At 45.2% G+C, this 143,219-nt stretch overlaps 3 protein-coding genes, 2 long non-coding RNA genes and 1 pseudogene across 7 annotated transcripts; 2 read left to right on the forward strand and 4 right to left on the reverse strand.

The window, feature by feature from the left end:
* The first annotated feature begins 10,866 nt into the window (after nt 1–10,866).
* Nucleotides 10,867–22,980, forward strand: LOC138810661 (ral guanine nucleotide dissociation stimulator-like 3). The gene is made up of 14 exons (XM_069997833.1): nt 10,867–11,075; nt 13,783–13,979; nt 14,563–14,622; nt 15,339–15,532; nt 15,786–17,203; nt 17,308–17,526; nt 17,792–17,895; nt 18,323–18,383; nt 19,015–19,083; nt 19,512–19,595; nt 20,055–20,087; nt 20,378–20,499; nt 20,692–20,787; nt 21,090–22,980. The coding sequence occupies exons 4-14, from the start codon at nt 15,367–15,369 to the stop codon at nt 21,313–21,315; spliced, it is 2,598 nt and encodes an 865-aa protein (XP_069853934.1). The 5' UTR covers nt 10,867–11,075; nt 13,783–13,979; nt 14,563–14,622; nt 15,339–15,366; the 3' UTR covers nt 21,316–22,980.
* An 11,981-nt stretch (nt 22,981–34,961) lies between these two features.
* On the reverse strand, nt 34,962–40,079 carry LOC138810692 (uncharacterized). The gene is made up of 2 exons (XR_011367213.1): nt 39,600–40,079; nt 34,962–35,202 (listed from the first exon to the last, which is right to left on the reverse strand). It is a non-coding gene; the product is annotated as an uncharacterized lncRNA (long non-coding RNA).
* Nucleotides 40,080–42,071: 1,992 nt separating this feature from the next.
* LOC138810569 (pre-mRNA-splicing factor ISY1 homolog pseudogene) lies at nt 42,072–42,943 on the reverse strand (annotated as a pseudogene).
* A 17,034-nt stretch (nt 42,944–59,977) lies between these two features.
* Nucleotides 59,978–76,368, reverse strand: LOC138810669 (ral guanine nucleotide dissociation stimulator-like). The gene is made up of 14 exons (XM_069997847.1): nt 76,160–76,368; nt 73,256–73,452; nt 72,613–72,672; nt 71,703–71,896; nt 70,122–71,449; nt 69,799–70,017; nt 69,430–69,533; nt 68,942–69,002; nt 68,242–68,310; nt 67,730–67,813; nt 67,238–67,270; nt 66,826–66,947; nt 66,538–66,633; nt 59,978–66,235 (listed from the first exon to the last, which is right to left on the reverse strand). The coding sequence occupies exons 4-14, from the start codon at nt 71,866–71,868 to the stop codon at nt 66,010–66,012; spliced, it is 2,508 nt and encodes an 835-aa protein (XP_069853948.1). The 5' UTR covers nt 71,869–71,896; nt 72,613–72,672; nt 73,256–73,452; nt 76,160–76,368; the 3' UTR covers nt 59,978–66,009.
* Nucleotides 76,368–119,973, reverse strand: LOC138810675 (uncharacterized). Of its 3 annotated transcripts, none has more exons than XM_069997860.1 (7): nt 119,244–119,970; nt 83,525–83,645; nt 82,035–82,142; nt 80,040–80,116; nt 77,657–77,814; nt 77,015–77,179; nt 76,368–76,639 (listed from the first exon to the last, which is right to left on the reverse strand). In XM_069997860.1, exons 1-6 carry the CDS (start codon nt 119,548–119,550, stop codon nt 77,081–77,083), a joined length of 870 nt encoding a protein of 289 aa, XP_069853961.1. In that variant the 5' UTR covers nt 119,551–119,970; the 3' UTR covers nt 76,368–76,639; nt 77,015–77,080. The 3 variants fall into 3 exon arrangements, with proteins under 3 accessions (XP_069853961.1, XP_069853980.1, XP_069853971.1); XM_069997879.1 differs by having other exon boundaries at nt 119,457–119,961; XM_069997870.1 differs by lacking the exon at nt 82,035–82,142 and having other exon boundaries at nt 119,244–119,973.
* A 14,039-nt stretch (nt 119,974–134,012) lies between these two features.
* On the forward strand, nt 134,013–141,820 carry LOC138810577 (uncharacterized). The gene is made up of 3 exons (XR_011367173.1): nt 134,013–134,126; nt 134,663–134,782; nt 141,687–141,820. It is a non-coding gene; the product is annotated as an uncharacterized lncRNA (long non-coding RNA).
* Nucleotides 141,821–143,219: the final 1,399 nt, after the last annotated feature.

The raw sequence follows: 143,219 nt of genomic DNA on the forward strand, positions 1-143,219 counted from the left end.
CCAGGTCAAGAAAGTACATGATACATTTATTTTCAATTAACCACCAAAATGCTAGAAATGGGGATGTGGCTCACATAGTAAAGCACAAGTCTTGAGTGAATAAGCTAAGAGACAGTGTACAGATCCTGTGTTCAAGTCCCAGTACCAGCATAAAATGAAAACAACAAAGCTTACATCCTTTCTCTCTTTCAGCTAAAAACTCTTTGCACTGCCATCCTCTGTATGATGCATCTTTATCTGCTTCTTTCCAACATGAGGCCCACTGGGTTTAATTTTCCACCAAAACATCAGGTTGCCTTGTCTTAGGCTTGGAGGTCTCAATGAGAAGGCATTGTCTATCTCTTATGCTAGATTTTGCTTGTTTGGATCAAGAAAGTGATGATAAACCTGGAACACTACCCCACTTAGATCCATCTGTCATTCATTCATGCGTGCATACATTCCTTAATTCATTCAAGGATTATAACATGAGGGGCTATATGTGAGTTGAGGGATGAGGAGGTAGAGTAGGAGGTATAAACAGGCCTCCAGCCCCTCTCCCTGTGCCTTTTATTCATAGCGTAGTGGAGAGTCAGAGACCCAGGCTGGAAATAAATAGGTGCATCTCAAATAGGAGTTCATTGAACTCCTGTTGTGCCCATGGAACCGGATCAAATTTCAAGTGGATACAAGGTATTACTGAGCTGCTTCCTGTCTTGCAAGCAGTTCAGACTTTAGTTGAGGAGAAAGGACAGGTATCTCATTTAGCAAAATCTCCCATAATGGGAAGTTTACCTTCATCTTCCTGTTAGTGACATGACATAGACCCTTCCCAGAAAAGGAAAGTAGAGGTGATCCAGGCCAGATTAATTACAGGAGAAATTTTAGAAGAACTAGAAGGCTGGAGAGTTGCTGGCAAGGACTCTGCCTTGTGAGCTGTGTGCTGCCTAGAAAACTGTGTCTGAGTCTGTGTAGGACACAGTTTCTTCATTTTCCAAATGGAGATGATACCAAGGACCCTGTAGCATATTGAATTTTCCAAAGATAGCCATGCATGGATCTCTGGACACACATTTCCCACACTGCTCCCTTTTTACTCCTCTCACCTTGTGGTAGGGTTGATGTGTCTTCTCTTTGGTCTCCAGGATTATGTTGTGACAGCCTTGACTGACAGACAGACTGTAGTGAAATCGATTATTATATTCCTAGCAAAGCTCTATGATCAAAATGCTAAGCACCTAGACATGTATTGCTCTTGGAATCCAGCCGCCATGCTGTGAGGAAGCCCACACCCATGTGGGAATCATTGAGCCCTGTGGCCCTCAGGCCTGGCTGAGCTCTTGGTAAATGCCTGGGACCAATCCTGACCATGTGAATGACGGTCTTGCAAGTGGATCATCCAGAAAGCCTGGGTTTAGTTGACTCTGCTTGAACACAGACCAACCCTGGCCCTTTTCTAAGAGGACTAAAACTATTGTTATTGTTTGAAACTACTGGGTTTAGGATTGTTTCCATGCAGTAATATATAAGTGAGATGCTTGTCAGAGAAAGTCACTAAGGAGTGTCCATGAAATAATGCCTGTAAATCAGCACGAACCAGTAATGATAGCTTTTAAAATAATTTGTGTTACTAATAAGTAAGTTTTAATAGAAATCATCAATAGTATCCAGTAGGTTTTAGGGAACTTTATTTGTTATGTGCAAAACCCTATTGTGTGTGAGCTTCCTGGAGGTGCTTTCTGCCGAGATTCTGCTGAGCTCTATGTTCTTTACTGGGTCAGAAAATTATTTGGTTGTCTTTTTTTGGGTCCGGTTGTGGGGCCTGAACTCTGGGCCTGGGCGCTGTCCCTCAGTTCTTCAGCTCAAGGCTAGCGCTCTACCACTTGAGCCACAGCACCACTTCTGGCTTTTTTCTTTCTGCTTATGTGGTGCTGAGGAATCGAACCCAGGGCCTTAGGCATGCAAGGCAAGGGCTCTACCACTGAGCCACCTTCCCAGCCCAATTACTTGGTTTTTAAAGTCTTTTTTTTCCCCTTTTGTTTTTCTTTTCTCTTCTTTGTTTTCTTTTCTGATTCTCAGGAATGATCTATATATTGATCAACTTCTTATTTTATCTGTTCTTTGCAAAAACATAATAGGAGCTATACAAGTACTATTTATCCCTTTAACTGCTGTGAATTGGATACTAGAGTTTGTATCTGGAATATCGTATAAGGCTCATGTGTGAAAGGCCAAGTGACAAGTCAGAGGCACTAGGAAAGAGAAGTGGAACCTTCAGGAGGAAGAGCCTGATGGAAGGGAAGGTAGGTCAATGGTGGGGCGTGGGGAGCAGCTTGCTCTTGAAGTGGATCCTGGGATCTTGAGCCCTTGTCTTTTTCTCTCCTTGGCTATTATGTGTATACTCCCACTATGGTGGTACTCCTTGCCACAGACTTGAAAGCAAAGGGCCAAATGACCCTGAACTGGAACCTCTAAAACTAAACTGAAATAATACCTTTCTTCTGTATAAGCTGATTCACCTCAAGTATTTGTTTTAGCAATGCAAAGAAGACTAAGCTGTTAGACCACCCAAGTGCATTGTGTACTTCCCTTATACACCGCTAGACATGGAAATTGTTTTTAATTCCACCAAAAGAAGCATTCTGTAATTCATATTTTTATGTATTTAACCCAGACGGGTTATCCTAGACTCTGAATAAAGGCCCTGTTGAATTTGTTCAACTTTATTCTAGTAAGTGAATTGTTCTCCACACAGGTTATGCTAATTTACACTTCATTTAGCATTGTGTATGTGATCTTGGTCATTCCATGTGTTTTTGTGCGCATGTGTATTCTGATACTGGGCCTTGAACTTGGGACCTTAAACTTTCTCTTGGCTTTTACACTCAAGGTTTGTGTTCTGTCACTTAAGCCATACCTCCACTTCTGGCTTTTTGATGGTTAATTAGTCATCAAAGACTCATGAACTATCCTGCTTAGGCTCACTGGGAAACCCTGCTACCTCAGATCAGCCTCCTGAGTAGCTGGGATTACAGGCACAAGCCACCAGTATCTGGCTTATGCCATATTTTTGTTGATGCATGGTATTGTTGTATTCTTTGCGCTTTTCTCATTTGAAGGGTGAACCTGGCATTTTATTGTATTCTACCTTCCTTTTTGCTGATGACTAGTGAGTCATGTTATCATATTGGGAGGACCTTTGAGACCATCCACTCAACATTACCTCTTAGAGATGCCAAAACCAAGAATGAGACTGTTTCCTTATTTCCTTACTACTTTTTCTTTTCTTTCCTAAGGAGGTTACATTTAACCTCCTCTGCCCCTTGTTGTTCTAGCCTACTGAGTTCAGCATCTCATCCAGTAGTAGAAGTGTTGGGTACAGGCAGCAAAGGTGGAAAATTACAAGGAGAGAAAATGATGACACTTCAACAGCACAGATTTCCCCCTGGCCATCAGTATTTTTTACCCCAAGAACAAGCTTGTTTCCCATATTTGTGATCTTCTTTGTGTTTGACACAGGATCTAGATCTCAGGGAGGGAGGTCAAATGTTTGCAAAATGATGGAACGGACTCTAATGCACTACGTGGCTTACAGGGTCCTCATCGCAGGCTGCAAATACTTCTGAGGCCAAGAGGTATCTCATCTCTGCAGCTTGCACTGCCTTTCCTGCTTCTGCCTGTGGCTGCTGTCAACTGGGAACGACTGATAAGGAGCAGTAAGTATTGGCTTTGTTCTTATAGGGATGGGTTCCCTAGCACATTTTGCCTGATGCTCTGGAGGTTAGCCCTCTTGAGTGCAGCCTCCCAGAGGCCAGCTGTTGGGACCAGCTAGGTCATGATGTCGTAGTATGGAGTAACATGTGTACTGGCCCTGGAGGGCCGTTGGACACTTGCTCGTCCTTTGTAAAGCTTTTGTATTGCAAGACATTATTGGGCTGTGATTCAGCCAGTCTTGTGTTTTCACTACCATCACACCAATAACTATCTTCCTGACTCCCTAATTCCAGTGAAGGAGCCTGACATTGAGTCCCAGAGGGCCTGTCCCATATGATTCCCGTTTCCCCAACACACAGGCAAGTGTGATTGCTTGGTACTTTTCCAAAGATGTGAAATAAAAGAACGCATTGTGAACAGAGTAGCATTGTGATCCTTTTTTCTTTTTGTGCCATTCCTGTGGCTTGAACTCAGGGGGAAGGCACTATCTCTGAGCTTCTTTTGCTCAAGGCTAGCACTCTACCACTGGAGCCACAGCTCCACTTCTGACTATTTTTAGTAGTTAATTGGACATAACTATACTACCTGGGCTTTACTATCTGGGCTGACTTTGAACCTTGATCTTCAGATCTCAGCTTCCTGAGTAGCTAGAATTATAGTTGTGAGCCACTGGTGCCTGGCTCTGTGTTCTATTTTATTTTATTCTAGATAATTTGTGTAACTCAAACAACCTGTGAGCCTGTTTGTTTTACATACAGGGAAACATCACACCTTGATATGAAAATTCCACCACACATCAAAAACTGTTAACATCTTACTTGTACAACAATTTAAATAATGTTTCTCAGTGATCCTGAAGACATGATCATTTGATAAATCATGGTTCCTTCAGTTTTAATAGAGTCACACATTATCTCCCTTCCTCAGGTCATAGGTGTGTGTGTGTGTGTGTGTGTGTGTGTGTGTGTGTGTGTGTGTGTGTAACTGAATCCTTTCCAGAACCCAGATTAACCCCTTGTGGGCTCTCAGACACTTCTGAAGTTTCATGGTGTCTTTGGAGACAGGTGGCTACCGTCGTGCTTTCTTAGAGTTTTATTTGTTTTGAGCTTCCACCTGGAGTCTCCTTCAGCTGGCACGTGGGTGGAGGTGTGCGGAGAGCCTAGACACCTGGCCAGGATAGTACTTGTTTCTGTGCTGGTCCAAGGATCGCAGAGTAGCTTGGATTACAGTAGTGAGACACTGGGACCTTGCTAAGAGAAATATTTCTAAGGGACACGTGTCCTGTCCTTTCCTGAGGCTGACACAGCCTCTCAAGATGTGCACCTGTACCCAGTACTTCAAATTGGCATGTGTAACCGATTTTTGTCATGACAGGAAAAGTCATACAGGAAGAACACAGAGAACTCTTGATGGAGGAATTTGCAATCCTGCAAAGAGAAGTCCTGGGGAAAGAACTGCTCAAAGGGTCCCTTCTCTTCACAGGTCAGTTTTAGTCTGCAGACTCATTGAACACTCAGCTCCTTTCCTTGTCCGGGAAATTAGAGGAACATTGGCTGGGTGCACAGTATTTCATGTATTGTACATTGGATCATTTATTGTATGGTAGTCATTCTTTGAGCAAGAATAGGAGAAAAGGACCCTGTTAGAGATACCTGCTCTTGTGCTTGGATGAATGCTCATATGGGTATCAGGACCATCTGAGTGGCTTTTATTAGAGAAGGAAAATCTTTAGGATCCTGGACTTCAATGGGTGATAAGATGCTTTATCTCCTCATGAGTTTCAAAACAATGGAATATCATTGTCCAGATGTTTGAAAATGATATAGGAGACTTATGACAAGGAGTATAACAATATGTGTCAGAAACTCACATAATAGCCAAGTAAAGTTGGTAATTATTACCTTCAGAACAGGTAAAGCAATAGAAGGTCACAGGCATTGAGCTCACATACCAGTCAGGACCAGGTTAGATTCAGTTTGTGGCAGGAGGTGGTAGGAGCTGTTGTGTAAGGTGTTCAGAGGAGATGGACTTCAGGAGATGGTGAGCAGCCTGGAGGGAGCTGATTTTGCTTCTAAGTTTGATGCTTCATTTAGGTCCTAGTGCCTCCATGAATTGTTATGTGTGCTTCCTTAGAATTTTTCTGTGTGTCAAGGCTGGGGCTTGAGCTCAGGGTCTGTGTGCTCTCCCTTAGCTTTTCCTCACAGGGCTAGCACTCCACCATGTGCCACAGCTCCATTTCTGGCTTTCTGTGGTTCATGAACATGAGCGTCACAGACTTTCCTGACCCAATGGACTTCACACCATGATTCCAGATTGCAGTCTCCCAAGTAGCTGATTCTAGACATGAGCTGCCAGCACCCAGCTACAACTTGTATATGTCATTCTCTAGAACACGCTCATTGTTTTAAGTGTTAATGTCAGAATCATAAGAAATGATTGACAAATTTAATATAACGTATATGAAGTCTTAAGTTTAGGTTTTGTTTAAGATTTGGGCTAAGGACGAAGATGAGCAGTCAGTTTCATAATCAGGCAGAAATTCTAGTACATACACTCTCCAGAGTGTGGTTTTGTGAAGAGAGAAGGGAATATTTAGCACTCCATCAACTTGATGCTCTTGAACTAGCTGACCAGTGTTGCTGTTTTCTCTATTTCCATTTTCATGATGTGCGCCATTTCACATGGAGTTGATAAGAATCTGGGTTTCAGGAGCTTAGCAGACCATGGTTGTTCTCCTCTTGCCAGAAGACTTTAACATTATTGGCAGCAGTGGCAAATGACTCAGGACTCTCTACCTGCTACACATAAGCTATGCCTCAGCACCTTTGGCTTTAGTTTGTTTGTCAGAGGGTCCTGAACATTTACCTGGTGCCAGATGCAGTCAGGGACCTTCCTAGTCCTGCCTGTGAGTACTGGGACCACAGGCCCTTATACTTTGATATAGACTTTGATATAGAACCTCAGTAACTTTTGTCCAGACTGCTGGTCTTGAACCACACTCCTCCAGTGTCCATGTCCCAAGTAGCTTGTATTACGGTTTGCTCTACTGTGCCTGGATGGTGGGTAACTTTAAATCATTTATTGTAGAGGCGTTTTTTTTTTTTTTGGGGGTGGGTGGAGGGTAGCTGTCTTCCTAAGTACATGTAAACTTCCTATATTTAAAGCCTAGATCTTTTCATCATACTGTTTAGCTGAATTGTGTGCTATTGCCAGGAGCATGTCTCATTTTACTAGCAAAATTGAAGTTCAAACCTACAAGAAGCTTTCTTATTTGAGGCTACATTTGGCTGCCTTGTAAGGCAAGGTCCCTGTGTCCATGCGCTCTCCCATGCACCTGGGTCCTGCTCTTTGTCAGGCATTCTCTACTTCCTAGTCCTCACAGCATTTGTGATTGCCCACAGCTGGCCAGTGGACGAAGAGCAGTTTGGCTTTCCTGCATTCAGTGGCATCTCTCGCCTGACCTGGCTGGTATCCTTGGGTAAGCATTTCCTGGTGTCTGCTACTTTGGCAGAGCAAGAAGAGGAACAGTATATGTAAATGACTGTGCACCTAGAGACCAAGGACAGATGTAAGTCATGAGAAACCTATGAGAAGGAGACTTCAGGCTGTGTCCATTGTATACAAGGGTGACAACAGAGAAAACCCCAAGGGCCACAGCCAGTTGTCCAGGTGCAGCAGAGCTGACAGCTTGCAAAGACTAGAAAGTAGTCCCACTTGTGTTGGCTCCATTGTCCAGTAAGTGAATAGTTGCTTATAGAATTGAAGCATGTTGCGGAGGTCAAGTACTAGAATCTTTACTGTATACTTCTTTATTTGCATACTCAATTTAGAGATTGATCCTGATGTAGTTGACTCAAGTGATCCTCATAACTTCGGCCTTCCCAGTAACTGGGACTCTAGGCCTGCACCCCTGCTCCCAGCTCCCTTCACGTAGCTTTACTGATGAAGAAATGGAGGTGTGAGAAACATGTTGCCATTCTTCACTGCCTCATATCTGAAGACATGATAAACATTCTGAGATAGATCAGACTGTTTATATTACCTAAAGTTTATTTACATCTAATGTCTTTTAGCTGTCATAGCCAATGACTACACTCCTGGCTTCTGATGGTGCCTTGGAGGAATGGTTTCGCATGTCTCCAGTTATTTTCTCTCTCCCTCCAGCTTATCCCATTCTGCTAGAATGAGATATTTGAGCTCAAACATGGCATCTGTCTGGACCTTATCATCACACCTTAAGAGCTACTGATAACTGTTGTCTTGGGACAGAATTCCTTAAGTTAGTTTCAGATAGTATAGTTGAGTGAATGAGGACACAGGCTGATTATGATAGTAGCCCATAAAATGCCTAGAAAAAGTCGGGCATCGGTGGCTAACACCTGTAATCCTAGCTACCCAGGAGGCTGAGATCTGAGGATCAAGGTTCAAAGCCAATCCTGGGCAGGACACCCCTTGACTCTCAGAAAACCGGAATTGGCATGTGACTCAAGTGGTAGAGTGCTCGCCTTGAGCTGAATTGCTGAGGATAGTGCCCACTCCCAGAGTTCAAGCCCCATGACACACACACACACACACACACACACACACACACACACACACACACACACACACACACACACACACACACACACACACGAATTGCCTGGAAAAGCAGGGGTCATCCCTCCAATCCCTGCTATACAAATGCAGTAGGAGGCAATGTCTCATGAGTAGCATGGCCTGGCCTTTTCAATTCTTTTTTATATTTTATTTTATTTATTTTATTATAAAGATGCTGTACAGAGGGGTTACAGTTATATGAGTACGGCAATGAGTACATTTCTTGTTGCGCATTGTTACCCCTGCCCTTCTTCTCTCACTATCCCTTGCCATCCCCACCTCCCTCAGTCCTCCCCAGAAGGAAAGTTGTAAATTTAATTTCCAATATACTGTCCTATGAGTATCATTGTTCCAATGGGTCATCCTGTGTCCTGGTTTCAGCGTTTTGTTATTTCCCTTCCCCTCCCCAAATTATACAAATGTATATAGGAGATTCAGGGTACAGGTGAAAAAAAAATAGATTCAGGGTACCAAAATCAAGTAGAGTGACAAACAGGGGATATACCATAGGGGGAAGAACATACAAAGGAAACCAAATAATCACATAGTGCATTAAAAACTACAATAAAGAAAGACCTCTTGGGGTTCATTTCACCTAGCATCATCTTCTATGGTCATATGTATATAGCTGTTGAGCTTTTCTGCTCATCTGACAAAATAATGCTAGATGTATATTAAGTATTGCATATGAGGGAAACGATGGGGCCTGTATTTCTTTGGGTCTGGCTTGCTTCAGTGAATATGATTTTTCCAAGTCTTTCCATTTCCTAACTAATGGTTAGTGTCATTCTTTCTGATGGAAGCATAGAATTCCATTTTAAATATGTGTATATGTATATACACACACACACACACACACACACATATATATATATATATATATTTATATATATATCACATTTTCTTGATCAATTCATCTACTGAGGGACATCTGGGTTGGTTCCATATCTCAGCTATGGTGAATAATGCTGCGATAAACATATTTGTGCTGGTAGCCTTAGTATGGTTTTGTTTGTGATCATTTGGGTAAATGCTCAGAAGTGGAATCCTTATATATTACCCTGCTAGGGAACGGTCTGGCCTTTTACAAGTGTTTTCTGACTCAGTCTGTATACTGACTCCTTGAAGGGGCAACTGAGGCACAGAAGTCAAGAAACTTCGCAAGGATGCTGTTAGACTTTCCTTGTCTACAACAAGTGACTGAGAGAAACTGTTTCAAGGAGGAAAGGAGTGTTTTGGCTTGCTTCCGGCCTCTTCAGTCCAGGCTTGGTTGTGAGAGGCTTGTGGTAAGTCAGACATCATCTCATCAGCAGTGAGCAATGGCAGAGGCTGCTTCTGTCATGCAGCCAAAGCAGGCTGCACAGTACAGGAAGGGGCAGGACAGACACTTAACCAGTGATCTATTGCACTAGGTCCCAACTGCTAAGTTCCCAGCACCTCCCCAGCTAAGTCCACAAGCAAAGGACCAAGGCAACATTTCCTGTTCAACTAGTAACTGATCCAGGGATTTTCAGTCCTCACTCCAGTTGCCTTTCTGCGGTCCTCACACTGTGTGCATTCTCCCCAGCCATGCGGGAAGCACACAGAAACAAGTATAGACCACACATGGTACTGTCTGCATCTTCTCACAGTCCTCACATACCATAGTCCTTACTAATTTATTGGCTGTGTTTAAATTTTGTCAAAGTATGTATTCAGTTTGTTCAAGACCAACTCATGCAGATATCCAATTTAGAAGTAGTGACAAAAACACCTGTATTCAGGTCCTCAGGATGCTGGGGAAGGAGGCATGGGCCCTGTCTGGTTCTTCAGGACTTGCTCCAAAATCACCACCTTGGCCATGCCTACAAAGCATGTGCTGACATGCTGACACAGGTGTGGATGTGGCTTCCTGCAAAGAGAAGAATGAATTGCCAGTGCCCTGGTTGGTGAGTAGTTGCATTTGTAAATATTCATGAGTGATGTCAAAGAGGAACCCCCTCAGTGAGCCCAGGCCTGGCTCCAGTGGACTGGGTAGCATCAGTTGCCATACATACTCAGGTTATGAATGAACCAGACCCTTCCTTTGGGACAGAATTTACCCAGGAAAATGTCCTCACTGTTGCACAGGCAGACATCGTAGCTCTTCCCTGCTATCGGAAGAGAAACAACCCAGAGAAAGGGGTCACAATTTGGAGAAGTGGCGTTTTACATACTTTGTAGGTTTTCAGGAGCTCTGATGGGAGCTTCAGTGGGAAACAGAAGGGAACCAGAGGACCCTGTCTGCTTTGGGCCCAATTGTTGGTATTTTCTGGCATGTTTAGGTTGAGAGAGTCATGAGAATGTGATGAGAAGAGCACTAAGAATGCCGATGGCCTGTGGCGTGAGGGACATCTGGCTGTCACTGAGCTGCCACATTGAGCCACAGCTGCAAGGAAGCTGAGTGCACAGTGAGGCCATGTCTGCAGAAGGTGGGCAAGCCTCCCACCTGCTCCCCACCATGCGCTGTCTAAAGTGAGGCTTCTCCTGTCTTTTTACAATCTGCTAACCTGGCTTGAGGAGAAAGGGCCTGTCTTCAAAGCAACAGACGTTGAAGGTTCCATTTCAAATCTGGATCCCTGGAGAATGTACCAAATGGAGGTGTCAGCAAGAACAGGTTCCAGAAAGAGTCAAATCTGTGCAGAAGCTCTGGGGCCAGGTCTTTAGAAGGAACTGGCTGCAGAAAGGAAGCTCATCCTGCACTGCCTGGTGCTGGCAGAGGTGGTGCAGAGGTGCTGCTGCTTGGAGCAGTAGGAGAAGAAGCGGTGGGTACCACCAGCACCACATCACAGTTGGATGTTCTCGGCTGTTTGCTTCCATTCTTACCATTAAACATGTTGGAGAAAGAGGATGAGTATGCCGCTACCAATCGTGGGAGTGAGATTTGGAGTTGTGTACAAAGAAAGTCCATACCATGGTGGAGCTGAATTGATTGTGCCATACTTCTGGTTCCATTAGTTTTTCCCCACCATCCTAAGAGGTGGACAATTGTCACTGGTATATTAGCCTTTGGAAATTAAAAATGGTTAAGTCTATAATGGTATAAAATAATAAGCACAGATATATCAAATCAATGTCCTCGGCCTAGATTCTCCCTGCAGCCCTCACACAGTGGTCACTTCCTCAGAGCAGGCAGGAGGAGTCAGGGACTGTGTCATCAGGATAGATGGCAGGATCAGCGCCATGGTCGGCAGGACCAGTAACATGGTCCTGGTGATGGAGGTGGAAACCACATTGGAGGGTTGCCTCAAGGGCTCCTGTTGGGTGGCTTTAGAGCAGGAAACCCCGGCCTCTGTTTCCCATGAAAAAGCCCCCACCATGGCTCCCAGTCAGGCTGAATGCATAGACCTCCTTGGCCCTGCATGCACGAACCATGCCAGTGAGCATAAGTTGCCATCATCAGAGTCTTGGGCACTGACTGTGACATTTTTGTTTTCAGTCATGGGGCCTGAACTTGGCCTCTGTGCTGTACCTCAGCTCTTCAACTAAAGGCTAGTGCTCTACAAATTGAGCCATAGCGCCACTTCTGGCTTTTTCTGCTTATGTGGTCCTGAGGATTCGAACCCAGGGACTCAGGCATGCAAGGCAAGCACTGTACCACTGAGCCACCTTCTCAGCCCTGACTGTGACATCTTGAGCAAGGGAGATGGTGGACCTAGGGAAGGAGCAGACAGAGTAGGGCACACCTAGGAATCTAGAGGCAAAGGATGCCAAGGTTCTCCCTCCCCTGCCGGGATCCCCGTGGTGGAGTCGCCTGTCCACTTCCCCTGTTGCTTGAAAAGTAAAGGACTCCCATCTCCACATTTCTCCACATCAACAAACTCCACGTCCAGGCTGCTCTCTAACTCCTCTTCCCATGCCCAGTGGCAGCCGAAAATTCTCAGCCCTAGGAGCTGAGTGGCGCCCAATCCACTCTGGTAGCCCGATCCCTTTGTGCCCTTTCCACCTCTACCTCAGTGAACATGGTGCAGAAATCACGGGCTCTCCATGCCCACACTGGTCACTCCATCAGCCCACCAAATGAGCCCAGAGATTGGCCTCAAATTCTCTTGGATCCCAGGCCGCCACGCTCTCTGACTCTCCAGAAGAGTAGAGAGCTGAGGCTACAGGACACTGAACAAACTCCCCATTCTTTTCAGCTTCCCATCTCTCACCCACCCTCTCATTCGCACACAGACCTTGTGGCAGGCAGAGCTCCAATATGCGCATGTGAGGACCCATATGAATGAACACAGACGTGTGCCACTGTGTCTGTGTGGATGAATCTGTGTCTATGTGTCCATGTGAGGTCATGTGTGTACCTCTCTCAATAGGTGTGTTGAACAAAGGAGTCTCTCCTGGGTAGGCTTCCAAATAGAGAAGACCTCATCTGTGTGTGCACTTGTGAAATTCTCACCCCCACATAGAGCTCAGATGTTGCCTTTCCTTTTGCTTTGTCGTTCATTGTTGGCTTGCATGGATTTGAGATAGAATCTCTTGCCTAGGTATCCTCCTTGAACTTGGTATCCTCCTCCTGGAGGCTCCTACTACAGGAAAGAGAGGCCTAGGCAAGGACAAGTGGTTTGCAGTTTATTCTCTGTCTAGACACCATGTGCAGGGACTGAATCTCTACAATGTAGAGTGCAGTGAAAATGACTGACACGAGCTGTAGGGTTCCCAAGCATTGGATAGATACTGGGTCTTATTCAGCGTAGGATATGCTCAAGCAGGTGCTGGGTGGAAGCACTAGGAATGAATGGGTGACTGGCGGAGGCAGGCAAGCACAGGCACTTGTACATGAGGAGACATTTAAACTGGTAGGAGGGATCTGGTGGGAACTCATTAAGTGTGTCCTCATAACCATGACATTAACTAGACAGAGGACAGTTGGTTGTGTATGTGGAGTGTGTCTCGTTTGGCTCCTGCCCTGCCATGGGGCCCAGCTAGCACCCAGGGGACATTTGCAGAGGTGTGGTCTGAGGCTGAGTTCAGAAGAGGGGACTTCCCTTCATTGATGATGTTATCTCCAGAAATGACGTCACAAAGGGCCAGCAGGAGTTGGTGCTGGTTACCAGCTGAACCAGCTGAGCTGTATGGACAGCGGAGGGACAGCAGGATGTTCTCCTGCTGTTGCCCGCTATTCCACAGAACAGCGCCACAGAGCGAGTTCGATATTGTTCGAAGACGCTGGGTCATCCCTTGTCCCAGTCGCCTGAGAAGAAATACACCATGTATCCCACGGGTGAATCAAGGAAGAAGGAGGGTGTGGAGGGAGGGCGAGTCCCCTAACCTACTACCTTCTGGCAGCCTCAGACGCTATGTGTTTACATTCTTGAGTGGGGTGAAAGTGTGTGTGTGTGTGTGTGTGTGTGTGTGTGTGTGTGTGTGTGTGTCTGTGTGTGTGTGTCCCCAGGTTATTTTCATGGTATGGCCCTGAGCCTTTTCCCAGTGTGCTGCTGTTTCTATGTTTAACTGTGTCTCATTTCTTCACAGGAATTAGAGTGGGTTTTAGCCCCCACCCTTCCTGATCCCTGCAAAGCAGGATACCTGCAGGGAGGTAAAGTGGAGAAGCTAGTAGACCACTTAGTGCCTGCCCTGCTATTCGGAGATGCTGTGTTTATCCCAGTATTTCTGGGGACATACCGCACTTTCACGACTGCCCATCACGTGTTGAACCTTCTGTTCAACAGGTAAGTGCCACCTCTGATCCTAGGGATGGGTCCATTGGCTAGGCCTTGGCATGTGCTGCACCAGTGAGGATCTGCTTGGATCTTGACTACTGGCATGCTAGGAGCAACATCCTCACTGCCTGAGGCTGGAGTGGTGGGATGGGTCCTGAACAGGCCTGTCCACATCATGACCTTACACACTAGGGAGCGCAGGGATGTGGGCGCAGCTGGGAGAAGCCCCTCTCTCATGAAGACCCCCTCTCTACATCGAGGCCTCCTATGAATAAGACCTCAAGAAAAGCATTTTCCAAATTGACAGTGGTGGTGGATGTTCCATCTGGGCATCTTGACCTACCTGAACCTCACTAGGAAGCCCAGGGGAAACACTGAGAAACCCCATGCCCATTGAGGTGTGTGTGGGGGAGGAAGCTAATGGGCTCATCATCTTGTGTGGGGATGCATTTCCAGACGCTTGACACCACTCAGTGAAAGAACAGGGAAATCCTTGTCATCCTGAGCTCCATCCTGTGCTCAGAGAGACCATTGGGACTGTAGACATCATGTGCAGACACAGTATGTTTGACATTCTCATGGTGTCCCCTAGATACAGTCATTTTGAGGACTATGAGGAGGAGAAGGCAGGCGCGCAGGAGCACCTGCAGCGGTGAGTGTGCCTGGGGGAGGAGGGAGGGCATGTGTCTTCGGGGTGGTTGCAAAGAGCTGGCTTTGGGAGGCCTGGGCAAAGGGAAATTGAGATTCCTGAGGGGAAGGCTCAAGTCCAGGTAGAAATGTGTCCCTGCAGGGATTGTGTGTGCTTGTTCTGTGCCTATGGAGGGTGGGAGAAGCCTCTGGCATGTGACCAACCCAGTCCCATTTGCCTGCCCTGGGAATCCTCAGGACCACACAGAACGGGGAGGGCCACACTGCGCCATCATGGACAATGCCCTGAGATTCCAGGGGCCTCAGTGAGTGCTCAAGGGCCAGGATGTGCTGTTTGGGTTGAGAGTCAGGACAAGACTGTTGACACCTGGCTCTATGTGAACAGGAGGCCACTAGAGGCCACTAGAGGCTGCCCAAGTGAGGAGATTCTGGGTTCTGGAGATAACAAGCAACAGGACAAAGCACCCCAGAGATGACAGTTTGGGGAGCATGCCCAGGGACACCAGGCAGTGGGTGTGGGTGGGGTGGTTTCATCTGTGATGTAGGTCTAGTCGCATCCCTTGTGTAGACAATGTGTGTAGTGCAGCCAGGTGACCAGGCTCGTTATGGGCTATGGGCATGAGCAGGCCCAGGAGCCCAATTCATACACCTGTGTTTGAGGGGGTCTGAAAGGAGGGTAGGCCCAGCCTCTGACTCTGCTGCTTCTCCCTCTGCACCTAGAGCCTTCTCCTTCATACTGGGCTCCTGGATGAGGGAGTACCCAGAAGACTTCACTGGAGCACCGGACACGTCCTGCCTGCAACACCTGGTAACATATCTGCACCTCAATATGCCTGGCTCTGTTGAGGAGCAGCAGGCCCGCTTTCTGCTCAGCCAGCTGGAGCACATGCTTCTCAAGAAGCCAGAGCTGGAGGGTGAGTAGCATGGGCTGGCAAAGGAGAGAACAGGTGTGGGATTCCAAGCTTTGTCCACCTGAAGGCAGCTCCCATGCTACCATGGGGCCATCAACAGGACAGCCAGGGAACCTGGATGCCGTGGCATGAAACCTGTCCTGGCAGGGCTTCCTGGGGTGGAGTCCAGGGACTAGGGCTTCTCAGCAGGCAGGGGTCTCGTGGCCGTAGGAATGACTGAGGGGAAGGCAGTGCTGTAGGGGATCTTTTCTTGCAGCTGTTCCACCAACTGCCAGGCTTTATGAGAAAATCACTGTCCAACCACTGGCTCCAACACCCTGCGTAGAAGCAGTACTACCATGTCAGTCAGAGCTGGAGCTAGCTGTAGCCTCAGAGGCCCCCTCAGCTCCAGGAGCTGCAGTGGAGCGCCAACAAGAACCCCATGCAGACGGATGTTCTGACTCACCTCGATCAACTGTGACCGAAGAGATCAATCCACCTGCAGGTCAGCCAATGGCCCACAGCCTTGCACCATCTCCAGCACCAAGTCTGGATCTTGACCTGCAATACTCAAGTCTTATTCTATCAAATGAAGGAAGAATGGCTGATCCCTCAGTGCCAGGGGCACTTAGCCCAGTGGTAGCAATGGCTCTAGAGCCAGCCATTGATGCACCAATACATGCCAGTGATGAGGGTATGCCAGTGCCCACTCCAGAAGCCCAGCTGCCTGAAGGCCAGTGTGACCCAATTCTGCAACCCGCCCAAGAAGGAGACGCATCTGCAGTTCAACCAGAGCCCTCCAAACCTATTGTAGTGAGCAGCTCAGGGCCAGAGCTAGAGGCTCCAGGAGATGAAAGCCTGGAGTCTGTTCTCGGTCCATCTGGGGAGCAAGTGGAGTCTCTGGGTCCATCTGGGGAGCAAGTGGAGTCTCTCGGTTCATCTGGGGAGCAAGTGGAGTCTCTCGGTCCATCTGGGGAGCAAGTGGAGTCTCTGGGTCCATCTGGGGAGCAAGTGGAGTCTCTCGGTCCATCTGGGGAGCAAGTGGAGTCTCTCGGTCCATCTGGGGAGCAAGTGGAGTCTCTCGGTCCATCTGGGGAGCAAGTGGAGTCTCTCGGTCCATCTGGGGAGCAAGTGGAGTCTCTCGGTCCATCTGGGGAGCAAGTGGAGTCTCTCGGTCCATCTGGGGAGCAAGTGGAGTCTCTCGGTCCATCTGGGGAGCAAGGGGAGTCTCTCGGTCCATCTGGGAAGCAAGTGCAGTCTTGCCCCCTTGCTGGAGAGGCTGACTGCCTTGAGTCTGGTGCTGAGCAGCCAGAGCCACCCGTACAGGAGCCTCTGCCGCCCAGCCGGGATGTAGCACCCGTCCCATCTGTGCAGCTGGAAGCTGACACAGGCTTAGGAGGGGACATTCATCCAGTTACTTATTTTGAGCCGCCAGTGGCTGAAGACGCCGATGGTGTTCTGCCCTGTGCTGCTGAGGAAGAGCCTGCTCGCCCACCAGCTAGTGCGGCAGAAAGGCCTGCGGAAACAGACCCAGCTCCCTGGGAGTGTGTGGAGATGGAGGATGTGCAGATTTCCTCCAGGGGGCCATCCCGGATGGAATTAGACATGATGGAATTAGACAGTGATGAGGAGACAGGTCGAGTGCTAGATTGGCTGCCCGAAGAGAAGGCAGATCAGTTCTCCATCATGGCCATCGTAAGTAGCTTGGCAGGGCTGGGCGTGTGGGCTTTCCTTTGCACCTCTACTGCCACACCTGCCTCAGGGCAGAGTCATGCTGACCATTCATTTCATCTTTTCAGAAACTGTTCAAAAAACTCCTCCCTTACCACCTTTTGACCTTTGTGTATGTCCATCCTGAACAAAAGGAGTGTCTGGAGCGCCTGGCACCCACTCTGCTTCCCATACTGGAGCACTGTGAGCAGGTCTCCAGTTGTGTGATCACCACGTGCCTCGGGGACCACAGCATGGAGGCAGCAGAGAGAGCCCAAGTGGTGCAGCACTGGATAGAGGTGGCTCTGGTAAGAGCAGGAGGGGCCCGGGGGCTCTTCTTCCCTTTCCCACTCCCACCAGGGGGCTGCCTGCTCCCTCACAGCCTCTGCCTAACCTACAGCCCTCCTCCTACTCTGCCCTCACTTGGGCTGTGTGCATTCCTGCCCTGCTTCCACTGTCATTCCCCTCCCCCAAGCTGTCCCAGTTCAGCCTAGTAACAAAGGCCCAGCCCCAGGCCAAGCAGGAGCCCAGGAGTTTCCTCCACAGCTCTCCTCACCCATTCTTCACTCCTAGGAGTGCCACCTTCTGAGGAACAGCTGCACCCTCGTTCCCATCATGTGTGCTCTGCAGAGCAGCCAGCTCCAAGGCCTGAAGAAGACGTGGAGATTGATTGGCAGGTGGGTGCACCTTTCTCCTGGGCAACCCTTGCTTCCTCAGCCTAGCGTCCCTCATCTGGGAGCCCAGTGGCAATTCCCCATGGCAGGGACTGCGGCTCTGCCCAACTCAGACACCTATGACCTTGCTTAGGATTTGCCTGTGTGGTTGGGATTCCTTTTGTGCCATACTTTTTCCTTCGGACACAACATGCCCACACCCGTCTGTGCAGTGCTCTTCCAAACAAAACCACACTGGAAATTGGGTGAAACTGGAGGTTTCCCCTCAAGACTTGGCTCCAAACCATGTGACCTTAGGATCACAGTGGATCTCCTTGCACAGCTCTGTTCCCATTAGGATGAAGTCCTGCCCCAAAATGGGCAATGCATTCACACTCCTCCCCTCTCTCGCCCTCTCCCATCTGTCACCTTGTCTCTGTCCCTCCTCCAGGGAGAGTCGGAAGACGTTCCAGGAGCTGAAGAAGATGTATTGCCACGAGCAGGTGTACAAGGTGGTATGAGCCCCAGAATAACTTTTGGTCCAGGGAGGGCGGGCGAGGATTTGCTTTCTGATGGAATTCTAGGAGAGTATCCAACATAGCTTGTCTAGAAGCATCCATCATGGGCTTGGGGCTAGGATAGATTGTATGGGAACAGGAGGCCCCTGGGGACCCAATGGAGTCAGTGGAAGAGGAGGCAAGCTGGGTGCCTGAGGAGGTTGGAGGAAGTGATAGGATTGGGGATGTCCACTTTCCTGTCCAGCTTCCTCCTGAGTGTGGCCTGTGATGAGGCTGCCTCTCTACAACCTGCCTGCCTGGCACCGCCAAGCCAGGCCCTGGCTTGGTTTCTGGGTGGCCTTCCCATCCCAGGAGGGAAGCCTTGCCAGTCACGTGGGTCAGCGGGTTCCTCCAGACCAGGCAGCCACAGAAACATCTTTTAGGGCACGCAAATGTCCACATCCACCCTGGAGACAGGCCCTGCCAGGCTCTCTAGCCTGCCCAGGGCTACAGTGCTGATGGTCACAAGGAGCCTGAGATCTAAAGGCCCAAGCCAAAGCTGTCACACCCCATGGAAAGAAGGGACTCTGGAAGATTGAATGGTTAGAGAATGAAAGCTTTTTACTCCCATGCCCAATGCTGCCAGAGGCAAGAGCCCAAACACAGGACCCTCTGGAAGAAACTCAAGAGAGGCCTCAGGAAGCCTCAGCAACTGGTGAGTAGTGTGCGAGCCTGAGACCAGGGGCTTCCTAGAAGGAGGAGTTGAGGGGCTTCCCCCAACACAACCGACCAGTTGGCCCACTCCCTTATTGCCCCATTACACCCTGCCTCTGCTCAGATGGCATGTTGCAGGAATGCATTGCAGCCACCACAGTAAGGAATGCAAGAGCACAGGAGCAGGTGAAGGGCAGGGCCACAGACCTTGCATGGGTGTCAAGTGTCAGCCCTGGAGGGGACCAGGCCAGATGGATTTCCCCATGCAGGGCTGTGTCTTTGGTATGGGGTAGAGGGTGGATCATTGAGGAATGAGCCTGTCTTGCCCCAAGTTCTGCTAGATAGATGGCTCCATGGGACTGGGGTAAGTCGGGTTCTTGCGAGGAGCTTAACAGGACCCTTCTGATTTTTCTGCACCCAATGCCACAGGAGTATCCCGAGGGCACAGTCCCTTACCTGGGCACCATCCTCAGTCACCTGGCCTCACTGCACAAAGACCAAGATTCCAAGGATGTGAGTGAACAGGGCCCCAGCCCTGGGAAAGCAGATTGGGGACAAAGAGCCTCTCCCTGCCCCTTGGCCTCCAGCAAGAGCCCACGTCTTCCCCAGCCCCAGAGTGCCAAGCACCACAGCAATCCTACTTATGATGCCCTATGCCCTCAGACCTCAGTGCTGCTGATGACATTTGGCCATGTCTCAGAGGGAGGTCAGTGAGGGTGGCAGTGTGACAGCAGGTGCTCAAGCTGACATAGCATGTGGGAATAGCATGGCCTTGTCCCTGAAGCCTCAGTCTCTGCCATGTCCACAGAGAATTGAGCAGTGAGCAACCTGTCCTCAGGCCCCTGGCATCCCTGCCCTAGACTGAGAGCAATCCTAGTCCAGCTGTGCACCCAGCCTGCCCTCTGCTGGAAGGACTTGGTAGGGCGCCAAGTGGAAACAGCATTTTCTTAGCACATATTCTTTGCTCTGCAGGGCTCTTGGCTGAACATAAAAAGACGACGAGAGGTGAGAAAATGACACCTTCCTCTGCAGGCAGCCAGCTGTGCGGGTCCCTTAGGTCCTTCCTTCCCTCTGATGTGGATGGTCACATTACTTGTCCTCCAGAGGTCAGGAGATGGGGCCTTGAGCTGGGGATCTAGGACAGCTTCCTGGGGTTGGGCACTGGATCTCAGTAGAGAAAGGCGAGTGTGTTGGGGAGAGACAAGAGTGAAGCCAAGTGAAGACCTGAAGTCAGCTGCCTGGCCTACCTTGCCCTGGTCCAGGTCCATCACCACTGTGTCCTTTCTCTCAACCAGGAATTCAAGGTGATGGCCCTGGTCAAGGAACTACAGGGCTCATGTAAGGAGCTCGAGGTAGTTCCTGACATGAAGTTCGTATCTTGGTTTAATAATATGAACCACCTGAATCAATTGGAAAGGTGAGCTGGGGTAGGCAGTGGGGGCAACAAACATGGGAATCCCCAGCACCAGTCCATGAGAGCCTGTTGCCTGAGTCAGCCTCCCACCAGACCTGTTGAAGGAAGGGTATATGAGCTCCTGAGTCCCCAGGGCCCCTGGGAGGGAACCCCCAGGGTGGAGCCTGCTGTCCAACCAGCTACTTCTTGTCTTAGCTCCAAGCTATCCAGGGAGCTGGAGCCTCCCCGCCGGGTACTTGTCCTGAGCAGGAACAACAAGAGGAGCCCTCCCCTGCGGAAGCGCTCAGGAAAGTAAGTACATTGGCCCAGGGGCCAGGGACTCCCCAGGGTCTGGGTGGTGGGACAGGCAGCCTGATGAGCTGGGGCTGCCCTCCCACCAACTGCCACACAAGCCTTTGTCTGGGTGGTGTGGCCTGACCTCTGCCCACCTCACTTCCTTCATTGGGGTCCCACGGTGGTCCTCAGAGGATTGGGCACATGGCTACTTGCAAATGAACATTAATGAAGGCTGCCTCAAGCCCAGAGGGCAGTGGGTGTGGGACAGCCCTGTGGGCTCAGGGAAGCCCTGGAATTAAGGCAATCTCTCCATTCAGTTGCCAGGCTTCAACAAGAAAGCTCAGTGACAATGGCAGCTCCCAGTGGGAGACAAATGAACAGCTCAGCGGTGGAAGGGGCAGCCATGTACCCAGCGTGCACTTGAGCTGCTCACCCAAGCCTTCTTCACACTGCAACATGGCAAAGATGACAGAATATGAGGGAATCTTGCCGTTCCTGAGCCCCCAGCCCACCAAGAGAGCTGGGCATGGGGCTCTATCCTAGGCTGTCCTTTATTCAGCCCAGATGCCTGGACTCCAACCAGAGAAAATCATATTCTCCAATGAGTTATGGGAAATGCATTGCACAATGCACAAAGACTCAAATGTCAGGTCATTTAGATTAAAAACCTATGTGGAAACACGAATAGCCTGTTCAAACCATTTCTTTACAAGAGCAAGGTTTTGGTGGGTGCTTTTCTTTGCCTTCGTTAATGGCAGAGACTTCTGCATATTCTGTTCTAAGAAGAAATCCTTTCAGGCTTTGAGCTCATTTTTTTTCCTGCAGAATGAGCAAGAGCAGGTCCCTCTAGGGGCTAGGCTTTCAGTCAGGTGTTCTCATGAGAACTGTTCCACAAGCCTGGAAATGTCAGTGTTGAAACGTCTCCTTTGCAACAGCCATCATCTGTGCGGGAAGCTGCTGGCTTCTGTGCAGGCAGGGAATCCACCTCAACCTGCTGGGAGGGACTTGGGGTCACCATGCAGGACCCTGGGGGAAAATCGAAGTGAGGCCACACCAGACCCAGGGGGACACTGCTGAGCTGCAAGAAGTGCTAAACTCAGTCAAACCAAAATCACAGTTCTTCCAACCCAAGAACATCCCTAAAACCGTAAGCACACTGATGAAAGAAAACACAGGAAAACATGTAAAACAGCATAGATCACAGAAAGCACATCAGTCAAATGCCAGAGCCACTCACAGATTCCTAAGGGAATATAAATCCTCTTTACCCATCATTTCACTGAGTTCAAATAATTCTTCAATAGTTGCCCTCCTGAGCTCTTATGCCAGTTACAGGAAGAAGATATATTATCTTTTCTCCATTACACAGTTGAAGAAAGCCATGGCAAGAGCACTTCCCCTTTGTGTTTACTTCACAATACCAGAGTTCCAGTGGACAAAATGTCCATCCGGCCAAGCAGACACACATGACCAGGAAGGAAAGTGAGGACTATGCTCCTAGAATAATCCACAGAGCAGTAGCAAAGGAGCCCAGCAAGAGAGCAATAGAGGATAATGCACACTCACCATCTGGGAAGGGAATGTTGCTTCAATCCTCCACTGTAAATTACCTGCCAGGTGCAATTTCAGTGTCTCAACAGCCTAAGATCTTCAACCTTATACAACTGAGATACACGCTGCCATTCCTGATATCCTTGCAGACTGTTGAAACCTAAGACGGTCAAAACTTACAGCTTCATATCCATGGCCATACAGTGACAGATTACACGGTCAGAAATCACATGGAGTTCACCTTTTGCATGAAAGCTGCATTTCATGAAATGGTAAATTCTATGAGATGCAAGAGTAGAATATTAAACTCAACTTCATAATGGAATCACTGCCCAAAGGAATGACCTAACAGCATCAGTGCTGGATGTGATGAGAGGGGAAACAAAGATGAAGATACAATGTTTTGTTGTAAAGAGAAATGTTTCCTTCTGTGAGGAGCTATCAGATAGCTTTCCTTCCTAATTTTGTTTTCAAAAATGATTTAGAAAGAAGTGTTCTCTTTTCAAGTCGATATTTTGTTTCAGCTATTTATCATGAATTTCCAGTTTTACTGGAATATAAGCAGCAAATATGTATCACAATTTTCAGTCTTTTGGTAGAGTTTTCTTTATAAACAAAATATATTTGAGATCAATAAAGTTGTGTATTGCCATTGCATCTACTGCAGATGACCTGTGATTCTCTACCTGTAGTAGATGGATGTTCTGTTCTGTTCTTATTTTAATCTAAAGTACTTTTTCCTAATAATTTAATTCTTATATACTTAGATGTGAGGTTAGTTATGTCATAGTGGTGTTTGGATCCTGGGGCTTGAACCCAGGGCATAGGCACTGCCCCTAAACTTTATGCTCAAGACTATGACTTGTGGCTTTTTGGTGGTTCATTTTAGATAAGAGTCTCTTGGACTTTCCCATCCAGGATGACTTTGAACTGCAGTGTTCAGATCTCAGCTTCCTGAGGAACTAGGATTACAGGCATGAGCCGCTGTTCCCTGCATGTCAGTTTTTATCATTGTTGGTGACACACCACACTGGTAATTGACTCACAACTCTTCTCTCAGGCAAATCTATCATAACCCTTCCTAGTTTGTCCTAGTTCAGGTTGGACCAGGATCCTTTGAACCTGCAGTCAACCATGGAGCTACATCTAGCTTACTGTTTCAGATGGGGTCATGCTAACAGTTTGTTGTTGTTGTTGTTTTGTCAGTTGTGGGGCTTGAACTCTGGGTCTGGGTGCTGTCCCTCAGCTCTTCAGCTCATGGGTAGCACTCTACCACTTGAGCCACAGCAGCATTTCCATGCTAACAGTTTTATTTGGCCTGGCCCTGAACTGTGATCCTCCCAATTGCTGCCTCTCCACTAGCTGGGAATACATGCATGAGTCATGTGTCCAACCTCATGTAATGTTTATCAGGCACAAGGAAGGTGGAAGGAGGATGTGAGGAGATGGATAAGAGACTGGGTTGGGAAGGATAATGCATGGCTCCAATCTATGCCTTAGGACCAAGGCCATGAGACTGAATAGCTGGGTCTCATGTTCACAATGAGAAGCAGAAAAAGCTCTTCCCTTTCAAATGGCCTTGTGGCCAGCCCAGCTTTTCTGAAGACACAGCTTCAGATGGACTGGAAGAAATACTGGGGTTTCAACACAGAAACCTTTGTGCTTCAGTTGTGTGATGGGTGTGGGCCACATACTTCATTGACTCCTTCCACATTGTACACAATACAGGAATTCCTGCTTGGAGCTACCTGTCCCATTTCTTCTTTATCATTCTAGGTAAGGGCTGAGCTTCACACTCATTCTGAGATTCAGAAGATTCTTTTGCTTCTAAAGATGAAATACAGAGGGATTAAAGTTGGGCACTGAGTCTGTTTCTTTTCAAAAGTGTCACCCCTTCCCTCTGGTTCTCCCAGTGTTTGTCCTCATGACTCCCCTTACCCCCCAAGTGATAGAGTTCATTTCCTTTCTTTAGCTTGCATCACTGAGAAGTAATCTCCAAGGAATTTTCACCTTCTGTTCCCATTGAAATCACTAGAATATAGTGGAGGCCAGAGGTCATCAGGGACAGAGACTTCACAGTCAGGCTGCAAAATAGGACAAGCTGCTTCCTTCAGACTCTTGATTTCAGTGGACTACAATGGCAGCTACAGTGAAAGGCCTGTGAGATCCCTGCCTCACCGTCTTGGGCAAGAGGATGTTATCCTTAAACCACGTCCTGCTTTGAAAAGACTTTCAGGGATCCAGGCTCACAGCTCACAGGCACTGGGACTTCAGTTTGTCAATCACTTTTCTAGCATTGGGAGGCTTACATCTGCAGGGAATGTTAGCATACAACTTTCTGAGCTCCAGCCAGTATCTATGAATACCTGCAACTGAAATTGCTTCAGAGCCCATGTGCTCAAGGCTGGCCACTAGCCTCTGGTGTTACTTAGGAGACAGAAGGAAGTAAGTCATGGGGTCCCCATGGGAAGGGTTGTTGGGACCTTGGCTTCTCCATTCTGTTTTTTCTGCTTCCTGACCATTACCAACTCAACAGCTTTGTCATGATTTCTGCCTCCACACAGGCTCAAAGGGAGGGTGCCAAGTGACCATGGATGGAAATCCATAAAGCCTTGGGCCAAAAGGATCCTTTTGTCCTTTTACAGGCTTTGGTCAGGTGTTTGGTCACAGCCACCGAAGATGCCAAAAGTGGTAGTTTTGGCCTGAGTCTGTGAGCTGCTTTTGTGTGCTACATGTGGAAACAGGAGGTAGAAAGAATAGGTTGAGGAGGCTAGCCAGCTCTATCTGCACACTGCTGTGCAGTAGGACTGTCTGTTGTGTCTAACATCTCCCAATGCTCTGCAACCCCATAGTCACAGGTGGCTACTGGACACTTGGAATGGGACTGGAGCAATTGAGAGAATATTTACCATTGTTGGACTTGAGCAAATTTAGTCTTCATAACCCTACCTGAGAGAAGGGACTTGAGTAAAGAATGGGTGGAAGCATTCCGGGGTCATTGTCCAGAGAGCCTTTAGTCCACGGTACAAGAGCATAGGAAATGACTGGCTCCTCACTTGCAGAGGACAAGGGGTTTTCCACAAAGCACAGAGCCACACATTCAGTTTTGTCAGGGTGTCCTCATTTCTAACGGAGATCTCCCCAGAGCTGCCATCTTCTCAACACCATAACATGGACAGGATCACAAACACCGGAGGCTCATTTCTTTGGCCATACTGCTTTGCTTTTCTGTCTTAAAGATGGAAGGCTCCTAAGAATCCCTGGTTGTTTCTGAATATACAGTAGCTCATTTCAAAGCCCTCTTATCTCCGCTGCTGTTTGATGGAAGGAATCCTTTACTTCTTCAGTAAGCTTTCTTTCTATGACAAATATTGCATTGGTAACCTTCACTGATGAGTCAAGACGGATATAGATGTGATATGAGATCACATGGAGCACAAGTAAAGGATAGTTATATACAAGCATGAATAAGTCACACAAGTTTACATGCATATCAGTTAAAGACCCCATCAAATAAATCCCTGGAGAAACTAAGCATGTGGGACACACTTACAGTCCAGGCTGCTTGGGTGGCAGAGGTAGCAGCATTGTATTTGTATATGTTCCTCATTCTTAGAATCATTCTTTGGAATGGAATTTCTCCAGTTTGACTTGATGAAAATCAGTGTATGTATGAAATTAACATTTCAAGGGTTATGTTTTCTTGTTTTTTCCTAATTGGTTGCATGTGTATATATACGTGCTTTTATTTTTACATTGCCATTTGCATAGTCAGGGACAAGTCTTTGTCTAAAAGTCTTCAGCTCCTATCTCATATTCTTTCTGATGTAGAATTTGCCATGGCTTTAGAGGAAGAACTAGGTTGTGGCAAGATGGCAGGGCAGTTTGTCTAGCCCAGACAGAGGTTGTAAATCAAAACACTCAACTCACATGCTCAAGGCAATGAACCGGCCTTGCAGTTCCATAGCTGATAGACAAAGCAGCAATGGAAATTTAAAAAAGCAGCCCCCAAGTAAAAGTAATTATACCACAATTCCAAAGAGAGTAGATGAAAGATTATATTCTAGGATGTAAGATATTCCATGAAATAACATTTTAGTTATGAAGAATAGGAATGAAAATAGTTGGAAAAAATAATGCTTGAGAATAAAACTAGGCAAAAGAGAACAAAAGGAGGATGGACAGGAATAAAGTAGGTAGAAAGCAGGGTGAGAAAGAAGAGGAGGAGAGAAAAGATCCAGATAATGTAAAATAACAAAGGAAATAATATGACATACAGCATAACAAAATCAATATAAAGAATTTTAGGTTGAAAGATGATGAAGAAGAAGCAATGTAGGCACAAGGCTCTTCAGTTCAAATTCCAGTTCAGACAGAAAGATGAAGCAAGGAAGGAGGGAACAAAGGAAGGAAGAATCGAAGGAAGGGAAGGGAAAGAGAGAAAACGAGAAAAAGGAGAAAAAGGAATGGGGGAGGGAATGGAAAGAAACAGAAACAAAGCAAAGAAGGAAGGAGGAAAGAAGGAAAGGAAGGGTAGAAGAATGGAACAAAAGAGGAAGGAAAGATGAAGAGAGGCTGGAAAGAAAGAATGAAAGGACACAAAATTCATCTTTATTGTTGTCACAGACCTAAGGCACAAAGAATCAAGCAAGTTGATGTGAGCTAACAATTAGATCCAATTTCTCATTATTAAACAAGTAGCATTTGTTAAAATCCAATCCATTGTATGGAATACAATCATAAGTGATATGTGACTTACTTTTTTTTTTTTAATTTATAGAGCTTTTCTGGTGTTCACATCATCAAGTTTGTCCCAGTAACATTCCCCAGGGAGGGAAATAATAGAATGTCACTGTCTTGGCTCAAAATCATGATAATGAGAGGTGTGGTGTTTAGAAATGCCTTTTTTTTTTTTTTGATCCGGTGGTGGAGGCTGAACTCTGGGCCTGGGCGCTGTCCTTCAGCTCTTCCGCTCAAGGCTAGCGCTTTACCACTTGAGCCACAGCGCCACTTCTGATTTTTTCTGCTTATGTGGTGCTGAGGAATGCCTATGTTTTAAAGTCTGGTAAATCTGATTGATAGAGCTGAGAAAGAGAGCAAGTGCTTTAAAAGAAAGCTAAATCCTTGAAAATGATGATTCTTACATGGTACACTGCTGGTAGATTCACATAAATATGCAACCTGTAACAAATAAAATTTTTCAGCCAGGAAATGATATCTCGTGCCTATTGAAGAGGCTGAGATCTGAAGATTGAAGTTGGAAGCCAGCCTGAGAAGAAAGTCCATGAGACTCCTTATCTCCAATTAATCAGCCAAAAGCTGTCAGTGGAGGTATGGTTCAAGTGGTAGAGTGTCAGGCTTGAGTGAAAAAACTGAGTACAGGCCCTGATTTTAAGCCCAAGTACACACACACACACACACACACACACACACACACACACACACACACACACACACACACACACACACACACACACACACACACTCCCAGAATAATATAAAAGGAAGAACAAAGACTTGTGTGCTATAAGGTGATCTTCCTGTGGATAACAGCAAGGACAAGTGTGACTGGGGAACTACTGCTTAGATAGAAGCTGGCCACTAATGTGCTAGTCCTGCAAAACAAGCTCTTTTGAGGCTGCAAATGCAGATTTGGAAACAGAAGGTTTAAGGATTAGCTATGGCGTGTGTAAGTTATGAAAACTTACTGAAGCCCTTAAGTAATTTTGATCCAATATTCTAAATCCAAATACTTTCCAGTTGATTGTAGGAATTCACTTTTTAGGTTTGTGGAATACAGGGAATAGAACCAGTTTGCTCCTCATAGACCAAAATTTCTTTCAGGCCTTCTCTTTCCCTCAGGAGAAAGGCAAATTTCCCAGTGAGTCAACAGAAAGCTCGGCATAGATTATGCAGGATGTGGCAGGACTTGAAGAGCTGGCAAGGTAGGCAGGGATATTTTTGTGTAAGCTAGGCAAATGTTCACCAATACCACCACTGGGAAAGACTTCTGACTGAATTCACTGGCCAGACAAGGAGCGCATGTCATCCTGAGGGCTTTATGCAGGCAGAGACGAAGCAGTGGGAGTAGGTGAGTGTGGTGTGTGCAGGAGCTTTGCTCAGGGTTGGCTCTTGGAGAGAGGGCACGATGGCTCACCTATTTGGTACAACAGTCATGGAGATGGCTGTGGTACTGGTGTCTGGTTTATCATCTGTTGACTACACAACGTTCTTCCAAGTTGAGCCTCCCGTGATTCCCAGGAGACTGATTCTGTTCACAGTGGAGTGACAGCTTTTGTGTGTCTGTCAGCTTGTGGCAGGAGCTGCTTAGAGCCACTGAGACATGGTACATGTGGTAGTAGATAGGGAACAAGCTGATGGATTCAAGCTCTCCTTGCTTTATGTCAGGTGCTGGTGGCTCATGCCTGTAATCATAGCTACTCAGGAGGCTGAGATCGGAGGATCATGGTTCAAATCCACCCAGGGCTATAGTGTCCATGAGACTCTCATCTCCAATTAACCACCAGAAAATTAGTGGTGGAGCTGTGGCTCCAAGTGGTTTAGAGCACTAACTTGAGTACAAATGCTAAGGGACAATGCCTTGGCTCTGAGTTCAAGCCCAGGACACCGCCCGCCCCCCACCCCCCGCCCACGTGACTAAATCTAAGCAATTTTTTTGTTTATTTAACAGAGATACACTGAGTCTCCGGTTGGATTTCATTAGCCCCTACATACTGTGGTAGCCAAGACCAAAGGAAGGAGGGTGAGGGAGTCACAGAGATGAATTAAGATGACTTGTTCTCAAGGGACAAGAAGAAAAGGGAGAGATATAAAGTCCTTAGGGGTGAGTCAGTTATTGTGCAAAGTACCACACAAACAAACAAATACATAAATAAAAATTTAAAAAAGACTAAGCAGGTACTTGAAATTTCTAGGTGTGAAGATATAGCACTTGGTACCTATTTTCTCTTCTGTCCCAAAAGTCTCCAAACTGTGCCAGATAATTATGAAAAGCTAGTCATTGGAGCAGAAATCTGGAAGTGCTGCAAACTTGGAAGCATAAGAGCTTCAGGAACACAGCACACATACAAGTTGGAGAAAAGCTATCTCATGTGGGAATCTTTCTTCCTTGAAGACTTGTAGGGAAATGGAAAGGAGTTAGAGATAGAATAACAGCAGACTCCAGCTCATCACTTCCCCAGTCAGGCTTGGGAAACTCTAGTCGCTGGGTCATATAGGCCCTCACAATCACTTGGTCTAGGATGAGGTGGCCCCGTTTGCTTCTTGCTGGGTTTGTGCCCTTTCTGTACATACTGATAATTTTGCATAGCTTGTCAATGATGTAATGATATCCAAATAGTTCTTAGCAGAAGAAAGATTCCCTACTCCTGAGTGAAGGCAAGAGTATGAGGTCATTCAAAGCAGGCCCTGTGCAGAGACTCCCAGACAAACATTTGGTCTGGAAGAAGAATGGAGAATCCTCTGCTCATGGGGCCTCTGTGGACTCTGCCCAGGCTCACCTTGACTCCTCTCAAAAACAACCTGTCCTAGTAAAGACTTCCATTCACAAGCAAGTGAAATAGAATTCTCTTTTGAATAATAAAAATAGGATTGTGGCCAACATAGTTTTAATCTAAACTATCAATTTCAAAAGGGAGCGTGGGATTCTAAATGCTCAGGAATTTCAAGAAAACAATGACATGAAAAAATGACACCAGGGTGAGGAAGGTGGCTCAGTGGTAGAGTGCTTGCCTTGCATGCCAGAGGCCCTGGGTTCGATTCCTCAGCACCACATAAGCAAAAAGAAAAAAGCCGGAAATGGTGCTGTGGCTCAAGTGGTAGAGCGCTAGCCTTAAGCTGAAGAGCTGAGGGACAGCACCCAGGCCCAGAGTTCAGGCCACACGACCGGACACACACACACACACACACACACACACACACACACACACACACACACACACACACACACACACAAAAGAGACACCAACTCAAGAACTAGGTGAGGAAACAGTGCTAATAGGAGAGGGACAGAGAAGATCTCACACTCTAATTGGACAATGCGGTAGTTGTTAGGTGCGCTTTCTGCCAGATTATTAAAGCAGAGCTGGGTAGGAGTGTGTTCTGAGAGCTACCTGCCAAATGCAGCTGTTTCAGAGGCCTGTTTGGGCCTGAGCCCAAGATGGAATTTATGCAAGAGAACTTTCTCTGAAATGACAAATAGGTGCATTCTTTCTAAACTTTGACAATGTGGATAAAAGAGATGGTTTATACTGAAAACTATTGAATTACTGTGAAAGAAATATTTTTGAAAGAGATTTCCTGTTTCAGGGAAAGCAATAGCTGCCAAAATGGGAGTCATTTTTATTTTAGGATAATTTGAGGACAAAGTTGAAAAATTGATCAATTGTTCAGAGAATAGGTTTTCAACCTTCTAAAAATATGCTTTTCTTTTTTCTTGTTTTTTTTTTTTTTTGTGTGGGGGAGGGCTTGAACTCTGGACTTGGGCACTGTCCCTGTGCTCTTCAGCTCAAGGCGAGCTCTGTATTGCTTGAGCCACAGAGTCACTTCTGGTTTTTTAGTGGTTTATTGGAGATAAGAGTCTCACGGACTTTTCTGCCTGGGCTGGCTTTGAACTGTGATTCTCAGATCTCAGCCACCTGAGTAACTAGGATTACAGGCTTGAGCCACCTGTTCCCAGCTCTTTTTAATTCTTTTGCTGGTCCTGGGGTTTGAATTCAAGGCCTGGGTGCTGTCCCTGAGCTTCTTTTGCTCAAGGCTATTGCTCTACCACTTGAGCCACAGTGCTATTTCCAGCTCTTCCTGAGTAGTTTATTGGCAATAAGAGTCTCATGGACTTTCTTGCCTGGGATAACTTCGAATTGCAATCCTCACATCTCCGCCTCCTGAGTAGCCAGGATTACAGACCTGAGTCACTGGTGTCCAGCATTATTTATTAAGGCATTGTAGTGAGATCATTTTGTCTGATTCACTTAAGTTATAAATTGCTGAATTGCTTAAAAAAAGCCTAAAACTTAAAATGAGTGAGTTTTTAAGTGTCCTTCAGGATTTTATGACTGGTTAGCTGAACATCAGTGGCTCATGCTTGTAATCCTAACTACTCAGGAGGCTGAGATCTCAGAATTACAGTTCCGGGTCAGCCTAGGCAGGAAAGTCTGTTTGGCTTTTATTTCCAATTCACCACCAAAAATCCTGGAAATGGAACTGTGGCTCAAGTAGTAGAGCACCAGTATTAAGCTAAAAAGCTCAGGGACAGCACCCAGACCCTGACTTTAAGCCTTAGGACTGAAACAACAATAAAAAAAAAGATTTTATGACTGGTTGCAGACATTCATCTTCACTGAGGATTAGGAGAAGGCTTCATGTGTCCTGAGGAAAATACCTTGAGAGATTTGGGAGGTTTTATGCATCATAGCAGGAGTGAACCGTAGTTGAATCCTAAACCTTAGCTGAATTGTGAATATCCCTTGAATAAACTAGTATCATTAAATTGGAGAAGCTAGAGAAGTCTTAGGAGCAACATTCAGATGGGGTAAAAGTTTCACTATGGGCTCTGTCCAATTTATATTCAGAGTGCAGACTTTTTTCCATATAATTTTCCTTCCTTCCTTCCTTCCTTCCTTGCTTCCTTCCTTCCTTCCTTGTTTCCTTTTCTTCATTTCTTGCTTGCTTGCTTTTTCTCCCTCTTTCAACTTTACTTTGTTAAAAATAATAAAGTTTTGTTGAACTATACTCTTATTGTATATTTTCAAAATGGTTCTTTTTAGGAAAGTGGTAACTGCATTTTCTTGGCAGTTGTGTTCTTCATTTTCTCCTAAAGTACTGCTTAGTGTGTGTGTGTGTGTGTGTGTGTGTGTGTGTGTGAGTGTGTGTGTGTGTGTGTGTGTGTGTGTGTCCCCGTCGTGGGGCCTGAATTATGGCCTGGGCGCTGTCCCTCAGCTCTTCAGCTCAAGGCTAGGGTTCTACCACTTGAACCAAGCCTCTTTTCTGCCTTTTTCTGCTTATCTGGTGTTGAGGAATTGAACACAGAGCCTCATGCATGCAAGGCAAGACTTAACCACTAAACCACCTTTCCAGCCCCTATTACTACTTTTAAGTAGTTATGCAAGAGGGTTATGCATATGGGTTTATTAGTACAGTGCATGTGGATCAATGTTACTCTTCCCATCAGACAATTAGGGCAATTATCTTGGCCACTGGCCCTTGAACAGGTGAAAAAGACAATGGTTATAGGGCTGGATAAAAACACATTCTGTTCAAAAGCAGAATGGAAGAACTAGAGAGAAGGGGTAGAAGAGATAGTACACTGAATAATTTTCTGTTTGGAGGCAGATGATGGGAATGTGCTGGAGATGAATTCAGGATAATGGTGCCACAGAGAGGACCAGGAGTCTAACACGAATGGTGTCATCCTTTTCATTTCCTGTGCAGGTCGCTGACTTGGGGGAAGATGTAGGTGTAACTATGTTGGCCTCCAGGTGCCAAGAAAGCAGACCAAGTTCAGTATTTCTTTGACCAACACAGAAAGAGAAAAACTTGCTCATTTGTGCATCTCTCCATCCCACATGGCTATCTCCTGGACCACACTTGAATTTCTCTTATTGTCCCAGCCCTTCCTTCAGTTGAGGCAGGACACCTTTTCATTATTTCCAGACTCACTTTACTATAATAACTTTTATGAGTTATAGATTTATGTTGTTTAAGTCATCTAGTCTATGTGCTGTTGCTAGGGCAGACCCAGGCTGAATAAAGCACTGTTCTTCCCACATGCATTTTTGTCTCTGCCTTAATCCATTCTCTGCCCAATAGTACAGTCAGCCTTAGCAACAAAAGTGACCAGCAGATTCCCTTGCTTAGAACATTTCAGGGGAAGCACAAAACATGTAAAAAACATACAGTGCCTTTCTGGTAATGTGCTCAGATTCTGTGAGATAACTCTCCAGGGCGTCCAAATGTGGGGTTTTGCACGGTCCACTTATTTATCCAGTGTTGGTATTCTCATACTTCATCCACATTGACTTTTTTTTTGCCAGTTGTGTGACTTGAATTCAGGGCCTGGGCTCTGTCCCTGAGCCATTTTACTCAAGGCTAGCACTCTACTCATTTGAGCTACAGCTTCACTTCCAGTTTTTAGATGATTAACTGGAGATGAGAGTCTTACAGACTTTCCTGACTGGGCTAGCTTCGAACTGTGATTCTCAGATCTCAACCTCCTGAATAGTGTAGGATTCTAGGCATGAGCCACCAGTGCTCTGCCACATTGACTTGCAAGGTGCCTCCTATACTGCGATTTCTATAGACTTCCTACAAAGGCATGTGTTTGCTGAGAATCCTCACTATCACCAATCTACTTCCTTTCCTTGCTTGAGTCTCACATTGCCTCACTCACCTGAACGTCAGGCCTCATCTCAGGAGGAGCCCATGGAGAGCAGCTATCTACTGCAATCTCCTCTCCTTCCCCAGCTATTATATTCCTTAGTTTTATCCATTTAAATCTATCGTCTTAGAATGGAAGTGCCAGAAGGGCACATGCCACGTTTCTCTATCTGTCTCCTCTCAGTCTCTCAGTCTCTCAGTCTCTCAGTCTCTCAGTCTCTCAGTCTCTCAGTCTCTCTCTGTCTCTCTCTCTCTGTCTCTCTCTCTCTCTCTCTCTCTCTCTCTCTCTCTCTCTCTGTCGGTATCCTCTCAGTCTCTGTCTCGCTCTGTCTCTCTCTCTCCCCCCAAGTCATTGAGAACTGGGACAGATAGGAGAAGCCTTATTTCTAACACAGGAAAGATGAACAAACTCATGACAATTTTGAGTTGGGACAGAATTCTGAAGCCATTTACTAAAGTTATTATAAATACATGGGTTCTGTTTGGAGCCCAATAAGTGTTTTTACTGAATGGATTGAGAATGAGTGTTTGTGAGTGCTTGATCAATACCTGTCATCATCACTGATTAAAAATATAACAGGCCAGTTGCACACTTAAGGAGTTTCATGGTGACATTCAGTTAAGGTCCCACTACTCTTATTTTAAAATTCTGAACCTCCAGGAAGAGCAAAACATCTGTGTTTAAATCTGACTACCTCTCCACCCATTGACAATGACCAAAGCACAAGTTTGTTTTTTTTTGTTTTTTTGTTTTTTCTTTTTGGTGCTAATCCTGGGGCTTGAACTCAGGGCCTGGGTACGGTCTCTGGACTTTTTCGCTAAGGCGATTACAACTTGAGCCATAGCTCTACTTCAAGTTTTTCTGGTGCTTAATTGGAGACAGGAGTCTCATGGACATTCCTGCCCAGGCTGGCTTCAAATGTGATTGTCAGATCTTTCTCTAGTCACCTGTCCCTACTTGCTCTCTTTTTTCCTCCCATCAGGAGACTGATACGGGTGGGCCCTACAGAGGAGATCTGGGGTGAACTTCCCTATATACTCAAGTGTCCATGAAAATGGGCCATGTGTTCAGAGTCCAGGCCCTGCCCAAGTTGTCTGACAAAAGGTGCAGATCATCAATCCACTTGGAGTCTGCTTCCCACCAACAGTACAATACATGGACCCCATGGCTGAATGTCCCGAGCTCCAACCAGTACTGAGACAGGATTGTTCCATCTGCAGTGGACAAAGGCTGACACACTAAGTCTACCTGATTTGTAGATTTATCTCACAGGGGTTTGACCAAGTACAATTAAAAAAAGAAAAAGAAATTTCAGTCACTGAAGTTGAAACTCCCAGTGCACATTCTGAAGCTGGGTGGAGGCAGGCACTCAAGGCAGCACTGGCCTGTGGTCAGTTGTGTCTACATCCTTGTATCAGCTGCTGAGTGTGTGTCTCCCTGGCCGTCAGTTTATGAAAATTTGCTTCCAAAAAATCTAGCAGGGCCTGAAAAGCAAGGTAAAAGTGAATGTGTTTTGCTGAAATGATCAAGTGGAAATTTTACATTTGTTGAAAAGTGGCATGACTCTATAGAAAAATGAACCACACATCCACAGTACAAGACTAAACCCTTTGCACCCTGCACATGCCCAGTGTTTCCTCAATGGCAGGCTCCTTGCTACCACAAACCTGAAGACAGTAAGGTGGAGTGAGCAGATGTTGCTTTTTTGTGACTCTGTTGATGTGACTTTTCTATCAGTGTCTATCAGCAGACTGTTGTAGTAGAACTCCACAGAATTAAGTCATTTTGTCTTTGTGCAGTGTTTCCAGTTAGGGGTAGTTTTTAGTCTATGCTGTTTTGCATAGACTAACAACTTAGGGGCATGCAAGGATTTATATTCAATAGCCAGGTGGTGAGATGAGCCCGTATCCATGACAACAGGACATTGTCCACCCTACAGTGACATTCCTGACCACCAGTGAATTCCTTCAGGATACCCGACAGCGTGTCTAAATGTCTTCATCAGGAAAATGAGGTTTGGAGATGTACTGTTAAGAGCATTGTTAATATTGGAATGAACCTGAGGATTGGAGAATGTTTCTCCCCCTTGGCAGCAGGAACCCTAGAATCTCTACTGGGATATCAAATGGTATCTAACTTTTGGTTTGTTTTGTTTGTTTTTAACCTAATCTGTGGTTGGTAAGGAAAGACACTGAATGACTAGATTTCACCCCAAGAGACCACAGAGAAGGTGGATGAAAGAAGGATAAAACTTCAGCCATCTTGATTGCATGGGGCAGAGTAGACCACAGGTTACAGGGAGATGGACTACAGTAGTCGCATCACCTGACTGCTCACTCATGGCTGAACTGAAGATGAGGACTCTGCAAGCCTTAGCTAGACAGCTGTTGACCAGATCCATATTTCTCACTTCGTGCATCTCATTGTACCACTAGCAAACTCACCACTGACTGGTTGCTTTTAAAATATTCTCTTAAAGTGTGGCTGAAATTAGGAAAGCAACTCCATTTGTAATAGCCCCACAAAAAATAAAATACCTAGGAATTAACTTAACCAAAGAAGTGAAGGACCTCTATGATGAAAACTTTAAAATCTTGAAAAAGGAAATCAACACAGAACTTAAAAAATGGCAAAACCTCCCATGCTCCTGGATTGGCAAGATTAACATCATGAAAATGGCAATACTTCCCAAGGCTATCTACAAATTCAACGCGATACCTATCAAAATTCCACCCTCATTCTTCAAGGAAATAGAGGAGGCAATCCAAAAATTCATATGGAACAATAAAAGACCCCGAATAGCAAAAACGCTCCTCAACGGAAAGAACACTGCTAGAGGAATATCAATACCAAATTGATATTTGGTATATATAAACTCTACTATAAAGCCATAGTAATCAAAACAGCTTGGTATTGGCATAAGAACAGACCTCAGGATCAATGGAATAGAATTGAAAACCCAGAAATGAACCTACAGACCTATAGCCATCTAATCTTCGATAAGGAAGCTAAAACAATAGAATGGAAGAAAGACAGCCTCTTCAGTAAATGGTGCTGGCAAAATTGGTTAACTACATGTAGAAAACTAAAGCTAGATCCTTATATATCACCCTGCACCAGAATCAACTCCAAATGGATCAAAGACCTTGAACTCAAAGCAGACACTCTGAAAACATTACAGGATGGAATAGGAGAAACCCTAGGTCTCCTTGGCTCAGGCCGAAATTTTCTGAATAGAGACCCGGAAGCACAACAAATCAAAGAAAGGTTGGACAAATGGGATTGCATAAGATTGCAGAGCTTCTGCAGGGCAAATGACATAGCTAGCAAGATCAATAGAAAGCCCACCGATTGGGAGAAGATCTTTACTAGCCATACAACGGACAAGGGTCTCATATCTAAAATATACTTGGAACTCAAAAAATTAAACCACCCAACAACAAATCCTCAAAGAAACAACTGCCCAATAAATAAGTGGGCGAAAGACTTAAAGAGAAGCTTCTCTGAAGAAGAAAGAAGGATGGCCAATAGACACATGAAGAAATGTTCAACATCCCTAGCCATAAAAGAAATGCAAATCAAAACAACATTGAGATATCACCTCACTCCAGTTAGAACAGCAAAAATCAAGAACTCTAACAACAACAGATGCTGGAGGGGATGTGGACAGAAAGGAACCTTACTTCATTGTTGGTGGGAATGTAAACTTGTTCAACCACTTTGGAAAGCAGTATGGAGGTTCCTCAAAAGACTTCACATAGATCTCCCCTATGATCCAGCAATCCCACTTTTGGGCATTTACCCAAATGTTTACAAACAAGACCACACTAAAGCTACCAGCACAACTATGTTTATTGCAGCATTATTTACCATAGCTAAGATATGGAACCAACCCAGATGCCCCTCAGTAGATGAATGGATCAAGAAAATGTGGTATATATACACAATGGAATTCTATGCCTCCATCAGAAAGAATGACATTTCCCCATTTGTTAGGAAATGGAAAGGTTTGGAAAAAATTATATTAAGTGAACTAAGCCAGGCCCAAAGAAGCATAGGTCCCATGGTTTCCCTTATTTGCAATATCTAGTATAGGTATGAGTCAAGCGGAAAAGGTCAGATAATGTGATGTTAGGAAAATGAACCCTTAAATATGTATTTTAATGTTTTCGTTTCTTTCATGCATGTGTTTCTAACGCATTTACAAGATTATTTCTTTGTTGCTTTGTATGTCCCTCCCCCACAGTGTAACCCCCACTTTCACTATATTTGATGTCAGTATAACATGTGGAGGAGATGGGGACAAACAAGTCGTTTAAGGATTCAGGTGGACCTGTTGCAACAATGAGAAGTACAAAATGTCATGTCAAAACCAGCTTTACAATGTCGGTGTGGGGGGGGGAGGGGGGTATAATTGGGTGGGGGGAGGGGGGTAAAATTGGGTGGGGGGAGGGGGGAGGCGGGGAAGGGAAGTGAAGGGTAAACAAAGGAGGAGGCTGCAATGCTTGGTAAGAAAAGTATGCATTATCCTGCCCATGTAATTGTAGCCCCTCTGTACAGTATGTTCCCAAATAAAATAAAATACAATTAAAAAAAAATATTCTCTTGTCATTTTCAGCCACTGTTGACAGTTATTATGATGGCATTACTATTCAGTTCCTTTCTTTTCCTAGAATCCTCCTACTTTTAAGTACTTGGCTTGTAAGCTACCTTGGACTCAGGCATTCCCACTTGTAAGCCTGCCTCCCTATATTCAGGACCTAGATCACTGATATTTCTTAGTAATGCATTAGTATGCATGGAACAAAATGGAGGAAATCAATTTAAATTCTATATATTTATATCTTTTTTTTTTTTGGGTCCGGTCGTGGGGCCTGAACTCTGGGTCTGGGTGCTGTCCCTCAGCTCTTCAGCTCAAGGCTAGTGCTTTACCACTTGAGCCAAAGCACCACTTCTGGCTTTTTTCTTTTTTCTTATGTGTGCTGAGGAATCGAACCCAGGGCCTCATGCATGCAAGGCAAGTGCTCTACAACTGAGCCACCTTCCCAGCCCCTAAATTCTATATATTTATTTATTTCCACGTATATGTATATATTAGAATTCTACTCACTAAAATATTTACTGAACTAATACGAGTTTTTACATATTATAAGGCAGTTTAGCTGTTAGTCCTATCACACTATTTAGTTGAATTTGCATTAATATTTTTTCCTTCATTTTAAGTGTAGCTAACCTATATTCCCTTACCCTATATTTGGGCCTAGATCATCCTAGATTACTAGGAATGCATTAGTATGTGTGGAACAAAACTGTGGAAATCAATTTAAATTCTGTATATTTATATCTTTTTTGGGGGGGTCGGTTGTGGGGCCTGAACTCTGGGCCTGGGCGCTGTCCCTCAGCTCTTCAGCTCAAGGCTAGCGCTCTACCACTTGAGCCAAAGCGCCACTTCCGGCTTTCTTTTTGCTTCTGTGGTGCTGAGGAATCGAACCCAGGGCCTCATGCATGCAAGGAAAGTGCTCTACCACTGAGCCACCTTCCCCACCCATAAATTCTACATATTTTTATCTTAAGCTGATATATTAACTTTTAGTTCCAAGCTGTAAACATTTTCAGTTACTGAAATGATAGAATCAACATGAAAAAAACTGAGCTACCTTGCATTCCATTTTTTCCTACTAAAGCTGGGGCTTGTTCTACACCTACAAAACTCATTTCAAGTACTCAATAGTGGCTAGCAAACAGGGTTAAAATTTAAATCGTGTGTATGTGTGTATGTGCAGGAGCGTGCATGAGAGAGAAAGAGGGAGAGGGAGAAAGACAGAGAGCATTGCCTTGTTCTCCCCTAGACTCTGATCCCTCAAGGCTTGAGCTTCCTTACCACCTTCACCATTAGCAGCGAATGCCTAGCCAGCACCCGGGCCTTTTCCAGAGAAGCAGGGATTTCCGCATTTGCACAGCACAGGTGTTTCTCCTGAATGTTCCAGCAGCTGTCATTCCTCTGTGCCAGCTAGGCTGGGCGTCACTGCTTTGAAAATAGGTTGTTTGGATGAAAGAATTTAACCTAAATCCAGTTCCCGGCAGGTGGGGGAACACATGGCTTTCTATGCAAGGTGCAAACTTCAGGAGGTCGCTGCTTGGTCCAGTGACTGAGCACACGCAGGGCAACCGGCTCTGTGTTGTTTCTGCCCTGCCGAAGGGGAGGAGCTGAGTGAAGCCCCGCATGGAAGCCTGCGCAGAGCTGCAGGCGCTGCTGGCGGCCCAGGCGGCTCCGGGGGCGGAGGTGGCCGGCGGCCGGCCTTCTCCCTGCGCCCTCGGTGCGTGCGCGCAGTCTGGGCGCGGGCTGTGGCCGTTCCCTCCGTTTGAGGTTGGGAAGTGGGGAAGTCGGGCCCCGCCCTCGGCGCGGTGGGCGGCGGGCGGGGGCGCGAGCGCCAGGCGGGCGGGCGGGGCCGGCGGTTGGCGGGAGTTCGGGGGGAGCGCGCGGTGCTCTGCGCGGGTGCAGACGGAGGCTGCGGCCGAGGAAGAGGAGGTGAGAGCCGGGGCGGCGCCGCCCGACCCGCAGAGTGAGTGCGTGTGCCCTGCAAGCGGAGCTGGGGGACCGGCGTGGAGCAGCGATTCGCCACCCGCCGGGCCGGGCCGCAGAGCCGCGGGGCCTCAGTGCACTGCGGGGGGAGGTCGGGGCTCCGGATGCCGGGAAACCCCGCCGCCGCCGCCGCCGCCGCCGCCGCTGTCCGGAGACCACGGGCAGGTTCATGGTTTTCTGGCCCGCGCCGCGCGGGGTCGCTGACCTCGGGCCGGCGGACCGGGGAGAGGGCTCCCGGGGCCGGCGTGGAGGGGCCTGGACCGGGTGTGGGCGTGGAGGGCTCCGGGGTGCGCGGGAGGGGACCGGCGTGGGGCGGTGGGGATGGCGGGCAGGGGGCTCCAGGGCGGACGCGGAGGGGGTCGGAGCCGGGCAGGGGCCGGGTGATCAGCGGAGAGGGCGCCCGTGCCTGTGACGCGTCCCGGGACGCCGCAGGACGGAGACCCCAGCGAGACGTGTGCACCGGGACCGGCTCGCGGGGCGTCAGGACGGCCGAGTCCGGAGCTCCGGGCAGCTGCTCCGGGACGCGGCTGACAGGGGCCTGGGCCGCGCTCGTGGTTGTGTGTAGCCCAGAAGCAACCCGGGAGCGCGTACCGGGCCGGCCGCGGTGGATGAGGCCGAGGAGGCACAGGGGGCGCCGTGGACAGCTGCGATCCCCGCTAATTCCCGCTCCTGGGGATGCGTCGGGGGTCCCGCTGGGGTCCGGGCTGGAGGCGTGGACCCGCCAGGCGCACCCCGCAGGACGAGGCAGTAATGCCAGGGGACTCGAGCCCGAGCGCAGAGCATGGCCCGGCGGCCCTGGGACGGTTTCCAGGGCTGAGGGAGTAATGCCTCCTGTCCCGGGCTGAGCATGGGGCCAGGAAAGTCGGGGGCCTGGAAAGTCGGGAGCCGCGCGTGGGAGCGTGAGGCCAGTGCAAGTGTGGCTGAGGGCGTCTCCCCTCCCACTGATCCTGTCTGTGCAGGGGCCCCTTGAAGCTGGCCAGGAGGGTCAGGAGCCTTTGATTTCAGAAGCAGCCTGGCTTATTGCCAAAGGGCCTTCCTCCAGCAGGGCAGGTTTCTAGAGGAAAACACCTTAAAATGTTTACACACTGGATGGATTCTGCCTTTACGTATGGAGCACTCTTAGTAGGTGCTTCTTAAATGTCTGTTGACTGCAGAGATGCACACTTCATGGGCCGACCTTATGTCACCTCGGTATAGTTACCTGAGGGAACAAAGTGCAGCCACAGAGGTTTCCTTTCTTATAAAAATCTTTAATGAAAATAGCTATCTACAGAGCAGATAATAAAACAGATGCTTCTAGCTCCAATTCCCTTCCCCCAGCCAGGCACAGAGGTAAAGCAGATACTTCAGGTGGCTCTGGCTAATAGAAACTGAGATTCCGTTTCCAAGAGAAGATAGGGGAAAAATCACATTTTTTTATGCTGCCTCTGTAGTTGATTCTCCTCTTTTCAAAGTCATGGAGTAAGACACTTAGCTAGGTGGCAACCTGTTTTACATATCCCTATATAAAACGAATGGATTCATAGGGTAGCAAAGACATTTGTATGAAGTTGGTGGCCAGGGTGTTCAGCACCCTGACAGCTACCGGGAGACAAAGGGACAGAATCCTACCCTCAGACCAGCTGATGAGGCAGAAAAAGGTGCAAGGACAAAGGATGGGAAAGGAGGCCAGGTGGTGCCTGCCACAGCTGCATGTGCAGGTAGTCCTGGGAAGGGCGGTCACTGGCATCCACGATATCCTCCAGACTCCAATGAGAACACCCACTTGTCCTAATATCCCAGGAGCCTCTTGGCTTCTTCACTTTGAACCTGAAGGGTCTCCCTGGCTTATTTCTGAAGCAGTTTCATTTTCTTCCTTTGCACCAGGGCCTCTTCAGTCTCCTGCTGTGATGGCACAGGAACAGGAGCAATGAACTTCAGCTGCCCATCCTCCCCTCCCTTCTCCAGGCTGCCTTCCTCATCATACTCCTCCTCAGTGACAGCATAAATGTTGATCTCCTCTTCCTCCTCCTCCTCCTTTTTCACCTCTTGCCAGCCGAGCCTCTCTCTCTGCTTTCCATTTTTCCACCAGCTCAGCTCTGTTTCTTTTCATATTCTTGCTCCAAAGGTACAATAACACCATCATCTTCATCTAGGTAACCATAGTATTCAAAATCAATTGCCTTCATCAGCTCAGCACGTGTCTTTCTGGGAGGAGGAAGAGGTTCTTTTTCAAACAGCTCTCTAACACCAGGTAAATCCCTTGCTGCTCCAAAGTACTTGTAACCTCGGTTTCCTGGGACTGCTTTCCCTTCATGATCCAGCATTTTAGGACCAACTTTCCCATAACCAGGGCCGTCAAGTTCTTTTATCTGCACCTTCCAGTGACCTTTTTCTCTTAACAGCTTATTGATCTCATCATTCCGGTTTCAAATTTGGAATTCACCCAAACCAGCATTCTGAATCTGAGCTACTTTTTTGGAGATTTCTCCAATAATCTGTCATCTCCATTTCTCTGCTTTGGGCAACTCTGTACATTCTGAAGCAAGGAAAGGTCTTCGTTCCTTCACTTTTCCCTCTTCCACCTGGGCTTGGCGAAATCTTGCTAAGGCCCTCATGGCCTTTTCTGCATTTCGGGCCATGGCACCAAGGTGCAGCCGACGTCTCCTAGGCCCTTCTTTTTTTTAAGTTTTCTTTAATAATCCAGGAAGTTCTAGGAATCTACACTTTTTGCCAACTTTGTAGTGACTCTGAGAATATTGAAATAAGAAAGACATAGCTGTTTCTGGTGGCTGTTGGTATAATCTGTAAAAGACACTATTTCTAAAGCTTAAAGCAAGAGCAGTAAATGTCAGTTATTGGCTTAACTTTAAAAAAAAATGCCTCTTAAGGCAATTTTTGTCTTCTGTACTAGAGTTTGAATTCAGAGCTTTGTGTTGCAAGGCAGGCACACTACCATGTGACCCAGGCCCTTAGTTCTTTATTTTCTGTAGTTATTTTTTGAGATAGGGTCTTACTTTTCATCCCTGATGGCGTGAATGGACTGGTGGTCCTGGGCTGGCAGGTGCACACTGCTGCTCCCTGCTGAATTTTCTGTTGAGGTGGGGTCTCAACATCTTTTTGGGCTGGGCTGACCTGAAACCTAGATCCTCTTGATTTTTTTGTCTGCTTATAGACCACAGCAGTGTGCTAGGCCCAAACATCGCCCTCCTGGAGGGATCAGAGACCCAAGACCATGCTTTTCACTGTGGTGATACAGAATTACTTAGTTACTGCACTTAGAAGTAAATCTATTTGCTAGTTTAGAACTTTGAAGATTTTTGGAAATTTACTCTGGTATGCCTTCCTTTTCCTATTTTATGCTGAGCAGTTGTCATATGTTTGATTTTAATTAAGAGATTTGCAGAGACACTGGCAGATCTCTTTTGCTAGCAGCCACAGTGCTGCAGTATCTGATTCAATTAGGCATTTCAGCCAGTTGGGACTTGAGACCCTTTATCTAAAGAAACAAGCCAAGGGTTTCTAACTTCAGCACTATCAAAACGTAAGGAGGTGAAAGCCAGCCCTACATCCAAAGTTCCAGTGTGGTCCCTGGAAATTACCCGTCCCTCAGCCTTTTCAGTATGTCAGCGTTGTGTTTGCAGGCTACTAAGCAAAGCCAGCTCATGTGCAGCATGCACACAGGTTGCTCTTCTCAGTTAGTTCTGAGCATAATTTATGCTGTGTGAGTATAAGCTATCATGACCTACCTATGATAACCACAACTGAAGCCTGATATACAATTCACATGATATACAATTAAATTAATGGTGTCTTTGCAGTATATCTTCTAAAGTTTTGCAAAGTCAGTGCTCTGATAATTTGAGCACTTTTGTCACTGTCCTCAAGCCAAGGGAGGTGTGTGTGGGAGGTGATGGGAGAGTGGAGTCCGAGGAGTTAGAAGTGCATGTGGGCACAGGAACGCTAGCTCACCAAATGGACTCAACTGCAGGCACAACCTGATATAGTGGTGAGTGGAGAAATGAGTCACATGTATAAATAGAAGGAGATGCTGCTCAAGGTTTCTGAGGCCCTCTTCACTCCCCCCCACCCCCACTTCTCCTGTCTTCCAGAAATGGAGTAAGATTATTATTGAACTGCAATTTTAAGAATTGAGGCTACAGTTTGGGCTATTTTAGTTGTGAGAGTTAATAATATAGGAACAAAACTTTACCTCAGTTGAAAATGCTGGATTCTTGGTACTTGATCTGCTCCAGGGAGAACTGTATTTCTGCACAAAGAGCAGTATTTGGCGGGATGGTGGGTCGGTAAGCACTAGCACATGGGTTGGAGACCCAGTGTGGAGTTAGTTGATTCTTCCCCTGAGCAGGAACCCTTTTCCCTCGTGCAATTTGGAGAGTCTGCACATAAACCCCCGCTTTCACTATATTTGATGTCAGTATAACTTGTGGAGGAGATGGGGACAAACAAGTCGTTTAAGGATCCAGGTGGACCTGTTGCAACAATGAGAAGTACAAAATGTCATGTCAAAAACGAGCTTTACAATGTCGGTGTGGGGGGGAAGGGGGAAGGATTGGGTGGGGGGGAGGGGGGAGGCTGGGAAGGGAGGTGAAGGGTAAACAAAGGAGGAGGCTGCAATGCTTGGTAAGAAATGTATGCATTATCCTGCCCATGTAATTGTAACCCCTCTGTACAGTATGTTCTCAAATAAAATAAAATTAAATTAAAAAAAAAAGTGTGCACATAATCCATCTCCTGACACCTAGGGCTTGGAGGAGTGAAATGTCTCGGGGGTATTTGGAGAGCATATCTGAGCCTAAATCCAATTCTTTTGATTCTTTTTTCTGCTACCCTTTTTCATCTTCTATATCTGATGTCTGAATGTACTGGTTGATTGCTTCTCTTGGTGGTTTTCCTGGACTTGCCAGCCTCAGAAACTAGAATGCTTGAGTCAGACTTTTCCTGCAGTAGCTTCTGGGGAGGATCATCATCATGCATGCTGATAGAAATGCTCAGTGGGCACCTGTAGTTGTTAGCACCTGTAATCCCAGCTACTCAAAGGCTGCAGCTGAGGATCATGAGGATGAAATTGGTGTGGTTCAGCTGAGGGAGTTGCTCAAGTTGCATGCCACCTTGACTTCAGTCCCCAGCACCATAAAAAAAACAAAAACAACACAAACAAAAAAAAAAGTGAATGCTGTTGCTTGTGAGGGATGGTTTCTGGGTTGCCATGGAAACCAGGGCTACCTGCTGCCACTGAGGCAGAACTCTGTAGAGCTGACTCCTCTTTGGATGTGCCATTCTTCAGATGACCCTGGCTTTCACCTTCCCCTAGGGACAGTGTGCCCATCAACCTAGCCCAGGATAGATGTACTCTGGCATGTGAGCCAGAGTGCAGTTTAAGTCATCAAAAGAACTATTTGCCGTATAGAACAAATGTATGTATGTGTGTGTGTGTGTGTGTGTGTGTGTGTGTGTGTGTGTGTGTGTGTGTGTGTGTGTGTGTGTGTGTGTGTGTTTCTTGTGCCAGTACTGGGGCTTGAACTCAGGGCTAAGTTCTCTCTTAGGTTTTTACTGGTGGTCTACCAGTTGAGACACATCTTCACTTCTGGCTTTTTGGTGGTCAATTAGAGATAAAGAGTCTCATGGACTTTCCTGTCCATGTTGGCTTGGAACAGGGATCCTCAGCTCTCAGCTTCCTGAATAGCTAGGATTACAGGCCACTGAGTCACGCTGAAGACAGGAGCATAGGCCCCAGGGTGCCTCTGCTATTTTCAACCATAGATGAATACAAATTCTGTTAGGCAGGATGGCTTTCCTCATGGGGGATGCTCAGGACTCTGGTAGCCTTCTTTCTCTACTTGCAGAACTGCCCTTGAAATTGGCCGTCTATTTCACAAAGTCTGAGTCTTAATGCTATTGACATTTCAAGCTTTATAACCAAAAAGTTTCCCTCCCCACTTCTGGGGACTGGCTTGCTCATGTGTTGGGATAACCAAAAAATGTGTCTACACTTTCCAGATTGTCTTCTCAGGGAGCAGCCTATTCCCTTTCCCACTCCTGCCTAGCTGAGAACCCCTGCTTTGTTCTGCCTAAGAAGTGAGAGCAGTTGTGTGATATCAGAGCATCTAGACTTCTGCAGCAGGTGGAAGCTGGGTTTTCATTCTTTGAGCCTAGAAGTAGGACTCCCATGTAGAGGATTCCCACTTGGCTGTTTGTTCTTTGTGTTCCTTTAATTTCCCTTGGGTTCTTTGCCCTTTGAGTTGCTTTATTTTCCTTAGGTTCTCCACATTTCCTCCCCAGTTTCCTTTACTCCTAAAAGGCCATTCATTGTCTTCCTAACACTCCCTAAATGCTTTGCAATTTGGACCTTCCCATTTCTTTCTCTTACTTACCTATATGATGGTGGAAGGGAGAAGTGGTGGCTGGTGAGTTTGAGTCTTAGTTTTCTAACAAGGTTTGGATTCTGAGTGCTTCTCACTGAGTTGACAGCTACCTTCAGAGGCTAAGAATAAGATGGATGGAGGAGGGTGGGTAACTGGCCCAGCGTGGCATACTTAGTGGTCTGAGTCAGAAAAGAAAGACATGTATAGGACAGGGGCAGTGAGTAAAGAGCCACACACCTCTTTCTCTGTCTCTCAAGTCCTCTTGGCTAGCTGGGTAATAAAGGATATTGGTACTTGGTCAGTGTCCCCAGTAGAAGGCTAGAGATACTTGTTTACTTGTTTAAATTAAATTATTTATTTTGGTTTGTCACTGGGACTTGAGCTTTTTTCTTTCAGGCTGGGACTCTACCATTTGAGGCATACCTTTCCTTCTTGCCCCCGGCTTTTTTTGTTTTTAATAAGTTTTTTATTGTAAAGATACTGTACAGAGGGGTTACAGTTACATGAGGAAGGTAATGAGTACATTTCCTGTCAAGCATTGTTGCCTTTGTTTTTCCCTTACCATCTCTTCCCTCCCACCTCCACAACTACACTCCCCCCCTCACCTAAATTGTAAACAACATAGTGTCTTGTATATCTAATTGTTATAATGGGTCAACCTGTATCCCTACTTAAACACTTTGTTTTTTCCCTTCCCCTCCCCAAATTAGACTGACATTAAATACAGTGAAAATAAGTGTTATACCGTGGGGGAGGAACATACAAAGCAACAAAAAAAATCATATGGAACAATAGCAAGAAAGAAAAAACCACTTGTGTCCCTATCTTGGGGTTCATTTTGTTAACATCATCTTTTCTGGTCATATGTACATAGCTTTTGACCTTTTCTGCTTGTCGCAGACATATACTAGTTTTTGCAAATAAAGGAAACCATGGAACCTATTTTTCTTTGGGCCTGGCTTACTTCCCTTAATATAATTTTTTCCAAGTCTTTCCATTTCCTAAGAAATGGGGCCCCAGGCTTTTTGCTGATTAATTGGAGCTAAGAGTCTCATGCACTTTTTTGTCCAGGGTGGCTTTGAACTGTGATTCTCAAACCTCACCTTCCTAAGTAGTTAGCATTACAAACATAAGCCACCAGCACCTGGTGGTCCCCCATTTGTGTAAAATCTTTACCCAGTTTGCCTGAGGGGATTTGTGTCCTAACCCAGCCACATTCTTTTCTTATATGATGACTTTCCTTTTGTTTACCTTCTCTGTCTGGCTATTGCATCTGGTGGCTTAAGCTGCATCCCTGGGCTGTTGATTAGCTGAGCCTCCCCAAGCAGCCTTCTCAAAAGTCACAGCCACCCACCTTCCTTCCTTCCTTCCTTCCTTCCTTCCTTCCTTCCTTCCTACCTTCCTTCCTTCCTTCCTTCCTTCCTACCTTCCTTCCTTCCTTCCTTCCTTCCTTCCTTCCTTCCTTCCTTCCTTCCTTCCTTCCTTCCTTCCTTCCTTCCTTCCTTCCTTCCTTCCTTCCTTCCTTCCTTTGTTCCATTTTCAGTTCGAAATTGCCAGGGTTTAGGATTCTGGCGTTCAGTGGCCCTGAAATCCTGTGTGAGCTATTTTTTTCCATGCGGCTACACACAATTAGCCTTGATTTTGAAGTGTAATGCATTTCCAAATAATTGTGTGTGTGTGTGTGTGTGTGTGTGTGTGTGTGCACTCGTGTGTGTGCGTGTGTGCACTCGTGTGTGTGTGTGTGTGGCTTGTAAGTACAACCAGTTGAAGGGTTTGGGGCAGATTGCACATTTTTTGGCTGAGCAAGATGTGAATTCCAATAAGCCTTGGAAGGATGGTTTCTCCATAACTCCTGCCCACCCTGATCCATGCTGCCTCACCGTGGCCCAGACTTTTTCAGTGGATTCATGACCTAATTCTTTCTATGGCCACTTGTGGAAGTTACCCCTTAACATCTTGAACATTTTTGACTTGGGGGAATGAGACTCTTCTATATGCTAGTTGATAAATAGGTGCTGAGTGTGTCAGATGCACACACCTACACACACTCAAGCAGTTATACTTAGAATGGAAGGTGGTCAGCAGCAGAGAAACAATTCTGTCAACGACAGAATCCCATTTTCTCTGGTGTGTGTCGCTTTTACAGTAAGTTGGCTCAAATCTCCTCAATTAAAGCTTTGGCCAAGGACTGGGTGTGTTGGTACCACATCTAGCCTTCATTTAAGACCAATGACAGACTCTATTTTATTTTATTTTAGTTTTTTATTGTAAAAATACTGTACAGAGGAGTTACAATTACATGGGCAAGATAATGAGTACATTTCTTATCAAGCATTGTAGCCTCCTCCTTTGTTTCCCCTTCCCATCCCTTGCAAGCCTCCTCCCCCCACCCAATCCTCCCCCCAAATGACAGATTCTTTAGAAGTGCTTTCTCAGTTCCATTCCTCAGCTGAACCTGTTCTAGAAACCTTCACTCCATTCTGGTGGGAGAAATATGACAATACTTTATTTCTTCTAAGTGTTGGAGTTGTAGGTGACGATAATGTGCAAACCCAGCATGCATAAGGCTTTACTATTCCAGGCCTTCCAAAGTGGGGGTAGAGAGGAAGAAAAGAAAGCAATAAAAAAGAACTGTGAAGCATATACTGCATTTTGGCAGTGCTCATGGCTTGGACCTCACTGTTAGTAGTTTGTTGCTCCACCACTTGTTATGCCTTTAGCCAAGCTTTTTGCTGGTTATTTGGGGAGAAGGCATCTCCTAGACTTTTCTGCCTATGCTTGCTTTGAACTGGGATCCTCTAGCTCTCAGACTCACAAGTAATAAAAATTACATGTGTGAGCTACCTCTGGGTCTGGCTGAGGGAGTTATATACTTAAAATTCATAAATATTTTTAATTGAGCTATATAATACCGTATCAATCCATCATCCATCATCTATTCATCATCCATCTACCATCCATCCATCATGCATCATGCACCATCTATTCATCATGTATTTATCCAACCAGTCAGCCGTGTGAGAGTTGCTCTGATTACATTGTATATTCTGGGGTCAGAGGACTCATGTGGAGCATAGGATTAAGTGCTGAATTAGAGGAAGACTTATTAAAAGACAGCAATAATTAAATATACTAAATGTATGTTTACAGTGTTTGTTTGTAGAGGAAGGAGTTCACAACTGATCTGAGTATTAAGGAAGATGACATGCCCATGGAATTCTAAAAGCAGTGTAAGGAGGTCTGGAAGGGCCCGTGCCAGCTCTGCTGGGAGCTGGGCATTTGAAATGAGTGGGAAACAAAGCTAATGGATCTTAGGGGAGGGAAAGAGGCAGTCAGAGTTCCCTGAGAATTCTTCTCTCCCAAAGTGGAGGGTGATAGATTAGATAATATAGCTAGCAGGAAGAGGCCAGGACCAATGTGAACTGTGAATTTGTCTTCTAGGCCTACCCAGGTAAACAGCATGGTCTCTGCTAGATCAATCAATCAATCAATAAATCCAGTAGTGTGCTTAGTGTGCAAACGCGATTTGAAATCAGTTCAGCCCTCCCAGACTGCCCATCTGACACCCCATGTACTGATGCTGGATGGGTCAGGAGAGGCAGATGGATGTTTGCTCCTGATTTTCACAACCAAGCATGGATAAGAACACTAAAGGATTTGCTGATTGATTGGATATTGGGAATAGGAAAAGAAGGAGTCTTTGAAGTCAAAGCTAAATAAGGGTTCAAGTCTGTTTCTGATTATACCAGCTGGGCAATTGGGGTAATTCAGTGATCTCCCTCCACCTCAGTTTTTACTTTTCTCAGACAGAGGTGATCTGAGCTGTGTACCTCATGGTGCTGAGGTGGATAAATGTAATCCAATGGATTCCCCCCAATTCATCAGATTGGCCAGTTCTGTTGATGTTATTGTTAATCATTTTATAATTTCTACTCAGGTTCTTACTTCAGATATCGTGCTAGAATCACTTAAAGATCCACATTGGTTATTTCATCACTCCTCCTAAAATCTCAACTCATTATTTTTGCTACATAATTCCTTCAAGAATGCAGAAGTGCCCTGCTGACATATAGGCAAGGATGAATTACAGTCATTTCTAAATGAAAAGAACTGGTGTAATGCATTCTGTTACCAGCTGGTTTGTATTCCCTTAAAAGCTTTGTTAAACTGAGGCCTACCTCTACTTCTACTAAAACAACCTGAGATTCTGCTGTTTTATTGTATTTTTACTTTGGAGGGAGAGAATGGATGTTGGTAAGATACTCTCCCTTGTTCTCAGGTTTTATATTCACTCTGAGTGTGCATGTGAGTGCATGCGCGTATACACACACACACACACACACACACACACACACACACATACACATGTACTTGCCAATACTCAGCTTGAACTCAGAGCATTAGGCTCTTGCTTAGTTTTCACTAAGGCTGGTGCTTTGTCATTTGAGGCATACCTCATAGCCTTGAGTGGAAAAAATATTTCAACTCAGTCTAGTCAGATTAGCAGTTACAGGAAATCAACATAAATAGTGGCACGGAAGGGAAACGAGGGAGGAACCATCATGCTGAATATAAACTAGTCCAACCACTATGGAATCAATAGGAAGGTTCCTCCAAAAACTGAATGCATACTCACCTATAATCCTACCACACCACCACTGGGCATATACCAGAAGGCATGTAAATACACAAGAAAGACACCTGCATACCTAAGTGGATTGTAGTGCTGTACACAATAGCAAAATGGTAGAATCAGCTCAAGTGCCCAACAACTGATGAGTAGATAAAGAAAACATAATACATACCAGGCAAGGACTATCAGTAATATGATACATATATACCACAGAATATTGCCCACTCTGCTTTTACTTACCACAGAATGTTAGCCATCAAAAGAGGTAGTATGTCATTTGCAGCTAAGTGGATAGAGCTGATGATCATCCTTTTGACAAAGTTTTAAATAAGAGCACATAAAGTTGATGATGCCTAGAAACTCCCTCTTACTCTTTTCTGTTTAGGAGTTGTCTGCTCAGTAAAGTAGTTTTGTCTGGAGTGAAGTGTCTTCTGAAATGAGGTCTGGCTGGATATTTCTTTAACAATATTTAATAATAATAGTCTAATCACCACCATATTGTGTATAATACCGACCTACCTTGATTTTTTCCAGCAGGCTTTAAGTGGCAGGACCTTTGCAAACATAATATCACATCTCATTCCTTTCTCTTAAATGGTATGGCTCTCCAGGCTCCAGTTCACCCAACTCAGCAGCTCTGATGGAAATGCTGTGAGATCACACAGGTCTCTGAACCCTGCTTGCCATTGGCTCAGGCTGGACCAGACAGCACTGCTCAGCTAAGCTCCATAGTGAATAGTTCCACTTGTGTGTACACACACACTCAGCAAAGCAGGTTAGCATTGTAGTATTCCCTAAACCTGTCCTATGCACTGTACTTACTATGTGTTGAATATCACGTGTGCAGTGTTCCTGAATCATTTATCAAACAATAATGCATCCACAAACAACCAGTTCCTCTAAAACCTGAAGACCTCTAATATGAGCAACAGTTGCGCTTCCTCTGCTGGATATTTATTTTTCTGCAGTTAGTGAAACAATTGGGGTCCTTTCTGAAAAGGAGATTCAAGTACAAACCTGCACTATTGATTATCTCATAAAAGCCACACTATGCCCCATTAGGAAAGAATAGCATCAAACCATAGAGACAGCTCCAGTGGCTCCTTGCAGTCCTGGGTGGATTGAAGGCTTAATTTCCTGGTGTAAAATAAGGTAACGTTTGCAAATAGCCTGTGTCTGTGAATCATGGTAATGCCTAATAAAATGCAAATGCAATGCGAATAGTTGGTACGTTGCATTTTTAAGAGAATGTCAAAGAAAAACTGTACATGTTCAGAATAGGAGTAAAGTTCTCTAGTATTTCCTATTCTTCATTGGGCTGAACATGTATATGTATGGCATAGCAAGAAGGGTATAAGAAAAAAATCAATATACAATCCTTATCACACTATTATTCAACCCCTAATGGTACACTTGTTATAATACAAGCATTGTAAAGATGAAGCACAAGCCACCTGTCAAGACAATGTCTACCTCTTATACTTTGGTATTGTAAACTAGTTCCTTCCAGCCCCCCCTCTTTGTTCTTTTGAAAGCATGAGAAGTTATAGTTTCAAGAAAATTTTCTAGAGCTAAGCTTAGAAAGGAGTACACCCCTGTTGCTGACCAGGGTATGAGGGAACCTTGCGTGGATTTCCTTCACCAGCCTGGGCTGCAGAAACCCTGCTTAGATAGTGATGAGCTTAGGTGACAGAACCAGACTATTTTCACAGGCAAAACCCTGACCCCACTGAGTAGGAGTCTGGAGCCTCTGGAAGGCCATCAGCCAAAGCCCTTATCAGAAGTGAAGCTTAGCCAAACACCTGTGCTCAAGTCTGTCATCCTAGCCAATTAGGAGGCTGAGATCTGAGAATGGAGGTTCAGAGCCTCCCTTGGCAGCAAGGTACCTGAAACCTTTATCTCCATTTAACAACCCAGATGCCAATAATAGAGCTGTGACTCAAGTGGTAGAGCACTAGCCTTGAGCAATCGGGCTCTGAGTTGAAGCCCCAGGACTGGCACAAAAATATTAAAGACCAAAAAAATAGAGGAGGAAGTTTGGGTTTTGTATGTAAGGGAAAGAAGTGTAATTATTTTTCTTCTTTACACTTTTCTGTATTTTCTCCCATATTTGATGCTGCAAATGCAACTTTAAATATTCAGAGCAATGTCATAAGGACTATTATGTTTCTTCTTTAACATCTTTAAGTAGTTTTATAATGTCAGTTTATGGGTGTAATATATCTTGATCAGTGTCACCCCTTTTATCATCTCTGCATCTCTCTCAACCCTACCCGTCTCTTACAGTTACTTGCTTCCATTTTCACCTATGTGCCTTGAGTATTATGACTGTGTTTTCCCATCCTTCCTTTCCCCATTCATCGGGACCCTCTCCTAACCTGTCTCCCGCTACAGCACCTGTGCCATCTTCCTGCGGTTCAGCCAGCTCATTGATGATTTCAATGCTCCACAATGGCTCCTTGTTATTGGTCATGGTTCTTAGTAGACAAAAAATGGTTTCTAGCAAGTTTCAGCAGGAAGACTATTTTCCTTAACATTTTTCCCTCATAGGAATTGGTGAAAATTACTTTCAATGAGAAATAGAAACCAGAATTTTCACTTTCATGTAATTATTTCTTGACTGGATTCTTCTCTTTGACCTTTCGATATGATTCAATGTTTTTAGTTTTAAACTACCATTCCTCTATACATCATCATAATATGCTTTTGTACAGATACCAACCATTCTCTACCACCTCACAGCTACTAAATTGCTTCAGGAGTTTCAGTGTTTGTTTTCTAGTCCTTTCCATCCTATAACCCTTCAACTCCTTCAATCTGATTTTTGTCTCCTTATTCCCCACAATTTGACATTCATGTGGCCAGGTGATGATAAACAAGATAGCAAGACAAGATGCAGACATAAAGGGGATCCAAATAGGGAAAGAAGAAATAAAACTCTCCCTCTTTGCAGATGACATGATCTTGTATTTAAAGAATCCCATAGACTCCACTCCCAAATTACTCAAGCTGATTCAAAACTTTGGCAAAGTAGCAGGTTATAAAATTAACCCCCCAAAATCAATGGCTTTTCTGTATGCCAACAATGAGAAAAGTGTGGCTGAAATTAGGAAAGCAACTCCATTTGTAATAGCCCCACAAAAAATAAAATACCTAGGACCTCTATGATGAAAACTTTAAAATCTTGAAAAAGGAAATCAACACAGAACTTAAAAAATGGCAAAACCTCCCATGCTCCTGGATTGGAAAGATTAACATCATGAAAATGGCAATACTTCCCAAGGCTATCTACAAACTCAACGCCATACCTATCAAAATTCCACCCTCATTCTTCAAGGAAATAGAAGAGCCAATCCAAAAATTCATATGGAACAATAAAAGACCCCGAATAGCAAAAACGCTCCTCAACGGAAAGAACACTGCTAGAGGAATATCAATACCAAATTGATATTTGGTATATATAAACTCTACTATAAAGCCATAGTAATCAAAACAGCTTGGTATTGGCATAAGAACAGACCTCAGGATCAATGGAATAGAATTGAAAACCCAGAAATGAACCTACAGACCTATAGCCATCTAATCTTCGATAAGGAAGCTAAAACAATAGAATGGAAGAAAGACAGCCTCTTCAGTAAATGGTGCTGGCAAAATTGGTTAACTACATGTAGAAAACTAAAGCTAGATCCTTATATATCACCCTGCACCAGAATCAACTCCAAATGGATCAAAGACCTTGAACTCAAAGCAGACACTCTGAAAACATTACAGGATGGAATAGGAGAAACCCTAGGTCTCCTTGGCTCAGGCCGAAATTTTCTGAATAGAGACCCGGAAGCACAACAAATCAAAGAAAGGTTGGACAAATGGGATTGCATAAGGTTGCAGAGCTTCTGCAGGGCAAATGACATAGCTAGCAAGATCAATAGAAAGCCCACCGATTGGGAGAAGATCTTTACTAGCCATACAACGGACAAGGGTCTCATATCTAAAATATACTTGGAACTCAAAAAATTAAACCACCCAACAACAAATCCTCAAAGAAACAACTGCCCAATAAATAAGTGGGCAAAAGACTTAAAGAGAAGCTTCTCTGAAGAAGAAAGAAGGATGGCCAATAGACACATGAAGAAATGTTCAACATCCCTAGCCATAAAAGAAATGCAAATCAAAACAACATTGAGATATCACCTCACTCCAGTTAGAACAGCAAAAAATCAAGAACTCTAACAACAACAGATGCTGGAGGGGATGTGGACAGAAAGGAACCTTACTTCATTGTTGGTGGGAATGTAAACTTGTTCAACCACTTTGGAAAGCAGTATGGAGGTTCCTCAAAAGACTTCACATAGATCTCCCCTATGATCCAGTAATCCCACTTTTGGGCATTTACCCAAATGTTTACAAACAAGACCACACTAAAGCTACCAGCACAACTATGTTTATTGCAGCATTTACCATAGCTAAGATATGGAACCAACCCAGATGCCCCTCAGTAGATGAATGGATCAAGAAAATGTGGTATATATACACAATGGAATTCTATGCCTCCATCAGAAAGAATGACATTTCCCCATTTGTTAGGAAATGGAAAGGTTTGGAAAAAATTATATTAAGTGAAGTAAGCCAGGCCCAAAGAAGCATAGGTCCCATGGTTTCCCTTATTTGCAATATCTAGTATAGGTATGAGTCAAGCAGAAAAGGTCAGATAATGTGATGTTAGGAAAATGAACCCTTAAATATGTATTTTAATGTTTTCGTTTCTTTCATGCATGTGTTTCTAACGCATTTATAAGATTATTTCTTTGTTGCTTTGTATGTCCCTCCCCCACAGTGTAACCCCCGCTTTCACTATATTTGATGTCAGTATAACATGTGGAGGAGATGGGGACAAACAAGTCGTTTAAGGATTCAGGTGGACCTGTTGCAACAATGAGAAGTACAAAATGTCATGTCAAAACCAGCTTTACAATGTTGGTGTGGGGGGGGCAGGGGGAAGGATTGGGTGGGGGGGAGGGGGGAGGCTGGGAAGGGAGGTGAAGGGTAAACAAAGGAGGAGGCTGCAATGCTTGGTAAGAAATGTATGCATTATCCTGCCCATGTAATTGTAACCCCTCTGTACAGTATGTTCTCAAATAAAATTAAATTAAATTAAAAAAAAAAAAGAAAAAAAAAAAGAAATGCCTATTTTCTAAAGTGTGGTGAAATTTGATCACTGAAAGCTTTGTGTGTTCTGCGGTATTTCCATTCCCCAAACTTCCACTTAGAAACAAAGCATGCTTCTTATATGTACCCACAGGGGAAGCATCACCAAGTTTTTAGGAAGGGAGCAAAAAATAGTGCATAGTTCAGCATAGGTGATCCTGACAGAATTCACATTGACATTCATGGCTCATGTAGATCAGAATGATCAAGGAGAGAAACTTCAACCACATCCTCTACAAGACTCAAACGACAAAGTTACCATCTGTGACTTCTTCTCTATCCATATTTTTCATGGCAAGTAGCTGGCTGAGGGTGGCTATTTGTCTCAGATGTCTTTCTGAATGAACACACATCCACAGACACACAAACAGAAACCCAGACAGGCAAACAGGCACAGGGAATCCAGTCAGGGCATAAAATTGTTCACTGTCATCAGAGACGAAATGATTTTCCTATGGCTTTGGAAATGGATGATGGATGAACTGGAAGTCTACTGTTCCGGTTAGTTGTAAGAGTCATTAGTTCACGGTTTGGGATAACCTTTGAAAACTCCAGACCCAGAGACCAAAGCTACAAGATGGAGGAACAGAAAACAGTGACTTTCAGGGCTGAGACATGCAAAGAACGAAACATAATCTGAAGTCTTTCATTGTCTAAAATAAGGGGTAACCAGTTGTTTGTAGCTACAAGTCATGCAGTAATGAACACCACTGTACAGGAAACTTAGCCAATACTATAAAGATACTTACCAACATATTCCTAATTTCATCCCCCATCATCCTCTCCTAATGTGTAGCAGGATACAATTTTTTTATACTGTGAAAGAGAAATACAAATAAAGTATAAATGCACATGAATATAATGATGAAAGTATACTTAGAAATTTTGTTTCTAGTAAATACTCATGCCTCAAAAAACCATACAAGGTAAAGGAGCAAAATGTCTTTGATGTCTGAGGCCAAAATGTTTCTGAGTAGTATTATATTATTCAAACACCCACTTTGTTCTCAAGGGGTGTGGTGTGAATGAATGTTCCCAAAAGGCATGTATAAAATTGAGATTTGGTGCCCAGCCCTGGTGCTAAGAAGAGCTCATGAAGTTTTTAAGAGGTGAAACCCAGAAGGAGGAAGTTATGTCCAAATATTATGTGCAGCGGGAGGCAAGGAGGACGTGTGCGGGCGGGGTGGGGGAGAGCAGGGAGGCAGCAATAGTGACCGCCACCTCTCCACTCTTTACCCTTCTTAGCTCCCATGAGGTGATGAACTTAGTTTACCATAAGACACCCACCACCATGTTCTGCCCACCACAGCACCATAGTCAAGAGCTTGTGCACTGAAACCTCTGGAGCCACAACCCTAAATACACCTTTCCTCCAGATGTAGTTTAGTGAAATTACATAAATGCAATCTCTTTAAAAACTTAGAAGAGGCAACAATAGACAGCATTACATGACCTGAGGATAAACTATTTCACCATTCATTATTTCGCACTTTCTGTTGACCAAGCTAATGACTTTTAACAAGGAGCACATTTGCACCCTGCACTTTTGCAATGGTTTTGCCATTTGACAGTAGAGAGGAAAATATGAAAGACTTTATTTTCTGAATAAATCAAGGATTCTTACTGAATGTGGACCATTTACCATCCCTGCTCCTTATTTTTGGGTACTGTGAACAGGATATTAAAGTAAGATGATAATGGTGTGAAAATTTGTAAACCCAACTCTTTGGTTTCTTCTTCCAGTGTGTCTGTCTTCCTTCAACAGAAGGTGTGGTGGCATCCCCTAGTACCTCAATGAGAGTCATCACCCTACTGGAACAGTCACGGGACTCACCTTAGTCACCCCTGCTTCAAATCTGAGAACACAGTCACCACTGACCTGTATCTCAGCAGCACAAAATGACAAACAACTAAAACATAGCCATTTTTTAAAATTTTATTTTATTTGAGAACATACTGTACAGAGGGGTTACAATTACATGGGCAGGATAATGCATACATTTCTTACCAAGCATTGCAGCCTCCTCCTTTGTTTACCCTTCACCTCCCTTCCCAGCCTCCCCCCTCCCCCCCACCCAATCCTTCCCCCTGCCCCCCCCACACCAACATTGTAAAGCTGGTTTTGACATGACATTTTGTACTTCTCATTGTTGCAACAGGTCCACCTGAATCCTTAAACGACTTGTTTGTCCCCATCTCCTCCACATGTTATACTGACATCAAATATAGTGAAAGCGGGGGTTACACTGTGGGGGAGGGACATACAAAGCAACAAAGAAATAATCTTATAAATGCGTTAGAAACACATGCATGAAAGAAACGAAAACATTAAAATACATATTTAAGGGTTCATTTTCCTAACATCACATTATCTGACCTTTTCTGCTTGACTCATACCTATACTAGATATTGCAAATAAGGGAAACCATGGGACCTATGTTTCTTTGGGCCTGGCTTAGTTCACTTAATATAATTTTTTCCAAACCTTTCCATTTCCTAACAAATGGGGAAATGTCATTCTTTCTGATGGAGGCATAGAATTCCATTGTGTATATATACCACATTTTCTTGATCCATTCATCTACTGAGGGGCATCTGGGTTGGTTCCATATCTTAGCTATGGTAAATAATGCTGCAATAAACATAGTTGTGCTGGTAGCTTTAGTGTGGTCTTGTTTGTAAACATTTGGGTAAATGCCCAAAAGTGGGATTACTGGATCATAGGGGAGATCTATGTGAAGTCTTTTGAGGAACCTCCATACTGCTTTCCAAAGTGGTTGAACAAGTTTACATTCCCACCAACAATGAAGTAAGGTTCCTTTCTGTCCACATCCCCTCCAGCATCTGTTGTTGTTAGAGTTCTTGATTTTTTGCTGTTCTAACTGGAGTGAGGTGATATCTCAATGTTGTTTTGATTTGCATTTCTTTTATGGCTAGGGATGTTGAACATTTCTTCATGTGTCTATTGGCCATCCTTCTTTCTTCTTCAGAGAAGCTTCTCTTTAAGTCTTTTGCCCACTTATTTATTGGGCAGTTGTTTCTTTGAGGATTTGTTGTTGGGTGGTTTAATTTTTTGAGTTCCAAGTATATTTTAGATATGAGACCCTTGTCCGTTGTATGGCTAGTAAAGATCTTCTCCCAATCGGTGGGCTTTCTATTGATCTTGCTAGCTATGTCATTTGCCCTGCAGAAGCTCTGCAACCTTATGCAATCCCATTTGTCCAACCTTTCTTTGATTTGTTGTGCTTCCGGGTCTCTATTCAGAAAATTTCGGCCTGAGCCAAGGAGACCTAGGGTTTCTCCTATTCCATCCTGTAATGTTTTCAGAGTGTCTGCTTTGAGTTCAAGGTCTTTGATCCATTTGGAGTTGATTCTGGTGCAGGGTGATATATAAGGATCTAGCTTTAGTTTTCTACATGTAGTTAACCAATTTTGCCAGCACCATTTACTGAAGAGGCTGTCTTTCTTCCATTCTATTGTTTTAGCTTCCTTATCGAAGATTAGATGGCTATAGGTCTGTGGGTTCATTTCTGGGTTTTCAATTCTATTCCATTGAAAATAGGCATTTCTAAACACACCTCTCATTATCATGATTTTGAACCAAGACTGTGACATACTATTGCTTCCCCCCCTTATGCCTCCCCTCCCCAGGGGGGAAAAAAGTACAATGTTACTGTGATCAAACCTGATGATGTGTATAGTAGAAAAGCTCTGCAATTTAAAAACAAACAAAACAAAATCAAAAAAGGAAGTCACATTTGCTCACGATAGTTTCATTTATTTGAGAAGTTACAATAAGTGTATGGATAATTGGAAGACAAGCTTATTGTTTGTAACAAAATAAAACAAATGCAGTGATGTATGGGGCACCTCTAAATGCTTTGAACATTCTGTCTTTACAAAACCACAACTGACTGACCACTCTAGCCAGTCTTACTAAATAACATTGCTTGAAGCACCAACCTATATCACTTATAAAAACTATATACCATACAGTGGATTGTAACAAATACTATTTTCTGTTTAATAATTAGAAATTGGATCTAATTGTCAGCTCACATCAACTTGCTTGATTCTTTGTGCCTTAGGTCTGTGACTACAAAAGATGATTTTGGTGTCTTTCATTCTTTATTTCCAGCCCCTCTTCATCTTCCCTTCCTCCTTTGTTCCATCATTCCTTTCCTCTGACTTTACTTCCTTCCTCTTCTTTCCTCCTTCCTTCTTTGCTTTGTTCCTGTTTCTTTTCCTTTCCCTCCTCGCTTCCTATCTTCCTTCCTTCGTTCCTTCATTCCTTCGTTCCTTCCTTCCTTTCTTCCTTCCCTCTCTCCTCCCTCCCTTTTTCTATCTTGCTTTCTTTTTCCTTTCCCTTCCCTCCCTTCCTTCATTCCTTCCTTCGTTCCTTCCTTCATTCCTTCCTTGCTTCATCTTTCTATCTGTCTGAACTGGAATTTGAACTGAGGAGCCTTGTGCCTATATTGCTGCTTCATCATCTTTCAACCTAAAATTCTTTAACTTGATTTTGTTATGCTGTATTTATATTATTTTCTCTGTTATTTCACATTATCTGGATCTTCTCTATTCTCTTCTTCTCACCCTGCTTTCTATCAACTTTATTCCTGTACATCCTCCTGTTTTTCTCCTTTGCCTAGTTTTGTTCTCAAGTACTATTTTTTTCCAACGAATTTAATTCCCATTCTTCGTAACTATTATCTTATTTCATGGAATATTACCTTACGTCCTGTTTTCATCTACTCTTTTTGGAATTGGGGAATAATTACTTTTGTCTGGGGGCTGCTCTTTTTATTTCCATGGCTGCTTTGTCTGTCAGCTATGGAATGTAGCCGGTTCATCACCCACTAGGAAAACACAAGACGACATAACCCTTGAAATGTTCATTTCACACACACACACACACACACACACACACACACAGATTTCATCAAGTCCAGTTGGAGAAATTCCATTCCAAAGAATGATTCCAAGAATGAGGAACATATACAAATACAATGCACCTACCTCTGCCTTCCATACAGCCTGGATTATAGGTGTATCCCATATGCTTAGTTTCCCCATGGAATTGATGGGGTCCTTCCATGATGTGCATGTAAACCTGAGTGACTTAGTCATGCCTGTGCATAATTAGCTTTTACTTGTGTTCCATGTGATCTCACATCACATCTATAGATAGCCCTTTGCAAGACAGCCCAATGCAAGACTTGTCATAGAAGCAGAGAAGAAAAAGATGCTCATGGAAGAGGAAGAAAGATTTCTTCAGTCAAACGGCAGAGGAGGTTAGAGGCTATGAAATGAGCTATTGTGTATTCAGAAATAGCCAGGGATTCTTAGAAGCCTTCCATCTTTAAGACAGAAAAGCAAAGCAGTATGGCCAAAGAAATGAGCCTCAGGTTTTTCTGAACCTATCCATGTTCTGGTGTTGAGCAGATGGCAGCTCTGGAGAGATCTCCGTTAGAAGTAAGGACACCCTGACAAATCGGAATTTGTGGCTCTGTGTTTGTGGCAGAATTCTTGTCTTCTGCAAGTGAGGAGTCAGTCATTTCCTGTAATTTTGTGACTAAAAGCTCTCTGGCCAAGGTCCCAGGAATGCTTCCACCCATTCTTTATCCAAGTCCTTACTCTCAGGTAGGGTTATGAACACTATATTTACTCAAGTCCAATAATGCTGAATATTCTCTCAATTGCTCCAGTCCCATTCCAAGTGTCCAGTAGCCACCTGTGACTAAGGGGTTGCAGAGCATTCAGGGGATGTTAGTCACAACAGAAAGTCCTACTGCACAGCAGTGTGCAGATAGAGCTGGCTAGCCTCCTCAACCTATTGTTTCTACCTCCTGTTTCCACATGTAGCATACAAAAGCAGCTCACAGACTCAGGCCAAAACTACCACTTTTGGCATCTTCAGTGGCTGTGACCAAACACCTGACCAAAGCCTGTAAAAGGACAAAAGGATCCTTTTGGTCCAAGGTTTTATGGATTTCCATCCATGGTCACTTGGCCACCTTTCTTTGAGCCTGTGTGGAGGCAGAAATCATGACAAAGCTGTTGAGTTGGTGATGGTCAGGAAGCAGAAATGACATAATGGCAAAGCCAAGGTCCCAACAACCCTTCCCATGGGGACCCCATGACTTCACTTCCTTCTGCTTCTTAAGTAACACCAGAGGCTAGTGGCCAGCCTTGAGCACATGGGCTCTGAAGCAATTTCATAGATACTGGATGGAGCTCAGAAAATTGTATGCTAACATTCCCTGCAGATGTAAACCTCCCAATGATAGAAAAGTGATTGACAGAATGCCTGTAAACTGTGAGACTGGATCTCTCAAGGTCTTTGGAAAGCAGGACACAGTTTAAGGATAACATCCTCTTGCCCATGATGGTGAGGCAGGAATCTCACAGGCCTTTCACTGTAGCTGCCATTGTAGTCTACTAAAATTAGGAGTCTGAACTGAGCAATTTGTCCTTTCGTTGCAGCCTGACTTTGAAGTCTCTGTCCCTGATGACCTCTGTCCACTATAATTCAGTGATTTCAATGGGAACAGAAAGTGAAAATTCCTTGGAGATTACTTCTCAGTGATGCAAGCTAAAGAAAGGAAATGAACTCTATCACTTGGGGGGTAAGGGGAGTCATGAGGACAAACACTGGGAGAACCAGAGGGAAGGGGTGACACTTTTAAAAAGAAACGGACTCAGGGCCTAACTGTAATCCCTCTGTATTTCACCTTTACAATCAAAAGAATCATCTGGATCTCAGAATGAGTGTGAAGCTCAGCCCTTACCTAGAATGATAAAGAAGAAATGGGACAGGTAGCTCCAAGCAGGAATTCCTGTATTATGTACAACGAGGAAGGAGTTAATGAAGTGTGTGGCCCACACATCTCACAACTGAAGCACAAAGGTTTCTGTGTTGAAACCCCAGTATTTCTTCCAGTCCATCTGAAGCTGTGTCTTCAGAAAAGCTGGGGTTGCCACAAGGACATTTGAAAGGGAAGAGCTTTTTCTGCTTCTCATTGTGAACATGAGACCCAGCCCTTCAGTCTCATGGCCTTGGTCCTAAGGCATGGATTGGAGCTATGCATTATCCCTTCCTAACCAATCTCTTATCCATCTCCTCACATCTTCCTTCCACCTACCCTGTGCCCGAAAAACATTACATGAGGTTGGAAACATGACTCATGCATGCAGTCCCAGCTAGTGTGGAGGCAGCCATTGGGAGGATCACAGTTCAGGGCCAGGCTGAATAAAACTGTTAGCATGAGCCCATCTCAAGCAGTGAGCTAGGTGTGGTGACATGCACCTGTGAGTTTAGCTCTGTGGTTGACTGCAGATTCAAAGGATCCTGGTCTAACCTGAACTAGGACAAACCAGGAGGTGCTATGACAGATTTGCCTGAGAGAAGAGTAGGGAGTAAATTACGGGTGTGTTGTGTCACCAACAATGATAAAAACTGACATCATGCAGGGCACTGGTGGTTCATGCCTATAATCCTAGCTCCTCAGGAGGCTGTGATTTGAGGAGCGCAGTTCAAAGGTGATAGAGGGAGGAAAGTCCAAGAGACTCTTATCTAAAATGAACCACCAAAAAGCCAGAAGTGGTAGCCTTGAGCATAAAATTTAGGGGCAGTACCTATGCCCTGGGTTCAAGTCCCAAGATCAACACACACACACACACACACACACACACACACACACACACACACACACACACACAAAACTAACCTCATTTAAAAGTATGTAAGAATTATTAGGAAAAATACATTAAAATAAGAACAGAAAATTCATCTACTATAGGCAGTGGATCACAGGTCATCTTTAGTAGATGCAATAGCAATACACAACTTCATCTCAAATACATTTTCTGTTTATAAAGAAATCTCTACCAGAAGATTTTCTGCTTATCATCCAATAAAACTGGAAATTCACGATAAGTAGCTGAACGAAAATATCCACTTGAAAAGAGGACACTTCTTTTTAAATGATCTTTGAAGACAAAATTAGAAAGGAGAGGAAAGCTATTTGCAATCTCCTCACAGGAGAAAGGAAACACTTCTCTTTTCAAGTAAACATTGTATCTTCAGGTGTTTCCCCTCTCATCACATCCAGCACTGATGCTGTTAGGTCATTCATTTGGGCAGTGATTCCCTTAGGAAGTTGGGTTGACTATTCTATTCTTGCATCTGATAGAATTTAACATTTTGTGAAATGTTACGTTCATGCAAAAGCTGAACTCCACATGATTTCTGACCATGTAATCTGTCACTGTATGGCCATGGATATGAAGCTTTTAAGTTTTGACCATCTTAAGTTCTGTGTTTGGTTTCAACAGTCTGCAAGGATATCTGGAATGGCAGCGTGTATCTCAGTTGTGTGAGGTTGAAGATCTTAGGCTGTTGAGACACTGAAATTGCAGATGAGTCACAAGCACCTGGCAGGTAATTTACAGTGGAGGATTGAAGCAACATTCCCTTCCCAGATGGTGAGTGTGCATTATCCTCTATTGCTCTCTTGCTGGGCTCCTTTGCTACTGCTCTGTGGATTATTCTAGGAGCATAGTCCTCACTTTCCTTCCTGGTCATGTGTGTCTGCTTGGCCGGATGGACATTTTGTCCACTGGAACTCTGGTATTGTGAAGTAAACACAAAGGGGAAGTGCTCTTGCCATGGCTTTCTTCAACTGTGTAATGGAGAAAAGATAATATATCTTCTTCCTGTAACTGGCATAAGAGCTCAGGAGGGCAACTATTGAAGAATTATTTGAACTCAGTGAAATGATGGGTAAAGAGGATTTATATTCCCTTAGGAATCTGTGAGTGGCTCTGGCATTTGACTGATGTGCTTTCTGTGATCTATGCTGTTTTACATGTTTTCCTGTGTTTTCTTTCATCAGTGTGCTTACGGTTTTAGGGATGTTCTTGGGTTGGAAGAACTGTGATTTTGGTTTGACTGAGTTTAGCACTTCTTGCAGCTCAGCAGTGTCCCCCTGGGTCTGGTGTGGCCTCACTTCGATTTTCCCCCAGGGTCCTGCATGGTGACCCCAAGTCCCTCCCAGCAGGTTGAGGTGGATTCCCTGCCTGCACAGAAGCCAGCAGCTTCCCGCACAGATGATGGCTGTTGCAAAGGAGACGTTTCAACACTGACATTTCCAGGCTTGTGAAACAGTTCTCATGAGAACACCTGACTGAAAGCCTAGCCCCTAGAGGGACCTGCTCTTGCTCATTCTGCAGGAAAAAAAATGAGCTCAAAGCCTGAAAGGATTTCTTCTTAGAACAGAATATGCAGAAGTCTCTGCCATTAACGAAGGCAAAGAAAAGCACCCACCAAAACCTTGCTCTTGTAAAGAAATGGTTTGAACAGGCTATTCGTGTTTCCACATAGGTTTTTAATCTAAATGACCTGACATTTGAGTCTTTGTGCATTGTGCAATGCATTTCCCATAACTCATTGGAGAATGATTTTCTCTGGTTGGAGTCCAGGCATCTGGGCTGAATAAAGGACAGCCTAGGATAGAGCCCCATGCCCAGCTCTCTTGGTGGGCTGGGGGCTCAGGAACGGCAAGATTCCCTCATATTCTGTCATCTTTGCCATGTTGCAGTGTGAAGAAGGCTTGGGTGAGCAGCTCAAGTGCACGCTGGGTACATGGCTGCCCCTTCCACCGCTGAGCTGTTCATTTGTCTCCCACTGGGAGCTGCCATTGTCACTGAGCTTTCTTGTTGAAGCCTGGCAACTGAATGGAGAGATTGCCTTAATTCCAGGGCTTCCCTGAGCCCACAGGGCTGTCCCACACCCACTGCCCTCTGGGCTTGAGGCAGCCTTCATTAATGTTCATTTGCAAGTAGCCATGTGCCCAATCCTCTGAGGACCACCGTGGGACCCCAATGAAGGAAGTGAGGTGGGCAGAGGTCAGGCCACACCACCCAGACAAAGGCTTGTGTGGCAGTTGGTGGGAGGGCAGCCCCAGCTCATCAGGCTGCCTGTCCCACCACCCAGACCCTGGGGAGTCCCTGGCCCCTGGGCCAATGTACTTACTTTCCTGAGCGCTTCCGCAGGGGAGGGCTCCTCTTGTTGTTCCTGCTCAGGACAAGTACCCGGCGGGGAGGCTCCAGCTCCCTGGATAGCTTGGAGCTAAGACAAGAAGTAGCTGGTTGGACAGCAGGCTCCACCCTGGGGGTTCCCTCCCAGGGGCCCTGGGGACTCAGGAGCTCATATACCCTTCCTTCAACAGGTCTGGTGGGAGGCTGACTCAGGCAACAGGCTCTCATGGACTGGTGCTGGGGATTCCCATGTTTGTTGCCCCCATTGCCTACCCCAGCTCACCTTTCCAATTGATTCAGGTGGTTCATATTATTAAACCAAGATACGAACTTCATGTCAGGAACTACCTCGAGCTCCTTACATGAGCCCTGTAGTTCCTTGACCAGGGCCATCACCTTGAATTCCTGGTTGAGAGAAAGGACACAGTGGTGATGGACCTGGACCAGGGCAAGGTAGGCCAGGCAGCTGACTTCAGGTCTTCACTTGGCTTCACTCTTGTCTCTCCCCAACACACTCGCCTTTCTCTACTGAGATCCAGTGCCCAACCCCAGGAAGCTGTCCTAGATCCCCAGCTCAAGGCCCCATCTCCTGACCTCTGGAGGACAAGTAATGTGACCATCCACATCAGAGAGAAGGAAGGACCTAAGGGACCCGCACAGCTGGCTGCCTGCAGAGGAAGGTGTCATTTTCTCACCTCTCGTCGTCTTTTTATGTTCAGCCAAGAGCCCTGCAGAGCAAAGAATATGTGCTAAGAAAATGCTGTTTCCACTTGGCGCCCTACCAAGTCCGTCCAGCAGAGGGCAGGCTGGGTGCACAGCTGGACTAGGATTGCTCTCAGTCTAGGGCAGGGATGCCAGGGGCCTGAGGACAGGTTGCTCACTGCTCAATTCTCTGTGGACATGGCAGAGACTGAGGCTTCAGGGACAAGGCCATGCTATTCCCACATGCTATGTCAGCTTGAGCACCTGCTGTCACACTGCCACCCTCACTGACCTCCCTCTGAGACATGGCCAAATGTCATCAGCAGCACTGAGGTCTGAGGGCATAGGGCATCATAAGTAGGATTGCTGTGGTGCTTGGCACTCTGGGGCTGGGGAAGACGTGGGCTCTTGCTGGAGGCCAAGGGGCAGGGAGAGGCTCTTTGTCCCCAATCTGCTTTCCCAGGGCTGGGGCCCTGTTCACTCACATCCTTGGAATCTTGGTCTTTGTGCAGTGAGGCCAGGTGACTGAGGATGGTGCCCAGGTAAGGGACTGTGCCCTCGGGATACTCCTGTGGCATTGGGTGCAGAAAAATCAGAAGGGTCCTGTTAAGCTCCTCGCAAGAACCCGACTTACCCCAGTCCCATGGAGCCATCTATCTAGCAGAACTTGGGGCAAGACAGGCTCATTCCTCAATGATCCACCCTCTACCCCATACCAAAGACACAGCCCTGCATGGGGAAATCCATCTGGCCTGGTCCCCTCCAGGGCTGACACTTGACACCCATGCAAGGTCTGTGGCCCTGCCCTTCACCTGCTCCTGTGCTCTTGCATTCCTTACTGTGGTGGCTGCAATGCATTCCTGCAACATGCCATCTGAGCAGAGGCAGGGTGTAATGGGGCAATAAGGGAGTGGGCCAACTGGTCGGTTGTGTTGGGGGAAGCCCCTCAACTCCTCCTTCTAGGAAGCCCCTGGTCTCAGGCTCGCACACTACTCACCAGTTGCTGAGGCTTCCTGAGGCCTCTCTTGAGTTTCTTCCAGAGGGTCCTGTGTTTGGGCTCTTGCCTCTGGCAGCATTGGGCATGGGAGTAAAAAGCTTTCATTCTCTAACCATTCAATCTTCCAGAGTCCCTTCTTTCCATGGGGTGTGACAGCTTTGGCTTGGGCCTTTAGATCTCAGGCTCCTTGTGACCATCAGCACTGTAGCCCTGGGCAGGCTAGAGAGCCTGGCAGGGCCTGTCTCCAGGGTGGATGTGGACATTTGCGTGCCCTAAAAGATGTTTCTGTGGCTGCCTGGTCTGGAGGAACCCGCTGACCCACGTGACTGGCAAGGCTTCCCTCCTGGGATGGGAAGGCCACCCAGAAACCAAGCCAGGGCCTGGCTTGGCGGTGCCAGGCAGGCAGGTTGTAGAGAGGCAGCCTCATCACAGGCCACACTCAGGAGGAAGCTGGACAGGAAAGTGGACATCCCCAATCCTATCACTTCCTCCAACCTCCTCAGGCACCCAGCTTGCCTCCTCTTCCACTGACTCCATTGGGTCCCCAGGGGCCTCCTGTTCCCATACAATCTATCCTAGCCCCAAGCCCATGATGGATGCTTCTAGACAAGCTATGTTGGATACTCTCCTAGAATTCCATCAGAAAGCAAATCCTCGCCCGCCCTCCCTGGACCAAAAGTTATTCTGGGGCTCATACCACCTTGTACACCTGCTCGTGGCAATACATCTTCTTCAGCTCCTGGAACGTCTTCCGACTCTCCCTGGAGGAGGGACAGAGACAAGGTGACAGATGGGAGAGGGCGAGAGAGGGGAGGAGTGTGAATGCATTGCCCATTTTGGGGCAGGACTTCATCCTAATGGGAACAGAGCTGTGCAAGGAGATCCACTGTGATCCTAAGGTCACATGGTTTGGAGCCAAGTCTTGAGGGGAAACCTCCAGTTTCACCCAATTTCCAGTGTGGTTTTGTTTGGAAGAGCACTGCACAGACGGGTGTGGGCATGTTGTGTCCGAAGGAAAAAGTATGGCACAAAAGGAATCCCAACCACACAGGCAAATCCTAAGCAAGGTCATAGGTGTCTGAGTTGGGCAGAGCCGCAGTCCCTGCCATGGGGAATTGCCACTGGGCTCCCAGATGAGGGACGCTAGGCTGAGGAAGCAAGGGTTGCCCAGGAGAAAGGTGCACCCACCTGCCAATCAATCTCCACGTCTTCTTCAGGCCTTGGAGCTGGCTGCTCTGCAGAGCACACATGATGGGAACGAGGGTGCAGCTGTTCCTCAGAAGGTGGCACTCCTAGGAGTGAAGAATGGGTGAGGAGAGCTGTGGAGGAAACTCCTGGGCTCCTGCTTGGCCTGGGGCTGGGCCTTTGTTACTAGGCTGAACTGGGACAGCTTGGGGGAGGGGAATGACAGTGGAAGCAGGGCAGGAATGCACACAGCCCAAGTGAGGGCAGAGTAGGAGGAGGGCTGTAGGTTAGGCAGAGGCTGTGAGGGAGCAGGCAGCCCCCTGGTGGGAGTGGGAAAGGGAAGAAGAGCCCCCGGGCCCCTCCTGCTCATACCAGAGCCACCTCTATCCAGTGCTGCACCACTTGGGCTCTCTCTGCTGCCTCCATGCTGTGGTCCCCGAGGCACGTGGTGATCACACAACTGGAGACCTGCTCACAGTGCTCCAGTATGGGAAGCAGAGTGGGTGCCAGGCGCTCCAGACACTCCTTTTGGTCAGCATGGACATACACATAAGTCAAAAGGTGGTAAGGAAGGAGTTTTTTGAACAGTTTCTGAAAAGATGAAATGAATGGTCAGCATGACTCTGCCCTGAGGCAGGTGTGGCAGTAGAGGTGCAAAGGAAAGCCCATACGCCCAGCCCTGCCAAGCTACTTACGATGGCCATGATGGAGAACTGATCTGCCTTCTCTTCGGGCAGCCAATCTAGCACTCGACCTGTCTCCTCATCACTGTCTAATTCCATCATGTCTAATTCCATCCGGGATGGCCCCCTGGAGGAAATCTGCACATCCTCCATCTCCACACACTCCCAGGGAGCTGGGTCTGTTTCCGCAGGCCTGTCTGCCGCGCTAGCTGGTGGGCGAGCAGGCTCTTCCTCAGCAGCACAGGGCAGAGCACCATCGGCGTCTTCAGCCACTGGCGGCTCAAAATAAGTAACTGGATGAATGTCCCCTCCTAAGCCTGTGTCAGCTTCCAGCTGCACAGATGGGACGGGTGCTACATCCCGGCTGGGCGGCAGAGGCTCCTGTGCGGGTGGCTCTGGCTGCTCAGCACCAGACTCAAGGCAGTCAGCCTCTCCAGCAAGGGGGCAAGACTGCACTTGCTTCCCAGATGGACCGAGAGACTCCACTTGCTCCCCAGATGGACCGAGAGACTCCCCTTGCTCCCCAGATGGACCGAGAGACTCCCCTTGCTCCCCAGATGGACCGAGAGACTCCACTTGCTCCCCAGATGGACCGAGAGACTCCACTTGCTCCCCAGATGGACCCAGAGACTCCACTTGCTCCCCAGATGGACCGAGAGACTCCACTTGCTCCTCAGATGAACCCAGAGACTCCACTTGCTCCCCAGATGGACCCAGAGACTCCACTTGCTCCCCAGATGGACCGAGAACAGACTCCAGGCTTTCATCTCCTGGAGCCTCTAGCTCTGGCCCTGAGCTGCTCACTACAATAGGTTTGGAGGGCTCTGGTTGAACTGCAGATGCGTCTCCTTCTTGGGCGGGTTGCAGAATTGGGTCACACTGGCCTTCAGGCAGCTGAGCTTCTGGAGTGGGCACTGGCATACCCTCATCACTGGCATGTATTGGTGCATCAATGGCTGGCTCTAGAGCCATTGCTACCACTGGGCTAAGTGCCCCTGGCACTGAGGGATCAGCCATTCTTCCTTCATTTGATAGAACAAGACTTGAGTATTGCAGGTCAAGATCCAGACTTGGTGCTGGAGATGGTGCAAGGCTGTGGGCCATTGGCTGACCTGCAGGTGGATTGATCTCTTCGGTCACAGTTGATCGAGGTGAGTCAGAACATCCGTCTGCATGGGGTTCTTGTTGGCGCTCCACTGCAGCTCCTGGAGCTGAGGGGGCCTCTGAGGCTACAGCTAGCTCCAGCTCTGACTGACATGGTAGTACTGCTTCTACGCAGGGTGTTGGAGCCAGTGGTTGGACGGTGATTTTCTCATAAAGCCTGGCAGTTGGTGGAACAGCTGCAAGAAAAGATCCCCTACAGCACTGCCTTCCCCTCAGTCATTCCTACGGCCACGAGACCCCTGCCTGCTGAGAAGCCCTAGTCCCTGGACTCCACCCCAGGAAGCCCTGCCAGGACAGGTTTCATGCCACGGCATCCAGGTTCCCTGGCTGTCCTGTTGATGGCCCCATGGTAGCATGGGAGCTGCCTTCAGGTGGACAAAGCTTGGAATCCCACACCTGTTCTCTCCTTTGCCAGCCCATGCTACTCACCCTCCAGCTCTGGCTTCTTGAGAAGCATGTGCTCCAGCTGGCTGAGCAGAAAGCGGGCCTGCTGCTCCTCAACAGAGCCAGGCATATTGAGGTGCAGATATGTTACCAGGTGTTGCAGGCAGGACGTGTCCGGTGCTCCAGTGAAGTCTTCTGGGTACTCCCTCATCCAGGAGCCCAGTATGAAGGAGAAGGCTCTAGGTGCAGAGGGAGAAGCAGCAGAGTCAGAGGCTGGGCCTACCCTCCTTTCAGACCCCCTCAAACACAGGTGTATGAATTGGGCTCCTGGGCCTGCTCATGCCCATAGCCCATAACGAGCCTGGTCACCTGGCTGCACTACACACATTGTCTACACAAGGGATGCGACTAGACCTACATCACAGATGAAACCACCCCACCCACACCCACTGCCTGGTGTCCCTGGGCATGCTCCCCAAACTGTCATCTCTGGGGTGCTTTGTCCTGTTGCTTGTTATCTCCAGAACCCAGAATCTCCTCACTTGGGCAGCCTCTAGTGGCCTCTAGTGGCCTCCTGTTCACATAGAGCCAGGTGTCAACAGTCTTGTCCTGACTCTCAACCCAAACAGCACATCCTGGCCCTTGAGCACTCACTGAGGCCCCTGGAATCTCAGGGCATTGTCCATGATGGCGCAGTGTGGCCCTCCCCGTTCTGTGTGGTCCTGAGGATTCCCAGGGCAGGCAAATGGGACTGGGTTGGTCACATGCCAGAGGCTTCTCCCACCCTCCATAGGCACAGAACAAGCACACACAATCCCTGCAGGGACACATTTCTACCTGGACTTGAGCCTTCCCCTCAGGAATCTCAATTTCCCTTTGCCCAGGCCTCCCAAAGCCAGCTCTTTGCAACCACCCCGAAGACACATGCCCTCCCTCCTCCCCCAGGCACACTCACCGCTGCAGGTGCTCCTGCGCGCCTGCCTTCTCCTCCTCATAGTCCTCAAAATGACTGTATCTAGGGGACACCATGAGAATGTCAAACATACTGTGTCTGCACATGATGTCTACAGTCCCAATGGTCTCTCTGAGCACAGGATGGAGCTCAGGATGACAAGGATTTCCCTGTTCTTTCACTGAGTGGTGTCAAGCGTCTGGAAATGCATCCCCACACAAGATGATGAGCCCATTAGCTTCCTCCCCCACACACACCTCAATGGGCATGGGGTTTCTCAGTGTTTCCCCTGGGCTTCCTAGTGAGGTTCAGGTAGGTCAAGATGCCCAGATGGAACATCCACCACCACTGTCAATTTGGAAAATGCTTTTCTTGAGGTCTTATTCATAGGAGGCCTCGATGTAGAGAGGGGGTCTTCATGAGAGAGGGGCTTCTCCCAGCTGCGCCCACATCCCTGCGCTCCCTAGTGTGTAAGGTCATGATGTGGACAGGCCTGTTCAGGACCCATCCCACCACTCCAGCCTCAGGCAGTGAGGATGTTGCTCCTAGCATGCCAGTAGTCAAGATCCAAGCAGATCCTCACTGGTGCAGCACATGCCAAGGCCTAGCCAATGGACCCATCCCTAGGATCAGAGGTGGCACTTACCTGTTGAACAGAAGGTTCAACACGTGATGGGCAGTCGTGAAAGTGCGGTATGTCCCCAGAAATACTGGGATAAACACAGCATCTCCGAATAGCAGGGCAGGCACTAAGTGGTCTACTAGCTTCTCCACTTTACCTCCCTGCAGGTATCCTGCTTTGCAGGGATCAGGAAGGGTGGGGGCTAAAACCCACTCTAATTCCTGTGAAGAAATGAGACACAGTTAAACATAGAAACAGCAGCACACTGGGAAAAGGCTCAGGGCCATACCATGAAAATAACCTGGGGACACACACACACAGACACACACACACACACACACACACACACACACACACACACACACACTTTCACCCCACTCAAGAATGTAAACACATAGCGTCTGAGGCTGCCAGAAGGTAGTAGGTTAGGGGACTCGCCCTCCCTCCACACCCTCCTTCTTCCTTGATTCACCCGTGGGATACATGGTGTATTTCTTCTCAGGCGACTGGGACAAGGGATGACCCAGCGTCTTCGAACAATATCGAACTCGCTCTGTGGCGCTGTTCTGTGGAATAGCGGGCAACAGCAGGAGAACATCCTGCTGTCCCTCCGCTGTCCATACAGCTCAGCTGGTTCAGCTGGTAACCAGCACCAACTCCTGCTGGCCCTTTGTGACGTCATTTCTGGAGATAACATCATCAATGAAGGGAAGTCCCCTCTTCTGAACTCAGCCTCAGACCACACCTCTGCAAATGTCCCCTGGGTGCTAGCTGGGCCCCATGGCAGGGCAGGAGCCAAACGAGACACACTCCACATACACAACCAACTGTCCTCTGTCTAGTTAATGTCATGGTTATGAGGACACACTTAATGAGTTCCCACCAGATCCCTCCTACCAGTTTAAATGTCTCCTCATGTACAAGTGCCTGTGCTTGCCTGCCTCCGCCAGTCACCCATTCATTCCTAGTGCTTCCACCCAGCACCTGCTTGAGCATATCCTACGCTGAATAAGACCCAGTATCTATCCAATGCTTGGGAACCCTACAGCTCGTGTCAGTCATTTTCACTGCACTCTACATTGTAGAGATTCAGTCCCTGCACATGGTGTCTAGACAGAGAATAAACTGCAAACCACTTGTCCTTGCCTAGGCCTCTCTTTCCTGTAGTAGGAGCCTCCAGGAGGAGGATACCAAGTTCAAGGAGGATACCTAGGCAAGAGATTCTATCTCAAATCCATGCAAGCCAACAATGAACGACAAAGCAAAAGGAAAGGCAACATCTGAGCTCTATGTGGGGGTGAGAATTTCACAAGTGCACACACAGATGAGGTCTTCTCTATTTGGAAGCCTACCCAGGAGAGACTCCTTTGTTCAACACACCTATTGAGAGAGGTACACACATGACCTCACATGGACACATAGACACAGATTCATCCACACAGACACAGTGGCACACGTCTGTGTTCATTCATATGGGTCCTCACATGCGCATATTGGAGCTCTGCCTGCCACAAGGTCTGTGTGCGAATGAGAGGGTGGGTGAGAGATGGGAAGCTGAAAAGAATGGGGAGTTTGTTCAGTGTCCTGTAGCCTCAGCTCTCTACTCTTCTGGAGAGTCAGAGAGCGTGGCGGCCTGGGATCCAAGAGAATTTGAGGCCAATCTCTGGGCTCATTTGGTGGGCTGATGGAGTGACCAGTGTGGGCATGGAGAGCCCGTGATTTCTGCACCATGTTCACTGAGGTAGAGGTGGAAAGGGCACAAAGGGATCGGGCTACCAGAGTGGATTGGGCGCCACTCAGCTCCTAGGGCTGAGAATTTTCGGCTGCCACTGGGCATGGGAAGAGGAGTTAGAGAGCAGCCTGGACGTGGAGTTTGTTGATGTGGAGAAATGTGGAGATGGGAGTCCTTTACTTTTCAAGCAACAGGGGAAGTGGACAGGCGACTCCACCACGGGGATCCCGGCAGGGGAGGGAGAACCTTGGCATCCTTTGCCTCTAGATTCCTAGGTGTGCCCTACTCTGTCTGCTCCTTCCCTAGGTCCACCATCTCCCTTGCTCAAGATGTCACAGTCAGGGCTGAGAAGGTGGCTCAGTGGTACAGTGCTTGCCTTGCATGCCTGAGTCCCTGGGTTCGAATCCTCAGGACCACATAAGCAGAAAAAGCCAGAAGTGGCGCTATGGCTCAATTTGTAGAGCACTAGCCTTTAGTTGAAGAGCTGAGGTACAGCACAGAGGCCAAGTTCAGGCCCCATGACTGAAAACAAAAATGTCACAGTCAGTGCCCAAGACTCTGATGATGGCAACTTATGCTCACTGGCATGGTTCGTGCATGCAGGGCCAAGGAGGTCTATGCATTCAGCCTGACTGGGAGCCATGGTGGGGGCTTTTTCATGGGAAACAGAGGCCGGGGTTTCCTGCTCTAAAGCCACCCAACAGGAGCCCTTGAGGCAACCCTCCAATGTGGTTTCCACCTCCATCACCAGGACCATGTTACTGGTCCTGCCGACCATGGCGCTGATCCTGCCATCTATCCTGATGACACAGTCCCTGACTCCTCCTGCCTGCTCTGAGGAAGTGACCACTGTGTGAGGGCTGCAGGGAGAATCCAGGCCGAGGACATTGATTTGATATATCTGTGCTTATTATTTTATACCATTATAGACTTAACCATTTTTAATTTCCAAAGGCTAATATACCAGTGACAATTGTCCACCTCTTAGGATGGTGGGGAAAAACTAATGGAACCAGAAGTATGGCACAATCAATTCAGCTCCACCATGGTATGGACTTTCTTTGTACACAACTCCAAATCTCACTCCCACGATTGGTAGCGGCATACTCATCCTCTTTCTCCAACATGTTTAATGGTAAGAATGGAAGCAAACAGCCGAGAACATCCAACTGTGATGTGGTGCTGGTGGTACCCACCGCTTCTTCTCCTACTGCTCCAAGCAGCAGCACCTCTGCACCACCTCTGCCAGCACCAGGCAGTGCAGGATGAGCTTCCTTTCTGCAGCCAGTTCCTTCTAAAGACCTGGCCCCAGAGCTTCTGCACAGATTTGACTCTTTCTGGAACCTGTTCTTGCTGACACCTCCATTTGGTACATTCTCCAGGGATCCAGATTTGAAATGGAACCTTCAACGTCTGTTGCTTTGAAGACAGGCCCTTTCTCCTCAAGCCAGGTTAGCAGATTGTAAAAAGACAGGAGAAGCCTCACTTTAGACAGCGCATGGTGGGGAGCAGGTGGGAGGCTTGCCCACCTTCTGCAGACATGGCCTCACTGTGCACTCAGCTTCCTTGCAGCTGTGGCTCAATGTGGCAGCTCAGTGACAGCCAGATGTCCCTCACGCCACAGGCCATCGGCATTCTTAGTGCTCTTCTCATCACATTCTCATGACTCTCTCAACCTAAACATGCCAGAAAATACCAACAATTGGGCCCAAAGCAGACAGGGTCCTCTGGTTCCCTTCTGTTTCCCACTGAAGCTCCCATCAGAGCTCCTGAAAACCTACAAAGTATGTAAAACGCCACTTCTCCAAATTGTGACCCCTTTCTCTGGGTTGTTTCTCTTCCGATAGCAGGGAAGAGCTACGATGTCTGCCTGTGCAACAGTGAGGACATTTTCCTGGGTAAATTCTGTCCCAAAGGAAGGGTCTGGTTCATTCATAACCTGAGTATGTATGGCAACTGATGCTACCCAGTCCACTGGAGCCAGGCCTGGGCTCACTGAGGGGGTTCCTCTTTGACATCACTCATGAATATTTACAAATGCAACTACTCACCAACCAGGGCACTGGCAATTCATTCTTCTCTTTGCAGGAAGCCACATCCACACCTGTGTCAGCATGTCAGCACATGCTTTGTAGGCATGGCCAAGGTGGTGATTTTGGAGCAAGTCCTGAAGAACCAGACAGGGCCCGTGCCTCCTTCCCCAGCATCCTGAGGACCTGAATACAGGTGTTTTTGTCACTACTTCTAAATTGGATATCTGCATGAGTTGGTCTTGAACAAACTGAATACATACTTTGACAAAATTTAAACACAGCCAATAAATTAGTAAGGACTATGGTATGTGAGGACTGTGAGAAGATGCAGACAGTACCATGTGTGGTCTATACTTGTTTCTGTGTGCTTCCCGCATGGCTGGGGAGAATGCACACAGTGTGAGGACCGCAGAAAGGCAACTGGAGTGAGGACTGAAAATCCCTGGATCAGTTACTAGTTGAACAGGAAATGTTGCCTTGGTCCTTTGCTTGTGGACTTAGCTGGGGAGGTGCTGGGAACTTAGCAGTTGGGACCTAGTGCAATAGATCACTGGTTAAGTGTCTGTCCTGCCCCTTCCTGTACTGTGCAGCCTGCTTTGGCTGCATGACAGAAGCAGCCTCTGCCATTGCTCACTGCTGATGAGATGATGTCTGACTTACCACAAGCCTCTCACAACCAAGCCTGGACTGAAGAGGCCGGAAGCAAGCCAAAACACTCCTTTCCTCCTTGAAACAGTTTCTCTCAGTCACTTGTTGTAGACAAGGAAAGTCTAACAGCATCCTTGCGAAGTTTCTTGACTTCTGTGCCTCAGTTGCCCCTTCAAGGAGTCAGTATACAGACTGAGTCAGAAAACACTTGTAAAAGGCCAGACCGTTCCCTAGCAGGGTAATATATAAGGATTCCACTTCTGAGCATTTACCCAAATGATCACAAACAAAACCATACTAAGGCTACCAGCACAAATATGTTTATCGCAGCATTATTCACCATAGCTGAGATATGGAACCAACCCAGATGTCCCTCAGTAGATGAATTGATCAAGAAAATGTGATATATATATAAATATATATATATATATGTGTGTGTGTGTGTGTGTGTGTGTATATACATATACACATATTTAAAATGGAATTCTATGCTTCCATCAGAAAGAATGACACTAACCATTAGTTAGGAAATGGAAAGACTTGGAAAAATCATATTCACTGAAGCAAGCCAGACCCAAAGAAATACAGGCCCCATCGTTTCCCTCATATGCAATACTTAATATACATCTAGCATTATTTTGTCAGATGAGCAGAAAAGCTCAACAGCTATATACATATGACCATAGAAGATGATGCTAGGTGAAATGAACCCCAAGAGGTCTTTCTTTATTGTAGTTTTTAATGCACTATGTGATTATTTGGTTTCCTTTGTATGTTCTTCCCCCTATGGTATATCCCCTGTTTGTCACTCTACTTGATTTTGGTACCCTGAATCTATTTTTTTTTCACCTGTACCCTGAATCTCCTATATACATTTGTATAATTTGGGGAGGGGAAGGGAAATAACAAAACGCTGAAACCAGGACACAGGATGACCCATTGGAACAATGATACTCATAGGACAGTATATTGGAAATTAAATTTACAACTTTCCTTCTGGGGAGGACTGAGGGAGGTGGGGATGGCAAGGGATAGTGAGAGAAGAAGGGCAGGGGTAACAATGCGCAACAAGAAATGTACTCATTGCCGTACTCATATAACTGTAACCCCTCTGTACAGCATCTTTATAATAAAATAAATAAAATAAAATATAAAAAAGAATTGAAAAGGCCAGGCCATGCTACTCATGAGACATTGCCTCCTACTGCATTTGTATAGCAGGGATTGGAGGGATGACCCCTGCTTTTCCAGGCAATTCGTGTGTGTGTGTGTGTGTGTGTGTGTGTGTGTGTGTGTGTGTGTGTGTGTGTGTGTGTCATGGGGCTTGAACTCTGGGAGTGGGCACTATCCTCAGCAATTCAGCTCAAGGCGAGCACTCTACCACTTGAGTCACATGCCAATTCCGGTTTTCTGAGAGTCAAGGGGTGTCCTGCCCAGGATTGGCTTTGAACCTTGATCCTCAGATCTCAGCCTCCTGGGTAGCTAGGATTACAGGTGTTAGCCACCGATGCCCGACTTTTTCTAGGCATTTTATGGGCTACTATCATAATCAGCCTGTGTCCTCATTCACTCAACTATACTATCTGAAACTAACTTAAGGAATTCTGTCCCAAGACAACAGTTATCAGTAGCTCTTAAGGTGTGATGATAAGGTCCAGACAGATGCCATGTTTGAGCTCAAATATCTCATTCTAGCAGAATGGGATAAGCTGGAGGGAGAGAGAAAATAACTGGAGACATGCGAAACCATTCCTCCAAGGCACCATCAGAAGCCAGGAGTGTAGTCATTGGCTATGACAGCTAAAAGACATTAGATGTAAATAAACTTTAGGTAATATAAACAGTCTGATCTATCTCAGAATGTTTATCATGTCTTCAGATATGAGGCAGTGAAGAATGGCAACATGTTTCTCACACCTCCATTTCTTCATCAGTAAAGCTACGTGAAGGGAGCTGGGAGCAGGGGTGCAGGCCTAGAGTCCCAGTTACTGGGAAGGCCGAAGTTATGAGGATCACTTGAGTCAACTACATCAGGATCAATCTCTAAATTGAGTATGCAAATAAAGAAGTATACAGTAAAGATTCTAGTACTTGACCTCCGCAACATGCTTCAATTCTATAAGCAACTATTCACTTACTGGACAATGGAGCCAACACAAGTGGGACTACTTTCTAGTCTTTGCAAGCTGTCAGCTCTGCTGCACCTGGACAACTGGCTGTGGCCCTTGGGGTTTTCTCTGTTGTCACCCTTGTATACAATGGACACAGCCTGAAGTCTCCTTCTCATAGGTTTCTCATGACTTACATCTGTCCTTGGTCTCTAGGTGCACAGTCATTTACATATACTGTTCCTCTTCTTGCTCTGCCAAAGTAGCAGACACCAGGAAATGCTTACCCAAGGATACCAGCCAGGTCAGGCGAGAGATGCCACTGAATGCAGGAAAGCCAAACTGCTCTTCGTCCATTGGCCAGCTGTGGGCAATCACAAATGCTGTGAGGACTAGGAAGTAGAGAATGCCTGACAAAGAGCAGGACCCAGGTGCATGGGAGAGCGCATGGACACAGGGACCTTGCCTTACAAGGCAGCCAAATGTAGCCTCAAATAAGAAAGCTTCTTGTAGGTTTGAACTTCAATTTTGCTAGTAAAATGAGACATGCTCCTGGCAATAGCACACAATTCAGCTAAACAGTATGATGAAAAGATCTAGGCTTTAAATATAGGAAGTTTACATGTACTTAGGAAGACAGCTACCCTCCACCCACCCCCCAAAAAAAAAAAACGCCTCTACAATAAATGATTTAAAGTTACCCACCATCCAGGCACAGTAGAGCAAACCGTAATACAAGCTACTTGGGACATGGACACTGGAGGAGTGTGGTTCAAGACCAGCAGTCTGGACAAAAGTTACTGAGGTTCTATATCAAAGTCTATATCAAAGTATAAGGGCCTGTGGTCCCAGTACTCACAGGCAGGACTAGGAAGGTCCCTGACTGCATCTGGCACCAGGTAAATGTTCAGGACCCTCTGACAAACAAACTAAAGCCAAAGGTGCTGAGGCATAGCTTATGTGTAGCAGGTAGAGAGTCCTGAGTCATTTGCCACTGCTGCCAATAATGTTAAAGTCTTCTGGCAAGAGGAGAACAACCATGGTCTGCTAAGCTCCTGAAACCCAGATTCTTATCAACTCCATGTGAAATGGCGCACATCATGAAAATGGAAATAGAGAAAACAGCAACACTGGTCAGCTAGTTCAAGAGCATCAAGTTGATGGAGTGCTAAATATTCCCTTCTCTCTTCACAAAACCACACTCTGGAGAGTGTATGTACTAGAATTTCTGCCTGATTATGAAACTGACTGCTCATCTTCGTCCTTAGCCCAAATCTTAAACAAAACCTAAACTTAAGACTTCATATACGTTATATTAAATTTGTCAATCATTTCTTATGATTCTGACATTAACACTTAAAACAATGAGCGTGTTCTAGAGAATGACATATACAAGTTGTAGCTGGGTGCTGGCAGCTCATGTCTAGAATCAGCTACTTGGGAGACTGCAATCTGGAATCATGGTGTGAAGTCCATTGGGTCAGGAAAGTCTGTGACGCTCATGTTCATGAACCACAGAAAGCCAGAAATGGAGCTGTGGCACATGGTGGAGTGCTAGCCCTGTGAGGAAAAGCTAAGGGAGAGCACACAGACCCTGAGCTCAAGCCCCAGCCTTGACACACAGAAAAATTCTAAGGAAGCACACATAACAATTCATGGAGGCACTAGGACCTAAATGAAGCATCAAACTTAGAAGCAAAATCAGCTCCCTCCAGGCTGCTCACCATCTCCTGAAGTCCATCTCCTCTGAACACCTTACACAACAGCTCCTACCACCTCCTGCCACAAACTGAATCTAACCTGGTCCTGACTGGTATGTGAGCTCAATGCCTGTGACCTTCTATTGCTTTACCTGTTCTGAAGGTAATAATTACCAACTTTACTTGGCTATTATGTGAGTTTCTGACACATATTGTTATACTCCTTGTCATAAGTCTCCTATATCATTTTCAAACATCTGGACAATGATATTCCATTGTTTTGAAACTCATGAGGAGATAAAGCATCTTATCACCCATTGAAGTCCAGGATCCTAAAGATTTTCCTTCTCTAATAAAAGCCACTCAGATGGTCCTGATACCCATATGAGCATTCATCCAAGCACAAGAGCAGGTATCTCTAACAGGGTCCTTTTCTCCTATTCTTGCTCAAAGAATGACTACCATACAATAAATGATCCAATGTACAATACATGAAATACTGTGTACCCAGCCAATGTTCCTCTAATTTCCCGGACAAGGAAAGGAGCTGAGTGTTCAATGTGTCTGCAGACTAAAACTGACCTGTGAAGAGAAGGGACCCTTTGAGCAGTTCTTTCCCCAGGACTTCTCTTTGCAGGATTGCAAATTCCTCCATCAAGAGTTCTCTGTGTTCTTCCTGTATGACTTTTCCTGTCATGACAAAAATCGGTTACACATGCCAATTTGAAGTACTGGGTACAGGTGCACATCTTGAGAGGCTGTGTCAGCCTCAGGAAAGGACAGGACACGTGTCCCTTAGAAATATTTCTCTTAGCAAGGTCCCAGTGTCTCACTACTGTAATCCAAGCTACTCTGCGATCCTTGGACCAGCACAGAAACAAGTACTATCCTGGCCAGGTGTCTAGGCTCTCCGCACACCTCCACCCACGTGCCAGCTGAAGGAGACTCCAGGTGGAAGCTCAAAACAAATAAAACTCTAAGAAAGCACGACGGTAGCCACCTGTCTCCAAAGACACCATGAAACTTCAGAAGTGTCTGAGAGCCCACAAGGGGTTAATCTGGGTTCTGGAAAGGATTCAGTTACACACACACACACACACACACACACACACACACACACACACACACACACACACACACCTATGACCTGAGGAAGGGAGATAATGTGTGACTCTATTAAAACTGAAGGAACCATGATTTATCAAATGATCATGTCTTCAGGATCACTGAGAAACATTATTTAAATTGTTGTACAAGTAAGATGTTAACAGTTTTTGATGTGTGGTGGAATTTTCATATCAAGGTGTGATGTTTCCCTGTATGTAAAACAAACAGGCTCACAGGTTGTTTGAGTTACACAAATTATCTAGAATAAAATAAAATAGAACACAGAGCCAGGCACCAGTGGCTCACAACTATAATTCTAGCTACTCAGGAAGCTGAGATCTGAAGATCAAGGTTCAAAGTCAGCCCAGATAGTAAAGCCCAGGTAGTATAGTTATGTCCAATTAACTACTAAAAATAGTCAGAAGTGGAGCTGTGGCTCCAGTGGTAGAGTGCTAGCCTTGAGCAAAAGAAGCTCAGAGATAGTGCCTTCCCCCTGAGTTCAAGCCACAGGAATGGCACAAAAAGAAAAAAGGATCACAATGCTACTCTGTTCACAATGCGTTCTTTTATTTCACATCTTTGGAAAAGTACCAAGCAATCACACTTGCCTGTGTGTTGGGGAAACGGGAATCATATGGGACAGGCCCTCTGGGACTCAATGTCAGGCTCCTTCACTGGAATTAGGGAGTCAGGAAGATAGTTATTGGTGTGATGGTAGTGAAAACACAAGACTGGCTGAATCACAGCCCAATAATGTCTTGCAATACAAAAGCTTTACAAAGGACGAGCAAGTGTCCAACGGCCCTCCAGGGCCAGTACACATGTTACTCCATACTACGACATCATGACCTAGCTGGTCCCAACAGCTGGCCTCTGGGAGGCTGCACTCAAGAGGGCTAACCTCCAGAGCATCAGGCAAAATGTGCTAGGGAACCCATCCCTATAAGAACAAAGCCAATACTTACTGCTCCTTATCAGTCGTTCCCAGTTGACAGCAGCCACAGGCAGAAGCAGGAAAGGCAGTGCAAGCTGCAGAGATGAGATACCTCTTGGCCTCAGAAGTATTTGCAGCCTGCGATGAGGACCCTGTAAGCCACGTAGTGCATTAGAGTCCGTTCCATCATTTTGCAAACATTTGACCTCCCTCCCTGAGATCTAGATCCTGTGTCAAACACAAAGAAGATCACAAATATGGGAAACAAGCTTGTTCTTGGGGTAAAAAATACTGATGGCCAGGGGGAAATCTGTGCTGTTGAAGTGTCATCATTTTCTCTCCTTGTAATTTTCCACCTTTGCTGCCTGTACCCAACACTTCTACTACTGGATGAGATGCTGAACTCAGTAGGCTAGAACAACAAGGGGCAGAGGAGGTTAAATGTAACCTCCTTAGGAAAGAAAAGAAAAAGTAGTAAGGAAATAAGGAAACAGTCTCATTCTTGGTTTTGGCATCTCTAAGAGGTAATGTTGAGTGGATGGTCTCAAAGGTCCTCCCAATATGATAACATGACTCACTAGTCATCAGCAAAAAGGAAGGTAGAATACAATAAAATGCCAGGTTCACCCTTCAAATGAGAAAAGCGCAAAGAATACAACAATACCATGCATCAACAAAAATATGGCATAAGCCAGATACTGGTGGCTTGTGCCTGTAATCCCAGCTACTCAGGAGGCTGATCTGAGGTAGCAGGGTTTCCCAGTGAGCCTAAGCAGGATAGTTCATGAGTCTTTGATGACTAATTAACCATCAAAAAGCCAGAAGTGGAGGTATGGCTTAAGTGACAGAACACAAACCTTGAGTGTAAAAGCCAAGAGAAAGTTTAAGGTCCCAAGTTCAAGGCCCAGTATCAGAATACACATGCGCACAAAAACACATGGAATGACCAAGATCACATACACAATGCTAAATGAAGTGTAAATTAGCATAACCTGTGTGGAGAACAATTCACTTACTAGAATAAAGTTGAACAAATTCAACAGGGCCTTTATTCAGAGTCTAGGATAACCCGTCTGGGTTAAATACATAAAAATATGAATTACAGAATGCTTCTTTTGGTGGAATTAAAAACAATTTCCATGTCTAGCGGTGTATAAGGGAAGTACACAATGCACTTGGGTGGTCTAACAGCTTAGTCTTCTTTGCATTGCTAAAACAAATACTTGAGGTGAATCAGCTTATACAGAAGAAAGGTATTATTTCAGTTTAGTTTTAGAGGTTCCAGTTCAGGGTCATTTGGCCCTTTGCTTTCAAGTCTGTGGCAAGGAGTACCACCATAGTGGGAGTATACACATAATAGCCAAGGAGAGAAAAAGACAAGGGCTCAAGATCCCAGGATCCACTTCAAGAGCAAGCTGCTCCCCACGCCCCACCATTGACCTACCTTCCCTTCCATCAGGCTCTTCCTCCTGAAGGTTCCACTTCTCTTTCCTAGTGCCTCTGACTTGTCACTTGGCCTTTCACACATGAGCCTTATACGATATTCCAGATACAAACTCTAGTATCCAATTCACAGCAGTTAAAGGGATAAATAGTACTTGTATAGCTCCTATTATGTTTTTGCAAAGAACAGATAAAATAAGAAGTTGATCAATATATAGATCATTCCTGAGAATCAGAAAAGAAAACAAAGAAGAGAAAAGAAAAACAAAAGGGGAAAAAAAAGACTTTAAAAACCAAGTAATTGGGCTGGGAAGGTGGCTCAGTGGTAGAGCCCTTGCCTTGCATGCCTAAGGCCCTGGGTTCGATTCCTCAGCACCACATAAGCAGAAAGAAAAAAGCCAGAAGTGGTGCTGTGGCTCAAGTGGTAGAGCGCTAGCCTTGAGCTGAAGAACTGAGGGACAGCGCCCAGGCCCAGAGTTCAGGCCCCACAACCGGACCCAAAAAAAGACAACCAAATAATTTTCTGACCCAGTAAAGAACATAGAGCTCAGCAGAATCTCGGCAGAAAGCACCTCCAGGAAGCTCACACACAATAGGGTTTTGCACATAACAAATAAAGTTCCCTAAAACCTACTGGATACTATTGATGATTTCTATTAAAACTTACTTATTAGTAACACAAATTATTTTAAAAGCTATCATTACTGGTTCGTGCTGATTTACAGGCATTATTTCATGGACACTCCTTAGTGACTTTCTCTGACAAGCATCTCACTTATATATTACTGCATGGAAACAATCCTAAACCCAGTAGTTTCAAACAATAACAATAGTTTTAGTCCTCTTAGAAAAGGGCCAGGGTTGGTCTGTGTTCAAGCAGAGTCAACTAAACCCAGGCTTTCTGGATGATCCACTTGCAAGACCGTCATTCACATGGTCAGGATTGGTCCCAGGCATTTACCAAGAGCTCAGCCAGGCCTGAGGGCCACAGGGCTCAATGATTCCCACATGGGTGTGGGCTTCCTCACAGCATGGCGGCTGGATTCCAAGAGCAATACATGTCTAGGTGCTTAGCATTTTGATCATAGAGCTTTGCTAGGAATATAATAATCGATTTCACTACAGTCTGTCTGTCAGTCAAGGCTGTCACAACATAATCCTGGAGACCAAAGAGAAGACACATCAACCCTACCACAAGGTGAGAGGAGTAAAAAGGGAGCAGTGTGGGAAATGTGTGTCCAGAGATCCATGCATGGCTATCTTTGGAAAATTCAATATGCTACAGGGTCCTTGGTATCATCTCCATTTGGAAAATGAAGAAACTGTGTCCTACACAGACTCAGACACAGTTTTCTAGGCAGCACACAGCTCACAAGGCAGAGTCCTTGCCAGCAACTCTCCAGCCTTCTAGTTCTTCTAAAATTTCTCCTGTAATTAATCTGGCCTGGATCACCTCTACTTTCCTTTTCTGGGAAGGGTCTATGTCATGTCACTAACAGGAAGATGAAGGTAAACTTCCCATTATGGGAGATTTTGCTAAATGAGATACCTGTCCTTTCTCCTCAACTAAAGTCTGAACTGCTTGCAAGACAGGAAGCAGCTCAGTAATACCTTGTATCCACTTGAAATTTGATCCGGTTCCATGGGCACAACAGGAGTTCAATGAACTCCTATTTGAGATGCACCTATTTATTTCCAGCCTGGGTCTCTGACTCTCCACTACGCTATGAATAAAAGGCACAGGGAGAGGGGCTGGAGGCCTGTTTATACCTCCTACTCTACCTCCTCATCCCTCAACTCACATATAGCCCCTCATGTTATAATCCTTGAATGAATTAAGGAATGTATGCACGCATGAATGAATGACAGATGGATCTAAGTGGGGTAGTGTTCCAGGTTTATCATCACTTTCTTGATCCAAACAAGCAAAATCTAGCATAAGAGATAGACAATGCCTTCTCATTGAGACCTCCAAGCCTAAGACAAGGCAACCTGATGTTTTGGTGGAAAATTAAACCCAGTGGGCCTCATGTTGGAAAGAAGCAGATAAAGATGCATCATACAGAGGATGGCAGTGCAAAGAGTTTTTAGCTGAAAGAGAGAAAGGATGTAAGCTTTGTTGTTTTCATTTTATGCTGGTACTGGGACTTGAACACAGGATCTGTACACTGTCTCTTAGCTTATTCACTCAAGACTTGTGCTTTACTATGTGAGCCACATCCCCATTTCTAGCATTTTGGTGGTTAATTGAAAATAAATGTATCATGTACTTTCTTGACCTGGCTGTCTTTGAACCGTGATCTTCATAGCATTATAGAGGTGAAACACTGCTGCAATCTTTAAGCCTGCTCATCTTCTCTGACATTTTCTAACACTCTCCTTACTGGGATCCTGTGGTTAAGTGCAGAAGACACAAGGATAAGAGGAGGAGGAAGCAGTCAGTGTTCCCTGATGCCTTCTCTACTCCATGCTGTCTGCTGAGTAGAAGCTTGGGCGTTTACTCCTACTTAGACAGTTTCATAATGAAATGAAATGGGGCTGGGGGAAGGCAGCTGCAACTGGAAGTAGGGACAAGAAGTAGCTGAGATGCAGCAACCAATTCCAGTTCACCAAGATTCTACATTGGAAATCCCACAGTTATCCTGAACTGTTAATGGAGTAACTCAGAGGTTCATTCTCCTTTACCACACATCTCTGTAAATAAATAAAACCCTCTGGCTTCTACTTACCATGCCAATCTAAACCTGGTTTCTCCCATCTACCACACTTTCTTGGTTTGAAAAGAAATCACTGCAGGAAGGTACACACATTTTTGTTTCCCACAATGAGTGGCACAATGAATTGTAACCGTGGAGCGATCGTGGAGAAAATTTTCTATTTTTCTATTTTTGCCTTCTCAGAGTTCCTTCAGCAACAATTAATTTTGCTGAGTCTTGACCCTTAAGGGTCTTAGAGGGAGGTCATAAACTGACCTCAATTGAAATGCTGAATTGAAATCTCTTTGTACAACTACTGAATAATATATGTATGTATGTATGTAGATTTATAAAACATTTACTAAATAGCATGCTGTGAAAATAAATGAAGAAATTAGAGAGAGGTAATGCATTCTCTTGTCTAATTTCTCTATTGTGTTGAAAGGTATCTTTTCATAAACACAGTCTACCAAAATATTGGGTACTAGTGATGACTCACACCTGTAATCCTAGCTACTCAGGAGGCTGAGGTCTGAGGATCATGATTCCTAGCCAGGCCAGGCAGAAAAGTCCGTGAGACTCTTATCCTCAATTAACCATCCAAAAGCCAGAGGTGGAGGTGTGTGTGGTCAAGTAATAGAACTCCACCAGCCTTGAATGAAAAAAGCCAAGTGAGAACTCCTGAGACCCTGAGTTTAAGACTGTTGAGAGAAAGATTCTTATGATCAGTGAGCATAGTTTTTTCCTTGTCTGGTCTGTAGTAATTTGCTGTGCTTTATCAAAGGCACTCAACAAGCACCTCCACAGTCTGCACTTCTCAGCATGGTAGGGGAACAAAGTCCCTGCATGGCTGCAGCTGTGTGACTACTGAGGAGGGAGCTTGAGTCTTCCTCCACTGTGAGGCCCTGCCTGGGGATTCAGGCCCTGGCACCTTATCAGCTGCCTGGCAACACCTCAGTCATGAGGTAAAGAAGGATATGTTAAGATGGTAACAGAGCTGGGAAATTCCTACCACCCACTGATGTCCCAGGCTCAAACAGCAAGGCAGGCCTCAGTGTCTGTGATGACAAGTGAGAGGCCAGGTGCCTGCAGGTACCATGGAAAGCCAGCACTCTCTCCACTCTATAAGCACACCACCCTGCTGTGCCCTGAATGCCTTTGCTCCTTTATGTGCTTACTACCTGGTACTTTCCAGCCCTTACAGCATGTTTCTTCTTCCATTAAAAAAAAAATCAGCACCCATTCTATGGACACAGCTTCATATTTGTGTTTATTGTTGCATTTTTCTGTGCTGTTAAAAAATATTTTGTTTGCTTGTTTTTAACAAGGTCTTGCAGTGTAGCTCAGGCAGTATTCAAGGTCTCAATCGACCTGCCTCTGTTTCCTAAGGGCTAGGATTTCAATTGTATGCCACTTCCCCCTACTTACTGCATCCAGAGACCACATAGAGTACCTGACCTGAAACAACCAGGTTTGTACAGGTACACAGGTATCGTCCACACCTAGGACTCATTCGTTCACCACCAAATGATGGATGATTGATGAATATTGGATTGGTTAAGTGATGCGCAACTATGTACATAATTTGTGCTCCAGAGAGAAGATTCTTTTCTAATTACAGTCCACTTCACCGTTTTCCACTACCATCCACCTCTGTCCATAACACAACTTCTAGAATCGAAGGCACGACTCAAGGGGTAGAGTAACAGCCATGAACAAGAACACTAAGGGACAGCATCCAGGGTCTGAATTCAAGCCCCAATACTGCCACAACATCAACATCTGAAGAGAAAATTACAATAATGGGGAAGAGAGAAGTACTGAGTATTTATAAGCAGCACTTCCAAGTCAGGGAAGTGTTAGAAGATAAGAGTGCTGTGACTGTGCTATGCGAGGTGCGAATAATTTCCAGGGCTTTAATTTACTGTCGAGTTGGATTTATTTTAATTGCTTTTTAATAAAAGGTAAAGTGTGTTGTTGCTGTTTTTATCTATATCCTAGTTGTTACAAGGAAGAAACCTCATACTGTGTGACTATACTGAGAAACAGTTCAGCAAACTTAAGATTTCCTTGTCTATTGAACTGTAGGGGTCAGTATCATTACTTTGTCATTAATAATTGCACACTGTGGGCTAGATGCAGGAAAGACCGTCTGTCACCCACATATGACTATGCTAACATCTTCATATTATTTTGCTCATCGTTTATGGAACTGAGACCACACTCTTTCAAACCACATGGCTTGTCCTTATAGGCATCTTCCCTTGCACAAAATGCTTCAGTCATTGCTCTAAAACTGAATGCAGGAAGACAATCACATTTCCATTTACTTCTCACTGGAAAACTAGGCTGTTTTCATTTCTTCCCACACAGCTAAGCAGAGTCAAACTCTTTAAACAAAAATCCTTGTCCAGAGTGCAAGATAAAACCCTTGAAACTTTTACCAAGTTCCAGGCACTACATTATGTCCTGGAACTTTCTGCACCTTGCTCCCAGTCATCTTACCAGCAGCTCTGAGGCATGTGCTCTGGTTTCACCCATTAAATAGGAGGAAGGAGAGCATTCAGGTCAGGGAGGGCAAAGTACATGGACCAGCACACTAGCTGGGTCCCCATCAGGCTAGGATCTGTCATCTAGACAGATCACAGGGGAAACCACATAGGCCAAGTTCACAGTCCCAACATGGACAAACTGCCTCCTAGAAAAGCCGGAGCGATTTTACCCAGCAGAGCTGTCCTGGCATGGCCAACAGCAGGACAGCAGTTTTATTAGGCTTTGAGCCAGGGACAAACACATTTTAAATATGATCATCTAGGCACAGGGGTGCATTTGCCATCCAGCTTATAAAACCCTTTCCATGATTGAGCCCTTGCCATTCTCACTCTAGGTCATTTTTGTTTCCTTTTGTCACTACTTTGGTGTTATTTTCTTGCAAGCCCTGCAACCCTAGATCCATTGTCTAGCAAGACCACTGGGGGGCTGTGGCAAACATAATGCTAAGTGCACTATGCCAATGGCACTTTCCATAGCCACACATTTCCCAGGCACCTTGGAATTTGCCACAACTTCAAGGAACACAAGTAGAATGTAGGCCCCAGGTTGGCAATGCCCCTGAACAGCCCCATTCGCACTACATCAATAGTTTGGGGTCATTTTATTGGATAAAATTCTTAAGAGGACACTGATTGGAACAGATGAAACCAGTAATGGACTCACTCGTGTTAATAAATAAGCGAATAGATCCAAGAAGGAGCTCTTGGCCTATCCTGGCAGCCCTGACTTCAGTTAATGGCAGAAGGACAGATAGCTCATTAGAATAATGTCAAACATAACTAATTAGACAATTATGCTGTCACCAATTAGAACCTGTCGATATCTAATTTTGACTTCTGTCTAATCAGGCAGGCCCCAAGTTCTCCTAACTTGTTTGTGACTCAGGGCTAACGATTATTTTTTCTTTTTCTTTTGTTTTTAATTGCTCTGTAGTATACTCTGCTGAATGTAATTAGTCTAAGAGGGTCTTTTTTTTTTCTTTTGTTTGAAACAGCATTTAGCCTTACCTAGGTAACTAAGGAGGAAAGCAATGTCTTCCAAGAATGAACCACTCTCAAGTCCTGCCAGTCTTTATGGCTCTCTTGGCACGTCCAAGTCCAAATTACCTAGCTCACTTGGCATCTTTTGTTCCTGTTTCCAGCCAAGCCATCCAGTCTGCCCACTTGGCTGTGACATTTCAGAGCTGGAACCTCCTAATATCAGGGCATAAGCACAACGCAGAATTCCTAGCCACGTCTTCCTTAGGCCTAAATATACTCTGCACCAGGCTTAGCTGTCTACTGAGGAGGCAGAGTGAGAGGCTAAGTTGAACAATTTCCTCCAAATAGTTTAAAATCCAAAGTTGTCTGCAAAGGAGCACAGATGTTCTGATCTCTGACAACAGCCAGAATTTGTTGCCAACACATCAGCCCACTGGCAGAGAAAAACAGACACAAAATACCAGATCTACGTGACTCTCTTTCTGCCTGACCTAGCACCAACTCTGTGATCTCCCAGGGCACACATACTTGGCGATTATCAGCCAGGAAGGCTCAATGTCACTAGTACCCTTCAGAAACCTCTGTACTCCAGCCAACAACCTTATCAAATTTTTATCACGGTTCATTTGGGTCACCCTCCACATACCATAAACCTTTTCCTGTGAGGATTCTCTCCACATAACAAAGCAGAGAATACAGAATCAAGACTTTGGAAGCTGATACCTCAATTCACCCCCTGCTTCTTCAGGATTTGAATCTGAAGCCAATGAATGAAGCATCAAAGGTAGGAGGAGAAAAGTAAAGTCTTTCTCAAAACTGGGCACTGTGATGGATCTTTCAGAATATTCTCCCAACAGGCAGGGATGAAAACCACCAGGTATCACAAACTTCAGCAGAACAGAGCTAGCCAGAGGATTAAGTCACTTTCATTGCCCAAAACTGGCCTAGTGCTTGGAGTTTGCAAATATACTATGGGGTTTAACTACAAGGAGCAGGACCAGAAGTGATGGGTGGGTGGATCAGTCCTGAGTAAGACCAAGAAGCCAATCTACTCTCCACAAATACAGACAAGGGGTATCTCTGTCCCCATCCAAATGGTAACCTTTAAAAAGTGCAGTTTACAACCCTAGTGTATTGTGCAACTGAAGTATTTGTGCCCTTGTTAGACTCATAAGCTCTGATGCTTAGGACATCTGGCCAACAAGAACAAAGCCAGGCTCAGCCAAAGTAGAGGGGCCCACCTTGATATCAGCATCAGATGCATCCTCAGCCCCAACCTGAAACACCACACAAGCAAAACAGGATTTATTCATTATTGATGACACTCATACTGTCCAGAGAAATAAATCAATGAAGAAACATGGATGCCTTCTTCATCATCGTCTTAATTCAGCCCTGAAAGAACCTTAGTTTTAAATCTCCACAGGGAATTTATCCAACAGGCTGGATATTATTGACTTAATTCATCAGGTTGGTTTTTAAATTTTCATGTGCTTTACTTTGGCCTCAGGGGTCTAGTATAAGTCAGAACACATGCGTAGCATTAATTGGGAAACTCATGTGGTTTTCCTGCTTCCGCTGGAGGATTTGGCTCTTGGCAAGAACAGACAACACTTTTAGGGAATCTGGTTTCATCAGGAAGCAGTTGGTTTTCACTGGCTTGCCACATTCCTGTGGCTGTTCTAACCGGTGAACAGGTGCATAAGCAAAAGAGGCAAGGACAGTCACCTTCCTGCTTAGGAGAGGATTTTAGAACATGTTCACTAATTGTCAAGTAGTGTATATCAGTACTGGAAGGTGTCCCATTGAAAGAACTCGCCAAATCCAAGGATGCTTTGGAGTTCCTTTGTGGGCTGGCTATGAACACTTGGAAACTTGTACACTTTTCTACTTATAATTCATAGGAAAGGGAGGCTACAAGTCTGTGTTGAATGTTCCTATCTTGCAGGGGAAGAATGGGAGATTTTCAAGCACTACCTACATTAGAGTCTCAATCCTATGACACTGAAAAAGGATCCAGGTCTGCCTCTTCCTGACTCCAGGCTCTCTGCCCCACACAGATATCTTTCCCCATGACAGGCAATTTCCTAAGAATATTGAAGAGGAAAACCCTCAGCACTTTCCTTCAGTAACATATGTCATGATTTCTTATGCCATCTGCCTTAAGACAGACACCAGTGGTTTATGCCAGTAATCCCAGCCACTCAGGATGCTGAGATAAGAGGATCACGGTTCAAAGCCAGGCTGAACTAAAAGTTCATGAGACTCTTACCTCCAGTTAGCCAGCAAAAGTACAGAAATGGAGCTGTGGTTCACGTGGTAGAGCACCAGTCTTGAGCGAAAAATCTAAGCAAGAGCAGGAGGCCCAGAGTTCAAACCTCAGTAATGGCACACAGACACACAAAAAGACATTCCTCTTACAAGCTGTGGCAAACTGCGCATATGACTAAGCTATGTCATACCTAACCTGTAAAGGCTCACTTTCCCTCTGAAATTAAAGAAACTCATACCTATCAATTCATTTCTCACACCTCTCTTCTTAATCTTCCTATGTATTTCATTGTAGCTCTTTCCTCAGATATAAAGATCTGCTATTGCTACAATCTATATAACAATGTAGAGGGAAATCATTCTTTCCTGAAAGTGCCCTCCTGAGGTTTTACCTCAAGAATCCTGCAAATGAACCTGGAAGATGGGGGTCAGATTGCCTTCCCTTCCTCTTCCTAAAGGTGTAAGAGCCTGTACCTGAGAGCGGCTGCTTTCATGATCAATGAATGGGAGATGTGGGGCTGAGAGCTCTGCGAGGTGGTGGTCTAGGATCCTCCCTCATGGGAGACCCCTTGAGCCACAGATCCACTTCTGGCAGTTTCTTGGTTAACAGGAGGTAAAGGTCTCATGAACTTTCCTTACCAGGATGGCTTGGAACTAAGATCCTCAGATTGCAGCCTCCTAAGGAGCTAGGAGCTATAGTGAATGCCCATCCCAAAGCTTTTCTAATCTTCTAACAAAAGGACACCCCCTTCCAAGCACAATTCAGAGAACTTCAGGCCATCTTTCCATTCAACTCCAGCCTCTGCTGAGATCCACCACCTTCCATAAGTTCATCCTCTCTGAATTGTGAACTTTTCTCATATGAAACAGGAGTACTACTAGTTAAAGGGCTACAGTGAGAATTAAATGAGATAAGCTGACTCCATCAGTGAGCACCTTTCTTTCCAGTGAATGCTCCAAATGCAAATATCACCATCACCAACACTGAGGTTTCAAGCTATGTCCTATCCAGCCTCTGCACCAGCTCAGGCCCCACACAGGCTCTGCAGTGCATCAGTGCTGCCCAGGCCTTTTCTAGACCCAATTATACTTCAATGTCTCTTAAAATCACTGCAGCTTAGTCTCATCTGTAGCAAGAACATTAGCTCCATCACAGGTCTGCTGTGCTCACTCTGCTTCATCAAATATGGGTTAACAGAAACAAACAAACAAACATTTAAGTATTCCTTTTAAGCCAGCAGGAAGGTCTCACACATTTCTTCCACATTCTGGCAACTGTTCACTCAGCATCCTCATCCAGAATCCTATCCCTAAAAAGTCTGTAGCTTCCTTCGGGAAAAATCACAAGCCAATCTTTGTAAAGCCTCCCCTGAGCCTCCTAAGGCAGTGGAGAGAGTTCAGAACTCCAGGGATGTCTTTGGAAATGACCTTCAAGCCACTGACTGTCTACAGTGTGAACTCTGACAGCTCCCCGCCCCCAGGCCTACGTGTTAGGTCTGATGGCAGCCTGGAAGGTTCTAGAACCTTAGCAAGAAGGGCTTAGTGGAAGGAAGTCAGGTCACTGGAGACTTGTCTAAGGGATGGTGGGACCCCACCCCTTCCTGTTCCTCTCTTTTTGCCTCCCGGCCACCATAAAGTAGGCAGCTTTGCTCCATCCTGTGCTTCCACCATGAGGACTTGCTTTGCCACAAGGCCCAAAGGCAAGGGGCCAAGACACCAAGACCCAAATCCCTGAAACCGAAATAAACCTTTCTTCCTTAGGGTTTGGCTGATCTGGGTGTTTTGTCACAATGACAAAAAGCTGGTAACACAGGTGTGGAGCCGACCCTATGGCTTTCCTAAGTCAGACTGACACCCAGACTGCTCCTGTCAAGAATATTAACCTATGTACTTCGGTGGAATCAAATGGCTTGACTCATGGTCAACTTTTTTTGCAGTTCAGTTGCTAGAATAATAGGAAATCTCTGTAATGAGCTGTATTCACTGAGAGAGGAGAGAAAAAGTTTTCTTTGGTGGTGCTGGGGTTTGAACTCAGGGCCTCCCATTGGCTAAACAAGTGCTCAGCCAATTGAGTCACTCCAACAGTTGCTTGATGCAGTGTTATTTTTGTTTGTTTGTTTTTGTTGGTCATGGGGCTGAACTCTGGGCCCTGTTGCTGTCCCTGAGTTCTGCAGCTCATGGTGAGCACCCTACCACTTGAGCCACAGTGCCACTTCCAATTTTCTGGTGGTTAATTGGAAATAAGAGTCTCATGGACTTTCCTGCCTGGGCTGGCTTTGAACCATGATCCTCAGATCTCAGCCTCCTGTGTAAAGAGGATTACAGGCATGAGCCACCAGCACCAGGCTGCAGTTTATTTTCAAGGTGAGGTCTCAATTATGTCCCAATCAATGTAGACTGTGATCCTCCTATTGGTGCTTCCCTTCACGGATGACAGGCATGTGCCACCAAGCCCAGTGATTGACTGCATGGGTCTCAAGAACTTTTATGGCCTCAAAGTACCATCCCCCAATCTGCACCTCCCAAATAGCTAGGATTACAGGCTTGAGCCATGACATCTGGCTGAGGAGCACTTCATAAAGATATAAGCTGGGCTAAGATTTTTCCCAACTTCTGGACTTGACAAAAATCATGCAATAGATATGATGGTCCTGGCCAAGAATGAGAGGCCCAGCCTCCCTCCAGGAAAACCTCAGAGCCCAGTCACATCCATAAGAAACAGCAGCAGCCATCACACCATAGGGTGGCAGCAACCTGCACAGAACATAATCACAGCTCATGCCCACAGAGACCCTCCTTCCTATGTGGCAAATGGAAAGCCACTGCTGACATGGGGGAAAGTAAGCATCATTACAATGACCTAGGATGAAATTTGGAAAATCTGTTATGGACTCCCAAGGCTCAGCCCTTTCGTGGACAAAAAAGCTGTGTTAGTTACACACGAGTGTGAATCATCTATGCACGAATACATCTGTGTGTGCATGTGTATTGGTGCATGTGTGCATATATACATGTATCTGCCTTTGTGAGTGTATATTTGTGTGGGCATTGTGAGCGTGGTGCATGAATCTGTGTATGCATGTGTCTGTGTGTGTCTCTGTACACATGTGTGTGAGCACGCACCTACGTAGGCATGTGTGTGCATATGAGCCTGTGTGTGCATGTGTGTGCATGCGTTTCAGAATATTCATGTATATATGCACATGAGTGGGCAGCTGTGTGGGCATATATGCATGCATCCCTGTTTGTATGTGCATGTGTGTGCACACATATTCGTAAGTTTAAGGAAATAGACTCCAGACTTCTCATAGGAAGGGAGGAGTTAATATTCCACAGGTTATTAATCCTGTAAGCCTCTTCCTCTGGGGACACATCCCAGGAAAAAGGGAAGCAGGTCAGAGGGACCAAACAGTCTATAAAGTAGTACAAGATTCTAGAGCTAACCTTGCCTCTCATAAAAGGGGGAAAAAGTGAGTGATGACTTTGGGCACCTGTCCCCAGATACTAAACTTGTGGAAAGGTGAAAGTAAAACTTCAGAGGAGCTGTCCATCCTCAGGACAATGAAGGTTGCTCTGCAGCCACTTAGCAGCTCTGAGTAAGGGGACATCTGGTCCACACAGGGAGAGGACACCCCAGTGAACAAGCAGGGACATGCTGCAAAGCCCAGGACTCCCACCTCCTCCGCACAACCACCAGGGCCCCGGGCCCACACATGATGCACCAGTCCTCATACAAGTCCCCAAGTCCACATACAACCTAAGAGATGAAACCCACGTAAAGGAAGGGCACATTACCAACACCTCAAACCAAATGCTCGCCACACTTTTATGTTTTCACCAACTCACAGACTCCACAGAAAAAAGAAGCGCAATTCACCACTTCACCCTGCTCACCAGATGAGCTTTTTTCTTTTTCTCCCCTTTTTAACCAACAAAGTCTGTCCTTAATCCAAAGGCAGAAGCAAAACACAAAATGTGCAGCATCCTGCTACCTCTCCCATTCCCAGGCTCTATACCTCCTCCTGGCAGTGTTTAAATTTAAGAGTCAGCCTGGCAGGCCCAGCAGCTCTGAGATGCAAACAGCCTTGGTCCCACCCAGCACTGTGCCAGCATGGGGGAGGGGGCACAGGAAGCCAAGCTTCCTGTTTGTAGCCAGATGCACCCCCCCACTTTCCCTCTGGAGGAGGAACCAGGGGCCCCACATAGAGGCAGGGAGGTCTTTGCCAATGAGGACAGACACAGAGAGGGTACTGCATTTTGGAAGGATTTGCACAGTGCCTAACTTTAAGCCCTCACTGGCCAACTTGCCTTACCAGGTACCACCTTGGTACCAGACACAAAGCAAAGAGGAAGAGACTGGCCCAGATGAACCACTCCAATGGCAATCCCAACTACAAAGGAGGGGTTTGTGTGAGACACTTTTTTAGCTTATTATTTTTATATTGAGGTCTAACTAGGGAAGAGATCTAACACTCAGTTACCACCCCCTCCAGCTCCCACCCACCCAAAAAAACAGCCAATATACTTTCAATCTTTCCTAGAATTGCTTCTTAGGTTTGGAGATAGCTTAAATGTGTCCCCCAAGCCTCTCAACCTTCACCCCCCACCCCCCTACACCCCAACCCTGGCAGTGTGCCAATGTTAGGAAGGACTAAGGCCTTTAAGAAGAGAGGCCAGAGGTGTACACTGAGAACATCACAGTTGGCTGCCAGTCCCAGCAGAAATTAAGACCCCAGTCTGGAAAGGTGGGTCAGTGGTAGAGTGCTTGCCTTGCCTGCATGAGGCCCTGGGTTCAATTCCTCACCACCTCATAAGCAGAAAGCCTGGAAGTTGCCCTATGGCTCAAATGGTAAAGCACTAACCTTGAGCTGAAGAGCTCAGGAACAGCACTCAGGCCCAGAGTTCAAGCCCCATGACCCACCAAAAAAAAAAAAAAGAAAAGAAAAGACCTCATTTCAAAAAATAAGCCCCATCCCTGAGCTTTTGTACTTAAGACTAGTGCTCTATACCACTTGGACCCACAGCTCCACTTCTAATTTTCTGGTGGTTACTTGGGGTTGAGAGTCTCATGGACTCCATAAGCTTGGCTGGCTTTTAACCATGATCCTCCACTCTCAGCCTCCTGAGTAGCGACTGTTATAGGCATGAACAACCAGCACCTGACATAAAGCAAAATATTTTTACGGAAAGCTTCAATCCATCAGCATGTTCCCTATTTCCTACCACATGTACTATGGCTTGGTGGCTCTAAGCAGCTCCTGCCACAGGCTGGCACAAACACAAAAACTGTTACTCCACTCTGACCACAATCAGTCTCCTGGGAATTACGGGAGGCTCAACTTGGAAGAACACTGTGTAGCCAGCAGATGGTAAACTAGACACCAGTACCACAGCCATCTCCATGGCTGTTGTATCAACCAGGTGAGCACTCGTGCCCTCTCTCCAGGAGCCAACCCTGATCAAAGCTTCTGCACAGACCACACTCGTCTAGTCCCACTGCTTTATCTCTGCCTGCATAAAGCCCTCAGGATGACATGAGCAACTTGTCTGACTAGTAAATTCAGTCAGAAGTCTTTCCCAGTGGTCGTATTTATGAACATTTGTCTTTTTTACCCAAAAATATTCCTGTCTACTCTGCCAACCCAATTTCAAGGACTGGGACATCCTGCATAATACATGGCTAGCATTCTGTACACTCACTGAGAAATTTGCCATTCACATGACAGAAAGAAAAGGACTCAAAGAAATTTTGGTCTACGATGAGCAAACTGGTTCTATTCCCTGTATTCCACAAATCTAAAAAGTGAATTCCTACACTCAATGGGAAAATATTTGGATTTAGAATATCAGATCACAATTACTTAACTGCTTCAGTAAGTTTTCATAACTTACACAATCCTTAAACCTTCTGTTTCCAAAGCTGCATTTGCAGCCTCAAAAGAGTTTGTTTTGCAGGACTAGTACTTTAGTGGCCAGGCTTCTATCTAAGCAGTAGTTCCCAAGTCACACTCACTGTTCTTGTTATCCATAGGAAGATCACCTTACAGCACACAAGTCTTTGTTCTTCATTTTAGTTATTCTAGGAATTTGTATGTGTGTGTGTGTGTCTTTGTATGTGTCTGTGTGTGTGTCTTTGTGAACTGGGGTTGAAAATCAGGGCATTGTACTCTCACTTAGGTTTTTTACTCAAGCCTGACACTCTACCACTTGAACCACACTTCCACTGACAGCTTTTGGCTGATTAACTGGAAATAAAGAGTCTCATGGACTTTCCTGCCCAGGCTGGCTTCCAACTTCAATCTGCAGATCTCAGCCTCCTCAATAGCTAAGATAATAGGCACGAGATATCAGTTCCTGCCTAGAAAACTTTCTTTGTTAAAGCAAACATTTTTATGTGAATCTATCAGCAGTGCACCATGTAAGAACCATCATTTTCAAGGATTTAGCTTTCTTTTAAAGAACTTACTTTCTTTCTCAGCTCTATTCCCCAACGGTTCTTGATTTAACTCACAGAATACAGTAAGTCCAGACACCACATTTCCTAAACAAAAAGATTTTTGCTTACTTTTCATAAAATAAAGAGGTTTCTGAAAATGGCCACATTTAGGGGTTTTTTTTTTTTTTTGGCAGTTTGTTTCTAAACTACATCTTTAGTTTATAAGCCATTAGCTGGCATGACTCCCTCTTCCTTAGAAGTGAATGTTAGTCTTCTCTTACACCTCTTCCTCCTCTTTCTCCTCTTCTTCCTCCTTCTGCTTCTCTCTCCCTCTCTCAACTTTCACAAAAATTGTCCTAAATTTGAGAATTGACATCATAAATTCTGATCCCATGCACATCCAGTTGCTTTCTTTTTTATATTATTATTATTTGGGGGTCAGTTATGGGGCTTGAACTTGGGGCCTGGGAGCTGTCTCTGAGCTCTTTTTTGCTCAAGGCTACCACTCTACCACTTAGAGCCACAGCTCCACTTCCCATTTTCTGGGGGTTAATTAGCGTCTCAAAGACTTTCCTAACCAGCTGGCTTTGAAATCAATCCTCAGATCTCAACCTCCTGAGTAGCTAGGATTACAGTGTGAGCTACCAGCGCCCACCTAAGCCAATTCTAACCTCTGTGTTTCTTCCTTGCTATAAGCCATGTTCTCTTTTTGTCTACCTTCTATCTCTTAAACATCATGACCACTCCCAACTCAGGCACAGAGAGACCCCTGGGGATACCTGGCTTTTTATGGAGGAGGTGGACAGGCCAGCCTGGCAGGAGGTTCCTTCCCAGGAGAATTGTCCAGCTGCTGTCCTTCATCAGAACCCCGCCCCCCACGACACCTCATCTCACCATGACAGGCCTGGCAGCTCCTGGCAGCTGAACCACCTACTCCTGCCTGTTGGCCTTGACACCACATCCAAGGCTTCACCCAGCCCCAAGAAGCACCTCAGGGCTCTCCAGGCCATAGCTGCCCACACATTTCTAACTTCATTCCTATGTGCTGAAGCTGGCAGCAGCTCACTGGTAGACCACACACCTGTTAGCAACTGCACATTGCAGGCTCAATTCTCTGCAGTGACAACCACCCATGGATCTCACCACTGCCCAGTGTGGCAGACCCAGGAAGAAAGTCTGGGTTAGGCCTTGCCAGTGTGTCTAACCACACAGATGGAATGTTCTAGGGATGCTAGGAAGCAAACAGATACCACAAAGCCATTTAAGGTGACATGACACTTACTTTTCTTTTGACTGACTTTAGAAAAATAGCCTCTGGGCCCATCTAGCCTAAGCATGAAGGGCAGAGGTGGCTCATACCTATAATCCAAGTTACTCAGGAGGCTGAGATCCAAGAATCATGGCTCAGGAAGACAAATCTAAAACACTTGTATCTCCAATTAATTAGCAAAAAGCCACAAGTGGAGCTGTGGCTCAAATGGTAGTGCACCAGCTTTGAGTGAAAAGTCAAGCAAAAGTTCTAGACTCTGAGTTTAAGACCCAGTATTTTATTACGGTACTACATGAGTTATAACATTTATAAATATAACATGTAATATTATGTTATAAATAATATAATACTGTTACAGTATTATAATAATAACAATAATAAATCAATAATAACAACAAACCAAAAAGGGCTCAAGATGTAGCTTGGTGGGAAAGCACCTGCCTAGCAAGCATCAAGTCCTAGGCTCGAACTCCAAACTGCCAAAATAAAAAGTTGTGAAAAGTTTCCTGAGATTAAACCCCAGCTTTTAAGTCCCTCACTTTGTAACATTAGACCTATTACTTCCCTTCTCAATACTCCTGTTTTCTCTTCTGTCCCTAAGGGTAAACACAATGCCACAAAAAAAAGAGGGTCACAAATGATGTAAGCTTCTTAGACTAGACCTGATATGTAGTAAGATGTTATATAATGGCACCTCCGAAGAGACCACTTACTTCTTACATTCTCTGTCTGGACACTTCACTGGTCCCTTAAAAAATGTCCGGGATAAGGAAATCAATGGCCAAGGAAGGTGGTCCATGCCCATAATTCTAACTACTTGGAGGGCTAACATTGGCCAGGACCGATCTAGGCAGGAAAGTTTTCAGCTTACCTTTGCCACTGAGATTTGGGTAAAGTGGTACACATGTGTAAACAACAAGTGGAAACTTAAAGAAAACAGGCAGATGACAGTCCAGGCACATGCCTGGGCACGAAGTGAGACCCTAGCTCAGAAATAACCAGCACACACAAATTCACTCTTATACTTGGTTGCTAGAATTAGAAGATAAACATATAAGTAAACACATACCAAATCCTGTACCTAAATATGTGATCAATCTGATTAAAGTACCATAGATGCATGCGTGAAGGGCCATAATAAAGTTCCTGAGAACAAGTACCATGAACTTTAACAAAAACATTAGGAAGGTGGAACATGTCCTGTCTGTGGTGTAGGAGCCAGTGCAAAGGGGTGGGAGAATGGAGAGGGTGAAAGGTAGCCAAGGGGTTCACCATGTTTTATGTCGATGTGTATGAAAATAAGCAATAAAGCATGGTGAGACTGATTTAGGAAGGAGGAGAGAGGATGAAGGGGAGCGATAGAAGGGATGAGTCTGACCCAGGAGCACGGTGTGCATTAAGGACATGTCAAAATGAAACGTCAAAAAACAGCCAATGAAAGAAATGGTTGGGGTGGGGCTTGCCTAGCAAGCAGGAGGTCCTGAGTTCAAACCTCAGTGCTGCTAAAGGAAAGGGGAAAAAATGAAGAAGTGTCTATTTCCTCCTTCTTCCTTAAAGTGACTGGCCTTTAAATGCTACCTTTTGTCCTTCATTCATCATGTCTTTATTCCTAAAGTCAATTTCATCTGTTTGATAACTCGATTCTACCAACTTAAAGGCAGAGCAGCCTCCGAGATACTCTGTCATTACTCAGGCAAGTAGCTAATAAACATAGGTTAAGAACACATCTGTTCTCAGATTTTTAGCTTCTCTCCCTTTTTATCTAGTCTCTGATTGTTCCTGAGGCTCAGGCAGGCAGCTGGCCTTGGGACCAGCACAGACCAGGACAGTCTCACCCCCATTCCCCATTCTCTCATCTGTCCTTTCTCCCATCCACATCCTCTTGCACCATTTCCATTGTAACCACAGGTTTGAAAGATTTAGGTCCTAGACTATTACCAAAAAGCTTTTCTCTTGTGCTTTGAAAGAATCTGGCAGATGCTTTATTCTGTCACATTGAGGCAATAGAGCACAGCAAAGCACTTGGGTTTCCCTTTGCTTTTATAGATTGAAATTCATTAAACATATTCTGCACGGCAGTTCTGAGTAATGTTGGCCCGGGAAGAAAAGAAACACAGCTCCCAAAACACTGAGAAAGGATACTCAGATGGACCACAGCTTGGAGAAACGTTGAGGTTCAGTAATCCGTCCACCCTTAGACAGTCCGCAGGACATCCCATGAATGACACCACTTTATTATAGTTTTATTCTCCTCTGATGAGCCAGTGACACTCTCTGAGACACAATGAGCTGGTACAGAAGGATCTGCTGTTTAGAGAGGGGTTTTCTTAAGAGCAGTTTCTTTAGTTTGCAGGATGATTCCTAAACCATGCTTTCCTGAGGCAAAGTTAGCTGGATGTTTGGAAAGCAAGGGTGTTGACACCAGCTGTGAGGTAAATCACCAACTGAAGACTCCAGTAATCATCAGAAATGACAGGAGAGGCTCACAACCACCCTCCAAGGCTGGAAAACCTGGTTATCAAATTAATTTTGGAAAGTGAAAGATGAAAGGACAGGCCACTTTTTTTACCCCCTGGAAGAATGCTGATTTGGTTCAAAAAATGATTTATGAAAAAAGACTTGTTTCAAGCTTCATGAAGCTAATTAAACAGGAAATTTGCACCAAGATAAATTCAATCTTTGTGTCATAAAACCACTGGACTGTGAAGAGGGGCAGAGGTATAACTGATTATGAGTTATGAGACATAACTGAATGGGTAGGCTGAAGATAAAAAGCAGATAGAAAGTCTCCATGCTGTTTTCTTTTGGCAGTACTGGAATCCAAACTCAAGGCCTTGTACTTGCTCAGCTTGCATGCCCAGCTGGCATTCTATCTACCTATTGAGCCATGCCTCCAGCCCAACATTTTGCTGGTTATTTGGAGGATTAAAAAGTCTTATGGACTTTTCTGCCCAAGCTTGCTTTGAACTATGATCCTACAAATTTCACCCTCCTGAGTAGCTAAGATGAGAAGCACGAACCACACATACTCTTTGACATTCTAACATACTACTAGTCTATAGAGAGTGTATTTCTCTTCATTTGGAAGAGACACTGCAATAGTAGAAGACATGCATTCAAAATTAAAGCACTGTTTGTATCAACAATATTTAGTTAGCTCCCTCTTCATCCCTATTTTATTTATTCCACTGCAATACTGCTATGGTGACAAGGAATCATTTTCCCTAAAATTGCACTTTCTCTGATAGCAGCACCAGTTTTCCTTTTTCTATCTCCCTCTTTCTTAATCTTCTTTAATCTCAGTCTTCTCTAGAAAGTATTTGCAGGTAACTCTGTACTGTCTCACTCCATGACATTGTAATTCAGGGTTCACACAGATTCAGTCCTGGTCCTAGGTCTGCTTCCCTTCATCCATGCCAAGCAATGTATTTCTCTTCGTAAATTCCTACATGGAAGGTTGGCTATGTTTACAGACATGGGATGAAATAAGAAGGATAAAGCAGGGTTCCCAGGAATAGCTGTCTGCTCGGACAGGCCATCCACCACCTCTGTTTACAGAAGAGGTGAAGAGACAGGAGGAATTTAGCTAAGTTTTGAAGGCAATTTCAACTTCCACCCAGGGTTAGGAAGGCTGTCAACTACCTAGAAGCTGACACTGGATGTAAGACAGCAGTGAAAAGAATACTGAGAAGAACTAGTGGAATACGGCATATTAAGAAGTGAGTTCAATACTTAAAGATAATAAGAAAAAAAGGAGGGGCTGGGAAGGTGGCTCAGTGGTAGAGCACTTGCCTTGCATGCATGAGGCCCTGGGTTCGATTCCTCAGCTTCACATAAGCTAAAAGAAAAAAGCCAGAAGTGGCGCTGTGGCTCAAGTGGTAGAGTGCTTGCCTTGAGCTGAAGAGCTGAGGGACAGTGCCCAGGCCCAGAGTTCAGGCCCCATGACTGGACACCCCCCCTAAAAAAAAAGATAAAATAAGGAAGTGAGTTCAAGCTGGGTACAGTGCTATATACTTGTAATTCTGGATACTGGGAGGACTGGATTTCCAGAGCAGCTTATGTAAAAAGTTACAAAGACGCCATCTCCAAAGAAAACAAAATGCTGTGTATAGTGATACACACTTGTCATCTCAGCTAGGGAAGAAAGTATAAATACCAGGTTCACAGTCCAGAGACCAGCTCAAGAAGTCATAAGGTCTTATCTCAAAATCCACCAGAGTAAAAGGGCTGGCAGCATGACTCCTGTGGTAGAGAGCCTGCTTAAAAAGGATGAAGCCTTGGTTTCAAACCCCAGTATAACAACACACAATAATCACAATAACGTTTTATTTCTCATTCATCGTTCCTCTCTAGCACTCATCTCTTTTCACTACCTAGGGGGTCTAGGTTTGTAAGTGGAGGCACTAAATTCAGCTCCTTGATGGCTAACAGATATGCTGAGCCAGCCACCTGTAGGGTGTGAAGGGACAGAGACTTCAAACAAATGTCCATTCAATGAGACACTGGCAAGGCAAGCTGAGCCAGAGCCCCAGCCCTGAAGAAAAACCAGGCAGGCTTTGTAGGAAAGGACCTATCCTAACAATGGCACAACCTCACCTTCCTCAAACTCCCCCAGCTTCAATCACTCTGTGTTGATGTGTGTGTGTGTGAGAGAGAGAGAGACAGAGACAGAGAGACAGACAGTCAGACAGACAGAAAGACAGACTGATGGAAAGACAGACTGACTGACAGTAAGAGACAGACAGAAAGAGAAAGAGAGACAAAGTGTGTGTGTGTGTGTGTGTGTGTGTGTGAGAGAGAGAGAGAGAGAGAGACAGACAGACAGACAGACAGACAGACAGACAGACAGACAGACAGAAAGACAGACTGACGGAAAGACAGACTGACTGACAGTCAGAGACAGACAGAAAGAGAAAGACAAAGTGTGTGTGTGTGTGTGTGTGTGTGTGTGTGTGTGTGTGTGTGTGTGTGTGTGTGTGTGTCTTGGGACTTGAACTCAGGACCTAGCTGCTGTTCTTAAGCTTCATTTTGCTCAAGGCCAGAAATTTACCACTTGAGCTACAGCTACACTTTTGGCTCAATCACACTTTGCATTACCTATCACCACTCAGCTGAGCCTTCTGAAAAAAAATATTAATGCCGGTAGTTACAGTTTTTGAGTAAAATACACCATATCCCCTGAACGCTCTCAGTGCTGTGTGTGCTGTACTACTGAGAAGATTGTAGGAGGCTCCTGAGGTGTTTCCTGATGTGTTCCATGACTCATTGCATAGATAACAAAGACTCTGAACGATACTCATGTAATTCTACAGTCCTGGCTCTTGAACTCCATCTAAGTTTAGAGTAGTTGCAGCCAGAAGCAAAAAGCCCAGATGCCCAGAGGTCCCATCTGAGAGGAAGGACGCTGTTACTCCAGACTCCAGCACAAAGGTAAGTACAGAGGTTTGTTTTTACAGTTCTCCAGTTTGAACTCATACCTTTGTACTTGCTAGGCAGGCACTTTATCACTTAAACCACAGTCCAATACCAATCATCTATTTTTCATTTCAATTATTTTTCAGATCTCACATTTTTGTCTGGGGATGGCCTCAGATCACAATCCTACTATGTCTGATTTCCCAAGTTGCTGAGATCACAAGTATACAACAACAAGTCTGGGCTTCTTTGTTGAGAACTTGTGGCCTGGGCCTGGGCAACTGTGTTCCTGCTACCTCTACATCAGGGTAGCTGAGATTCCAGCAGTAGCCACTGATCCAGGCTTGCTAAGCTCCTCACAAACAATATCTAAAGTTCAATGGGCATGACTATGGTAATCGTAGATGACTTTTTCTTACCCGTGAGTTGAATAAATCATGATGAACTCCTAAGTGAACATTAAACTTCTCACACCATCTACTCTGGAAGTCAAAGGTCTTCCCTCCTCTCCTGCTTGTTTTACTTCAAAAACCAAAATCCTCCCACCCTCCCCCCACCAATGCCACTCCTTTGTGGTCCCTTTGGGCCCAGGGCACTTCAAGGGGAGAATATAGACACATGTAAACTCCATCTCAAGTCACGCTCTGAACTCTGACTTCTCAACTTGTGTTCATTTTCTACTTTGCCAGAACTTCAACCTGGAATGAACATTATGTCTTCCTCATCCTCCCTGTTCTGTCTATTTCCAGTTTGCTGCTTAAATCTGAGGTCAGGCTCTAAACTTTCCTTCTTATTCTGCCTGTGGCTAGCGAGGAAAGCAGATGGTAATTGGACTGTGTGGAGTATTTCTATAAGAGCAGCAAACACAAAGGCTTAACTGAATGGAAGGTCAGTTGGGATACAGGGGACCTAACAATGTCAGAGAAATGAGTAGCTGACAGTGGCTCATGCCTGTAATCCTAGCTACTCAGCAGGAAAGTCCATGAGACTCGTCTCCAATAAACCACTAGAGAACCAGAAATGTCACTATGGTCAAGTGGTACAGCACTCATCCTGAGCTAAAGAGCACAAGGACAACAGCCAGGGCCAGAATTCAAGCCCCATGACAGACAAAAAATAAATAAATAAATAAAAAAAGAAATGTGTGGCCAAAAAAGCAAGCTAGAAGCAGCACACAGCCAAAGTGCCTCATTCTTTCATTCACTCATTTATTGACACTGAGATTTGAACTTGCAGTACTGAGTTCTGAACTTAGCAAGGGTGAAGCCTGCTGAGCCACGCATCCAGCTCATCACAGGCTTTTGGATGGGAAGTAACAGTTGGATACGTTTTCTCAAAGGACTGGAGACTACACTGAAAGCTGACACACCAGTTACCTAGACAAACTGGCAAGTGGGCTAAAATGTAACAAGCTTTTGAAAGGAGCTCTGACTGTATAAACACCCAGTCCATTTTCCTGATCCCCACTGTGAGTGAGCTTGCCATATTTTGGTGGATGCTGCCAGCATCAACGTGCCTGACCATACGGAAATCTTGAAATTCTCCTCAGCACCCCCCATTCTATTTAAACATTTAAATATTGCCTATTTAAATACTGCCTTGCTTTCATGGATTCACTTCTTCATTAGTGGAACTTCCAATGAAAAGCAGGTCGGGACTTCTCAACTTTTCCTTTTCAGCCCAGTTTGGCTTTCATAGTTTTTATTCCTTTATCTCTCAGTGGTGTTCTGGGTCAATTTCTTACTCACAGAGTCCACAATTCCAATTCTCTCTTTGGCTAAATCAAGCTCATCATGAAGTACCTTATGGATTTTAAATAATTGTTATAGAGTTAAATTATTATATAATTGTTACACATTGTTAAAAATGGTTAGGTATCGTTAAATAATTGCTATTGTTCCATGGAGGTTTTCACTTTTGAGATTTCTAATTGGCTCTATCCAGGTGCACGTGCTCTCCATTTGCACTGGAGTACTTAGTGTTCATCATGTCCTGCTTCTATGGGTACCGTTCCCTGTCTTTCAAAGTTCTCTCCTTGAGGAAACTTAACACTTGATTTTGTAAGTTCTTTCTGTGTCCCTCCACCCTGACCAAGTAGAGCATCAGCAGATATTATGAAGCAAGGGTGGGATCACAGGACACCTGACTGCATAGAGAAGCAGAGGGGCAGAGAAAATCTAGGAAGATGTCACCATGGTCACGTGGGGGTGGAAACTAACCTCCATAGCTGTGGGATGGACCTCTGGGCTCCTAAATTTAGAAGGTGAGTAGGCACAGAGTAGAGTCTTCCTGAAGAGGCACGGGGAAGCCTGCATGTCTGCTGCTTTCAATTATCCAACCTCAAGTACCTGGTTATAGTGACTAGAAGAACAAACATGAAGATTCATCATCATCGCTATAGCCCATACTATGCTGTTGAGTCTCAACTGACTTTTAGTTGTGGTTCACCTCCCTGCACAGAGTTCTGGGCCCTGGACTGAGAAATGCAAGGGTGCATGAGGCTTCTACCTTCTGTGTATCCAGAGAAGCACCCATCTTATTAGCCTCATGTGGCCTCTTGAGGTGGAAAGCCAACATCAGCCAGAGCAGAGGCCACGAAGAAGCTAGCTAATATGGCTGACACAGCTCCTTGCACAGACTTTGACAGTGTACCGCAAAGTCTATTGGTTAAAAACTCCAAGGGACTTTTTTCCTCCTGACAGCAAACACACAACTGTCATCTTCAAACTTACAAAGATGGGAAGTTACATGTGAGTCCACTGTGGGCTGATCAAAAGTCTCCTTGGAACACAACAGGCTGAGGGAGCTGATAATCACCAATGAAAAAACTTCTCTCACTAACTCAATAACACCATGGGGAGACTGTCCATGTTCTGTAAACAACTAAATGTCTACAACCATTTCTCAAGCTATCAGAACCCCTGCATCACATCCTTCTGGTGCTTATCACAAATGGCATTAAGCCATCACCCACTACCCAACCCCAGGCTGCCAGAGGGAAGACCCCTGCAGAAGGAAGACTGGACACTCGATGTAGACCCCAAATGATTCTTTTTGGTTGTGGAACTTGAACTCTGGGCTTGGGCGCTGTCCCTTCGCTCTTCAGCTCAAGGCGAGCACTCTACAGCTTGAGCCACAGCACCACTTGCGGTTTTCTAGTGATTTATTGGAGATAAGGGTCTCACGAGTTTTCTGCCCGGGCTTGCTTTGAACTGTGATCCTCAGATCTCAGCCTCCTGAGTAGCTAGGATTACAGGCATGAACCACCAGCTCCCAGCTCCAAGTGATTCTTGTGCACACACAACATGCAATCTGGAATCAACGGTGGGACACACACGATCCCACAGAACACAGCACAGCAGTGTCGAATTTACCCTCTAAAAACGGCTCTTCCTGAAACAGCATCTACCTACCCAGGTTAAAAAGAAGCAAAACAGTGGGACGGAGAGAGATCAATTTCCTGCTCCTGACCAAACAGTAGCAGACTACCCGAGGAACAACCATTGGTTGACCACGTGGGTGCACGTGGAAGACATGGATTGTGCTTCCAGTTGCTGTGCCCAGGTCTCCCTCCAGTATGAAATAGCACCTGCCACCCACACTGCCATACTTGAGCCATTGCAGGGCACTGGGAGTCTGAGCTCCTCAATCTCAATGAGGGTGTTTCCTGGTGGCCTGCAATTTAGCCAACTGCTTCTAACATGAGTCTAAAGCCAGTTCCTGGGGTTATGGCCTAGCCTGTCACTCCAGAACAAATTCTGCCTTTTCTAATTCAATATTCTCATCTGTGAAGCTAGAATAATCACCGAGAAGGAGAGGAGGGAGCATCACAGGCCTCCTGATAGGATGCACTGCGAAGGACAAGACATCAATCACCTCTCTGGTATTTCTGCCCAAAATGCAAAGCCCAAAACTAATGGGGGGAATATAGTTGTCATATATTCCACAAAGATGTCACTAACGGTAAAAGAAGACTAAGGGGTTGTTCCCAATGACTGGAGACCAGAGAGTCATGACAATAAGCATAGCCTATAACCCTGGATGGAATGGTAGACTGTAGGAAAATTTAGAAGAAAAAGAAAAAACTCACTTGAGAAAATCAATTAAAGTGATGTTGGCCAGGTACTGGTGCAATCCTTGCTACTCAGGAGGTTGAGATCTGAGGACTGCAGTTCAAAGCTAGTCAGGGCAAGAAATCTCGTGACACTCTTATCTCCAATTAACCACCAGAAAACCAGAAGTGGTACTGTGGCTCAAAGTGGTAGAGTGCTAGCCTTGAGCAAAAGAGCTCAGGGAAAGTACCCAGACGCTGAGTTCAAGCCCCATAACCAACAAAATAAAATAAAATGTAATAATTTTTTTAAAAAATGAAATGATGTTAGTGTGCTGATGACATCTCTTTGTCAACAAAACCCCCCGTCCCCAAACATACCTTTCCTTACATTCAAGAGTAAGCTCCAGAAATTGCCCTGTATCATTTAGTATTCCTTTGAATTTTCACCTTGCTATATCATTTCTGCATTCTATACCCAGGAAGAAAACATCATGTAATTCTGAAGCAGAATTGAGGTCATAAAAAATAGAGTTACCATGATATTCAAATTGGGAAAATGAAGAAAACCACCTAGAATCTTACATTAGAGGCTTTTGAAACCTGTAAATGGATATTAAGTCTCAACCTCTCTTTCCTTCCATCATTCCCACAGCATACCCCAGGGAGGGCAAAGCTAAGCTTCTGAGACCATCTGTCACACAACAGTGACCGAGAACTAGATCACAAGCCATCACACAGCACTCAAGCCAAAGGATCTCTCACAGCTCAACCGTCTCTCACAAACCTTTAGGATACTTTTCATTCAGTAAACATTTCCTGAATGTCTCATGCATAGAACAACCTGCTACACAAACACATAGTAAAATTTACACTAGCAATAAAATTACAATTGGCTGGGATCCAAGACTGGAGTCCCTCAATGTTAATCTCATTGTAAAGCTGTTAATATAAACAAGTAGCAATGTGCTTACTTGGCTGCTTCTCCAACAAGTGAAGAATGATTAACCTGGACTAGTGCTTCATACCTCTAAATTCTAGCTCCTCAGGAGGCTGAGAGCTGAGGATCATGATTCAAAGCCAGCCCAGGCATGAAAGTCTATGTGACTCTTTATCTCCAATGAACCACGAGAAAAGCAGAAGTAGTGCTGTGGTTCAAAGTGGTAGAGTGCCTTTGAATCCACAAAAAATATAATAATAATGTCATCTGGGAAACCTTTCCTAAAGGACACACACACACACACAAAGCACCTTTCCCCACAGCAGCTGTGCACCTGGAGGAAGGTGCTTAACTTGCCTATTGTATTTAGAAGTGGGGTTGCTGGAAGAAGGGGATACTGGAAGTAGCTAAGGTTATCAAGATAGAATATTGGTGATTTTATAAGAGGAGGAGATCAAAAGACATCCAGTCAGGGTTTCCAGTGACCACTTGAAAGTTCCAGAATATCAAAGCATTACTGTGGCCCCGACAAAGAAGGGCTCGTGGGGGTAGGGGGATGGGTGGGCTTTGGGTTCATGTCTGTCTCCAGTTTCAGGATGCATAATTAAAACAGAGGTGGCCCCCAGGGCTGTCTCTGAGCTACAGGATGGATAATTAGTACATACACACCCTCAGCCACAGCAGCACCCCCAACCCTGAGAGAGCAAAAGGCCCTGGGAGAGGCAGGAGACCAAAGGGCCCAGATTTGCTCTGCTTCCAGAGTGAACTCAAAGACTCAACTTTGGGGTTGGCTGTGCGTGCTGCTCGGTTTCAAAGAAGTGGGAGCAGCTCAACCACTCAAGCATCAGGATAAAGCAGAGCGTCCTGGAAAGAGCCAAGATACGATCAAATGGGGAGAAAATGTGGAGAACCTTAGGAAAATAAAGCAACACAAAGGGCAAAGAACCCAAGGGAAATTAAGGGAACACAAAGGACAAACCGTCAAGTGGGAATCCTTCACGTGGGAGTCCTACTTCTAGACTCAAAGAATGAAAACGCAGCTTCCACCTGCTGCAGAAAGTCTAGATGCTCTGATATCACACAACTGCTCTCACTTCTTAGGGAGAACAAAGCAGGGGTTCTCAGCTAGGCAGGGGCAGGAAAGGGAATAGGCTGCTCCCCAAGAAGACAATCTGGAAAGTGTAGACACATTTTTGGTCATCCCAAAACAATGGGCAAGCCAACCCCAGGAAGAGGGGAGGGGAACTTTTTGGTTAAAAAGCTTGAAATGTCAATAGCACTGAGACCCAGACTTTGTGAAATAGAGGGGCGATTTCAAGGGCAGTTCTGCAAGTAGAGAAAGAAGGCTACCAGAGACCTGAGCCTCCCCCATGGGGAAGCCATCCTCCTAACAGACTTTGTATTCATCTATGGTGGAAACACCAGAGGCATCATGGGGCCTATGCTCCTGTCTTCAGCATGACTTGTGGCCTGTAATCCTAACTACTCAGGAAATAGATCTGAGGATCCCTGTTCCAAGCCAGCCTGGACAGGAAAGTGCATCAGACTCTTTTTTTTTTAATATTATTTTATTTTATTTGAGAACATACTGTACAGAGGGGCTACAATTACATGGGCAGGATAATTGCATCAGACTCTTTATCTGCAATTAACCACCAAAAAGCCCAAAGTGGAGGTGTGATTCAACTGGTGGAGTACCAGTGAAAAAGCTAAGAGAGAACTTAGCCCTGAGTTCAAGCCCCAGTACTGGCACACACACAGAAAAGAAGAAGAAGAAGAAAAAAAACGCACATTCGTTCTTCATGGCAAATATTTCTCCTTTTGATTAATTAAATTGCACTCTGGCTCACATGCCAGAGTACATCTATCCTGGGCTAGGTTGATGGGCACACTGTCCCCAGAGGAAAGTGAAAACCAAGATCATCTGAAGAATGGCACATCCAAAGAGGAATCAGCTCTGCAGAGGTCTGCCTCAGTGGCAGCAGGTAGCCTTAGTTTCCATGGCAACCCAGGGCACATCCCTCACAAACAACAGCGTTCATTTCTGTTGTTTGAGGTTTTGGGGTTTTTTTATGATTCTGGGGACTGAAGCCAAGGTGGCATGCAACTTGAGCAACTCCCTCAGCTGAACCAGACCAATTTCATCCTCATAATCCTCCAGCTGCAGCCTTTGAGTAGCTGGGGTTACAGATGCTATCAACCACAGGTGAGCATTTGTATCAGCATGCATGATGATGATCCTCCCCAGAAACTAATGCAGGAAAAGTCTGACTCAAGCATCCTAGTCTCTGATGCTGGCAAGTCCTGGAAAACCAACAAGACCAGCAATCAACCAGTGCATGCAGACATCAAGGATGTAGAGGAAGAAAAAGGGTAGCAGAAAAAAGAATCAAAAGAATTGGCTTTAGGCTCAGATCTGCTCTCCAAATACCCCTGGGACATTTCACCCCTCCAAGCCATAGGTATAAGGACATTATGTACAGACTCTCCTGTGGCTTCCAAATTGCATGAGGGTAAAGGGTTCCTTCCCAGAGGAAGAATCAAGTCCACACTGGGTCTCCAACCCATGTGCTGTGCTTACGGACCCACCATCCTGCCAAATACTGCTCTTTGTGCAGAAATACAGTTCTCCCGGGAGCACATCAAGTACCAAGTTTCCAGCATTTTCAACTGAGGAAAAGTTTTGTTGCTACATTATTAACTCTTAGAACTAAAATAGCCCCAACTGTAGCCTCAATTCTTAAAATTGTGGTTCCAATACTAACCTCGCTCCATTTCTGGAGGCCAGTGTTAGGGGAATGAAGAGAAGAAAGGGGGCCTCACAAACCTTGAGCAGCATCTCCTTCTATTATACATGTGATTCATTCCTCCGCTCACCACTATGCCAGGTTGTGCCTGAGGTTAATTCCATTTGGTGAGCTAGAGTTCCTGTGCCCACATGAACTTCTATCTCCTCCTACTCCACTCACCTGTCACCCGCCTTCCCTCCCACAGCTTGAGGACAGTGACAAAACTCTGCTCAAATTATCCATGCACTGACTCTTGCAAAACATCAGAAGATATACTGCAAAGACACAGGCCGTTAATTAAATTGTAGATCATGAGAACTGAACCCTGGTAGGCTTCAGTTGTGGTTATGATAGGTGGGTCATGCTGGCTAAATTATGCTCAGCCTAAATTATGCTCAGAACTGACTGAGCAGAACAACCTCTGTGCATGCTGCACCTGAGCTTTGCTTCCTCCCCAAACACAATGCTGATATACCGGAAGGCTGGGGTCAGGTAATGTCCAGAGGCCACACTGGAACTTTCACATCCTTGTTTTGGACAGTGCTGAAGTTAGAAACCCTTAGCTTGCTTCTCTACATAAAGGGTCTCAAGTTCTGACTGGCTGAAATGCCTAACTGAATCATATATTGCAGCACTGTGGCTACTAGCAAGAGAGATTTGATAGGGTCTCTGCAAATCTAATTAAAATCATAGAGATAGTGACTGCTCAGCATAAAATAGGAAACGAAAGGCATGGCAGAGTAAATTTCCAAAGACTTCCAAAGTTCTAAACTAGCACACAGATATACTTCTAAGTGCAGTAACTAAGTAATTCTGTATCACCACAGTGAAAAGCATGTCCTTGGATCTCTGATGCCTCCAGGAGGGTGATGTTTGGGCCTAGCACACTGCTGTGTTCCATAAGCAGACAGAAAAATCGGGATGATCAAGGGTTCAGGTCAGCCCCAAGCCAAAAAGTTGTTGAGATCCCACCTCAACAGAAAATTCAGCAGGGAGCAGCAATGTGCACCTGCCAGCCTAGGACCAGCAGTCCATGCCAACAGGGATGAAAGTGAGATGCTATCTCAAAAAATAACTACAGAAAATAAAGAAATAAGGGCCTGGGTCACATGGTAGCATGCCTGCCTTGCAACACAAAGTGCTGACTTCAAACTCCAGTGTAGAAGAAAAAACTTGCCTCAAAAGAGGCATTTTTTAAAGTTAAGCCAATGACTGACAGTTACTGCTGCTGCTTCAACCTTTAGAAATAGTGACTTTTACAGATTAAACCAACAGGACGTGGTCTACAGAACACAGCTATGTCTTTCTTATGTCAATATTCTCACAGAGTCACTACAAAGTTGATTTAAAAAAAGTATAAATTCCTAGAAGTTCCTGGATTATTTTTTTAAAAAGAGTTAAAAAAGCAGGGGCCTAGAATAAGGCTTTGTGGTACAGTGATTCCTAAGCATGCATGAAGCCCTGGGTTTGATTCCTCACTAACACATAAACAGAAAGAGCCAGAAGTGGTGCTGTGGCTCAAGTGGTAGATTAATTGCCTTCAACAAAAGAAGCTCAGTAACAGTGGGCAGGCCCTGAGGTCAAGCCCGAAGACTGGCCAAAAAAGTAAAGAAAAGAAAAGACACATTGCTGCTCTTACCTAAAATTCTAGCTGCTAAAGAGGCTGAGAGCTGAGAATCGAGGTCTGGAGCCAGCATTAGCAGACAAATTCCAAGCAATATCACAAGGCTCTGAGTTTAAATCCCAGCATGGTATTAAACACACACACACACACACACACACACACACACACACACACACACACACACACACACTCACACCACATATCAAGCCATACATTGGTCAATAAGATGGAGTGAATGCACAGAGTAACACCAGGAGGATATTCTTAGGAGAGGGTCACAGAGGCTCAACAACTATGTACATCTGGTCATATAAAATAATATTTATCAAAATGAACTCCAGGAAAAATGATCTTTTTTTCCTTTGTTGCTGTTTTCATTTTCCTTTCCTCTTGTCTTGTTCATTTATCTGTCTTTGGGAGGGTAAGGTGGAACACCAAAATGGAGGGACAAAGAGTGAACAAACACAGCAGGAGTATTCAATAGGCAATGTTGAAAATGGACTCTACAACTTATTGGGTGGGGACTAGAGGGAAAAGTGGGGAGAACGCAAGAGAAGGGATGACATTGTCCAAAAAGGAATGCACTCGTTACCTGACTTATGTAACTGTGACCCCTCTGTACATCACCTTTCCGGTAATAATACTTTTTTTAAAAAACCTCAGTGTATATTTTGTGAAACAATTTCTCCTCTGCTCACCTCCACTGCAGGTTTTATCATTTGGTTTTCTGTTTATTGTGCCAGTACTGGGGCTTTAATTAGCCCCAGGCCCTGTCCCTTGTGTTGGTGCTCTAACCCTTGAGAGCCACACCTCCACTTTAGGCTTTTTGATGTTTAATTGGAGATAAGGTTCTCTTGGATTCTCCTGCTTGTGCTGGCCTCAAACCTTTGTCCTCAGATCTCAGATCTCTCCTGAATAGTTACAATTAGAGACATGCATACCTATGCTGGGCCTACTACATGTGTTAGTCAATGCTAGTCTGAACCAACCAAATTAGTATTATCACGTCACATACTCCTTAAGCTTGCAAGCCCTAGCCTAGTAGACAGAAGCCAAACTGAATGTGCCCAGCTGTCCCAAGCACCTTCTGCTCTGCAAGGTGGACCCATTGCAACAATGAGATGTACAAGTCGTCATGTCGAAAATGAACTTTACAATTTTGGTAGGGGAGGAGGAGGATTGGGGGGGGGGCAGGGAGGATGGGAAGGGATGGAAAGGGGAAACAAAGGAGGAGGCTACAATGCTTGATAAGAAATGTACTCATTACCTTGCCCATGTAATTCTAACCCCTCTATATGGTATTTTTACAAAAAAAAAAAAAAAAAAAAAAGGCAGCCAGGTTCAACAATTCCCAACCTTTTCCAATTTCAACAGGATGTCTGCTAAGACAAGCCATCTGCTTGGTGGTTGGGGACACTCAAATGTGGTTGCTGAGCTTCAGGCTACTCCAGGCTGCTGTTCTACCATATGAGACACACTTCCACTTCAGCTTTTTTCTGGCTAATTGGAGGTAAGAACCTCAAGGACTTTCTTCCTCAGGATACTTTTGAACTGAGATCCTCGGATTTTGGCCTCTCAAGTAGCTAGGATTGGAGGCATGAGCCACAGACACCTGACTTCTAGTAGCTGTTTTAGATGGAATGGTCAGAGAAACTTTGCAAACCCACAATTCAGCAGACTAAAGTAATGGAAATAAGAGAAAGCAACTCACGTGTAAATACAGAATGTGCAAAGGCCCTGGGCTGAGAACTCAGTGAACAAGAAAAATGGGATGTGCTCAGCATGGCTGTACTAGACACATGCCATCCAGCACTGCAGCCAGTAGCAGGTCCTGAGTTTCCCCAGACTGCTGCCTGAGCCTACCCCTGGCTGACACCACCCAAGAGTCTGGTTCCTACCTTTCCCCACAAGTCCAGCCCCAGCCCCAGCCCCACCTGGAGTCCTCATCCTTATTCTTTCACAGACTACCAGTTCACCTAATTAACAACAAACACACCAGAAACTGAGGACATGTGTAATGGGAAAAGCAGCAGGCCACACGATCTGTTCAATCTACACTTCAATACATAGGACAGAGGTTACTGAGGGTTAAAATTAAGTGTGTTGTATGTCTGCTGAAGATCTCACCTGCTAACTTAGCAGGCTCCCCGGTTCTACAAATGATGGGACAAAAATCCTTGAAACAACCTTGGAACCATGCAAACCTGGAGCAGAGAAGGCCTCAATAGCTTCTGGCAGCCTTTGCAATCTCCAGGTGCAGAGAACTGGACCAGGCCCTCAGGTCCCTAAATTGCTCCCAGAGATTGCAGACTCAGTTACTCTTGTTTTCTAGCTATCTTCTTTCAATGCTCAAATTTTCCCACTGTCCCTAACCTCAAGTCACAGGCAGGAGCCTTTGCCTCTGGGCCACAACCCCCTCTCTAGGGTTCTGGGACATCCTACCCCTGACAGTGAGATCCAAGCGTCCCCAGCAGAGGTGGGAGGCCTGCGCAGGCTGAGGCCTGGGGAGCTGTCCAGGGCCCTGGGCTGGCCCTGCGGGGACCTGCCCTGCTGCAGGAAGGCCCTTTGGCAATAAGCCAGGGCTGCTCCTGAAACCAAAGGCCCCTGACCCTCCTGACCAACTTCCATGGGCGACAGGATCAGTGGGAGGGGAGGCCCTGGAGACAGAGCCCCCTGTGTGGTCAGCCAGCCTTGTGCACCCGCCTCCTAGCGCGCTCCTGCCAGGGGCTCGGCCTGGGACCTGAGTCCCTCGAAGCTCTCGAAGCCGCCCCAGGGTCACCAGGCCGCGCTTCTGCTCCAGCTCCGGGAACGCTAGCGCGGCGGCCTCGTCCTGCAGGGTGCGCCCACCGGGTCCACGCCCACCCCGGACCAGGCCCCCTCTGCCGCTCCCCAGACCCTGCCCCGCTCCAGTCCCTCCATTCCCCCTGGAGCCTCCAGCCCGCAATCCCGACCGGCCCACGCCGGTCCCCGCCCCTCGCACCCCGGAGCCCTCCACGCCGAACCCCGGCCCCGGCCCCTCCTCGTCGGCCCCGGCAGCCTTCTCCCCTCCCCGCCGACCCGAGGTCAGCGACCCCGCGCGGCGCCTCGGGGTCTCCGGACAGCGGCGGCGGCTGCGGAGGCGGAGGCGGGGTTCCCGGCATCCTGAGCCCTAACGACCCCACGTGCAGTGAATTGCGAACTCGGGGCTCAGCGCACCGGGAGGCCGGCGGATCGCTGCTCCCCGCCGGTCCTGCCGCTCTGCTCCCACTCACTCTGCGGGTCGGGCGGCGCCGCGGCTCTCACCTCCTCTTCCTCGGCCGCAGCCTGCGTCTGCACCCGCGCAGAGCACCGCGCGCTCCGCCGGGAACTCCCGCCAACCGCCGGCCCCGCCCGCCCGGCCGGCGCTCGCGCCCCCGCCCGCCGCCCACCGCGCCGAGGCCGGGGCCCGACTTCCCCACGTCCCCACCTCACACAGAGGGAACGGCCACAGCCCGCGCCCAGACTGCGCGCACGCACCGAGGGCGCAGGGAGAAGGCCGGCCACCGGCCACCTCAGCCCCCGGGGCCGCCGGGGCCGCCAGCAGCGCCTGCAGCTCTGCACAGGCTTCCATTCAGCCTCGCACTCGTAGACGACTGCGGGGCTTCACTCAGCTCCTCCCCTTCGGCAGGGCAGAAACAACACAGAGCCGGTTGTCCTGCGTGTGCTCAGTCACTGGAACCACCAGCATGTCCACCTGCCTGCCCTCCTGCCAGATAAACACCGCTGGAACTAGCCAATCAGAGGGCAGCTGGAAAGTTGGGAAAGGACCAGATGTTCCCAATAGTTAACTTTGGGGTCAGGCAGACCAGGAGCCACCAATGGGAAGAGAGCATTATTTGTTTTGTAAATGTCAACCAATCCTGTATTTGTCAAACTGGAAACCCCCTTTACTTGTTTGTACCCCATTATAAAAAATCCTGTGTGAACTGAGCTCGGGGTCCTCGCCCTTCGCTGTATCCATGCTGGCGTTGGTCTGGGCTCAAGCTTGCTAATAAAAGGCTCTTTGCTTTTGCAATGGACTTAACTACTCTGTGTCTTTGGGGGGTCTCAGATTTGGGTGTTACAATATGCTAAATTGAAACTCTTTTGCATAACTACTTGAAAGTAGTAATAGAGTCTAAAAATCGTAATAGAATAGCTTTTAAAACAAATACAAAACCTAAGAATCCTTCCAACTTTACAATAAATGTTAACAAATAGACTGACCATCCATTCTTATCAGAGAAATGATGCAGAATATTTCAAGGCCCAGGTATTGGGGGGGACACGGTGGAAATCCCACCTGCACTTGTAGCCAAGTGACATTGGACATCTTTTTAGGCTTTGTCTTTTCTTCTAAGTTCTAAGATGAGAGATGTTAGGATCCGAATGCTTCTCTCAGACAGTGCTGAGCTTATTTTAATTGCCCAACAGATGGAGCCAATGGGAAAATGCATTTATAATGGCTATTAATGTATTGTAGGAATACCCAGTAAAGATCTCAGTACTCCTTAGTCAATATGTCTTTTGTAAAAAGTAGAGAAATAACTCACAGGAAGGGACTGGGGAAGAAACTGAAGGAAAGTGAAAGAAATAGTGACATTGTCTAAAAGAAGTGACATTGTCGAAAAAAAGAACATGTAACCTGTTTGATTTGTAGCCACCTTGGGCTGCTTTCCAAAGGCCTGGTGTCCTGTAGTAACTTCTTCTAAGCCTGAGAATCTGTTCTCGAATGAGTCTAGAATTTCGGGCATGAGTGAGCAAAGTCAAGAGTAAGGAAAAATCACTAGGTTGTTTGTTTTCTGCCTGAAGGCAGAATACTTAAATAGCATATTATATCCATGAGCAAAGGGTTTTGTACACACACACACACAAACACCCCCTCACACACACACACAAAGAAGAGAGGCCTTCTTTTACTACACTATGGATTTGAAAAGAAGAAAGAGGTAGATTAATGGCAAAGTTACATTATCTTAAATAATCATTTGCATATTCATTTATGGAAAATAGGAAAGTTTTGTAATATTTGGGAAAGATATTTCTGTAGTTTATTTCAAAGAGACTAATTATAAAGGAAAAGGAATTCAGCATCCAGGCAGGCAGTGTGTTGTGGCTATGTTGCTTTTTAATAAGGTAAATAATAATGAAACACTGCAGACACTAACATTCCTGTCTGAAACTTTACATCTGAAGATGTAAGAATGAAGTAAAGAAAAGGTTTCTTTTATTGAAGTCCAATTCCACAGCAACCCGAGGAAAGATCTTCCATTATACCCGTTTTATAAATGAAATAGCCGAAGAGGTTAAGTGGCTTGCCCAACTGACGGTGTTATCAAGTGGCAGAAGGAAAGTGAAGTCAGATTTCTCAGTTCCAAGCCAGTGACTTTCATGCTGCAATAGCGTCATACAGAAATGGACCCAGTCTCATGGAGACTGCAGAGTCTTCCAGCCAGAGACTGTCACATGACTAAACTGGACCTGGGGAAAAATCTTTCCTGTCATAGAAGAAAGCAGAATTGGCAAGTGCCTGTATATTATAGACACACAGATTACTGAACATGAACTAATTTGATATTAGTAGGTACATACTTAGTGTCATTTAGGAGCAGGGACTGTGCTTCAACAAGACAAGACCCCTGATGTATTTTAGTACATTCCATATGGCAAGGAAACAAGGGAATTACATGTATTTATTTACTAAAACATCCGTTGAGTAAGGCTGGTCATCTTATTTGTGTATGTATGGCCTGGGCACTGTCCCTCAGGTTTTGTGCTCAAGACTAGCATTCTACCACTTGAGTCACAGCTCCACTTTCAGAGGGTTTTTCAGGTGGTCTATTGGAGATAAGAGTCTTACTGACTGTGCTGCCCAGACTGGCTTCCAACCACACATCTTGGCTTCCTGAGTAGCTAGGATTACAGGTGTGATCCATGGGTGCCCAGCCACCTTACTTTTTGAGTAAAGCAAACCACCACTGTGGTAACAGTTTTGTAAGAATCACAGGGATGGGATAGGGTGTTTGGATGTGGTGCATCCCTCAAAGGCCGGTGTTCTGAAGGCTTGGTCAGCAGTCTGTGTTACTATTGAGAGCCTCTGGGAGGTGTGGCCTCGTGGAAGGAAGTTAGGTAATTGGGGGCGAGCCCTGAGGAACCCCAAGCCATCTGTGTGTGTGCCTCTCTCTGTCTCTGTCTTCCTATATCTCTCTGTCTGCCCTCTGTCTGTCTCTCTGTCTCTGTCTCTGTCTCTCTCTGTCTGTGTATCTCTCTCTCAATCCTCTTGTCCTCAGCTGCCATGAGATGAACAGCTTTGTTCCTCTATTCTACAAACCATTCTACAATCCCTGAAACAGTAAAAGCCAAGCACATGGACAGAAGCCTCTGCACACATGAGTCAAAATAAACCTTTTCCTCACTCATTTCAGGTAGGTTATCACAGCCACAAAAAGCTGACAGAGATGTTAGGTATGGATGAATGTAAAGGCGAAAGATTATACTCTGATTATACTACTTCTTGGCCTCTGCTTTCAGTGACATATATGAAGCCATGTCAGTGTTAATAAATGAAGTTTCATCTGAATTAACTACTTCACAGGATTTCATATCATGAATTAGTAAAAAAAAATTCTTCTTTATTATCAATAATAATCCAATGAACATCTTTGCATAAACAGCTTAACCATTTTTCTATTATTTACATATTCTCTATTTTATCTCATTATTTCCAAAAATATCCTAAAATTCATTTGGGTTTGAGCTCAGTGATAGAGAACTTGTGCAGCATGAGAGGCTCCAGGTTCAATATCCAGAACCAAAACATTAAAATGTTATTTTAAAAAACCAAAAGCCTTCAGTGCTGAGCTCTGGTGGTTCACCCTTGTAATCCTAGCTACTCAGGAGGCTGAGATCTGAGGATCACAGTTCAAAGCCAGCCTGGGCAAGACAGTCTGTGAGACTCTTATCTCCAATTAACCACCAGAAAACCGGAAGTGGTGCTGTGGCTCAAGTGATACAGTGCTAGCCTTGGCCAGGACAGCTCAGCAACACCACCCTGGCCCAGAGCTGAAGCCCCACAGCCAACAAAACCAAAACAAAACAAAGAAAACCTTTAGGGCTGGGAAGGTAGCTAAGTGGTAGAGTGCTTGCCTAGCATGCATGAAGCCAGGGGTTCAATTCCTCACCTCCTCATAAACAGAAAAGACTGGAAGTGGCACTTTGGCTCAAGTGCTAGAGTGTTAGCTTGAGTAAACAAAGTTCAGAGACAGTGCCCAATGCCTGAGTTCAAGCCCCATGACTGGCAAAAACAACAACAACACAAAAGCCCTTCAGACCAATTGTTGAATCAAAACATGGATGTGTTGAATATGTTGGTAAATATAATTGTCTTCTGGAAATATAATAGCAATAAATTCATAAGTGAACTTCCTATTCACATCTGTCTCTCTTTCTAAATGCCCGTTGCACATTTTTAGGCCAATATTTCCTGTCAGTTATTTTTATTAATTTCTAAAACCTTACAAGTTATCCACTATCTACAAATCCTTCCAAGCACTGGCTAACACTCATTCCCTTCCAGTCCTAGGCCAGCCTGTCCCTTATGGCTTTAACTCTTTGGTTTTTCAGTATGATTCCATACTTTGGCTACATTGGTCTCCCACACTGATATCATCATTCTCAGTGCACCCATATAATGAAATGTTAAACAGCTCTGAACAGAAGTCTGTCTGGATATTACTTGCCAAGTGAAAAAATATATACTCAAGAGCATCAAAGCTCTGTATATGAATTGTGTTTGTTTTACTTCTTTCCTTTGTAACTGAAATAATGGGCACATATTTTCTTTGAAAATTGAAAACATTGTCTATAACACTTTGGCCATGAGCCTTTCTAGACATATCATCTTTCCTTTCAGTCTCCTCACTTCCTGTTTGAGTGTCTGTCATCCTAGTGGCACTTGGCAAATAAGCCAATGCAACCATCTCCCCCAAGAAAACCACAAATTCATCCAGACCTTGAGATACTTCTTGTGCAATGCTATGTGATTCATAAAAAGCCCAAATCATTTACCAGAAAAAATGACTATTTGTATGGATGGTGGCTTGCCTGTCTGCCTGCCTATCTTAAACATTCTGCATGACTGAGTTGTCTCCCTTTGCTCTCAGAATAGAACAGCTACTGTACACAGCTGAATGGTATTTGCCTTGAGGAGGCAACAGTTCTGGACAGGCCTCATCTCCCAACTTCTTTCTCTTTTCCCATTGAGTGCACATTGAGTGATCTCTTAGGCAAAGGATGGATTTCAGCTTTTCTTATTAGAATGTGCCTTCAAGGCTGCTGCAATGGATTGCTCAAAGGTTAGTAAAATGTTCAAGGAACCCACTGGTACTTTTTTTGTTTTGTTTTGTTTTAAGCCACTCCCACAGGCTATTCCAATAGGCACATCTTCATAAATCCGGTACACAGGAATAGATAACTTTCACTTAGATACTTCCTTTTTGAACATCTTGAGCATAGAGTCAGAGACTGTATTGAGAACACTTAGTCTTAAATATTCCAGATTTAGAGGAGGGTGTTAACTATAGTTCTTCAGTACTCCTCCCGGTGGCTCAGGGTAGAGTGCTTGTCTTTTATCCATGAGGCTCTGGTTGTGATTCCTTAGTACTACATAAACAGAAAAATCCAGAAGTGGCACTGTGGCTCAAGTAGTAGTGTGCTAGTGAGCTGATGAGCTGAGGAATAGCACCCAGGCCCAGAGTTCAGGCACCAAAACCGACAAAAATAAATACATTAATTAATTAATTAGTTCATTAATTAAAAATTAAAAAAATAATAAGTGAGTGATGTGTTCTCAGCTATTAGCAAGATTATCTAAATTACTGGTAAAGGTTATCTAACATAGACATGTCTTTTGCTACCAAATCATTAGCAAAATGGGCATGGTTATGATTTAAATTTATATACTGTCTCTTGCCCTTAGTTCTTATTTCTCCCCACAAAGCTCTAACTAAATGTTTGACTTAAAACTTATATTCTGGTGCATGTTTAATTCAGTCTGCATGTAATAAGAAAGGTTTCTCATAGTGAGTTTCACAGGGTAAATAACTGTGGCTCCTTGGGAATTGGCTTACATCTTTTTTTTTTAATTTGTGTATGTGTTGAATTAAATTTTATTTTATGTTTTAAATGAATAAATATATGCTTACTGTAGAAAACACTAAACATTAAAAATAAACAAAAAACATCCCATATAGGTAACATCCTATATGTTCAATATAAATCTTTTAGAGGCATTTTGAAAAACAAAAGTAGAATGATACCACAAACCTAAGGGTTGCATGCTGTGTTTTGATTTTGTTACTTGTTTGCTACCTTTATGTTTTAAAAGTAAAACAGCAGAATCATCTTCTATCAAGATCCAGAATGAAAACCAATTGTTCAAATCATCTTTACATGAAAGGTGAAAATTATCAAGATTTTCCTTTCTGTCATAATCACCCTAATTCCTGGCTTTTGTAACATAATTCTGTTTGTGACTAAGATTTTGACAACCAAATATTTCTTGGAGTATATCTCTTCTTTGCAAAAAATATTATTTTTACTTTTTATTGAGATTTGCTTTTGGTTTTTGAAGTAAGTCTTTGAATTAAGTGGTACCCAATATTGCAGCCTATCTTGGGCACAAAAATATACATTCTTGTTGGGTGCAGTTGGGTCATAGTTGTAATCCTTGCTACTTGGGAGGCTGAGATCTGAGGATCCTGCTTCAAAGCCAGCCGGGACAGAAAAGTAAATGAGAATCATCTTCAATTAATTGCCAGAAGGCTAGAAATAGAACTGTGGCTCAAATGCCATCTTTGAGCAAAAGAAGTTCAGAGGAAGTGCCTAGTCCCAGAATCCAAGCCCCAGGACCAACACAAATAGATAAATAGATAAATAAATGGGCACATAAATACATTATTGAGTCTTCACTTTCTCTTTCACTTAAATGGAATACATGATGTTTTTAGAGTAAACAAAACCTTTTTTTGACTATGGTAGGGATTAAACTCAGAACTTTGCCCTTGCTAGGCAGGTGCCGTGCCACATGAGCCACACTCCAGCTGAGATTCATCTTTTAAAGTAAGGGTGAAGGGCTATTATATTTTTAAATAGTTGCAAATTTGAGACTATTTTTCAGTTGATTTCATACTGGAAAATTATCTTGCATATGGTAAAATTATGGCAAAATTTTCTGCCCTCAAAAAGAACTCTGCCAATGATGTGTCTTTGGCATTTAGTGTCACAGAGACCTGAGTGATTGTTTTTTCCAATCCTATACCACATAATGCACTACAGGCTTGTCTTTAAGATCTTTGGAGTTTTTATAAATTGAGTATTTGTCAAGATGTAACCTAATTTTTGTAGGAATGTGGTGAAACTTATTAAGATTCATTTCCCAGTGATTCATTTATTTATTTATTTTGTCTAAGAAAAAAATTCTACATTTGTGTGTGGTTCTTGCTCTTGCAAGAATCTTCACCAGAGCCAGGCTCTGGTGGCTCACACCTGTAATCCTAGCTACTCAGGAGGCTGAGATCTGAGGATCGTGGGCAAAGCCAGCCGGCAGCAAAGTCCGTGAAACTCTTATCTCCAATAAACCACCAGAAAACTGGAAGTGGCCCTATAGCTCAAGTGGTAGAGTGCTAGCCTTGAGCTGAAGAGCTGAAGTACTGCGCAAGGGCCCAGAGTTCAAGCCCCATGACTGATAAAAGAGACAGGGGGAGGGGTGCAAAACTTCTAGCTTTGGGGTTTTATCAAGGAAGAAAGGGATGCAGATGAATCTCACAGCAAACCAGAATTTGCTGGATGAAATATGATGGTGTTCTCCTATCCAATCCTATCAGCTTCAGAATTAAGAGATGTATTCTAAAAGCCAATCACAGTGAGATCAGAAAAAGGGACATCTAGGGTCCTCAGGACAACCCCCTCCCCTGAGGTTCTACATCCCTCACCATGGTCCTGAGAAGTCCTGTGTGCAGGCCCTTGAACTCCATAGCACCATGGTTGTGAGCATAACACATGCAGGCCACTAGGCATCACATCATGGCCCATGGTAATGGAAGACCTGCAAGTGAACAGTAGACTGAAGGAACCCCAGAGTTATCCAGGATGGAGCACCTGGTCAGAGGGAGTAAGGATGCAGATCTCAAGAGTCATATAGCTCTCTCCTAACTGAACCTTATTCACTCATGCACAATGCACCCCAGGCTAAGCTCACTCTTGGGACCCTCTTGCCTAGCAGGAGCCTGCTTAACTTTTTCTTCAACAAGTCTTTGCTGTTTTGGGGGTTTGTTTTTTGGGGGTTTAGTTTTTTTGCTTTTTGGTAGGTCATGGGGCCTGAACTCTCAGCCTGGGCACTGTCCCTCAGCTCTTCAGCTCAAGGCAGGTGTTCTACCACTTGAGCCACAGCACCACTTCCAGCTTTTTCTGCTTATGTGGTGCGGAAGAATCCAACCCAGGGCCTCATGCATACAAGGCAAGCACTCTACCACTGAGCCGCCTTTCCAGACCCTTACATGCATTCTTTTCTTCCTTTTATTTTTTTCGATGGGGAGCATTTGAACTCAGGGCCTTCTACTTCTTGTTGGATTCCTGTCCTTAGCCTTTTTTTCCCCTCTGTTGTTGTTTTTCCAAGATGGACTTGAGCTTATGCCTAAACCTGGACCATGATCCTCTTCTTTGTACTTCTCACTTAGCTGGGAAGACAAGCATGCACCATCATGTCTAGCTTTATTACAGAGATGTCTCAAAAACTTCTTGCCCAAGAACTTCTTGTCACTAGAACTTCTTGTGATCTGTCTGCTCTTTCCCTTCTGAGTAGCTGGCATTAAAGACATGTGTCTGGCACTTTCAAGTATTGTCATTGGTGGTAGCATAATTGTTTAAGTATCTTTTAGCGATGTGGTGTGAAAAGCCATTGGAAGTGGGTGACTGTTCATTTGACTTGGTCATTTTGATATCCATCACAATTATTATTTTCAAACATAATAACTCAGTATCCTATAAAACATTATAAACTACCATGTAACTTCCAAGTTATGAACTGTTTGCTGATAAATGACTTGCAATACCAAGGGTTTAAAATTGGATCATACAATAGCTGTAGGTTTTTAATGTCTAAAATTAATATACTCTAGGCTTATTTAACTAATCTAAAGGTAATAGAACTGGTTCATTGGTACCTGGAAATTAAAGTATGGTATTGAATGAACAAAGCATACACATATAATGGAATATTAATTGGTTTGGAAAGTTTTATTCAAAACAAATTTATTAAAAAATGGGCATATCTGTTATCATGGTTAGTGTGTCTAGGTTTTAATCATAATTTGTCTTCTAAGCACTTAAAGACTAGCTTTTGTAAGCAACAGCAAATCAACCCTTTCAACATCACTCCTACTTTAATTGACAAAATGAAGAAATCTCTGAAAACAACACGGAAATAATTTCAGGCTTAGACTTCAGCATGAATGGTATCACCGTGCCCTTTCCCTCTAAAACACAGCTATGTTCATTTTAGAGAGAACATTCTACTCCTAATGACGGTGGGGAAAAATGTAGTTTGTCTCAAAGCTTTTTCTTGTCAGCCAACAGCAAGGACAGAATAGGAATCAGGAGTGGAATACAAAGGGTTTGTGGTCAGATAATCAGATTATTTCTGAGCTTTGTAAACAGACATTTGGTGTTGTAATCTGTAAATGTGGAGAACAGATATTCTGATTTCCAGTGCTTCCTCCTAGAGTTTAAACTTCAAAAGAACAACTTCCAAATTACTTTTAGCTTAGCCTACCCAAATGGGCTGCAGTGCCAACAGAGGTGGGCAGCCGGGCACCAGTGGCTCACTCCTGCACTCCCAGCTCCTCAGAAGGCTAAGGTCTGAAGATCATGGTTCAAGCTAGCCTGGGCAGGGAAGTCAATAAGATTCTTGTAAGGTCCACCCTGGGAAGGCAGAGCAGACTCCTCCCTCCTCTTGGTTCAGACTCCGCCCAATAGCTGTTTCACCCAGGTAACCAACACAGGTGGAGGCAGTCACCTTCCCCTCCCCCCACCCCAGGTCACATCCCCAGCCGGTGTGGCCACACCTTCTTCTGCCCTTAGCTTGCCTGTGGTTCAACCCTTTTTTATTCCTGCTGCTTGGGCTTCCAACTTGACCAGAAGCAGCCTGCAAAGAAACCTTTTCTTTGCCTGAATACCACGTGCTACTCTCTTTCCTTGGCAGCCAATTTAATTTACCCAACAAAGCAGAATTCTAGGACTCAAAGCCAGGTCCAGATGCAGTTCTCATGAGCAATGTGTATTTGCATTTCCTCTCTTTGCCCTTTTTGTTAGGGGTAGAGGGAAGAAAATACATTTGCTGCTTTGAAATGCCTATAAATTGTGTTTTCCAAATTCTAGAAATCCCAGAGAATGTTTATTTCCACTTTGATTATAATGAAGCAGTCTTGGACAAATAGAAGTCAACAGCTGTCAGCCAGACTTTCTGCCTTTTTAGGAGAAATTTAAATTCATACTGATTTAATCTCTGGACATGGAGTGACTCTCTGAGGAAAAAACTAGATCACAAATAGAAATATCAATATATTTGACTGCATGGGAATAAAACAGCTCATATGTTCAAAGCAGAGCACAATTAAAGGCACAGTATTTAGCCACAAGTGGGTGCAAAGGATACACAGTTTTAATATTTAACAAGGTTATATAATAAAAGAAGAATCACTCAGTAGAAAATGATGGATAGAGATGATTCACACTGGAAGATATACAAGTGGCTGGTGATCAGACCACAAAAACTGCTAATATGCAATTCAGAGGCTTAGAAATGATGGTGATACATCTTTTTTTTTTTTTTCTAGTAGGTTAGCAACAACATGAAAACACTGTTATAAGACTGTCACAATACACTAAAATACTGGTCTACCTTTCCATCCTACAAAGGTTCCTCCAGGCCCTGGTGGTAGATTATATGGGGCCACAATTAGGTACTGGTCTGAATTGTAAGTTATTTGTCTCTGCCTCAGTTTTCTCATCTGTAAAATAGGTATGAAAGAATACTTCCAGTGTGTGGCTGTGGATAGAATTAAATGAGCTAGTCTACAGAACTCATTTAGCATGGTGATGGTTCAGCTGCTATCTGCTGCTGGGAGAGTGGCCTATACCTATCAGATAGGTCTTTTCCTCTGCCTTAATCTAAACTAAACTTTGATCGTGGGTATGGACATATAGGAAATAATACAGAATACATAAGATTGGGTACTATCCATGGTTTCAGGCATTGAAGGGGCCTTGGATTATATTCCCAATTCATAATACGTCAAAACAATGCGGCTATGCTTCCTATAAATGAAAATTCAGAAGCACATTTTGGACATTTTTGTTAAGACAACAAACACACCAAGCTATTAGCAGGTTAAAAAAAAGAGTAAAACACTTAAGATTGATACAACTCAAGGGGCTCACTAAGCTTTTCTAAGGGTTATGATTATAGCCGCAAGTAAAAAGAAATAAAATTAGAGCGATTTGTTTGAAGTAACTGCTCAAACTGCCCACAACTCAACCCCTTGCAGTTCCATCTTTTGGGAAAGCAATCAGGAGAGAAGAGAGAATTAGAAAGCAGAGCCAGCCAAGGCCCAATGGAGAAGAGTGGCTTAACTGTGTTGACAGAGCCTTGGTCCACTGTGTCTTCTCTCCATCTTGTCCTCCCTCATCTGTCCCTCCCTCCCTCCTTCCTTCCTTCCTTCCTTCCCTCCTTTCTTTCTTCCTCCTTCCTCCTGCCTTCCTTTTCCTTCTTTTTTTCCTTCTTTTTCTTTCTTTCTTTTTTCTCCGTCTCCTCTTTGTTTCTATTTTTGTTTCCTTTCTATTATCTGTAAGTAGTTGTATTAAGGGGTTTCAATTCAAGATGTCAGTTTATAAGTACAATGCACCTTGGTCAATGCCACCCCTTCCACCCATAGTTCTCTCTCATCTCTCCCCTCCCCACCCATCCCAAGTTACCTGGTTCCATTTTCACATCCTTCATTCATTTCTAAACAAGCTAACGTGAACATCAGCCTTCAAGGATTCTGCCCATCAGAAATGGAAGGGGCCCAGCCTACAGCTGTGCTGTGGATGGCAGCATGCAGTCACCACTGAAAGCAGAGGAAATAAGGACAAATAGAAGTCCACGGCTGTCAGCCAGACTTTCTGCCTTTTTAGGAGAAATTTAAATTCATACTGATTTAATCTCTGGACGTGGAGTGACTCTCTGAGGAAAAAACTACATCACAAATAGAAATATCAATATATTTGACTGCATGGGAATAAAACAGCTCATATGTTCAAAGCAGAACACAATTAAAGGCACAGTATTTAGCCACAAGTGGGTGCAAAGGATACACAGTTTTAATATTTAACAAGGTTATATAATAAAAGAAGAATCACTCAGTAGAAAATGATGGGGAGGTTCAGGAAGCCAGCAGAGGAGCCCGGGTTGAAGTGTGGAGCTCAGCATGTCCTCAGCCCCTCAGTGGGTTCTGAAAACACCACTGTCTTCAAACACCATGAGACCACAGGCTGTCACACTGCTGGTGAAATGAGCCCATTCTTTTCTTCAACTGGTTGGAATTAGAGTGTGGGAAATACTTTGTTTTAGAATACTGTCCACATAAAATATTTTAAAACAAGTGGGTTTAAAGGGAAAAGCTTCAACTTGACAAAAATCATCTTGTTAGAAAACGTAAGTCATTTTGGGGTGTTTTTTCCTTTTAAAACTTCTATAGACACGTGTACATGCACACAATGGAGGAGCAATGGAGGAGCATCCAGAGGCAGTAAACCACTGCTTGGATGGCAGAAATGTCAGATCCTAGAGTCACTTGTGCATGGCCCTTCAAAACTGGTCAGAGCCGGGAGGTCATGGGAAGAGTTTGTAAGCATGCCTAATGTCCATGACTATCTACCTTGTAAGGGACAGACACTTGCCAGTCCTCTGTGATAGTAAAAAGCTAATGTTATAAAATATGGGAAATAGCTTAAATCTCAGCCCCTTTATGTGCCAAAAGCTTTAATTGGCAGCTCTAATTGAGCTGACACTAGTTACATGAAGTTTATCTGCTCAGGAAAAATACAGAGAGTGTGTTTCTATTGATATCTGTCTTAGGCATTGTTTGGGATCATTAGAGATCACATTCCTAAGCCATCTAGGAAGATGCTTTTGCAAACCAGAGTGCTAAACAAGCTACACTGCTGTAGCTGGAGAAAAGGTCTGTGCAGTTGTCAAAATATTGTTCTTAATGACATCTAACCCTGATGGCCTCTTTGTAAAATAGGCTAAGGTTATAGGTTCCTGGCTAGGTAAGATCAACGCCCCTGAAGTCAGCTTGAAAAAGTTACAGAAGATAGACCTTCGCTCTTCTACCCCCATTTTAAGATCAAGGGTCCAGAGTCAGTTTTGGAGAAATGAGGCAAAATAGATAAAATAAAAAAAAAGACATAAAAATAGTGTTAACTGTTGTAGGTGTGCAAGGTGTGGAGACTGCATCTGTCAGAGATGGTTACAAGACTGAGCCTTCTGTGTCTATTTACAAAAATATCTGGTTAGTAAAAAGGTTGTGATTTTGGTAAATTGTCCTGGGCTATTGTTTAAAGATCTTAAAGACCAGCAGGATCAAAGCCTGCCAAGCCTATGCAATGTATCTTTAACCAGTCTGTGTAGGAATTTACAGCCCAGCATGAGGTGGGATAGTCCCTTGGAGCCACTGAGAGCCTGGGCTGCTGCGGGGGCTGCTGCTGCTGCTGTTGGGGAATGATGACCTGACAGCCACCTGGAGGAACTCCTGCCTGATTCCATCACCTGAGTCTGCTTCCTGGTTGACTGCTGCTAAATCTAAGAACTTGTGGGACATTCTTTTAGGTGATATCCAGAAACCCTCTCTTCCCACAGTGGATATTGGGGACAAGGATATCACTGGCTTGCTTGCCTTAGGCACTTCAGTGCATAGTGACTGGAAATCCACTCTATGGTCACAGCCTAGTTTGGCTCTGGTATGGTAATAACCTGAGTGTGTTATCAATGGAAATAATAAACTGAAAGGGATCGGGAGGTAGTAAAGAAAGCCTTGGGAAAGGAACTGGAGAAAAATTGGTATCCCCTTTGGATAAGAAAGGATTTGAAAAGTAAGGATTGTCTTTAAGACAAACCTCAGAAAGTTTAAGTATGTCACAGATGGTATGAGTATGTCTTAAAATTGGAGCTTACAAGTGCAGCTGGTATAAAATTAAGTTAACTGTGATACACGGAGTCAGGACTGGTGGAAAAAAAATGTAAGGGCCCTGGTACTGTTACTTTTGTTACAATCGGACCTTGTATACTCAACAGACTTGTAAAAAAAAAAAAAAAAAAAAGATCAGCTCAGTCCGTCTATTAGTTCTGAGATCCAAATACCAAGCATTGAGAACAACTGACACCACACAAGATAATATAGAGACACCCTAAATTTTAAGATTAAAATTAGTCCAAAGACAAGAGGAGGGAATGAAAGATTGAAATTGGGGCTATGTCCATTTTACAATATGCTAACTGCTAATTCTGCTTCTGTAAACCTGCTTGTGCTAACACTGACTCTTCCCTTCCCAGAAATAAGTTAAAAAGTTACAAAGTCCAGATGCAGGCCCAGGGACAAGGTCTGCAAACATAGATAAAAAACAAAAGCATATGTTCTCCTGAATTCCTGTGTAAAAACTCACGGCAGGGGGCTCAAGACAAGGACCATCTGGCCAGCCCAGCAAACTAGGTCAAATGTCAACCAATCGCGAGCCTATAACTACGTGGACTCCCCCCCAGAGAAGCCTCCCCTAGGGAACCAACCAGTTTTCAACAAACAAGTGTTACAAAAATGATTGCTGGAGTATATGATAATTTTTAAGCTGAGCCAATCCTGGGGAGCCTGGGGTCTTATGCTAATCCTGTGGTTTTTGTCTTTAAAAGGGCCTGTAAACCGCTGCTCCGGGCTTCCAGTCTGCCTTGGACAGGGAGCCCGTTTGCGCAAACGCCTAATAAAATCCTCTTGCTTGTTGCATCTGCTGGTTTGGAGTCTTGGTTCGTGGGGTACCCTCCCGTAGAAGAAAGCATCCCAGTGAGTCTGGGGTCTTTCAGTGAGTCATGTAGCTCTGTACTAGAACAGCTTAACACCAATACAATGCACCTCAAGCCCTGCCTTCCCTTGAGGACCCTGCCTGTCCAGCAAGAGCTCTGCTTATCTTTTTCTTTAATAAATCTTTGCTGCTTTGCCTCTCCCTCTGTGTCTGTGGACTTTTCTTCAAGACCATTAGACAGCCTTTCAGTATCATAAGGCTTCTGATACCAAGTTGGTAAAACAACTAACAGGAAAAATTATTACTATATACCTGACTTTGCTTTAACCCAGTCTTACTCTGCGCAGGACCACAGGATTTTTTTTTTAATATTATTTTATTTTATTTGAGAACATACTGTACAGAGGGGCTACAATTACATGGGCAGGATAATGCATACATTTCTTACCAAGCATTGCAGCCTCCTCCTTTGTTTACCCTTCACCTCCCTTCCCAGCCTCCCCCCTCCCCCCACCCAATTATACCCCCCTCCCCCCCCACCGACATTGTAAAGCTGGTTTTGACATGACATTTTGTACTTCTCATTGTTGCAACAGGTCCACCTGAAGGACCACAGGATTTTATGCATGGAATAGTTACAAGCCATTTTCTCTCCAAAGCTTTTAGGATGACTTCTTTGCATTCTGGAAACACTGGTGAGAAACTTAGCTCCCAAGGTAGGTCATACAAATTTTAAAGCTTCTTAATAATTCCAAAAGGATATCTTTAAAAATTAAAAACCCAAACAGACTTTTCTTTTCTTCCATTGACAATTGTTAGGTTGGACAGACTGCAATTGAATTGCAAGGTCAACCAACCAACATTTATATTGACTATTGGAAAACTTAGAAAAGGAAGAGGAAGTTCTTATTTGTCGAGAAGGTTCACCTTGCAGATGAAAGCGTGTCAGAAGAGACCACAGGAGCCACACACTGCCAGATATATTCAGTGTAGACCTTTCACTCACGTGTGCCCCAGCCTTTGGCCCCTGCAGGACAGAAAAGCCACTCCTCAGTGCATTCGAACCTCCACCACCCAACTGGACTTTGGAGAGCAGGTCATGCTGTACTTTGACTGACAGGGCTGCAGAAAGGCTTCCTTTTTATGCATCAACAGAGGAAGGAGCTCTTTCCTGCATGTATTGTGCTGAGGACAGAGAGTGTATGAGACTTTATTTCCTGTGCTTCTCATGGCCCATTACTTCTGGGACTTCTGTGCACCAGAATTTAAAGGGAGGTGAAAGGCCATGACCAGAGTGTATAGCTGGCTGGAAAGCTGGGCTGTACCTTGGACTCAGCTGGAGAGATGAAAAATATTGATGCCCTTTTTTGTTGGTTTGTTCATTGTTTTTCAATACTGAGGATAAACTCAGGGATTTGTGCTCGCAGGGCAGCTGCTCTACCACTTGAGACATGCCTCCAGGGCTTTTTATTCATTGATTTATTTATTTAGTGTTGGTCATGGGGCTTGAACTCTGGGCCTGAGACCTGTCCCTCAACAATCCAGCTCAAGGCCAGCACTTCACGACTTGAGCTACAGCGCCACGTTTAGTTTTCTGGTGGTTTATTGGAGATAAGAGTTTCGTGGACTTTCCTGCCCGGGCTGGCTTTGAACTGTGATCCTCAAATCTCAGCCTCCTGAATAGCTAGGATTACAGGTGTGAGCCACCGGCCCCCAGCCCCCTTTTATTTTTGAGGTAGGATTTGCTTTGTGTCTGGGACAACCTGGTCTGCAATCTTCCTTCTTATGCTTCCCTGCATTTCTGGAGGTGACAGGCAGGCTCCTCTGCACCCAGCCATTGTGCTTTCCCCACAGCTGGGAATAATAGGTGTAAATCATCAAGCCCAGCCATTGGTTGAGATGCAGACTTGTCAATTTCTTTTTGCTTAAGCTGACTTTGAACCATGATATCCCTGATTTCTATCTCCCAAATAGCTGGGATTGGAGGGCTGAACTACTGTGTTCAGCTTGATGCCTGGGCTTTAATTTGTTTGGGTAGAGCTGTCATGATTTCAGAAAACATATGAAGTGCTTACAATACACAGAAGACTGAACATTTAGTAATTGGTTTGTTAGGTTTGGGAGGGATTAGTTTCTTGAGTTCCCTGTATATACAGGATTTTAACCCTGTGTCTGATATATTGCTGGTAAATATTTTTTCTACCTTGGTTGTGATAGATTTAGCTGTGCAGAAGCTTTTTATTTTAAGGTAGTCCCATTTGTCGAGTCTCTCTCCAACTTGTTGTGACCCTGGGACTCTGTTCAGGAAGTTCCTTCCTGCGCCTATTAGTTCAAGTGTCTCTCCTACTCTGTCCTGCAGTAGTTTCAGAGATTCAGGTTTAATGTTAAGATCTTTAATCCATTTTGAGTTGATGTTGGTGCATGGTGATAGGCTGGGGTCCACTTTTAGTTTTCTGCATGTGGCTGCCCAGTTTTCCCAGCACCAGTGGTTGAAGAGGCTGTGTTTCTTCCATTGTATATCTTTGGCTCCTTTGTCGAATATCAGCTGGCTGTAGACCTGTGGATTTATTTCTGGATCTTCTATTCTGTTCCATTGGTCTTCGGGTCTGTTTTTGTGCCAGTACCATGCTGTCTTTGTTATTATAGCTCTGTAGTAGAGTTTGAAGTTCGGCATGGATAGCCCTCCCATGTTGTCTTTATTCCCTAGAATTGTTTTGGCTATTCTAGGTCTTTTGTTGTTCCATATGAATTTTTGGACTGTTTTCTGTATTTCAGTGATGTACGTCAATGGGATTTTAATAGGAATTACATTGAATTTGTATATTAATTTTGGAAGTATTACAAGGAAGGCATTTTTTAAAGAGATTTCACAAATATCAACACTCATTTTTCCCCCAATATCCCAAAATTCACAAATCTCTTTGAATCAAGTGATGTATTTTGGTTCAGAAAGTGTGGATGTTGAATCCACTGAGGGCTGTTTCATCCAGGGGTGCAGTCAAGGTCAAGACGCACACAGCATTAATAAACATAGCTGTGGCTTCATTTTTGGAGCTGCTCTGATGCTGCAGACTGAAGCTAGGCATAGGTGAATCTTGCCCAGCAACCCAGACTGTCCTGTGGGTAGATGACTTGAGTTTATCAGCCTTCCATCAGCTTCTTTCTATTAAGGTAGTCATAGATGGGTGTGGTGGCTCCCTTCTGTAATCCCAGCTACTCAGATGGTAAAAATGTGGGAGGATAAAGATATTAGGCCAGCCCAGGCAAAAAAACAAGTTAGTGAGATCCCCTCCCCCATCTGAACCAATCATCTAGGCACACGCCTGTCATCCCAGCTACATAGGAGGCAAAAGTAGGGGGAGCTCAGTCCAGGCAAATAGTTGAGATGCTCGGCAAGCATGAAGTGCTATTGGTGTGGGTCCAGATATAGAATGCCTGCCTAGCAAGGCCCAAACTCTGACTACAAACCCAGTACTTTCACCACAAACATGAAAAGAAAAAAAAGATTAGTCATCTCACCAACTAACAACAAATATACAATATTATTCACTACAGGGAAATAGAGCAGCCTAGAGAAATTCTGGGTGTCCCGGAACAAACAAATTAATGTCTGGATGGCAGTGCCAGGAGTCACCACAGCCAAGTGTCTGAATTTTCCTGTACCTGGTTGCCCACAGCCTCACACTGCTGAGAATTTTCTGCCCTGTGTTACTTTTAGGTCATTTTGTTTTAGGAGCGGAGACCATGAACAGTATTGACAGATTTATTTTAGCAGCTGGGGGCAAAAGAGGCCAAATAAACCTACAACAGAAATTCATATTTTGGGGCTGGAAGGTGGCTCAGTGGTAGAGTGCTTGCCTCACATGCATGAGGCCCTGGGTTCGATTCCTCAACACCACATAAACAGAAATGGCCGGAAGAGGCACTGTGGCTCTAATGGTAGAGTCCTAGCCTTGAGCTGAAGAGCTCATGGACAGCACCCAGGCCTAGAGTTCAAGTCCCACGACCAACCAAAAAAAAAATTCATATTTATTTTGCCATTAGTCTGCAGACTTAGGCAAAGAGCAGCAGGAGATGAATAATATAAAGACCAAGGAATAGAGAAATGTCTCAATCAATACATATAAACACACATATACACCATATATATATTATATAGACATAATATTAACATAAATACACATATGTGTGCACACAAATACACATATACAAATATGGCTAGCCTTTGTAAATACACATACACAATCACACACACCCACACACAAATATATCCGTCTCAGATTGTTTTCCTTTCATTCTTCCTGATGAAGACACTGTGTGGCTGTGTATGCAAGTTGGAAGTATGCTAATTTGACTTAAATATTAACAAACTCATAATTGGGTATTAAAATTTGAAAAAAATAAATCTTCCACGCAAACACAATATTAAGAAACATGGAATACAATTTCAAAACAAAGGGTACATGCACTTGCACCCCCATTTGCAGACTACCCCAGGCAATGATTGAAGTGCCTGATTTCATGGTTAGAGGCTATGGTTCCCCCTTGTGTTTACAAGAACCCCAAATCTTGCACGGATTTTGGTCACTCTTGGGCTGTTTCAATATTCATTGCTACTTAAACATTTAAGCACTTTTGTGCCAGACCTTATCATTAAACCATGCTTCTGCATGTGCTGACAATCCTATCTGAAAGGCAGTCACTTTTGAATGGACAGGACATAAAATGCCATCACTCAAGCCCCCAAATCACCCAGATTGGCCAGGCAGTAAACTCAAGTGAGCCCTTAAGGAGCATTTTAGAGAAAAATACTGAAAATAGAAAAACAGAATCCTAAAGGAGATATATACCCTACATGTTCATGGAGAAACTATTCTGAAAGAAAGGCTCTTCTGCTCTGTAAGCAGCTATTGTTTTCCTTTAGCAAAAAAGATCATTGTACTGCATAAATTTTCAGTTTTTTTTTGTTTGTTTTGTTTTTCTTTGCCAGTCCTGGGGCTTGAACTCAGGGCCTGGGCACTGGCCTTGAGCTTCTTTTATTCAAGGCTGGTACTCTACCACTGAGACACAGCACATTTCTGGCACAATTCAGAACCATTTCAGGCACAATTCCCAGCATCTGCCCCCAGCTTGTCACCAAGCAGAAATAAACTACTGGGAATTGTCAGAGGGCTGGCATTTGCCTTGGGAGGTGAGAGCCAAAGTTCTTCACTTGTACTTCAGCTGTGAGCCAGCAGTGAGCTGAACAGCTGCTGCAGGACAAGGCTAAGCAGAGATGTTGGGGTGGGGGTACAGGTGGGTTGAAGCAGGAGTCAGGTGCCCAGATGAGTGGTTGGGGCTGAGGGCTGAAAGAAGGCCAGGGAGAGGTCCTAGGGTTTAAACCTCTGCAGAGAGCCAGCATTCCAACATAGAGCAGGTTGGGGATTTCAGTGTGGAATTGTTGGAGCTGGCAGGGACAGAAATAAAAGGCTTTTCCCTGCATTTGGCCAGAGAACACTGGCAGAGAACCCTTCCCTCAGTTGGGAGGGAGGATCAGCTGGTATGGACTGTCTGACCTGGACAGTTATGGAGTCACATATCTAATTATTCACAATGCAAGGCGATTACTCAGGGTGATGTATATTTTGTATGTATGCAGGGTAGTAGTTTGAGAGATAAAAACTGTTGCTTAGGATGCTTAGGATTTCTGGCTACTGTAATTTTATTTTCGGAAGCAAATGTCTCTAATGATTCTCTCTACAAAACACAAGAGAGTTCAGCAAAGCAATTGATAGGCAATAATGAAGCAAGCACATGAGAGTTGTTTATTACAAGCTCCAGCCTGGATTTAAAACGATCACCGACGCCAGCAGGTCAGAGTTGAGAGCCATGACCCTTCCTTCAGCAGGGTTTTTACAGGATTTCTGGGGCATTCTATACACCATAGTATCACATAGCAAATCATATCACACCATGGGAAATTCATAAAATAATTCTAAAAGATGATTAGTTTAACTTGTGCAGGAACCGACCAGGGACTGGGGGTTGGCTGGTTCTTGGGGCTGATGCTCTTTGAAATGATCTGAGCTGCAACCAAGTGGTCTTTATCTTGCAGGAACATTTGGAACTTAGCTCTACTTTGTGGAATTTACTGTAAAGGGTACCGTAAAGGGTACTGTAAAGGTTCCTGGAATTTGGGCCCAAAGGGAGTTGCTGATACAGTTCCTGGAGTTTCAGTTATAGTGCCTTAACAGGATAGAATCTAAGCTAAAATGGCTATGTTATATTTTGTTCGGGCTTCACACTCCCTTTTTTGTTTTTGTTTTTTTTCTCAATTGTGGGGCTTAAACTCAGGGTCTGGCCACTGTCCCTGAGGTCTTTTGCTCAAGGTTAGCATTCTACCATTCTGAGCCACGGTACCACTTCTGGTTCTCTGGTGGTTAATTGGAGATAAGAGTCTCATGGACTTTCTTGCCCAGTCTGGCTTTGAACCACTCTCCTTAGATCTCAGCCTTTTAAGTAGCTGGGATCACAGGCATGAACCACCAGCATCTGGTGACAATGCTCCTCTTAATATAGTTCATTCTCCTCCCATTTCTCATCATATAATAAGAGGTTTGAACCAGCTGACTTGATGACATCTCAGGTCTTGTCTGTTGACAGTCCTCTGGTGACAGTGGCTGCAAGCTTGTTCCATTTTTTGCAACAAGCTCATCTGCATGTCAGTGGCCATGGAATGAAATCAGAAGTGGCAGAGGAATGCTCAGGTTTCTGGGGAGGCAGAATGCTTGTCACTCAGCGAAACTCAGATTTCCTTGGTATGCACCATTGATATATCATTAAAAAAACACATACAGGGCAGAGGTAATGACATCAAAGCAAGTTAATGATGTGGACCACTTATTCTTACTATGACTTATTCTGGCAGGCTAAATTCTGAGGCCATCAAGATAAAATTTCAGGAATGGCTCTTTTGTTAATTATTGATTGCAAATGGAAGAGGAATGGTTTCTCATCGGACACTATTACAGGGAACTTGTCTGCTCTTAGGCTCCTCTTGTTTTATTCCTCAACTGCCAGAGATTGGCAGCATTTTGGCTGTGTTTGTGCATACGCTTGTCATTTGTGTAATACAAGAGATGATGTCCAGCTTGGCAGCATGTTCTCCAACATGGCCATGAGAATTCAGACTGATTATTGGTTAAGCTGGTAACTGAGTTAGACTCTGGAGGACACGGTCAAGGTCAAGGTGGAACTAAAGGGCAGCCTTGTAGAGGCTATCAAAGAAGGCATGGGAGGGGGCAGGCACTGGTGGCTCATACCTGTGACCCTAGATAGTTAGGAGGTTGAGAGCTGAGGATCTAGTTTGAATCCAACTCAGGCAGGAAAATATGTGAGACACTTATCTCCAATTACTACCATGAATTTTTTTTATAAAAAAGCCAGAAGTGGAGCTGTAGCTCAAGTGATAAAGTGCTAGTCTTGAGCAAATAAAGCTCAGGGACAGCGGCCAGGCCCTGAGATCAAGTCCTAGGACCGGGACAAAACAAACAAGCTCAGATCAGCAGCCCCTAGACTTCAAAATTATGTTTCTTTTACCTTAAAAATACCTAAGTATAGACTTTATTCTCTTCCTCCTAGGATCCTGGAAGCCTGTCATCTTCCCATGTTACTTCTGATATAAAGCGAAGCCCATTTAGCTCTGCAGCCTTTAGACCTCATCTGTTAGCTCATACAAAACAAAATTTATATTAAATGGAATTTCAGAAACATCATCCTGGTCTAAATTGAACCTCACTTGATGGGAAGCAAAATGTGTGTTGGTAATTTTGCTTTGGATTCTTGCCTTGGGGCTCTTTGAATTCTAGGGCTGAAGGGAGAGAGAGCCCCTGTCCAGACCTCAGTCTGCCCCTCCCAGGGTGTGACTCCTGACACCTCGCTCTTAGTCACCCCCCCCAACACGTTACACACCCCAATCAGACGTAGAATAGAGGGAAAATGATGACCTCCTAGAAGCTTCACTTTTCTCTGTTCAGACCCCTGATTGAAAAAGAGCAACTCTAAAATATGACAATCACCCCAGTATCTCCAATATCAGTCCTTTAGGCTGCTAGACCTTGGGGGACACTGGCAGCATTTGTTTGGGCAAGAGTTGACAAAATAGGGGTGAACACATAACATGTGGAAAAGCATGAAGACATAAAGCCAGAATCCATCTTCAGCTTGGACTGTTCACTCCCAGGGAAAATGCTCTTTAGATGGCGGGGCATGGATGGGGCAGGAGGGCAGCGCAGGTTTCCAATGACAGAGAGGACATAGTGACATTCCAGGGAAGGCCCACAGTGGCCCTGGGAGGAGCTGTCATTGCTCCAACTCCACAGAGCAGGGCATGCAGGGTGAGAAGGGCCTGAGGTCAGGAAAAAGATTGAGCAGGAGTGATAGATATGCTTGGTAACTTTGTGTCACCCTCTAATCAAGTCAAGCGTTGCACTTAGAATCCATGATAACGCTGGTACTCAGCTTTCTTCCTAGTTCTGCTTCCCTTGTAGCGGGGATTACAGAGATGCACTGGCTTGGTTTTATGAGACAGTGTCTCATTAAATATTTTTTCATTTTTATTTTTTTATTGTGAAAATACTGTATAGAGGGGTTACAATTACATGGGCAAGATAATGAGTACATTTCTTATCAAGCATTGTAGCCTCCTCCTTTGTTTCCCCTTCTCATCCCCTCCCATCCTCCCCCTCATTAACTATTTTCATGCCTGCACCAACCTTGAACTCGTATCCTACATCTGATATCTCCCAAGTAGCTGAGATTATAAGGATGATCCACTGAGCCCAGCCCTCACACCTGTTTTTCCAGTGATCAGGTGAGAAGTACTTTGAGGCAAAGATGGGAGAAAAATCAGTTCTGGTCATAGAGGAATTTGGCTCTTGCTTATGGAAGACAGTTGACTGACCAAAACTGAATACAGCCAATGTGGCTGCTGGTTAGCAACAATTCATCAGGTCAGATCAAAGTCACCAGTGTTTTAGCTTTAGATAAGCAACTCACCCATTGAGGGGAAAAGTAAAAACAGTCTAGGGTGATTTTTGTTAGTAGTAGAAGAGTTGGCCCAGTTCCTTCCCCACCCCTACCCCTTCTACCCAGGAGCCAAGCATTTCTCTCACA

This window comes from Dipodomys merriami, unplaced genomic scaffold (genome assembly GCF_024711535.1).
Source record: "Dipodomys merriami isolate MVZ:Mamm:240054 unplaced genomic scaffold, mDipMer1.0.p SCAF_104, whole genome shotgun sequence".
Lineage (NCBI taxonomy): Eukaryota > Metazoa > Chordata > Mammalia > Rodentia > Heteromyidae > Dipodomys > Dipodomys merriami.

Coding starts and splice junctions, on each gene's coding strand:
- LOC138810661 (XM_069997833.1), top strand. CDS start 15,367: ATGAGGGAGTACCCAGAAGACTTCACTGGAGCACCGGACACGTCCTGC. Junction 15,533..15,785: donor CAAGAAGCCAGAGCTGGAGG/GTGAGTAGCATG, acceptor CTTTTCTTGCAG/CTGTTCCACCAACTGCCAGG. Junction 17,896..18,322: donor ACGTGGAGATTGATTGGCAG/GTGGGTGCACCT, acceptor TCCCTCCTCCAG/GGAGAGTCGGAAGACGTTCC.
- LOC138810675 (XM_069997860.1), bottom strand. CDS start 119,550: ATGGAAGCCTGTGCAGAGCTGCAGGCGCTGCTGGCGGCCCCGGCGGCC. Junction 83,646..119,243: donor CTGCGGCCGAGGAAGAGGAG/GTGAGAGCCGCG, acceptor CGTGGCTTACAG/GGTCCTCATCGCAGGCTGCA. Junction 77,815..80,039: donor GACCTGGCTGGTATCCTTGG/GTAAGCATTTCC, acceptor GACTCCTTGAAG/GGGCAACTGAGGCACAGAAG.
- LOC138810669 (XM_069997847.1), bottom strand. CDS start 71,868: ATGAGGGAGTACCCAGAAGACTTCACTGGAGCACCGGACACGTCCTGC. Junction 69,003..69,429: donor ACGTGGAGATTGATTGGCAG/GTGGGTGCACCT, acceptor TCCCTCCTCCAG/GGAGAGTCGGAAGACGTTCC. Junction 66,948..67,237: donor ACATAAAAAGACGACGAGAG/GTGAGAAAATGA, acceptor TCTCTCAACCAG/GAATTCAAGGTGATGGCCCT.